The sequence below is a fragment of the Heterodontus francisci genome, chromosome 5 (genome assembly GCF_036365525.1).
Source record: "Heterodontus francisci isolate sHetFra1 chromosome 5, sHetFra1.hap1, whole genome shotgun sequence".
Lineage (NCBI taxonomy): Eukaryota > Metazoa > Chordata > Chondrichthyes > Heterodontiformes > Heterodontidae > Heterodontus > Heterodontus francisci.
In genome coordinates, this window is record NC_090375.1 from 57097208 (window position 1) to 57241386 (window position 144179).

At 44.9% G+C, this 144179-nt stretch overlaps 2 protein-coding genes across 7 annotated transcripts; one reads left to right on the top strand and one right to left on the bottom strand.

The window, feature by feature from the left end:
- The first annotated feature begins 1598 nt into the window (after window positions 1–1598).
- Window positions 1599–37524, top strand: arf1 (ADP-ribosylation factor 1). 2 transcript variants are annotated; one of them, XM_068031482.1, is made up of 5 exons: window positions 1599–1701; window positions 32644–32830; window positions 33404–33514; window positions 35115–35239; window positions 35733–37524. In XM_068031482.1, exons 2-5 carry the CDS (start codon window positions 32683–32685, stop codon window positions 35892–35894), a joined length of 546 nt encoding a protein of 181 aa, XP_067887583.1. In that variant the 5' UTR covers window positions 1599–1701; window positions 32644–32682; the 3' UTR covers window positions 35895–37524. The 2 variants fall into 2 exon arrangements, with proteins under 2 accessions (XP_067887583.1, XP_067887582.1); XM_068031481.1 differs by having other exon boundaries at window positions 1630–1738.
- A 505-nt stretch (window positions 37525–38029) lies between these two features.
- c5h1orf35 (chromosome 5 C1orf35 homolog) lies at window positions 38030–97558 on the bottom strand. Of its 5 annotated transcripts, none has more exons than XM_068031479.1 (8): window positions 97458–97558; window positions 94979–95129; window positions 89268–89313; window positions 73389–73471; window positions 69301–69373; window positions 64111–64193; window positions 57923–58048; window positions 38030–38618 (listed from the first exon to the last, which is right to left on the bottom strand). In XM_068031479.1, the coding sequence occupies exons 2-8, from the start codon at window positions 95116–95118 to the stop codon at window positions 38516–38518; spliced, it is 654 nt and encodes a 217-aa protein (XP_067887580.1). In that variant the 5' UTR covers window positions 95119–95129; window positions 97458–97558; the 3' UTR covers window positions 38030–38515. The 5 variants fall into 5 exon arrangements, with proteins under 5 accessions (XP_067887580.1, XP_067887576.1, XP_067887581.1 ...); XM_068031475.1 differs by lacking the exon at window positions 97458–97558 and adding an exon at window positions 97279–97451; XM_068031477.1 differs by lacking the exons at window positions 38030–38618; window positions 97458–97558 and adding exons at window positions 43685–43948; window positions 97279–97451.
- Between the last annotated feature and the right edge of the window lie 46621 nt (window positions 97559–144179).

Here is a 144179-nt window from a genome sequence, read left to right on the forward strand (position 1 = left end):
GCAACTGTGGAGGAGTAGAGAGGGGTAGAGTTGGGTGGTGGACATATGGAGTCTGCAGTTGTAATAGTCATATGAAGCTGCAAAACCTTCCTTATAATCCAATTCTCTCCTCTTTTTTAATTGCTAATTAAGATGATAGTCATTATTTGCCTCTCAATTTAATAAAAGTGCTCCCTTTTAAAAGGGCCACAAGCCATAGTACAAATTGTAACTGAAACAAAGAAAAAAACTTATCAAATTAAATCGGGAAGTCGCTGCTCACACCAACCTCGCACTCCCGCTGGAAGTACTCAGGCCTACCATGTGGTCTCCTCTCCAGCCAATCAGCCTCTCTTTGGCAACTATTTGTGTGATCTGATCCATCTTCCCCTCCCTTCCCCTGTCAGCAATCCGAAGGGATCGTTCCCTCCGCAACACCCTGGTCCACTCCTCCATTACCCCCACCACCACCTCGTCCCCTTCCCATAGCACCTTCCCCTGCAATCGCAGGAGGTGTAATACTTGCCCTTTTACCTCCTCTCTCCTCATTATCCAAGGCCCCAAACACTCCTTTCAGGTGAAGCAGCGATTTACTTGTACTTCGTTTAATGTAGTATACTGTATTCACTGCTCACAATGTGGTCTCCTTTACATTGGGGAGACCAAACGCAGACTAGGTGACCGCTTTGCAGAACATCTCCGCTCAGTCCGCAAGCAGGACCCCGAGCTTCCGGTTGCCATTTCAACACTCCCCCCTGCTCTCATCTCTGTCTTGGGCTCAGTGAACATCAACGCAAGCTCAAGGAACAGCACCTCATTTACCGATTAGGCACGTTGCAGCCTGCCGGACTGAACATTGAGTTCAATAATTTCAGAGCATGATGGGCCCCCCATTTTACTTTTATTTTTAGTTATTTTTTTCTTTTTTATGTATTTAATTTTTTTTGTTTTTTTTGTGTTTATTTGATTTCATCTTCGTTCGTTCAGTTTGCATACCCACTGTTTTTTTTCATGTTTGTACTTGTAGCTGTTCAATTCTCAGTTTGTTAACATCCTATTTGTACTTTTTTTTTCTTTGGCCTCCTTATCTCGAGAGACAATGGGTAAGCGCCTGGAGGTGGTCAGTGGTGTGCGGAGCAGCGCCTGGAGTGGCTATAAAGGCCAATTCTAGAGTGACAGGCTCTTCCACAGGTGCTGCAGAAAAATTTGATTGTCGGGGCTGTTACACAGTTGGCTCAGTTGTACTAATGCTTTGTCTTTCAACACACCACTCACATATTGTTTGCCTTTGCTCCACGACCTTCTGGTCAGCTATTCTGTGACTTTGTCCTATCTGCACCTTCTCCTTTGTTATCTCTTGCCCCACCCCCACTTTACTTGCTTAAAACGTTTGACATTGTTAATATTTGCCAATTCTGAAGAAGGGTCACTGACCTGAAACTTAACACTGCATCTCGCTCCACAGGATGCTGCCAGACCTGCTGAGGATTTCCAGTATTTCTTGTTTTTATAACTATTTAAGTGACATTGGCCGTCCTTGAGTTGCCATGGCGACCTATCACGGCGGTTGGGCTGTCATGTGACGATATGAGGGAATGCGAAAGGCCTGTTTCACGTCGTGAGTTGACCTCATCCCGTTATCCCCTACGACACACACTTTCCTCCTGACGTGGCAAAGAGAGAGAGAGTTACAGTGAGTTGTGATAGCCATCTTGAGCCGAGGTGAGGAAATTAAATTACTGAGCGGTTTGTGGCGAAGGTAAGGAGCAGAGATTAGACCTTCCGAGTAAAGCATGTAAAAGTAATGGGAATATAGGCGGATGAGTTTCCGATTATAAATGATAAGAAAATTCGTGTAGCCTCTCGGTCAGTGTTGTGGTCTGCTAACTCTTATGGAGGCACCTGCCATTGTTCACTTAGGGAGGGTCGATGGGTTGGTACTTCACTGTTGCCCATCGACTCGAAGCCTCCCCGAATCTCCTATTACTACTGTCTATCGATTTCTCTTTGTGCTTTCGATAAGAGAACCGATTTTTGTGATGTCGGTCGAGGCATGTGTTTGAGTGCCGCCATCTTGGGTTAAAGAGTTGGGGAGGGGGTGGGCGATAAAATGTGTCGCTAATGCTTCAGTGCTTTAACGATTCTACTCCACAGATATATCGATTATGATCGTGTAGAAGGGGAAAGAGTTTTTTGGGGGGCTAAAGCATATTAATTTGTATCTTCCATTAAATGGCACTTCAGATTACAGAAATAATTTTAACTATTCACTTGAAAAAGTTGTAGAATTTTATACTGCATGAAACAACTAGTCACGACCGTCTCTTTTTAGAAAAAAAAAACTGTCCACTTTCGGGACCCTGCCTTTTCCCTGACTCACTATATTCAAAATGGTCTTGAGTGCTGACAACTTATTTCGTAATGAATTTCCGTTAACGTTTATCGGAGGAGCTGCTTATGTAAACATTTCCTTGTCATTCCAAGCCCTTGTAAGTCGCGGTGCTGCAGCACTCATTTGTAGGAGGATGTAGTCATAGCAGAAGTTTACTTGAGTAGTTTCTATTGTAACTGTAGGAATTTATAATGGAAAAATTAAAGAACGGCGCACTGCAGCTTCACAGCTCCAGGGACCCGGGTTCAATTCTGGGTACTGCCTGTGCAGATTTTGCAAGTTCTCCCTGTGACTGCGTGGGTTTCTGCTGGGTGCTCCGGTTTCCTCCCACAGCCAAAGACTTGCAGGTTGATAGGTAAATTGGCCATTGTAAATTGCCCCTAGTGTAGGTAGGTGGTAGGGAATATGGGATTACTGTAGGGTTAGTATAAATGGGTGGTTGTTGGTTGGTACAGACTCGGTGGGCCGAAGGGCCTGTTTCAGTGTTGTATCTCTAAATAAATAAAAAACCAGAGAGACAATAATTTATGCAGTGAATAATAATCTGGAATATACTGTTTGACTTGCAAAGCTGGTGGAAACAAATTCAATAGTGAGGTGAGAGTGACTGCTCTTGCTGTCAAGGTGGCATTTGACTGAGTATGGCATCGTGGAGCCCTGGCAAAACTGGAATCAATGGGAATCGGGGGAAACTCCCTGCTGGTTGGAGTCATGCCTAGCACAAGGAAGATGGTTGTGGTTGTTGGTCAAGCATCTCCGCTCCAGGGCATCACTGCAGGAGTTCCTCAAGGTAGTGTCTTGGACCCAACCATCTTCAGCTGCTTCATCAATGACCTTCCTTCAATCATAAGGTCAGAAGTGGGGATGTTCGCTGATGATCGCACAACATTCAGCACTATTTGCAACTCTTCAGATACTGAAGCGGTCTATGTTGAAATGCAACAAGACCTGGACAATATCCAGGCTTGGGCTGATAAGTGGCAAGTAACATTCATGCCACACAAGTGCCAAGCAATGACAATCTCAAACAAGAGAGAATCTCACCATCTCCCTTTGACATTCATTGGCATTACGATCGCTGAATCCCCCACTATCGACATTCTGGGGGTTACCATTGACCAGAAACTGAACTGTAGTAGGCATATAAATACCATGGCTACAAGAGCAGGTCAGAGGCTAGGAATCCTGTGGCGAGTAACTCACACATCCTGACTCCCCAAAGCTTGCCCACCATCTATGAGTCAGGAGTGTGTTGAAATATTCTTCACTTGGCTGGATGGGTGCAGCTCCAACAACACTCCAGAAGCTCAACACCATCCAGGACAAAGCAGCCCACTTGATTGGCATCCCATCAAATCAACATTCACTCCCTTCACCACCAGCACACAGTGGCAGCAATGTGTACCATCTACAAGATGCACTGCAGCAATTCACCAAGGCTCCATAGACAGCACCTTCCAAACCCATGACCTCTATCACCTCGAAGGACAAGGGCAGCAGATGCATGGGAACACCACCACCTGCAAGTTCCCCTCCAAGCCGCACGCCATCCTGACTTGGAACTTTATCGCCGTTCCTTCACTGTTGCTGGGTAAAAATTCTGGAACTCCCTTCCTAATAGCATTGTGGGCAGAACTACACCACAGTGGTTCAAGAAGGCGGCTCACCACCACCTTCTCAAGGGCAATTAGGGATGGACAATAAATGCTGTCCTAGCCAGCGATGTCCACATCCCATGAATGAAATTTTAAAAAAATCAATAACTTTGAAAAAGGAATTGGATATATTCTTAAAGGAAAATTTGCAGGGTTATAAGAACAAAGAAACAAAGAAAATTACAGCACAGGAACAGGCCCTTCGGCCCTCCAAGCCTGCGCCGATCCAGATCCTCTACCTAAACATGTCGCCTATTTTCTAAGGGTCTCTATCTCTTTGCTTCCTGCCCATTCATGTATCTGTCTAGATACATCTTAAAAGACACTATCGTGTTCGTATCTACCACCTCCGCTGGCAATGCGTTCCAGGCACCCACCACCATCTGCGTAAAGAACTTTCCACGCATATCCCCCCTAAACTTTTCCCCTCTCACTTTGATAGCTTCTTGCTATCCACCCTGTCTATACCTCTCATGATTTTGTACACCTCAATCAGGTCCCCCCTCAACCTCCGCCTTTCTAATGAAAATAATCCTAATCTACTCAACCTCTCTTCTTAGCTAGCGCCCTCCATACCCGGCAACATCCTGGTGAACCTCCTCTGCACCCTCTCCAAAGCATCCACATCCTTTTGGTAATGTGGCGACCAGAACTGCACGCAGTATTCCAAATGTGGCTGAACCAAAGTCCTATACAACTGTAACATGACCTGCCAACTCTTGTACTCAATACCCCGTCCGATGAAGGAAAGCATGCCGTATGCCTTCTTGACCATTCTATTTACCTGCGTTGCCACCTTCAGGGAACAATGGACCTGAAATCCCAAATCTCTCTGGACATCAATTTTCCCCAGGACTTTTCCATTTACTGTATAGTTCACTCTTGAATTGGATCTTCCAAAATGCATCACCTCGCATTTACCCTAATTGAACTCCATCTGCCATTTCTCTGCCCAACTCTCCAATCTATCTATATTCTGCTGTATTCTCTGACAGTCCCCTTCACTATCTGCTACTCCACCAATCTTAGTGTCGTCTGCAAACTTGCTAATCAGACCACCTATACTTTCCTCCAAATCATTTATGTATATCACAAACAACAGTGGTCCCAGCACGGATCCCTGTGGAACACCGCTGGTCACACGTCTCCATTTTGAGAATCTCCCTTCCACTGCTCCTCTCTGTCTCCTGTTGCCCAGCCAGTTCTTTATCCATCTAGCTAGTACACCCTGGATCCCATGCGACTTCACTTTCTCCATCAGCCTACCCTGGGGAACCTTATCAAACGCCTTACTGAAGTCCATGCATATGACATCTACAGCCCTTCCCTCATCAATCAACTTTGTCACTTCCTCAAAGAATTCTATTAAGTTGGTAAGACATGACCTTCCCTGCACAAAACCATGTTGCCTATCACTGATAAGCCCATTTTCTTCCAAATGGGAATAGATCCTATCCCTCAGTATCTTCTCCAGCAGCTTCCCTACCACTGACGTCAGGCTCACCGGTCTATAATTACCTGGATTATCCCTGCTACCCTTCTTAAACAAGGGGACAACATTAGCAAATCTCCAGTCCTCCAGGACGTCACCTGTGTTTAAGGATGCTGCAAAGATATCTGTTAAGGCCCCAGCTATTTCCTCTCTTGCTTCCCTCAGTAACCTGGGACAGATCCCATCCGGACCTGGGGACTTGTCCACCATAATGCCTTTTAGAATACCCAACACTTCCTCCCTCCTTATGCCGACTTGACCTAGAGTAATCAAACATCTGTCCCTAACCTCAACATCCGTCATGTCCCTCTCCTCGGTGAATACTGATACCAAGTACTCGTTTAGAATCTCACCCATTTTCTCTGACTCCACGCATAACTTTCCTCCTTTGTCCTTGAGTGGGCCAATCCTTTCTCTAGTTACCCTCTTGCTCCTTATATATGAATAAAAGGCTTTGGGATTTTCCTTAACCCTGTTTGCTAAAGATATTTCATGACATCTTTTAGCCCTTTTAATTCCTCGTTTCAGATTGGTCCTACATTCCCGATATTCTTCCAAAGCTTCGTCTTTCTTCAGCCGCCTAGACCTTATGTATGCTTCCTTTTTCCTCTTAGCTCGTCTCTCAATTTCACCTGTCATCCATCGTTCCCTAATCTTGCCATTTCTGTGCCTCATTTTCGCAGGAACATGTCTCTCCTGCACGCTAATCAACCTCTCTTTAAAAGCCTCCCACATATCAAATGTGGATTTACCTTCAAACAGCTGCTCCCAATCTACATTCCCCAGCTCCTGCCGAATTTTGGTATAGTTGGCCTTCCCCCAATTTAGCACTCTTCCTTCAGGACCACTCTCGTCTTTGTCCATGAGTATTCTAAAACTTACGGAATTGTGATCACTATTCCCAAAGTAGTCCCCTACTGAAACTTCAACCACCTGGCCGGGCTCATTCCCCAACACCAGTTCCAGTATGGCCCCTTCCCGAGTTGGATTATTTACATACTGCTCTAGAAAACCCTCCTGGATGCTCCTTACAAATTCTGCTCCATCTAGACCTCTAACACTAAGTGCATCCCAGTCAATGTTGGGAAAATTAAAATCTCCTACATCTTTCCATAATCTGTTTACATATTTGTACCTCTATCTCACGCTCGCTGTTGGGAGGCCTGTAGTACAGCCCCAACATTGTTAGCGCACCCTTCCTATTTCTGAGTTCTGCCCATATTGCCTCACAGCTCGAGTCCTCCATAGTGCCTTCCTTCAGCACAGCTGTGATATCCTCTTTGACCAGTAATGCAACTCCTCCACCCCTTTTACCTCCCTCTCTATCCCGCCTGAAGCTTTGATATCCTGGGATATTTAGTTGCCAGTCATGCCCTTCCCTTAACCAAGTCTCAGTAATAGCAATAACATTATACTCCCAGGTACTAATCCAAGCCCTAAGTTCATCTGCCTTACCTACTACACTTGCATTAAAACAAATGCACCTCAGACCACCAGTCCCTTTGCTTTCATCATCTGCTCCCTGCCTACTCTTTCCCTTAGTCACGCTGACTTCATTATCTAGTTCCTTACAGACTTTAGTTACTACCTCCTTACTGTCCACTGACCTCCTCATTTGGTTCCCAACCCCCTGCCACATTAGTTTAAACCCTCCCCAACAGCGTTAGCAAAAGCACCCCCAAGGACATTGGTCCCAGTCCGGCCCAGGTGTAGACCGTCCAATTTGTAATAGTCCCACCTCCCCCAGAACCGGTCCCAATGTCCCAAAAATCTGAACCCCTCCCTCCTGCACCATCTCTCAAGCCACGCATTCATCCTGACTATTCTTTCATTTCTACTCTTATCACGTGGCACTGGTAGCAATCCTGAGATTACTACCTCCTGAGGTCCTACTTTTTAACTTGGCTCCTAACTCCCTAAATTCTGCTTGTAGGACCTCATCCCGTTTTTTACCTATATCATTGGTGCCTATGTGCACAACAACAACTGGCTGTTCACCCTCCCCCTTCAGAATGTTCTGCAGCCGATCTGAGACATCCCTGACCCGTGCACCTGGGAGGCAACATACCATTCGGGAGTCTCATTTTCGACCACAGAACCGCCTATCTACTCCCCTTACAATCGAATCCCCTATGACTATAGTCCTTCCACTCTTTTTGCCGCCCTTCTGAACAGCAGAGCCAGCCACGGTGCCATGAACCTGGCTACTGCTGCCTTCCCCTGGTGAGCCATCTCTCTCAACAGTATCCAAAACGGTATACCTGTTGTGGAGGGAGATGACCGCAGGGGACATCTGGGCTGCCTTCCTGCTCTTTCTCTGCCTTTTGGTCACCCATTCCCTTTCTCCCTCAGCAATCCTAATCTGCGGTGTGACCAATTCGCTAAACGTGCTATCCACGACCTCCTCAGCATCGCGCATGCTCCAAAGTGAGTCCATCCGCAGCTCCAGAGCCGTCATGCGGTCTAACGAGCTGCAGCTGGACACACTTCCTGCACGTGAAGGAGCCAGGGACATCAGCCGTGTCCCTGAGCTCCCACATTGAGCAAGAGGAGCATAACGTGGGTCTGAGATCTCCTGCCATTTTTAATCTTAAGCTTAACTTAGTCTGAAACTTAGAAAAAATGAAAAAGGAATGAAACGTTTTTACCAATCACACGATTAAAAGAAAAGTAGAAAAAAGCCTTACCTTATCTACACACCACCGAGTCCTTTTTTTTTTGGTTAGAGTTACACTTAATGGTGTAATAGTTGAGTCAGTGGGACTAATTCAGTGAGCTGACACAGGCACCACAGTCTGAATGGGGCTTTCTGTGTTGTCAGATTGTATGAATAGGGACAAAAGCTGAATTGCTGCCACCCCAGTCCAATTTGCCTGCTGCCTCTAAAGTCTCTTCACTTTTACACTACTTCTGCTCTACAAGTCCATTGCCACAAGAGATCAGTTAAATTTATATAAAGCCTTTGGTGTCAGCGTGTCCCAAAGCACTACACAGCTAATTGCATTTCAAAAATATTTCGTCACTATTGTGTGGAGAATTGTGGCAGCCAATTTGTGCACATCAAGTTCCCATAAACAGCAATGAGATTGTGACCCAGTCTGTTTTAGTGATGTTGACTGAGTATTGGCCTGTGCGCTGGGAAAACTTACCTGCTGCTCAAATGGTGCCACAGGATCTTTTTAACATCCCACATTTTTCTTTTTTGCTATTAACATCCATTTTAAAAGCTGCTCTAGATTTTGCTTTGATCACTGTTTCTGTTGCGTATTCATCAATTTCCCTAAGCTCTCCTTCGTTCTTTTGCTGCACCTAAATGTACATCCAAGTTATAGGCTTGTCAACCTATTAAATTATTAAAATGATATTGAAACCTTAGTGTCAAGATCCAAAGTAACATGGATATATCAGCAGAAGGATCAAATTGTCTCTGTTGAACCCTGGCCAATCTAATGAGTGTGCCTAAATGTTTGGCAAGGTGCAATAGTCCATCACCAAATCTTGCAAATATCCACTTAATGCGTTGCACATGCTCAGATGTGGTGAGATTTTTATGCCTCTACATTCATTATGTACAAAAAGTGTGCATCTTTAATGGAGTAATTGCATTTGCTGAAATTTGCTGTTTTTGAAGTTGGATGTTGCTCATTGTATGTCAGACTTGCTTAGTCGCTGAACTATTTTCACTTTCAAAATGATTCCTGACAATGCAGCCAGCCACGGACGTCATCAGACTGGAGGGGCGGGGGGGAGGCAGGGCAGGCAGGTGGCGGGAGAGGGAGGGGTGGGGGGGGGAGGTAGGGCAGGCAGGTGGTGGTGGAGGCAGGGCAAGGGGGCGGGGGGAAAGAGGGCAGGGAGGCAGGGCAAGGGGCGGGGAGGCAGGGCAAGGGGGTGGGGGAGGAAAGAGGGCAGGGCGGGGGGGGGGGGGGGGGGGGGGGGGGGAGGTGGAGGAAGGCGAGCGGCTGCCCGTTCCCTGCTCTCTCCATCCCCGTTCCCTGCTCTCTCCATCCCCGGACCACTGACTTCAGGCTGCCCTCCCCCCTTCTCTCTTTCCGGCCGCTCATCCCCCACACTCTCCACCCTCCTCTCCCTCTTTCCCTCTTCCCCACCCCCCCCCCCCCCCCCGCCCACCTCCCCTCCCCAATCTCTTCGGCTGCTCATTCCCCGCTCTTTCTTTCTCGCTCTTGTGCTCGCTCGCTCTCAGGAAGTTATGGGTAACTTGGGGATAACACAGTTAAAGTCTTCAGCAATACACCCACAGACATGGAGCTTTAGAAAGGTATCATCAGACCCTCAAAACAATGATTACAGCATACTGTCATGAATGTCCCCATGATTGGGAGAAAGAGCTAGAATTTCTTTTGTTTGCCATTAGGGATTCACTGAATTACAGGTTTTAGTCCTTTTGAATTAGTTTGTGGGCATGACTAATCAAAGATTTTTGGGACAGAGGGACGAATCCTCTCTGCAGATTACGTATCTGTGTTCCAGGAACAGCTTATGAGAGCCTAAAATGTGCCTCAGGAACACCTAACAAGGCTACTCACAGCATTTAAGAGTCTGTAGGGATAAGCCAGGAGGTACAACCTTAGCCACACATGATATGGATATAGGGGAATCTTTTCGTATCAAACAACATCCTTGCTGCTTGAGTCCACAGAAACAGGCCCAAGTCAAAGCAGAAATCCAATACATGCTGGATCAGTGGATGGGTAGCTGTTGAACAGGCAGATACCGAGTGCAGAGAGTCTGTGAGGAAGGTTAGACAGTTGACAGGGCAAAGCTGCAGCCAGTATGATGGGTTGAAGTGTGTCTATTTTAACGCAAGAAGTGTCAGGAATAAGGGTGGTGAACTTAGAGCATGGATCAGTCCTTGGAGCTACGATGTTGTGGCCATTACGGAGACGTGGATATCACAGGGGCAGGAATGAATGTTGGATGTTCCAGGGTTTAGATGTTTCAAAAGGAATAGGGAGGGAGGTAAAAGAGGTGGGGGAGTGGCATTGTTAATCAGGGATAGTATCACAGCTGCAGAAAGGGAGGTCGTCAAGGAGGGTTTGTCTACTGAGTCATTATGGGTGGAAGTCAGAAACAGGAAAGGAGCAGTCACTTTGGGAGTTTTCTATAGACCCCCCAATAGCAACAGAGACATGGAGGAACAGGTTGGGAGGCAGATTTTGGAAAGGTGCAGAAGTAACAGGGTTGTTGTCATGGGTGACTTCAACTTCCCTAATATTGATTGCAACCTCCTTAGTGCAAATAGTTTGGATGGAGCAGTTTTTGTCAAGTGTGTCCAGGAAGGTTTCCTGACTCAATATGTAGATAGTCTCCCCTCTAGTCAGCCTATGTTGGACTTGGTGCTTGGCAATGAACCAGGCCAGGTGGCAGATCTCTTGGTGGGAGAGCATTTCGGTGATAGTGATCACAACTCCCTGACATTTACTATAGTCATGGAGAGGGACAGGAGCAGACAGGATGGGAAAATATTTAATTGGGGGAGGGGGAATTACAGTGCTATTAGGCAGGAACTGGGGAGCATAAATTGGGAACAAATGTTCTCAGGGAAATGCACGACAGAAATGTGGAGGTTGTTTAGGGAGCACTTGCTGCGACTGCTGGATAGGTTTGTCCCGATGAGGCAGGGAAGGGATGGTAGGGTGAAGGAACCTTGGATGACGAGATGTGGAACAGCTAGTCAAGAGGAAGAAGGAAGCTTACTTAAGGTTGAGGAAGCAAGGATCAGGCAGGGCTCTAGAGGGTTACAAGGTAGCCAGGAAGGAACTGAAGAATGGTCTTAGGAGAGCTAGAAGGGGACATGAGAAAGTCTTGCTGGGTAGGATTAAGGAAAATCCCAAGGCGTTCTACATTTATGTGAGGAAAAAGAGGATGGCCAGAGTGAGGGTAGGGCCGATCAAGGATAGTTTTTTAGTTTTAGAGATACAGCACTGAAATAGGCCCTTCGGCCCACCGAGTCTGTGCCGACCATCAACCACCCATTTATACTAATTCTACACTAATTCCATATTCCTACCACATCCCCACCTGTCCCTATATTTCCCTACAACCTACCTATACTAGGGGCAATTTATAATGACCAATTAACCTATCAACCAGCAAGTCTTTGGCATGTGGGAGGAAACCGGAGCACCCGGAGGAAACCCACGCAGACACAGGCAGTACCCAGAATTGAACCTGGGTCGTTGGAGCTGTGAGGCTGCGGTGCTAACCACTCTGCCGCCCATGTGGAGGGAACTTGTGCCTGGAGTTGGAGGAGGTAGGGGAGGTCCTAAATGAATACTTTGCTTCAGTATTCACTAGTGAGAGAGACCTGGTCGTTTGTGAGGACAGCGTGGAACAGGCTGATATGCTCGAACAGGTTGAGGTTAAGAAGGAGGATGTGCTGGAAATTTTGAATGATATGAGGACATATAATTCCCCGGGGCCAGACGGGATATACCCAAGGATATTACGGGAAGCGAGGAAAGAGATTGCTGCACCTTTGGCGATGATCTTTGTGTTTTCACTGTCCACTGGAGTAGTACTGGATGATTGGAGGGTGGCAAATGTTGTTCCCTTTTTCAAGAAGGGGAATAGGGATAACCCTGGGAATTATAGACCAGTCAGTCTTACGTCGGTAGTGGGCAAATTATTGGAGAGGATTCTGAGAGACAGGATTTATGATTATTTGGAAAAGCATGGTTTGATTAGAGACAGTCAGCATGGTTTTTTGAGGGGCAGGTCATGCCTCACAAGTCTTATTGAATTCTTTGAAGATGTGACAAAACACATTGATGAAGGAAGAGCAGTGGATGTGGTGTATATGGATTTTAGCAAGGCGTTTGATAAGGTTCCCCATGGTAGGCTCATTCAGAAAGTAAGGAGGCATGGGATTCAGGGAAAGTTGGCTGTCTGGATTCAAAATTGGCTGGCCCATTGAAGTCAGAGGGTGGTAGTAGATGGAAAGTATTCAGCATGGAGCTCGGTGACCAGTGGTGTTCCGCAGGGATCTGTTCTGGGACCTCTGCTCTTTGTGATTTTTATAAATGACTTGGATGAGGAAGTGGAAGGCTGGGTTAGCAAGTTTGCCGATGACACGAAGGTTGCTGGAGTTGTGGATAGTGTGGAAGGCTGTTGTAGGTTGCAGCGGGACATTGACAGGATGCAGAGCTGGGCTGAGAAGTGGTAGATGGAGTTCAACCTGGAAAAGTGTGAAGTGATTCATTTTGGAAGGTCGAATTTGAATGCAGAATACAGGCTTAAAGACAGGATTTTTGGTAGTGTGGAGGAACAGAGGGATCTTGGGGTCCTTGTCCATCGATCGCTCAAAGTTGCCACCCAAGTTGATAGGGTTGTTAAGAAGGCGTATGGTGTGTTGGCTTTCATTAACAGGGGGATTGAGTTTAAGAGCCGCGAGGTTATGCTGCAGCTCTACAAGGCCCTGGTTCGACCACACTTGGAATATTGTGTTCAGTTCTGGTCGCCTCATTATAGGAAGGATGTGGAAGCTTTAGAGAGGGTGCAGAGGAAATTTACCAGGATTCTGCCTGGACTGGAGGCATGTCCTACGAAGAAAGATTGAGGGAGATAGGGCTTTTCTCATTGGAGCGAAGAAGGATGAGAGGTGACTTGATAGAGGGGTACAAGATGATGAGAGGCATAGATAGAGTGGATAGTCAGAGACTTTTTCCCAGGGTGGAAAGGGCTATCACCAGGGGGCATAATTTTAAGGTGATTGGAGGAAGGTTTCGGGGAGATGTCAGAGGTAGGTTCTTTACACAGAGAGTGGTGGGTGCATGGAATGCGCTGCCAGCGGTGGTAGTGGAAGCAGATACATTAGGGGCATTTAAGCGACTCTTGGATAGGTACATGGATGATAGTGGAATGAAGGGTAGGTAGTTAGTTTGATCTTAGAGTAGGTTAAAGGTTCGGCACAACATCGTGGGCCGAAGGGCCTGTACTGTTCTGTGTTCTGGAACTGCCGAATAGAACCCAGTCAAAGCAGCTGCAGTTAATCAGTAGTATTATCGCCTAAACCTGACAGTTCAACTGCACTCTGTAGATTATAGAAAGGTTAATGCAATAACCAAGACAGATTCCTACCCAATTCTTCACTTGGAACAACTGGGGAATTCTGTTTGGAAGGTTGCAGTCGACTGATTTGGTGATAGTCTTCGTTGAAAAATGTAAAAATCAGAATGCCCGACTATTCCGATGGAGTTTACAGTTACAATCTTATCATTTAAAGATTATCCATATTGTGGTAAAAATGTTATTGCAGATGCTTTACCGAGAATCTAATTTTGTTCAGGTTATTTGAATGAAGAGCATGAATGAGGATGAGTGTTAAAATGTTTTAATTTTCCTGCACTTTGTGATGAAATGCATTTAAAAATGGCATTTCATTCCTCTGAGGGTGGAGGTGTTATGAACATGATTGGTTTGTTAATTTTTTGAGAGGAATTTGTAGTTAAGCTAGGTAAATGTTGCATCAGTTTTTTTAATCAAGAGGACTGAGGGAGCCAGATCGGCAACAGTTGTCACATGGCTCGGGTTAGGCTTTCAGCCGAAAATTGACAAGCCCAGTAGCAACAGAACATTTGGGTGGGCAGAAAACTGTCAAGCTTTCTGGTTGTCAGTCAGTGGGTGTGTGTTTTACCTTCTGGAGGAAGAGACAGATTCTTGCTGAATGTTTTTTTTTAAATGTCACGTTTGCAGTGCTCTAATCTAAAAATCCTTTTTTATTTTGATTAACCAGTGTATATATATATATCTGAAGGGACTAAGGTAAAAAGGGATTTTTTTTTTTGGTTATGGTAGAAAAGGGGACTCTTAGCTAAAATTTTAATGTTGGATTTTTAAAAAAAAATTTAAATTTGATCTACATGTTTGTTCTTGCTAGTTAAAACTCGTTTTATAATTTTGTCCAGTAAAGAAACCTGGTTAGTGTGTTCTATTCTGGGGAAAATAGTGTTTCAACAAGTGGGAAAACTTTCAAGAATATGTTGTGACCTGTGGAGAAGTGGTACTGAATTAACAGTGCACTTGTCCTGCCTTGGTCGTAACAATCCTCATGTGAATTTGCTCAATATTGCACCTAAATTTGGATAGGAGGGAGAGAGAAATATGCTTTAAAACTCCAGAGATGTGCTCCAGAGATTCTTTGATGGTAAAGGCACTGTGTAATTATGACTCCACAGTCAAATAGTCTAAAGGAAAAAAAAGTTGTATGCACTTTCTTTTCAGAGGCTTGTTACTTTTCAGCACATGAACTGACCCTTCAGCCATTAAGCCATTATTGGGGGAGGCAGTGGTGTAGTGGTAATGTCACTGGGCTAGTAACCCAGAAACCCAGGCTACTGCTCTGGGAACATGGGTTCGAATCCCACCATGGCAAATGGTGAAATTTGAATTCAGTTAATCTGGGAATTAAAAGCTAGTCTAATGGTGACCATAAAACTATTGTCTATTTTTGTAAAAAAACCCATCTAGTTCACTAATGTCCTTTTTAGGGAAGGAAATTGGCCTATATGTGAAAATGTCCTCAGAAATGGCCTAGAAGGCCACTTAGTTTAAGGACAATTGGGGATGGGCAGTAAATGCTGGTCTGGCCAAGAGCACCCACATTCCAAAAACATTTTTTTTTTTAAAAAGCACCATCCTGAAGGTATTGTATCTAGTTTGTTTTCTCCAAATCAAACGTGCTTTGTGTTGGAGGCATACAGCATCTATCCCAACTGTTATGTATGTTGACCAGCTTCAGCACTGGAATAGGCTCCTGTTGTCCTGCAACATTGAGACATTCAGCTCTTCTTGCCTGTGCTGGCTCTTTGAAAGAGCTATCCAGTTAGTGTCTCGCCCACTCTTTCCCTGCAATTTTTTTCCTCCTGCCTCAGAACTATGTTTCATATATGAATTGAGCAGATAATCAAAAATGATTAGAGACATTGGAAAGTTTAAAATGTGACATTACTTGAATCGGTAACACTATCTAGTTTAGTAGCCTTCCCTGATTTACTACATACATTCATATCCTATGTGTAAAGCAGTCTTCCCACAATTTGTGTGCTGTAACTTTTTTAAACTTCTGTTTTGAGTCCCTCATCAGTATGAACAATTAGTCTGGTTCGGCTTTACCAATTTCTCCATCAAAATTGAAACTCCCAGTTGCCTCATTCCCCTTCAGAGAACAAATCTTAATAAGGAAAACGTATGCATTATTGTAAACTCATACCAAACAACAAAGGCCTGTTGAGCGTTTGCACTGCCTCCAGCTATACCAAAACCAAACCTCGAAGGAGTATAATGCAGTATTAAACCCACCCTGTACTACCAAAATGTTTATATTTTATGGCATCAATGAATACTTTGGCCCATAGGACTAGATATTTATTCCACTAATTACTTGGTAAATATCCCATGGGCTGTTGTATTGAAGCATTGCTGTTACTAGAATGTCAGTGAAGCATGATATTCGGTGTGTTAACTGTAAAGAACACTGGCAATGTAACTAGAGAATTTGTCCTTTTAGACTGTCTTGAGAGCTTGTAACAATAGGGTGAATACTGGTGGCCATGGTTATTTATGGTGCTAATGGTGAGAGCAAATAAAGTTGGTGAATTAAGACAACCCACATTTGTAGAATACCTTTTAACATAGAATGGACATATGGCAAAAATGACACTAAAGGAAATATTTGGAAGGGTGACCGAAAGCTTGGTGTTTTGAGGAGGCAGAGCAGTTGGTGGTTTATGGTGGAAATTCTTGAGCTGGAGCCTTGGCAATTGAAAGCATGACTACCAGTGATGGGGAATGGGGACGTAGAGCTGGAGGAGTTGGGAGCAGAGTGTGCTGGCAGGGGTTGTAGAGCTGGAGGAGTTTAGACATGTCAGAGTTGAGACCAAGAAGGATTTAAAGATGAGGGTGGGAACTTTAAATTTGAGGTATTGGACTGGGAGGTTTGGTGCAGTAACTTGCAAGTAGGAGGGAATACTTCAGTTTTTCAAGGGAGGAGGACTGTATCTGAAGAGAGAACACCATTTACATCAGCTAGTATAGGGACCAGGAAGGGAACTTAGGTGATTGGTCAGTTTAGTGGGAATTAAATCAAAGGACCAGTAGATGGGTCCCTTGGACTTTATTCCAACATTGAATGGTGCTGAGTTTGACAGTTCAGCGCAGATTGCAATTTCAGTAAAAGTGATGTAAAGGTGGAAGAGATCACAGCAAAGCTCAGAAGCCAGTGAAGAAATCAGATTTGGCCCAAATGCAAGCAGATTTCTGCGAAGTATGGTAAGGTCCTGATTTCTGGCAGTTTACAGCAGCATTGTAGGCTGGAAGAGGTGTTCTTAAACTTGAAATTGGCAGCGCAGGCATGAGTCCAGCAGAGCAATGTAGTCATGATGGCGGAGGAATCCAGGAAATCAAATGAGCAGAGTCACAACTGTTAAGATCACATATTAAAAAAAAACACAAAACAAGCTGGAGCTTTAACGTGTAGATTGAACTAAACTTTATGCACTAGTAGGGGGCTTTAAACAATGGAGGGGAAGATACAGGAGGTGGGTGGGGGTAATGGACGGAGTTACAAAGGCAAGGGCTTGCCAACCTGAGAGTCATCTTCCTTCACTTTGTCACAATGAAACTTTTCAGCCAAAGACCAGGAATCCCTTGCATCTGCTCCACCTGTCCCATGTGCTGGCTTCTTCCCATTGCCACCTTTTCTCATGTTTGCCTGGTTTGTTCTTTCCAATCTGATGCTCTTAACATTACCTGGTTTCATTTCTTGCTCTGCTGGATTTTCCCACTTGAATTTCACTGGCTTGGCAGGTTGGCAAGGCCTGTTTAGTGTTGCATGTACTTTGGATACAGCAGTTATGCAACATGAGTGAGTGGTGTTAGGAAGGTGTTTCCACAGGCCTGTGCCATTCAAGTGGGGAAAACTCGGGTAAATAGAAACTGTCTCTGGGGGTTAATTCCAATATTTGAACACTGCTACCCTCTTATCCTTTTATACTTGTGTAACAATATTCTTTGACATGGCGCTTATTTACACTGTCCAATTGAACTCTAGTTTAAACCTGTCGTCCACCAAAATCATTTCTAGATATTATAACCTATTAGTCTTGTGGAGTCCTCTCTGCATTTATTGGCATCGTTGTGATGAATTATGTTCAAGCTATTCTCAAACCTTGTGCTTCCATTTCTTTTGCTATTTTTATTTTATGTAAATAATAGTGCTGGAGTCATTACACAAAAGCAGATCCCAGGAGACCCATGTTCCACCTTGAATGTCCTAGATCCACTTACTTCAGGAAGTATAATGAAAAGCTCTCATCTCGGTCCATGGCATGTCAGTCAGTATGGTGCAGAAGGCGGCCATTCAGCCCATCGCGTCCATGCCAGCACTCTGTAGAGCAGTCCAGGCTGTCCCATTCCCATGCTCGATTGTTGTAGACCTGCAAGTTTATTTCCCTCAAGTACCCATCCAATTTCCTTTTGAAATCATTGTCTTCACTTCCACCAGCCTCAGGCAGCGAGTTCCAAGTCATTGCAACTCACTGCGTTTCTTAGAAAAAAAATTCTTCCTCACATTCCTCTGCATCTCTTGCCAAAAAAAAAAGCCTAAATCTGTGTCCCCTAGTGCTTGCACCTTCAGTTAATGGGAACAGCTTTCCTTTGCCTACCTTGTATAAACCTGACGTAATCCTGTACACCTCTGTCAAATTTCTGTTCAATCATCTTTGCTCTAAGGAGGACAACTCCAGCTTCTCCAACTTAACCTTGTAGCTGAAATCCCTCATCCCTGTTCCCATTTTAGTAAATCTCCTCAGCATCCTCTCAAGAACTCTCGCATCCTTCCTGAAGTGTGGTGACCAGAACGGGATGCAATACTCTAGTTTGTCCTAACCAGACCTTTATAAAGGTTCAGCATAACTTCTCTGCTTTTGTACTCAATATCTCTATTTAGGAAACCCAATATTCCATATGCTTTACTAACCATTGTCTGAATATGTCCTGCTACCTTCAAAGATCTATGCACATGAACCCCCAGGTCCTGGACCTTCATAAAGCTCTGGTTAGGCCACAATTGTCCATTAAGTATATATTTCTGCCTCTATCCCTTCAGCCAAAATGCATCACCTCACACTTGTCTGTATTAAATTTCATCTGTCAATTGCCTGCCCATTCTGTTAGCCTATCAGTGTCTAGTTGCAGTCGATTGGTATCATCCAAGGAGTGGATGCAAGGAGTATTACTAGTAAAGCAGATGAATTGAGGGCATTGATTAGCACATGCGATTATGATATTATTGCTATCACAGAGACTGAGGGAGGGCAGGACTGGCAGCTCAATATTCCAGGGTATAGAATCTTCAGGCAAGACGGGGAGGGGATAAAAGAGGAGGTGTATTTGCACTGTTGATCAAGGAGTCAATTACTGCAGTAAGGAGGGATAATAGCTTAGAAGGTTCCTCAAATGAGGCCATATGGGTAGAACTTAAAAACAGAAAGGGGGCAATCACTTTGGGAGTGTACTACAAGCCAGGGAAAGATAGAGGAGCAGATATGTAGGCAAATCTCAGAAGTGTAAAAATAATAGGGGATTTCAACTTCCCCAATATCAACAGGGATAGTCTTAGTGCAAAAGGCTTAAAGGGGGCAGAATTCTTAAAATGCATACAAGAGAGCTTTTTGAGCCAGTGCGTAGAAAGTCCTACAAGCGAAAGGGTGGTACTGGACCAAATCCTAGGGAATGAAGCCGGACAAGTGGTAGAAGCATTTTGGGGATAGTGACCATAACTCTAAGATTTAAGGTAGTTATAGAAAAGGACAAAGATGGACCAGAAATAATGGTACTGACTTGGGGGAAGGCTGATTTCAATATGATAAAACAGGATCTGGCCAAAGTGGACTGGGAGCAGCTACTTGTAGGAAAGTCTACATCAGACCAGTGGGAGTCATTCAGAGGTAATAGTGAGAGTTCAGAGCCAACATGTACCCGTTCAGGTGAAGGTTAGGACCAACAAGTCCAGGGAAACCTGGATGGCAAGGAATATAGAGGATTGGATCAGGAAAAAAGGAGGCTTATGGCAGAGTCAGAGCACTGAAAACAGTGGAGTATAGAAAGTGTGGCGGGGGGGTGGTTGGGGGTACTTAAAGTAATTAGGTGAGCGAAGAGGGGACATGAAAAAACACCGGGCGAGATGAAGGAAAATCCTAAGGCATTTTATAAGTATATTAAGGGCAAGGATAACCAGGGAAAGAGTCGGGCCCATTAGAGACCAAAGTGGCAATCTGTGTGTGGAGCCAGAGGATATAGGTGCGGTTTTAAATGATTACTTTTCATCTGTGTTCACTATGGAGAAGGACTATGTACGTGTAGAGATTGGGGGAGGGGGGGGGGTTGGGGGGAGGGATTGTGATGTACTTGAACATATTAACATTGAAAGGGAGGAAGTATTAGCTGGATAAATCCCCAGGCCCAGATGAGTTGTATCCCAGGCTGTAATGTGAGGCAAGGGAGGAGATAGCAAGGGCTCGGATACAAATTTTCAAATCCTGTGGCCACAGGAGAGGTACCAGAGGATTGGAGGACAGCAAATGTGGTATCATTATTCAAGAAGGGTAGCAGGGATAGACCAGGTAATTACAGGCTGGTGAGTGGTAGGGAAACGATTGGAAAAAATTCTGAGGGACAGAATTAATCTCCACTTGGGCAGGGATTAATCAGGGATAGTTAGCATGGCTTTGTCAGGGGGAGATCATGTCGAACATGATTGAATTTTTCAAGGCGGTGACTAGATGTGTAGATGAGGGTAAAGCAGTTGATGTAGTCTACATGGACTTCAGTAAGGCTTTTGATGAGGTTGCGCATGGGAGATTGGTTAAGAAGGTAAGAGCCCATGGGATCCAGGGCAATTTGGCAAATTGGGTCCAAAATTGGCTTAGTGGCAGGAGACCGAGGGTGACGGTCGATGGTTGTTTTTGCAAGTGGAAGCTTGTGACCATTGGTGTACCACAGGGGTCAGTGCTGGGACCCTTGTTGTTTGTAGTGTACATTAATGATTAAGATGTGAAATAGGAGGTATGATCAGTAAGTTCGCAGATGACACGAAAATTGTCGTAAATAGTGAGGAAGAAAGCCTTCGATTACAGGACGATATAGATGGGTGGAGCAGTGGCAAATGGAATTTGATCCTGAAAAGTGTGAGGTGAGGCATTTTGGGAGGACTAACAAGGCATGGGAATATACAATGGATTGCAAGACCCTAGGAAGTATAGGGGGTCAGAGGGACCTTGGTGTACTTGTCCATAGATCACTGAAGGCAGCAGCACCGTAGATAAGGTGGTTAGAAAGGCATATGGGATACTTGCCTTTATTAGCCGAGGCATAGACTATAAGAGCAGGGAGGTTATGATGGAGCTGTATAGAACGCTAGTTAGGCCACAGGGGAGTACTGTGTACAGTTCTGGGCACCACACTATAGGAAGGATGTGTTTGCACTGGAGAGGTTGCAGAGGAGATTCACCTGGATGTTGCCTGGGCTGGAGCATTTCAGCTGTGAAGAGAGACTGAAAAGGCTGGGGTTGTTTTCCATGGAGCAGAGAAAGCTGAGGGGGGACATGATTGAGGCATACAAAATTGAGCAGCATTGATAGGTTAGATAGGAAGAAACTTTTTCCTTTAGCAGAGGGGTCAATAACCAGGGGGCATAAATTTAAGGTAAGGGGCAGGAGGTTTAGAGGGGATTTGAGGAAAAATAAATTGCACCCAGAGGATGGTTGGAATCTGGAATGCACTGCATGAAGAGGTAGTAGAGGCAGGAACCCTCACAATGTTTAAGTATTTAAATGAGCACTTGAAACGCCATAGCACTTGGCCTGTAGCCTTGTATGCTAGGAAATGGGATTAGAATAGATTAGAGATACAGCACTGAAACAGGCCCTTCGGCCCACCGAGTCAGTGCCGAACATCAACCACCCATTTATACTAATCCTACACTAATCCCATATTCCTACCAAACATCCCCACCTGTACCTATATTTCCCTACCACCTACCTATACTAGTGACAATTTATAATGGCCAATTTACCTATCAACCTGCAAGTCTTTTGGCTTGTGGGAGGAAACCGGAGCACCCGGAGAAAACCCACGCAGACACAGGGAGAACTTGCAAACTCCACACAGGCAGTACCCAGAATCGAACCCGGGTCCCTGGAGCTGTGAGGCTGCGGTGCTAACCACTGCGCCACTGTGCCGCCCTAGTTAGGTGCTTGGTGGCCGGCACAGACACAATGGGCCGAAGGGCCTGTTTCTGTGCTGTATAACTCTGACTATCCCCACTGTCTGCAATTCTCCCAAGTTAGGTATCGTCGGTAAATTTTGAAGTTTTATTCTGTATTCCAATATCCAAGTAATTTATATAAATCAAAAAAGCAGGCCCCCTAGCAGTGGCCTGTGGGAACAACACTGGTATCCTCCAGTCTGAAAGACAAGCATTTAGCACACTCTCAGTTTTGTGTTTTCTGTCCTTGAGCCATTTTTTTAATCCAAGCTGACTGTGACCCTCCTGTTGCATGAGCATCAATTTTGTTAACCAGCCTTGTATGTGATCCGCAAATTGCGGCATAGGATAAAAGTGAGCGCGGACCTGATCAGACACCAGCAACAGCAGCAGAGAATAAAACAGCACGTGAGTGGGGGAAGAGTGCAAATCTAATTGCGCAAGCAACGGGATGAAAGGTTATCGGGGGTAGGTGGGAATGTGGAGTTGAGGTTACAATCCAATAAGCCACGACCTTTGAAAGAGCAGGCTCAAGTGGTCTACTCCTCCGACTCTTCCGTGTTCGTATGTGTGTTCTGGCAGCAGAGAATAAAATCCAGGAAGAGAGAGAGCGAGTGGTGGAATAGCATGGGCCTGATTGGAGATACCAGCATTGGAGGTGGAAAATAGAGAGCAGGGGAGCATACAAAATTGAGCGGCATTGATAGGTTAGATAGGAAGAATCTTTTTCCCTGAGAGGGGTCAATAACCAGGGGCATAAATTTAAGGTAAGGGGCAGGAGGCTTAGAGGGGATTTGAGGCAAACCTGACTGATGGATTTCCAAACAAGGAGTTACGTTAGAGGACAGGAGGTAGGTGGTTGGTGAACATTGCATTTTGTTATTTTAAAACTAGGGCAGTGGTTTAACAAGTTGTAAATTTAATACAGTAATCCCTTGTTTCCCAGTCCCAGTTTAAACTAATAACATTTCATTCAGGCTAAGTTTAACAGTAAGTGAATTAATAAGAGTATTAGTGCAGAGTAGGTGATTATTTTAATAACTTAAAGAAGGTACTAATTGAATTCTAAAAGGGGGAATAGTTTTTTTTTAGATCATGGATTGGCAGCTGAGACCTGTTTGTAATTCCTGTGCCATGTGGGAACTTCATGACACTTAATGTGTCTTGTGGGGGGGTGTGTACCATGTGTATAGCAAGTGCCTCCAGTTGCTTGAGCTCAGGATTTCCAAGCTTGGGGGCAGCTGGAATCACTGTGGAGCATCAGGGAGGATGAGTGTTCCAGGAAGTAGTTGCCCCACAGGCAGTGCGTTCAGGAGTCATCCAGAATAGTAGGAAGAGGTAGGAGACTTTGTGAGGGGTGGGGGTGTCACTCAAATTGGACGTTGGAGGCTGCTGGGAGAGATGACACCTTGAAGGAGTGCAGTCCAGACCATGGAACAGCAAAGAGTGGAAATGCAGTTGTTACAAGTGATTCCATAGTTAGGGGGACACAGCACTTCTGTAATTTGTCATTTGTGAGTCTTGCATGGTGTGTTGCCTCCCTGGTGCCAGGGTAAAAGACATCAGGATGCAGAATATTCTGCAGGGGAAGGGAGTGAGCCAGAAGTTGTTGGTCAGCATGAACACCATAGAGCAAGATTTGAGGTCCTGGGTCAGATTTTCAGGCGCCTGGGAGGAAGTTTTAAATATAGAGCCTTGCACTTAGTAATCTCCGGATTACATCCAGTGCCACCCCAGCAAGAGTAGAAATAGGAAGATGGGGAGGGATCATTGTGTGGCTTGGGGCATGGTGCGGGAGGGAGGTCTTCAGATTCTTGGGATATTGGGACCACTTCTGGGACAGGGAGGTTTACTAGTATGGTGGTTGAGCATTTAAACTAATTTGGCAAGTGGGGGGGGTGGGGGTCAGCACCAACATGTAGAAGTGGAAAAGAGGAATAAAGTGCATAAAGGAGTGAGTGTGTTCGATAGCAGTAGGGAAGGAAGTAGGAGCAGACAAAGGACTACAAGGAATACACAGACAGGTTTACAATGCGTGTATGTAAATCCACAAAGTGTGGTGAATAAGCTTGGTGAGCAACAAGCACAAATAGCCATGTGGGAAAATGATGTAGTGGTAATAATGGAAACCTGGCTGAAAAATGGCTATCACTTGGAAGCTTTGAGTTAATTCAGGAGAGCCTGCATGGCATTGTATAGGGCAGATCGTATTTGACTAATCAAATTGAAATTTTTGATGAAGAAACAAAGTTAATGAAGGGGCTGCAGTATATGTTGTCTTTATGGATTATTATAGTCATGGCACAGAAGGAGATCATTTGGCCCATCGAGTCCATGCTGGCTCCCTGTGGAGCAATCCAATCAGTCTCATTCCCCTGCTCTATTGCTGTAGCCTGCGCATTGATTTTCCTCAAGTGCCTATCAAATTTCCTTTTGAAATCATTCATCGTCTCTGCACCCACCACCCTCGTGGCTGCAAGTTCCGGGCCATTACCGCTTACTGTTTTTCTTAATAAAAAGTTCTTCCTCTCATTCCCCCTGCATCCCTTGCCTAAAATCTTACAACTGTGTCCCCTAATCCTTGTACTGTCAGCTAATGGGAACAGCTTTACTTTGACTGTCTTCTCTAAACCTGTCATAATCATGTACACCTCTATCAAATCTCCCCTCCAATCATCTTTGCTCCAAGGAGAACAAAGCTAGCTTCTCCAACCTACCTTGTAGCTAAAATCCCTCATCCCTCACCCGTGGAGCCATTGTGGTAAATCTGCTCTGCACCCTCACATCCTTCATAAAGAACTGGACACAGTATTATTGTGCAATTATAGTTGTGGCCAAAACAGAGTTCAGCATAACTTCCCTGCTTTTGTACTCGTACCTCTATGACGCCCAAGATTCCATCCCTCCCACAGGAGACAATGGTGTAGTGGTAATGTCACTGGATTAGCAATCCAGAGGCCCAGGCTAATGCTCTAGGGACACTGGTTCGAATCCTGCTGTAGCAACGGGTGGAATTTAAATTCAGTTAATCTGGAAATTTAAAAAAAAAACTTGGTAATGGTGACCATGAAACCATTGCCAATTGTAGTAAAAACCCATCTGATTCACTAATGTCCTTTTAGGGAAGGCAATCAGCTGTTCTTGTCTGGCTTACATGTTACTCCAGCAATATGGTTGACTCTTAAATACCCTTTGAAATGTACTAGCAAGCCACTCAGTTGTACCAAACTGCTAGAGAAAAGTCTAAAAGGAATGAAACCAGGCAGACCACCCAGCATTGACTGAGGCACCAGAAACAATAATGGCACACCCAGCCCTGATGGCAGCACAGTGGTATACAGTCAGGAGGGAGTTGCCTTGGGAGTCCTCGATATTGACTCCGGACCCCATGAAGTCACATGGCATCAGATCAAACATGGGCATGGAAACCTCCTGCTGACGTACGTACCACCGCCCCTTGGCTGATGAATCCGTATTCTTTTTGAACACCACTTGGAAGAAGCACTGAGTGGCAAGGGCACAGAATGCACTCTGGGTGGGGGCCTTCAATATCCATCATCGAGAGTGGCTTGGTAGCACCACTACTGATTGATGTGGCTGAGTCCTAAAGGACATGGCTGCTAGACTTGCTCTGCAGCAGATGGTGAGGGAGCCAACAAGAGGGAAAAACCTACATGGCTTCATCCTCACCAATCTTGCATGTTGCACATGTATCTTTCCATGACAGTATGGGTAGGAATGACCACTGCACAGTCCTTGTGGAGACGAAGTCTCGCCTTCACGTTGAGGATACCCTCCATCATAATGTGTGGCACTACCACTGTGCTAAATGAGATAGATTTCAAACTGATCTAGGGACTGGGCGGCGCAGTGGTTAGCACCGCAGCCTCACAGCTCCAGCGATCCGGGTTCAATTCTGGGTACTGCCTGTGTGGAGTTTGCAAGTTCTCCCTGTGTCTGCGTGGGTTTTCGCCGGGTGCTCCGGCTTCCTCCCACAGCCAAAGACTTGCAGGTTGATAGGTAAATTGGCCGTTCTAAATTGCCCCTAGTATAGGTAGGTGGTAGGGGAATATAGGGACAGGTGGGGATGTGGTAGGGATATAGGATTAGTGTAGGATTAATATAAAAAAATGGGTGGTTGATGGTCAGCACAGACTCGGTGGGCCGAAGGGCCTGTTTCAGTGCTGTATCTCTAAAATAAAAAAACTCAAAACTGGGCATCCATGAGCAGCTGTGGGCAATCAGCAGCAGTAGAATTGTATTCAACCACAATTAGTAACCTTCTGGCCCGCCATATCCTCCATTCTACCATTATCAAGCTGGGGGATCAACCTGGTTCAATGAAGAGTGCAGGAGGGCATGCCAGAAGCAGCGACAGGCATATCTAAAAATGAGGTGTCAACCTGGTGATGCTGTAACACGGGACTACATGCATGTCCAACAGTAGAAGCAGCATGCAATGGACAGAGCTAAGTGATCCCAGAGCCACTGGGATCTGCTGTCCTGCCACATCAAGTCCTGAATGGTGTTGGCCAATTAAACGGCTAACAGGAGGAGGCGGCTCCACAAATACCCCTATCCTCAATGATGGAGGAGTCCAGCACACAGTGCAGAAGACGAGGCTGAAACATTTGCAACAGTCTTCAGCCAGAAGTGCCAGTGGATGATCCATCTCTGCCTCCTCCTGAGGTCTTCAGCGTCACTGATGCTAGTCTTCAGCCAATTCAATTCACTCCATGTGATATCAAGAAACTGCTGAAGGCACTGGACACTGCAACAGCCTATGGGCCCTGTCAACATTGATAGGTAAATTGGCCATTAGCAATTGCCCCGAGTATAGATAGGTGGTAGGGAAATATAGGGACAGGTGGGGATGTGGTAGGAATATGGAATTAGTGTAGGATTAGTATAAATGGGTGGTTGATGGTCGGCACAGACTCGGTGGGCCAAAGGGCCTGTTTCAGTGCTGTATCTCTAAACTAAACTAAACAATATCCATTACTTTCCTTTCAACCTTTTTCTGTTACTTCATCAAAGGATTCAATTTGTCAAGCACGATCTACCTTTTACAAATCTGTGCTGGCGCTCCTTAATTATCTCCAAGTGCCTGTTGATTTTTTTTTTCTCTTAAACCTTATCCAAAACAGATGTTAAACTGACCAGCCTGTAGTTACTAGGAATATTCTTAACCTTTTATAAAAGGTGTTACATTTGTCACTACTCCAATCTGGTACCTCTCCCATATCTAGGGACGGTTGAAAGATTGTGGCAAGCCCTTCCACTACCTCCATCCCCACTTCCTTTAGCAATCTGGGATGCAAGCCATCTGGACCAGGCGACTTTGTCACTCTTCAGCTTAGCCAGCCTTTCCAGTGCATCCTACTGTATCAATTTTCAGCCCATTCATTACCTCTATCAAAAAGGTAATATGTAGGGGTGGAAAATGTTGGTATTGTTCTTAATTAATATTATGGGTCTGCCTTTACAAAAGAGGGGACTGATGCAGATATTGTAGTTAAGGAGGAGGGGTGTGAAGTATTGGATGTGATCAACTTAGGGAGAGTATTAATGGGAATTGCATCCTTGAAAGTTGATAAATCACCAGGGCCTGATGAAATGTACCCCAGGCTGTTTAAAAAAAAAAGCAAGAGTGGAAATAGCGGAAGGTCTGACAATCATTTTCCAGTCCTTGCCGGATACAGTTATGGTGCAGGAGGATTGGAGGACTGCTAATGATTAAAAAAGGAGTGAGGGATCGATCCAATAATTATAGACCAGTCAGTCTAACCTCAGTAGTGGGCAAATTCTTGGAATCTATTCTGAAAAACGTGTTAAACTCACTTAGGCACAGATTAATCAAGGATAGTCAGCATGGATTTGTTAAGGGAAGATCTTGTTCGACCAACTTGATTGAATTTTTTGAAGAAGTAGTAAGGAAGGATGAGGATAGTGCGGTTGATGTGGTCTATATGGATTTTAGCAAGGCTTTTGACAAGGTCTCAGATAGCCGACTTTTTTTTTTAAAATGGGATCCAGGGAAATGCAGCAAGGTGGATACAAAATTGGCTCAGTGGCAGGAGACAAACGGTAATTGTTGATGGGTGTTTTTGCGACTGCAGGGCCGTTTCCAGTGATGTTCCGCAGGGCTCAGGACTGGGTCCCCTGCTTTTTGCGGTATAAATGATTTGGACATAAATATAGGGGGCATGATCAAGAAGTTTGCAGATGACAGGAAGATTGGCCATGGGGTAGATAGCGAGGAGGATAGCTGTAGGCTGCAGGAAGATATTGATGGTCTGGGCAGAAAAGTAGCAACTGGAATTCAATCTGGAGAAGTGAGGTGATGCATTTGGGGAGGTCAAACAAGGCAAAGGAATACACGATTAATAGGAAAATACTGCGGTGTGTAGAGGAAGTGAAGGACCTTGGAGTGAATGTCCACAGATCCCTGGAGCTAGCAGGACAGGTCGATAACGTGGATAAGAAGGCATATGGAATCCTTTCCTTTATTAACCAAGGTATAGAATATAACAGCAGGGAGGTTATGCTGGAACTTTATAACTCATTGGTTAGGCCACAACTTGAGTACTGTGTGCAGTTCTGGTCACCTCATTACAGAAAGGATGTAATTGCACTAGAGAGGGTGCGGAGTAGATTTACGAGCATGTTGCCGGGACTGGAAAAATGTAGCCATGAGGTTGGGGTTGTTCTCCTTGGAACAGAGAAGTCTGCTGAGAGGAGATTTGATTGAGATGTACAAAATTGAGGGGCCTGGATAAAGTTGATGTGAAGGGCCCATTTACCTTAGCAGAGAGGTCCGTGACTAGGGGGTGTAGATTTAAAATGATTGGTAGAAGGATTAGAGGGGAGATGAAGAAATGTTTTTTTTTTACACTGAGGATGGTGGGGGTCTGAAACTCACTGCCTGAAAGGGTTGTTGAGGCAGGAACCCTCAACTTATTCAAAAGAAGTCTGGATATGCACCTCAAGTGACGTAATCTGCAGGGCGACGGACCAAATGCTGGTAGGTGGGATTAGAATAGGTGGAATGTTTTTTGGCTGGCTCAGAAATAGTGGGTCAAATGGCCTCTTTCTGTGCTGTAAACGTTCTATAATTCTATGACCATTTCCTGCTTCAGCCGATTATTGTCAGCATCCTCTTCCTGAATAAAAATTGATACTAATGAGTACTTTGTATTCTAACCTTCCCTCTAAGTAGATATCACCTTCCTTGTGACTGATCGGCCCCACCCTGTCTCTTAATACCTGCTTACTATTTACATACAGGTAGATGATTGTTGGGTTCCTTTTTATGTTAACTGCCATTCTGTTCTGTTAGTATTTTCCTTATTGTATTTGGCCTGATTCTGGCTTGAAGAATTCACTTGACGTACATCACACACTTTTTTTTTCTTATAATTCTCACCTTCCTTCTCATCCAAGGAGCACTGGCTTTGGTTCCCCTGTCTTGTTAGAATGTACCTAACCTCGCAGCAATGTACGTGAACCATCTTTTCCTTTTAAAGATCACCCATTGTTCCATTCGTTTTACCTGTCAGTCTTTGGTTCAGTTTTACACTGGCCAGCTCTCCCCCCTCATCCCATTGAAATTAGCCCTCTTCCAACTTGGAAGTTCTACTTTATATTACTTGCTCTCCATTACTAATTACAGCTTTGTGATGCAATCATAGCCTTTATCCAAGTGTTTTCTCTTTTTCCACCCCCCATACTGTGCCACAGGCACTTTGTGTACTTGCCCTATCTCATTCTCCAGTGCCAGATTTGGCAATGCCTCCTTCTAGTTGTGCAAAGAACTTGCTGGTCAAGGAAGTTATCCTGAACACATTTCAGAAATTCCTCCTCTCACCCTTTACTCAAATTATCCCAATCAATATTTGGGTAAAGTTTCCCGATACAACTCTATAGTTCTTGCACACACAAACATACAAATTAGGAGCAGGATTATGCCACTCAGCCCCTTGAGCCTGCTCTGCCATTCAACAAGGTCATGGCTGATCTGATTGTAACTTCAGCTCCACGTTCCCGCCTACCCCTGATAACCTTTCAACCCCTTATCAAGAATCTACCCACCTCTGCTTCCATTGCCTTTTGAGGAAGAGAGTTCTAAAGACTCGGGACCCTCCGAGAAAAAATTTCTCCTCGTCTGTCTGATTTTTCCGTGCAGAATTGCTCCTCTATCTATCACTATTTAAAGGCCAATAGAAGACCCCTAGTTGTATGATAATACACTTTACTTCTCAGTTCTAACCAAACGGATTATCTTTTTTCCCCCTCAAGGGCATCCCTTTTCAACACTGCAGTGTCTTCCCTAATCAGTATTGCCACCCCAACTCCCTTTGTTCCTTCAGTGTCTTTTTTTTTCTGAACATTTTTTGTATCCTTTTGAATATTAACTGCCCAGTCCTCACTTTTTTTTAAACCACGTTTCCATTATTACCACTACATTTTATTCCCACATGGTTATTTGCACTTGTAGCTCTTATTCACCGCACTTGCATTCTAAATCTGTACTTGTATTCCTGTAGTCCTTCTTCGGCTGCACCTATGTAATAAGAACAAAGAAAATTACAGCACAGGAACAGGCCCTTCGGCCCTCCAAGCCTACGCCGATCCAAATCCTCTATCTAAACCTGTCGCCTATTTTCTAAGGGTCTGTATCTCTTTACTTCCTGCCCATTCATGTATCTGTCTAGATACATCTTAATGTGGTACTCCTTTCTACTCCAGTCCTATCCAACACTCACTCCTTTATGCACCTTATTCTGTTTTGTTTTTACTTTTAACTACTGGTGCTCACCACCCTGCCAATTTAGTTTAAACACTCCCCAACCAAACTAGTGAAAGTCACTGTGAGGACATTGGTCTCAGTCCTGTTGCGGTATAACCCATCACTTTTGAACAGGTGCCTCCTGCTGCAGAACATAGGAATTAGGAACAGGAGTAGGACACTCGGCCCCTCTAGCCTGCTCCGCTGATCTGATTTTTTTTTTTCCCCCCCTCCCCTTGCTTATCAAGAATCTGTCTACCTCTGTCTTAAAAATATTCAACTCCGCTTCCACTGCTTTTTGAGGAAGAGTTCCAAAGACACGCGACCCTCAGAGAAATGTCTTCTCATCTGTCTTAAATGGGCGACCACTTAATGTTAAACAGTGACCCTTGTTCTAAATCCTCCCACAAGAGGAATCATCCTTTCTGCATCCACTCTATCAAGATCTCTCAGGATCTTGGATGTTTCAATCAAGTTGCCTCTTCGTCTTCTAAAGTCTGGCGGTTACAAGCCTATCCTGTCCAACCTTTCCTCATAAGACAATGCGCCCATTCCAGGTTTTAGTCTAGCAAACCTTCTGTGAACTGCTTCCAACGCATTTACATCCTTCCTTAAATAAGGAGACCAATACTGGGCACAGTACTCCAGATGTCTCACCAATGCCCTTTATAGCTGAAGCATAACCTCCCTACTTTTGTATTCAGTTTCCCTTGCAATAAATGATAACATTCTGTTAGCTTTCCTAATTACTTGCTGTACCTGCATACTAACCTTCTGTGATTCATGCACTAGGACACCCAGATCCCTCTGCATCTCTGAGCTCTGCAATCTCTCTCCATCTAGATAATATGCTTCTTTTAGTCTTCCTGCTAAAATGGACAATTTCACATTTTCCCACATACTCCATTTGACAAATCTTTGTCCACTCATTTAACCTGTCTTTATCCCTTTGTCCTCTTCACAACTTGCTTTCCTACCTATCTTTGTGTCATCAAATTTAGCAACCATGCCTTGGTCCCTTCATCCAAGTCATTAATATAAATTGTAAAACGTTGAGGCCCCAGCACTGAACTCTATGGCACACCACTCCTGACATCTTGCCAGCCAGGAAATGACCCATTTATGCCAACTGTTTCCTGTTGGCTAGCCAGTCTTCTATCCATACCAGTACGTTACCCACAGTACCATGGGCTTTTATTTTCCACAATAACCTTTGATGTGGCACCAGAACTGGTCCCAATGCCCCAAGAATCTAATGCCCTCCAACCTGCACCATGCGTCAAACCTTGCATTGATTCTCTTACGATTTCTACTTTTGCTGGCGCATGGCACTGGGAGTAATCGAAGTCCTACTTTTTAAACTTATTCCCTTGCTCCTGAAAGTCTGACCATAGGACCTCTATACCTGACCCCTATTTCTTTGATACCAGTATGTACCACAACTTCTGGCTTATTCTCCTCCCTCTGAAGAATATTCTGCACCCTTTCCATGATGTCCTTTACCCTGACACCAGGGAGGCAATGCCATGCAGGGCTCACAAAGACAGTTACAAAAACACCTGTCTGATCCCCATAATATGGAATCTCCTATAACTACTGATTTTCTACTTTTTTTCCTGTTTTTCTTTTTCCCCACCCCCATTGGTGCCATGGTCTAGACTGCACTCCTTCAAGGTGTCGTCACTCCCAGCAGCCTCTAAATGCTGAGTGCCTGTTTGAGAGTGGCGTACCACATCCTGAAGACTCCTGCACTTTCTGCCTTTTCCTACTTTTCCAGGTGGCTACTATTCTTGTGTAGTTAGATGAGTTGGCAGATGAGATTACTGATGTCCTGGTGTTGAAGTAAAACTTGTGATGCATGTGCTCGGTATTGCCCTACAGGGCTCCATTGGCGAGCTGTCGAGTGGGGAATTGAACCTGCATTGGACACCATGTCATAACTGGTGAGGGTTTACCAGTTTGCAGTCTAAGTTGGAAACCATGCACTTGTTCCAACATGTGTTTTGTGACCTTCTAATTGTGTTCCTGTCCTGACACTTTTTTTTTTCTTTTCAGATTATTAAACCTTGTTGGATCTGACCAGACCCTTAAGCCATGGGGCAAGCATTTAGCGCAATCTTCAAAAACTTCTTTGGAAAAAAGGAAATGCGTATTCTCATGGTGGGTCTTGATGCAGCTGGCAAGACCACCATTTTATACAAACTTAAATTGGGTGAAATTGTAACCACTATTCCCACTATAGGTGAGTAGCATAATGTTTGAATATGCCACTCGGTGATGTGAATTATTGAGATTTTTTTGAGTGGTTAAAAAGAAAAATCTTTCCAAGCTACAGCCATAGCAACAGAAGCAAGTAAGGACAGAAAATTAGCATAAGTGTTTTTTTTTTAAGCTGTTTCTAGTGTCTTGAGAAACTTCTCAAAGCAGCTCGTGTACAAGGCATTGCTCTGAAGTGCAGTGCTCTAACAGCACCTAGATTTTTCATTCATGTTGACCATTTTCTCCATAACTGCCTTACACTGCTAGCTACAATTTTAGATCGATGACTTCAGATTTAGTGTGGATAGTTGGGCATCTCTAGCGGCGGAAGAAGAAAGATCTTTTTTCAAGCTGATAGCCTGCTTTTGGAGGAGCCGCTAGTGGGCACTGCACGCCCTCTTGAACAATAGGCTAACCTGTAGAATACAGTGGGGAGCTATTGCCCAAGGGTGTTGAGGCTTTGCACAGATCAAGAGTGGATCTTGGGTATTGATTTGGAAGATACAAGGGTTATCAATTGTACATAGATTTGTTGAGTAATCTCTTTCTTTCCGAGGCTTCAACGTAGAAACTGTGGAATACAGGAACATTAGTTTTACAGTGTGGGACGTGGGTGGGCAGGACAAGATCCGCCCACTTTGGCGCCACTACTTTCAGAACACACAAGGTGAGTGTATTTTGGTGTTTCAATTCTGTAACATGCTCATTCTCTTGTAGAGAAATCCTAAATATTGAAAATTCAGTAATATTTTTCACTATTTTAATTAGTTAACTCTTTCAACATTTGAGTGTGGCAGAGCACACAGTCTTGAGTGGGAAGATGTGGGCTTTGTGCTCAGCTAACTACAGAGAGGACCCAGGTGCCGCGCTGCCCCCCCCCCCCCCCCCCCCACCCCCAAATTCCTAACTGAGGCAGGAAGTTATTCCATTATCAAGAACAGAACACTCAAATCACAAAACAGCTCTGTCAATGACCAGGTTTCACCTGCTAAAAGCTCTAAGTGGACTGCAGCATAAGACTTAAAGCCACTTTTGCATACAACTCGAGCAGGGAAAAAAACGAACAATGACCCCTTCAAGAAAGGCATGAGCAATGCAGATTTGGAGGGTTCATCGCTTACTTCCTCTGATGGATCTTTCCACTTGTTAATACTGTGTATAAATGCTTAGGAATGGAGTTTCTTCTACTTAGATGATCCATTGTGTTGAGCATTAGACTCAGCACACCCAGACGCGTTGTGATGTGATTAGGTCCAGGAAATGACTCTCGAAGCAAAATACTGCAGATGCTGGAAACCTGAAATAAAAACAGTGCTGGAAATACTCAAGTCTGGCAGCATCTGTGAAGAGAGAAAGAGTTAACTTTTCGGGTCTGTGACCTTTCATCAGAAATGCAATGTAATTACATTTCTAACCTTTGCCAGTTCTGATGAAAGGTCACAGACCTGAAATGTTAACTCCGTTTCTCTCCACAGATGCTGCCAGACCTGCTGAGTATTTCCAGCACTCGCTGCTCACTCCAGGCCACGCTGCTTCCCTCCTGTTGGTCACTCGCTCCCATGTCACCCATCGGCCACTCCCTCCCTGCCTTGCGCTTCGGCGGCTCATTCCCGACCCCTTCTTCGGCTAGGGGTGGGGGGGAGCGGCAAGGCTTGAAGTAAGCGGCCGTGATGGGGGAGGAAGCGGTGAGGCGGAACGTAGTGGCGAGTAATCAGGAGCGGGAGATTGAGGCAGGGATGGTGGGAGGGAGCAGGATACTGTTGGGGGTATGGAGGTGGCTATCATTGGGTGAGGACGTTATTACATAGTGACGTCGGGTGCATTCGTGCTGGCAAATGTTCGCATGCATTGATGACATCTGTGATCACTCTGCATCGTCATTTTATGATAGTGACTCCCCTCTACTGGCAACACAACGTGGCTTCACACCAATTATCAGCAGCCTTTCACTAGAGATATGCAGCCAGTGGCAGACGCTAGTATCTCCATGTTGAAACCCACCCACAACTTGGGCATCTAGTAAGGTTGACCCATGAAGATGCCACTAGCTTTGGAAACATGCAGGGATTCAGTCGCATTCTTTTCCCAGTTAGGGTTTCCTCAATATTCAGTGGAGCCTAAGCCAGCAATGGAGGCTACATTTGATGCTGAATGGTCACTCAGGCAAGCATCCCAGAGAGTGACTGTCTTGTAGTGGGGAGTTAGTGCCATGGGAGAGGGGGGTGAGAAACTGCCTTCCCTATTGTCACTGTCTGCTTGTGTTCCAGGTTTGATTTTTGTGGTTGACAGTAACGACAAGGAGAGAGTTAATGAGGCTAAAGAAGAGTTGATGAGAATGCTTGCTGAAGATGAGCTACGAGAGGCTGTGTTGTTACTTTTCGCAAATAAACAGGTGAGCGCTAGACTCCGTGATCGGGCAGTCAACATCTTGGTCTTGGCTCCAGGGCAGCATCAAATGGAGACCCACCAGCCACACATTGCATTTGCCCCCCCCCCACCCCAACGTTTTACTGGCATTCTGGGTTGCTTTGCAGATGTACCACTTCTGTGGGACTTGATTTTTTTTTGCTTGAGCACACCAGTTCTGGCATCGGTTAGAATTTCATGGTATTTTAAACATTCACGTGAGCTGTACTCAGGTCACTGTGCCCATCGTGGTATCGGTTTTAATCTGGTTGCCGCTGACATGGGCATTGTTCCCATTTTAACTGCTTAAGTACAGCTCATGGGTCACTTTCCTGTGACCTAGTTTAGCTGCTAGAATGCCTTTTGTCAAACTCTGTTCCTCTCCCCTTCCAAAGATGTTACTGCAACACCAAGGGGTGGGGCTGGATTTGAATCATCTGTTGGATTTGTTTCCAATTCTGCATTTCTTTTCTCTCCAGGATCTGCCTAATGCAATGAATGCCGCAGAGATCACAGATAAGCTGGGCCTACATGCACTCCACCGGAGGTCCTGGTACATCCAGGCGACCTGTGCAACCAGCGGTGACGGCCTGTATGAAGGACTGGACTGGCTGTCCAACCAGCTCAAAAACAACAAATAACTCTCCTTTCTCCCTTTCTCCCTCCCCTCCTGCCCGTTCCTTCTCCTTCCTGCTTTATTATGTAGTGTGGCAAACTGCAACCTTGTGGTATTGGGTGCCAGGAACCTGCTTCATTACATTCGATCACTAGAACTATAAATAACACCATGTGGTATGGGTGAGAAGTACAGACTTGAAAGGAAATATGCGGTTTCTTATTTAAAATGTGTGTTGATAGTCCCTTTTTGTAACGAAGCAGTTTCCTGCTACTCCTATGCAATATTTACCCCCATGGTTGTTCTTTGTTTTCCCTTCTTTTGAAGGTTTAAATTGACTTGTAAGTATTTAGTGTAGGAAAGGGATACACAAACAACTTAGAAATGGGAGGTGTTTATGTACACTCCCAGCAGTACAAATGCACTGCAAAGCCTCTTAGCAGATTTGGCTAGCTAGCTGTGGCTTGAGTCTGTTTCCTGGTTTTCTTTTGGTATGGCTTTTTGATGGAGGGAGGGGATTTTGCATCTGAACTTTTGATTTTTCAACTTGTATTTTTCTCATTGCCCAAATCTGGGATTTCAGGAGTAAAAGACTGCTTGTGATTTTTACTTTAAACTTCTGACGCACTCTACCAAGTAATCTGAGTTCAGAATCTCTCTCACTGGGTCCTGTGAGTCAGTCTCTTAAAGCTTGCTCAAGTATCCCTTTCCTAGACCTGTGCAGGCTGGATTTGAAATTCAATGGAATAAAATATATTCTAACCCAATTTTTTTTTTCTGCCTTCTGAATAATTTAAAGTCCAACTCTTAAATGGCTTAATTTAAAGTCTGATCTGATAGTGGCTAAATTATTTTACAGTGAAGAGCTGGAGGTTTTTGTGAACTAGGGACCATCATTAAACTTAGCTTTACAATATCATGAATTGCATTGGGGGAGAGCAAGGGAGAAAGAAAGAAGAATAAAGTTAGTGATGACAGCAACAAGTTTTGAACTGTTAACTGAAAAGATGCAAGTAGCTGGGAATATATAACTTATTAATTTGAATCTGGAGTCTTGTGCTGACCCTTCCTTTCTGCCTTACAGCTCACCCCATACCAACACTGTAAGCTGACCACAGCATGCAGGCACTGTTGGGTCAGATGGAAAAGGAACTTTTTTTGGCTTTTTGTTAGCTTGTCCCTTGGCTAATGTGTGGCAGGTAATGATGTCCAATGAATGCACCTAAGCCCCCTCCCCTCACCCTTTGTTTTCCCCAGTGTGTTGAAACTACATTTAAGTCATTCCATTTTTGGTGTTGCGCAAAAAATAATTTCCAACAATTCCTAGTCCCTTTCCCCCCTTCTTTTCCCCCCCCCTCCATGCCACTTCAATCTGTGGAACGCGAAAGCAAGACCCATCCACCTGCTGCATAAATACTGCAAGGACCTGGATTGGCAGCAGAAAGTTGTTTCTTTTTTCCTCCTTTACTTAAGGCTGAAAAACTATTTGGACAGTAAATACCTGGGTCTGATCAGGATGGGTTATTGGTGTGAAGTTAATCCTTTCATTACCCACACTAATCAAATGTTTTGTATACTTGTTTCAATTTTCACTTTGACAAACAAGCACTGTAATTAAAGCTGTTAGAATAAAATCTCAAGATTCCTGAACTCTACTTCTGGTTCCTGCCCTTGCCTAGTGCTTTTTAAGCATCTGACTGCATAAAAACTTTCAAATTTTTAAGGTAAATATTATACAACACACTTACCTGAAGGGGTGGTAAAGGCAGGTACCCTCTATGACTAGTGGTAAAGAGATGTGACATGGAAAATCTCATTTCTTGCATTTAAAATTTACTGTGCAGTGTACTGCCATTTAAGTGAAAGTCCAAGTAGCCTCAGCAGTGCTGGTATCCAAGCAATGAAAAAGATTACTGATATCAGACTCTGAAACCAGGCTCAAACTCTATGTAGAGGAAATGTGCTTGGAAAATAGGCACCACAATCCTGTTACAGTGCTGCTGCTACTTAAATGCAGCAGGCAGGAGAAATTATTTATGTGATTAGTGTGGATAGACACCTCACAGCATTACTGGAGATCTGATCACCACAAAAAGTAGAGATGTTGCTGTGTGGGAGGTGGTGGTGGAGAGAAAGGGTTGAGGAGAGAAAAAAAGTCCATAAAGTTAATAGCATTTTATTTAAACATTCAGTTTAAAAAAAAAACAAAACAATATTTACCCCTTTTAATTAGACGCTGTACCTGTACACTCATTGGAGTAACTAATGTTGCTGTTAATTGCTCTCCTGGCAGCCTGACACTAAAAAGGTTGCCAGCATCTCTGGTGGTGGACACTTTTAATTCCTCCAACAGTGGCCTCCTGTGTCCTTGAGCACTGAGCAGTACTGATGATTAAGACAGCCCATGAATATTGTATAAAAATGTCAAACCTACATATCTGATTTTAACAAATTTCAGTACACTATAGCAGGGATGGTTAAAGTCTTGTGTGTATCTCCAGCCCCTCTAACCAACGCGCACCCACAAGGATTAACTAAACTCAGTTCCACACAGTATAACCATTAGTCGTCGTCATATCACTGCTGTGAGCCACATGCTGATTTTGAGCTAGTTCTCTGAATGTTTCCTCTCATTTGCTGATGCTCCTAGTCGTGATGACAAGGTTCACTATCCCTGGAAGAATCAGTGTCGTGCCGTTGTCTACGCCGTTGCTCATGCATGTCTTGTTCGGATGATGAATGATGACTTCTGAGAAATCATGGGTAGTGGGGAAGGATGAGAGAGAGAGATGTTAGACATTAAATCATTAGATGCTAAACTATAGACCTATCAAATACTTCCACTGGGTTCAGCACAGGCTAATTAGGAATAAAGCTCCTACACTGTCCAACCAATGCACCTCAGGCATGAGCTCTGCTGCTGTACCAACCCTTTGGCCACCATGATAGATTGCAGAATTAAGAATGTTTTTAAGCAATGTAGACTTGTGCTTTGCAGATTTACTGGGTAATAGCTTGAGTCTATTTACATTGAAGCCTTAAGGCTGGGTTAGAGTGAAAACTATAATCCACTGGGGAGCTGCTAGCTAGTTCCAACAGTGACACTGCAAAAACAGTGGCAGTGTGTTTATCTGGTACATCCAGTGCAAAACAGCCAGCTAAAGGTTTGTGGAATTTCAGGCACAAGTTACATTCAGCACAAATTGCATTTCCAATATCTTTTGTGCTGTTTTAATAATTGCCTTCTAAGCTGGCCTGAGCCCCAGATTGAATTAATTATCCTAGTGAGTTTCCACTAATTATACCCATTTGTGGGCCTTTGAGGAGCCTCTGAAAAGTGAGATTTTTGTTCAGGTGAAAGGGCACTAATAGGCACCTTGTTAAATAGAGAGCAAGACAGAGTGTTTAAAACAGCAGCAGTGGTGGGAGTCAGCGAGCCAGTCTAAGCCACCAGAGCAGACTGACCGCATTCTGAGAAAAATCAGTGACATCGTGGGAAAACAGTTGGTTAGGAAGTTTTTCTCATCTTTCAGTAATTGGAAGGTTTTACTAATAGTAGTAAAGCTTAATAGATTGCCTGATGAATATTTCCTATTTATTAAATGGTTAAATATTTGAAACACAAAGATGGCAAGGCAGGTGATGTGTTGCAGCTGCAGTATATGGGAGCTTGTGAAAATCAGGGTGATCCATGGCAAACACGTCTGCAGTAAGTGTCTCCAGCTTGAGAAACTTTGGCTCCGGATTGATGAGCTGGAAAACGAGCTACAGACACTGCAAAGCATCAGGGAGGGGGAAAGTTGGTCAGTGGCCAGGGACGGGGGTGTTACTGCAAGTGAGGCAGGTAAGGGGATCGAGAAGGCAGAGGTGGAGGAGCCTCATCCCTTGCAATTGTCTCAAGAGGTTTGAGGTTCTTTCAGCTTGTATGGATGTCAGCGATGGCAGTAGGGTGGATGAGCGAACTGACTGTGGCACCAGGGTACAGAAAGCCATTTGTTCATGGGATGTGGGCATCGCTCGCTAGGCCAGCCTTTATTTCCCATCCCTAATTGCCCTTGAGAAGGTGGTGGTGAGCTGCCTTCTTGAACTGCTGCAGTCCATGTGGGGTAGGTACACCCACAATGCTTTAGGAAGGGAGTTCCAGGATTTTGACCCAGTGACAGTGAGTTAATAGGTATATAGTGGTAGTAGGGGACAGTGTAGTCAAGGGGATTGATACTGTTCTCCGCAGCAATGTCGAAGGCTGTATTGCCTGCCTGGTGCCAGGTTTCAGATCCAGTCGTCATTGTTACCCACGTGGACCATGATATAGGCCAAGGAAAGAGATTCTACATAGTAATGAGGAGCTAGGCACCAAATTAAGCAGAACCTCAAAAGTAATCTCTGGGTATTTACCTGAGCCATGTGCAAATTGGAGAAGGGAAAATAAGATTACAGAAATGAATGCATAGCTCAAAAGATTGGTGTCATAGAAGTGGGACACTGGCACCAGTACTGGGGAAAGTGGGGGCTGTACCATTGGGACGGTTTACACCTGAACCAAGCTAGAACCGGTGTTCCAACAAGCTGCATAACTAGTAGAGAGAGTTTTAAACTAAATAGTGGGTGCAAGGGATTAAATTTGGGAAGATGTGGTAAATCAGAGAGTAGAGACAAGGCAGGAGAGGTATTAGAAAAATAGGAGCTGGAGTAGGCCATTTGGTCCTTAGAGCCTGCTCCGCCATTCAATACGATCATGGCTGATCATCCAAACTCAGTACCCTGTTCCCGCTTTCTCCCCTTATCCCTTGATCCCTTTAGCCCTAAGAACAAGATCCCACAAATCTGAAAAGGACAAAGGGTGGGAAGGTGATATCTGCCCAGGCAGAACTGGAAGAGAAAGGAAAGCAGGAGACACAGGGGGCACTCCTCCAGCCAAAAAGAAAGATGCTGTGAGCAAGAGTGAGACCCGATGACCTGTGTGCTTCTATTGTAATGAGACAGGGCATTTAAAAGCTGACTGCTGGAAACTAAAAGGGGAAACTGGTAGAGTTAATCAGGGTATACCTCCGGAATGGGCTGTGGCTTTGACTGCAGTAAGGAGGCAACCCAGGAAGCTTACTACGGCCAGTGCAGGAAAAGTTATCAGGGTTTTGTATTTGCAGGGAATGTAACCCCATAATCCCTCAAGTGGGGCAAGCAAGCCTAGAGTGATTCTTAGGGACATGGGCAACCAGATTCCTTTTTACTGGGAAAAGGCCTCCCCTTTCCCCCAGAAAGTGCAGTGAACACCAAAATGGTGGTGAATGGTATTGGAGGACAGTGTATGCCTGTGCCAGTACACTGAGTGCACCTGGAGTGTGACTTAGTTTGGGGACCGGTGACTGTAGGGATTGTCCCTATGTTGCCAGTGGAAGGGGTTGACCTGCACCTAGGGAATGATCTGGCAGGAGTGAAGGTGGTAACCCCCCACTGGCCAAGCAGTGAAAGTCTGCAGGAGGTCAAAGACAGGGCCGTGGCAGGAGACGGTCCCCTGCGGAGTCCCTCAGTGTAGTGGATCAGGCAGTAATCAAACCTGCTCCCCCAGAGGAGACTGCATTGGCACTGCAGGAAAATGACCATGAGGTCTGCCTGTCGGAGACTTTCTTTGGAAAGTTAGGAGATCCAGGGAATGAATTAAATGGATTTTCCTTAGCTGAGGCTCAGTGAGCTGACCCAGTATTGTGAGAATTAGTACAGGCTGTCCAGTCTGAAAGTGAAGCAGAGGGAGTCCCTGATTGCTACCATTTAAAGAATGAGGTACTGATGAGGAAATCGAGTTCACCTCACAGACCTGAGGGCAAGGAGTGGACAGTAGTTCACAGTAAAAGGCAAAGAAATGAGTGGACAGTAGTTTAATGGTGCCACAGAGGTACCGGGGAGAAATATTAAGGGCCCACGAGACAGCAGTAGCTATACATGTTGGTATATGAAAGGCCAAAGCCCACATAAGACAGCAGTTTGACTGGCCAAAACTCCACAAAGATGTGGTGGAGTATTGCAGGAGTTGCCACATGTGCCAGGTTGAGAGGAAGCCTATAGTGAAACCTGCAACCCTAAGTCCTGTACCTGACCCTCCAGCAGAGGGCTGGTGAACTATAAAACTCCTCCCCCACAGACAGAGGAAAAGGGAACCACCCATCCTCTGAAGCCAAAATTCTTTGCATGATGCAGAGTTCAGGATAGATCTGCCTACTACCACTCCTGAGGAAAATTAAAGCAGCTGTGGCACCTAGAACAGACCATTTTAATAAGCTTAAGATTGGTAAATGAATGAGAGAAATGCATAGTTTTCTTTCTGTATTTTATATTTCTCAAACTCTAATGAAATGCAGTTTTTCTTCAAATTGCATTTTATTCCCCTGCCTGTGGAGGTGTCAGGCAAACCCTGCTCTTCCACCCACCCCCCCGCCCCCAGCCAAGACTGAGGCACACATTATTTCGCCACATGAACATTAAAACTTAAAATTGCAAGTTCCCTTACTGAAAAGACATTTGCATAGTACCAGACAATGTTGAAACAATGGGGACCCAGTAGTTGCTTCCCCAATACACACAAGTGGGCAGACCAGTTTTAGTCACATGACTAGCTGGCTGTTGCAGAGGTTTGAATTTAGATTTCTAAAATGGAGAAAACAGGATTTGAACAGAAAACGTGTGCTCAGGGACTGACAAACATCTCTCCTGTCTGTCTACCTGCCTCCATCTCTTTTCCATGGAACTGAATCTTGTGAAGATACGTGAACAGGTTTAAGATGAATACTGGGCCCCAACGAAATGCAAGACCATATCTTCAATCAAGGACTGCAGCGAGTTTGAGAAACAGTAACAAGATATTGCCTGAAACTGTTCTACTTATCTTCTGCTCTTTTCTGTCCCTATTTACATATGTCTATAGCATATGCATGCCAGTGTAGGCGTGTCGTATATCTATAGGCGCTAACTGCATTAGAGTTTAAGATTTAATAAATTTTATCTTTAAACCACAGCAAGCCTGTTTGTGCTCATTTCTTTGCCTTATAATTGGAAAGTTGTGAATAAGATTCACAAAGGGGGAAGCTCAAAACAGTGTGTTTAAACCCTGTTACAATAAGGCCAGATGAAGATAGTAACACCTTGACACCTTTCGCACCTGGCCTTATAACAATAGGATTAATTATTGCCCTCATAGTGAAGCCACAGCGATCATATAATCAAATTTTATGAGTGGGTTGAAGACTAGTATTTTAAATTTAAAGCAGGGCAATTATGAGGGTATGAAAGCAGAGCTAGCAAATTGGGTTAAGGGATAGGTCACTAGCAATGCAGTGGCAGACATTTGAAGAAATATTTCAGAATACACAGAATAGATACATTCAAGTGAGACAGCAAAATTCCAAGTGGAGAACCCACCATCTGTGGTTAAAAAAGTTAAAGATAGTATCAAACTTAAAGAAAAAGCATATAATTGCACAAAGACGGGTGACCGGTCAGAAGATTGGGCAGAACATAAACAGGAAAGCATAACTAAATGATCAATGAGGGAAATATTAGAGTACAAGCGAAAGATAGCCAGTGTTATGATAGTGCATTGCTCCTGCCTCTATCAATTCAGTCCCATCACTCCACAGGTTGCAGTAAATTCAAGTTTTCCCACCTAACCAGAAAACAGCCAAATTAAACACTTTAGTTCCCCACCCCAAGAATAAAAATAGGCCAAATTCTTTGGATAGCAAATTAACTATTTATTAATAAACTAAATCTTAAACAATATTAAGATCAATTTATATCTAAAGACCATATAACTTATTTATTCTCACACATTCAAAAACTAATGATTAACAGGTTTTAAAAATGCTGTTTTAAAAAGTAGCTGTTTAAGAATAAATAAATAACTGGGTTGTAGGTTTTTTGGGTTACGTTCCTAATGGGTGAGGTATCCTAGTGTAAAGAAAATAATCAGATGCTCCTCGAAGTCTCCACACGGATTTGATGAAACAGTCGTTTCTTGATAGGCATTCAAAGCACTTCAGCTGCAGCAGGCGTCAAACAGTTCTTTCAATACGGGGTATAACGACAGGTCTATGTTTGGATTTTAAAATTGGTAGATTTCAGTCGAAGCTTTACTGCGAATTCCAGAAAACACACTCGAGAGAGTCAATCTTAAAACAAAGACATTAATTAGAAGATTGGAAGTAAAGAAAAAGGAATATTGCCACCTCCAGCAATACGAATGTTCTCTTCTAAAAGGGACTTTTTCTGCTTAGGCAATTAACACAGACTGCAGCTCATTGTAGAATTTCTGCTGAGAGAATTTTCTTCTTTCAAGGCAAGCATGCTTCGTTGGTGTCTCTCCCAAAACTGGTTTTTACACAGTTATATGGAAACATACCAAATGAACATGCGGAGCAGGAGTAGGCCTCTTGGCCCTCCCAACCTGCTCCGCCATTCAATAAGTTCATGGCTGAACTGATTACTCCTCATTTCCACCTATCCCCGATAACATTCCACCCCCTTGCTTATCAAGAATCTATCTACCTCTGCCTTAAAAATATTCAAAGACTCTGCTTCCACTGTCTTTCGAGGAAGAGAATTCCAAAAACTCACGACCCTCAGGGAAAAAATTTCTCCGCATCTCTCTCTTAAATGGGCGACCCCTTATTTTTAAACAGTGACGTCTAGTTCTAGATTCTCCCACAAGGGGAAACATCCTTTCCACATCCACCCTGCCAAGATCCCTCAGGATCTTATATGTTTCAATCAAATCACCTCTTACTCTTCTAAATTCCAGCGGATACAAGCCTAGCCTGTCCAATCTTTCCTCATAAGACAGCCCACCCATTCCAGTTATTAGTCTTGTAAACCTTCTCTGTACTGTCTCCAAAGCATTTACATCCTTCCTTAAATAAGGAGGCCAGTACTGTATACAGTATTCCAGATGTGATCTCACCAATGCCCTGTATAGCTGAAGCATAACCTCCCTACTTTGGTATTCAATTCCCCTCATGATAAACGATAACATTCTATTAACTTTCCCAATTATGTGCTATACCTGCACAACTAACCTTTTGTGATTCATGCACTAGGACACCCAGATCCCTCTGAATCTCAGATAATATGCTTTTTTATTCTTCCTGCCAAAGTGGACAATTCCCCACTTTCCCACATTATACTCCATTTGCCAGGTCTTTGTGCACTCACTTAACCTATCTATATCCCTTTGTTGCCCCCTTATGTCCTCTTCACAAGTTACTTTCCTATCCCATCTTTGTGTCATCAGCAAATGTGTCACCATGTGACCCTCACACTCCTGCTGTTGCCTAGGTAACAGGTGCAGCTGGCACATTGTGCCTCTTAGTTTTTAAAGGTACACTATTTTTAAAGAGTCTTAAAAGCACACTGTTTTAATCAGGAGAAAATAAATAGTTCCGTGACACCTCCATCCTTGGTGAAATGAAACACCATTCTTAAAATGCATTTCATTACAGTGCAAAAACCCCCCCAAAAAAACTAACCTTTTTTTCACATTCATGTCCTATTCACTCTACTGATAATTTACAGCATTTTCTTTGTCGCATCGCCATCCATATAACATGGTCAAACTTATGACAAAGCGTCAGCGATAACATTGATTTTCCCCAAAATATGTACAATTTTCAAATGATAAGGGTGCAACAACAAACTCCATCTAAATATTCTAGCATTTTGTTTTTAAAATTTTTCTACAAACATTACTGGGTTATGGTCAGTGTATATTAGGGTTTCTTTATAGTCTTGGCGGACATATGCTTTGAAATGTTTGAGAGCCAGCAAAAGTCCTAATGTTTCTTTTTCAACACTGGAATACTTTTTTTGATGTCAGTTTAATTTTCTTGAAAAGTACCCTACTGGCTTCTCAATGCCCGATTCGCTATCCTGAAATAGGACTGCATCAACCCTCAGGTCGTTAGCATCGATTGCTACTTTAAAAGCTTTAAGCAAAATTTGGAGCAGCCAACACTGGTTCCATAGTTAAGATTACCTTTAGCTTTTCAAAAGCTGCCTGGCATTCATCTGACCAAACTACTTTGCTTTTCTTTTTTTGGCGTAAATCGGTTAATGGAACAGCTGCAGTACTAAAATTACATACAAACTTCCTGTAAAAACAGCACATCCCTAAAAACCTCATTATTTCCTGTTTCAGGATAGTGAATGCTACTAAGGCTTGTACCTTTGCTGTTTTTGGCACTACCTGTCCTTGCCCCACTTTGTGTCCGAGGTGAGTTACTCTTGCTTTTCCGAATTTGTTTTTTTGCCAGATTTATCATTAAGTCTACAGCTTGTAAATTTTTTAACAGAATTTTTAGCTGGTTTAAGTGTTCTTGCCAAGCGTTACTGCATATTAGTATATCATTGAGATACATTACACAGTTGGGAACACTGGCTACCACCTGATTCATTAATCTTTGAAAAGTGGCTGGGGCATTTCTTAACCCAAATGGCATCACCCGGCCCTAATAAAGACAGTCAGCTATTACAAAAGCTGATATCTCTTTGGCTCGAGGAGTCAAAGGAACTTGCCAGTATCCCTTTAACAAGTCAATCTTAGTAAGAAACCTAGCACTGCCCAGTCTGTTGATACTGTCTTCTAAACACGGAATTGTGTAGGAGTCTGTCTTCGTTATTGCTTTGATTTTTCTGTATACAAAATTGGGTTGACCAGTCAGGTTTAGGCACTAGAACTATTGGTGAACTCCAGCTGCTTTGATGAGGTTCGATCAAGTTGTTTTCCAGCATGTACTGGATTTCTGCTTTTCCTTGGGCCTGTTTGTCCAGACTTAAGCGATAACGATCTGGTTTTAAAGGAACAGGTTCCTCCTATATTCACATCATGTGTGGTTAAGATTGTACATACTGGCTTATCCCTACAGACTTTTTTTAAATGTTGTGAAAAGCCAGGTTAGGTCTTCATGTTGTTTTAACTCCAAGTGCAAAAGCATGCTGTTCAATTTTTCTAACCATTCTATATTCACTAATCTGATAGTTGGAGATTCAATATGAGAATTGTCTAGACCTCCGTTTGAGTCATCCTCACTATCCTTTTCCTTCTCAACAGTCCCAATTAGTTGACATACCTGTACAGGCTTATCCTTCTCCTTGCCAGAATATTACTAACATATTGACGTGACACAATCGGTTCCTCTTCGGCAATCAGGGGTGTCAATCAAGTAATCTACCTTACCCATTCTTTTGATCACTCTAAATGGGCCACTGAACCGTGCTTTTAATGGTTCCCCCTGTAATGGTAACACCACTAGTACTTCAACCCCTGGTTGAAAATTACAGATTTTTGCTTTCTTGTCTGCCCATTTCTTCATATTGGCTTGGGATGCTTTAAGGTGTTCCTGAGCCACACCACAAGCATTTGTGAGCCTTTCCCCAAACACAGATACATGGTCCAGTATCAAAGATTTATTCTTTTGTTCCAAGAATCTGCCTTTTATGAGTTTTAGAGGACCTCTTACTCCATGTTCATAAACCAGTTAGAAACGACTGAAGTCCATAGACTCATTCGGTGACTCTCTGGTGGTAAATAAAAAAGTCTAGTCCTTTATCCCAGTCTTGCAGATATTGGTGACAGTATATTTTAATCATTGTTTTGAGAGTTTGGTGGTATCTCTCTAAAGCTCCCTGTGACTGGGGGTGATATGTTGATTTCAACTGTCTAATGCCCAAATTGCCCACGACTCCTTGAAATATCTTAGACATGAAATTAGAACCTTGATCTGATTGAACTTCAAGTGGTAACCCATATCTCGTAAAGCATGGGGTTAACTTTTCTCCTATTTTAGCAGTAATTATCCTCAAAGGAATGGCCTCTGGAAATCGAGTAGCCATATCCGTATGTATTGATGTCCTGCTTTTGTTTTTGGCAAGGGTCATACAGTCTATCAATAACCTGCTGATATGGGAACTTTTGGTGCCAGTTTTATGGTAGGTTGCGGTTTTCCCACCATTTGGCATGTACGGCATATCCTACAAAATTGTCTCACATCCTTTGTAAGACCTGGCCAGTAATAATGTTGGCTTACATGTGATTTGGTCTTCCAAATCTCACCCCCACCCCCCATGTCTGGCAAAAGGAATGTCATGTGCTAACCTTAATAATCCCTGGCAATATTTATCTGGTACCACTATCTAACACCTGTCCAGTCTTCATCCGCAGGTCTATGAGGCGGTCTCCATTTCCTCCTCAAAACCCTGTCTTCAATACAATAGCCTTCTGGAACTCTTTTCACCTCAATTCTGTCAGAGCCGTCCATGCCATTCAGTATAACTCTTGATCAACTTGCTGTGCTGCAATTATAGAAGATCTGATAAACATCTCATTTGGTTTATCTATATCCTCAAAGAAGGTTTCAGATACTTGGCTGTTTGTGGTGCCACTTTTATCTCCGACAGTTGAACCTGTTTAGCCATTGCTCGGGTGACTACACATGCAGGGAATATTCCCAGAATTTGTTCCATTTCCCTACCTTCACTTGGTTCCTCTGTAATTACAGGAGAAACTGATACTTTTGATCCGGCTAAGTTATTTCATAATAGATCAATTCGCTTTACTGGCAAACTGTGGACAACTCCTACAGTTACCATCCAAGATATTAAGTCACTCTCTAGCCCTACTTTATATAAAGGTACAGGTATATACTTCCCACTAATTCCATTAATTAAAATTTTAGCATTCTAGGCGCTCTCTGGTGGAAATGTTATATCTTTCCCCAGCAAGGGTGTTAGGGTTGCTCCTGTATCCGAGTATAATGATAGGTTTTCCTGCCTCAAAAAGGATATGGAGTTACTTTCCCCTTTGACAAAAATTAATTATAACTATTCTCAACTTCTACACTCATTTTAGTTTTTGTATCTGGTTTTGCAGCTGCCGTTAAAGCTAAAGCTCAGTTTGCTATACTTTCAGTCAGAGTCTTTTCCCCTGCATTAGCTTTGCATACCCCAACAAGTCCTATAGGTTTACCTCGCAATTTCCAGCATTTTGAACGAAGATGACCCGTTTTGTGGCAATGCTAACAGTTTGGCTTGCGAACCTCACTTCTATGCTCAGCATCTTCCTTTCTGGCTTGAGGTGGTGATCCTGGAGTATTCCCAGCTGTTCCTTCTTGTCCCCAGCTACTTTCCTTCCTTTCACTCTCCCACTTTCTATCCTTCTTGGGTTTATGGGAGTGACGGACAAAAGGTTTTGGCTTATTTACAAGCTCAAAATCATCAGCAATTTCTGTTGCTTGCCCAGCTTTCAAAACTTTCAGGTTATCTACAGGAGCTCTCACTACTGAAGGAATGGGGTTTCTAAACTCTAAGAGAATCAATTCTCGAAGATTCTTATATGTGGTTTCCATCTAGGGCGGCACAGTGGTTAGCACTGCAGCCTCACAGTTTCAAGGACCCGGGTTCGATTCTGGGTACTGCCTGTGCGGAGTTTGCAAGTTCTCCCTGTGACTGTGTGGGTTTTCGCCGGGTGCTCCGGTTTCCTCCCACAGCCAAAGGCTTGCAGGTAAATAGGCCATTGTAAATTGTGTCTAGTGTAGGTAGGTGATAGGGAATATGGGATTACTGCGGAGTTAGTATAAATGGGTGGTTGTTGGTCGGCACAGACTCGGTGGGCCGAAGGGCCTGTTTCAGTGCTGTATCTATAAATAAAAAAATAAATAAAAAATCTTTAATGCCTGTATCCAACTGTCAAAATTAATTTGCTTCACCCTCTCAAATTCTAATTACATCTGCCCAGCCAATCTCCGTAAGTTCCGAAACTTCTGACAGTAAGCTTCAGGGACTAACTCATATGCCTTTTTTGCCATTTCATAATCTGCAGAAGCCTCTTCAGGAAACATGGCATAAACTTCATGAGCTCTGCTTATGAACCTGCTTTGCATAAGCAATGTCCAGCTTTCCTTTGGCCATTTCAATTTGTTTGGCTATTTTTTCAAAAGATATGAAAAATACCTCTAATTCCCTTTCCTCAAACTTAGGAAGAGCCTGTATAAATTTAAACAGCTTTTCGCTGGGTCCTGACCTAAATTCAGATACTTCCTGACCCAAATTTTCCCTGGAGTCAAGACTACCCCTTTGTCTTAGTTCCGGCTCTCAATTTAAATTCCCTTTCTTCTCTTTCACTTTCTTTTCCCAATTCAAGTTTTCTTATATAAAAGCAAAATACTGCAGATGCTAGAAACCTGAAATAAAAACAAGAAATGCTAGAAAGACAGGTCTGACAGCATCTGTGGAGAGAGAAGCAGAATTAACGTTTCAGGTCAGTGACCCTTCTTCAGAACTGGCAAATATTAGAAATGTGAAAGGTTTTAAGCAAGTAAAGCGGGGGTGGGGCAAGAGATAACAAAGGAGGTTGTGTAGATAGGGCAAGGTCACAGAGAATAACCGACCAGAAGGTCATGGAGCAAAGGCAAACAATATGTTAATGGTGTGTTGAAAGACAAAGCATTAGTACAGATAGGGTGTTAACGGACTGAAAACTGAACAGCCGCAAGTACAAACATGAAAAATAGAGTAGGTAGGCAAACTGAACAAACTAAGATAAAATAAAATAAACACAAAAAATATTTTTAAAAATAACTAGAAATAAAAGTAAAATGGGGGGCCCGTTTCAGAGCATGAAAACACAATCACACAAGAGAGAGTCAATCTTTGATTGGAAGTTAAAAAAAAATTTGCTACCTCCAGCAATACGCATATTCTCTTCAAAAGGGATTTTTTTTTTTCTCATTAGGCAATTAACACAGGCTGTGGCTTATTGTAGAACTTCTGCTGAGAGAATTCTCTTCTTTCAGGTGTGTCTCAAGACTGGTTTCAGCTGGGTTTTACACAGTTAAATTGAAACATTATACCATTTGACCTCCTCACTCTCCTGTTGTTGTCTAGGTAACAGATGCAGCTGGAACACTCCCTCTTAGTTTTTAAAGGCACACTGTTTTAATCAGAGGAGAAAATAAATAGTTCCGTGACACCAGAAATATAAAAACAGATAGTAAGAGTAGATATTTTAAAAAGTTAACAAAGTGAGTACTGATCCTATAGAAAGTGAGACTGGGGAATTAATAATGGAAAATAAGGAGATGACAGACGAACAGGTATTTTACATCAGTCTTCACCATAGAGGATACAAGTAACATCCCAGAACTAGCTGTAAATCAGGAAATGGAAGGGAGGGGGTAAACTCAAAAAAATTACAATCACCATGGAAGTGGTACTCAGCAAATTGTTGGAGCTGCGTGCTGACAAGTCTCTGGATCCTGGTGGGCTTCATCCTAGGATCTTAAAAAAAGTGGCTAGTGAGAGAGTTGTTGCGTTGGTTTTAATTTTCCAAAATTCCCTAGATTTGGGGATTAGATTGGAAAATACCCAATGTAACTCCTTTATTCAAAAAGGGAGAAAGCAGGAAACTACAGGAAAAATGTTAGAAGCTATTAAACAAGTTATAGCAGGACACTTAGAAAAAAAATCAAGGTAATCAGGCAGAGTCAACATGATTTTGTGAAAGGGAAATCATGTTTAACCAATTTATTTGAAGTGGTAACATGTGCTGTGGATAAAGGGAAACTGATGGATGTACTGTACATAGATTTCCAGAAGGCATTTGAAAAGGTGTCATAAAGGTTATTGCAGAAGATAAAAGCTCATGGTACTGCGGGGTAATGTACTGGCATGGATAGAAGACTGATTAGTTAACAGGAAACAGTAGGCATAAATGGGTCATTTTCTGGTTGGCAAGATGCAACGAGTGATGTGACACAGGGATCAGTACTGGGCCTCAATTTTTTACAATTTAGATGACTTAGATGAATGGAGCGAAGGTATGGTTGCTAAATTTGCTGATTATGCAAAGATAGGTAGGAACGTAGGCTGTGAAGAGGACATAAGGAGGCTACAAAGGGATATAGATAGGTTAAGTGAGCAGACAAAGATCTGGCAAATGTGGGAAAATGTGAAATTGTCCATTTTGGCAAGAAGAATAAATAGTGAGAGATTGCAGAGCTCGGAGCTGCAGAGGGATCTGGGTGCCCTGGTGCATGAATCACAAAAGGTTAGTTATGCAGGTACAGGAAAGCTAATAGAATGTTATCGTTTATTGCAAGAGGAATTGAATGCAAAAGTAGGGAATTTATGCTTCAGCTACACAGGGCATTGGTGAGAACACATCTGGAGTACTGTGTACAGTACTGGTCTTATTAGAGGAAGGACATAAATGCGTAGGAAGCAGTTCAGAGCAGATCTACTAGACTAATACCTGGAATAAGCAGGTTGTTTTATGAGGAAAGGTTGGACAGGCTAGGTTTGTACCCGCTGTAAGTGGTTTTCTCTGGTGTACTGAAAACACCCCTCTTACTACAAGTTCTGGACGATAGGGATTGTATGGATAGATCAGACTCGGACCCACGTTTTTCAGGCTCAACCGTATTGTGTTTAATAAGATTAACAATAACACTCGTAAACAGTACAAAACAGTACAACCCTGGCTTGTCCAACAAGCCCTACTGTGCTAAATTACCACAGCCTAAATAAAAGAGAAATAAACTAACACAAGACCCCCAGCACTAAACGCCTCTAAGGTCTGGTTGGGACTTACAGTCACCTCCTCACACAGTTAAGTGGTCTTGTGGACGTGTAGGCACAGGCAATATGCTCACCCCAATTGCCCATTGTTTTGCTTGCAGCTTCTTCCTGTACGTCTCACTACTGGTTCCATACCACCGATGTAGTATCCAAGTTCCAGTTTGAGTTGAGGTCCGTTGATGAGGGAAGAAGAGTAGCGCTCCACTTCTGGCGGTGTTCCGTTGAATCGAGCCAAGCCCCACTCAGGGGACTCGCTGTAGATTGATGCCGAGGAGAAGAGCGAGCGAGTACTGTTGCCAAACGGCTCCATATATATCCAAAACTCATCACCTTTTCTCCAACCAATACTGATCAATGTATTGACTCAGGTGACCTCTCTGGACCACCCCCTATCCCATAACTGGAGTTATTAAAAAATGATATTTTGCTTCCCGCTCCCAGGCCTGGCACCTGGAGAGACAATGAGTGCTGATTACTGAATGTCTGTCGTTTCCTGTGTTGACGGCCCCCATTAGCAGGTAATGAGTTTCAATCTCAAACCGATCTTGCTTAACTAGCCAACCTCCTGGAAGACAATGGCCCAGCCATCTCATGCCTTCCACCAGTTTCAGCTGGGACTGAGTCGTGACTGTGCTTTATTGAGTTAACTCTCAGGGTATTGTTCCCAGTAATCATGTTAGATGATGACGTCAATCGGCCTGGGTTCCGTTCCACCCAGTCTGTCAGTGTGAAATATCTATTTGCATATGAATGCACCTTAGTCAGGTTAGCCAGACTCGAAACTCCTGCCAGTCAATCCTATTCCCTAAGCCACTCCCACAAGCTTGCCAAACAGTACAGTTCTTCACTAGGGTTTTGGATTTAAAATATGATTCATAAAAATAGCCAGAAAGCTGGTGCTACACTGCTGGAGTTTAGACGAGTAAGTAGCAACTTGACTGAAACATATAAGATCCTGAAGGGTCTTGACAGGGTGGATGTGGAAAGGATGTTTCCTCTTGTGGGAGTATCTAGAATTTGGGATCACTGTTTAAAAGTAAGGGGTCATCCATTTAAGACAGAAATAAGGAGAAATTATTTCTCCCAGAGGGTCATGAGTCTTTAGAACTCTTCCTCAAAAAGTGGTGGAAGTAGAATCTTTAAATATTTTTAAGGCAGAGATAGATAGATAGATTCTTGATAAACAAGGCAGCGAAAGTTTATCGGGGGTAGGCGAGAATGTGGAGGTTACAGCCGTGCTCTTATTGAATGGCAAAGCGGGCTCGAGGGGCTGAGTGCTCTACTCCTGCTCCTAATTCATATGTTCATATTTAACTTACTAAGAAACTGACTGTAACAATTAAACTAGTAAATGACTAGTTATTTTTGAAGTCATTTTCAGTTATTTAAAATCAGGTTACTCACAGGTGGTGGTCCAGACACTTACTAAAAATTCTTATTTTTTGTGATTAGACCCATTTTCAGCTGAATTAATAAAACTGCACCAGGTTAGCACTCAAATACATCAAAAACTACTTATATTTATACATGAACATATGAACTAGGAGCAGGAGTAGGCCACTCGGTCCTTCCAGCCTGCTCACCATTCAATATGTTAAAGGCTGAACTGATTACTGCACATTTCCACCTACCCCCGATAACCTTCCATCCCCTTGCTTATTAAGAATCTATCTACTTCTGCCTTAAAAATATTCAAAGACTCTGCTTCCACTGCCTTTTGAGGAAGAGAATTCCAAAGACTCATGACACTCAGAAGAAATTTCTCCTCATCTCTGTCTTAAATGGGCGACCCTTATTTTTAAACAGTGACACCTCGTTCTACATTCTCCCCCAAGGGGAAACATCCTTTCCACATCCACCCCAGCAAGACCCCTCAGGATCTTATATGTTTCAATCAAGTTGCCTCTTACTCTTCTAAATCCCAGCAGATACAAGCCTACCCTGATCAATTTTTCCTCGTAAGACAGCCCGCCCATTCCAGGTATTAGTCTAGTATATCTTCTCTGTACTGCCTCAAAAGTATTTACATCTTTCCTTAAATAAGGAGACCTGTACTGTACACAGTACTCCAGATGTGGTCTTACCAATGCCCTGTTGAAGCATAACCTCCTTACTTTTGTATTCAATTTCCCTTACAATAAACGATAACATTCTATTAGCTTTCCTAATTACGTGCTGTACCTGCATACTAACCTTTTGCGATTCATGCACTAGGACACCCAGATCCCTCTGTATCTCAGAGCTCTGCAATACCTATGGTGCCTTCATCTAAGTCATTGACATAAATTGTAAAATGTTGAGGCCCAAGCCCAGATCCCTGTGGCACACCACTCGTTGCACCTTATCAAATGTCTTCTGAAAGTTTAAGTACAATACATCCACTGGTTCCCCATTATCCACAGCACATGTAACTCCCTCAAAGCACTCCAATAAATTGGTTAAACATGACTTCCCTTTCACAAAGCCATGTTGACTCTGCCTGATTACTGTGAATTTTTCTAAATGCCTTGCTATAATGTCTTTAATAATAGGTAATATTTTCCCCAAGACAGATGTTAAGCTAACTGGCCTGTAGTTTCCTGCTTTCTGTCTCCCTCCCTTTTTGAATAAAGGAGTTACATTCGCTATTTTCCAATCTAACAGAACCTTCCCAAATCTAGGGAATTTTGGAAAATTAAAACTAACGCATCAACTATCGTACTAGCCACTTCCTTTTAACACCCTAGGATGAAGTCCATCAGGACCCAGGGACTTGCCAGCCCGCAGCTCCAACAATTTGTTCAGTACCACCTCCCTGATGATTGTAATTTTCTGGAGTTCCTCCCTGCCTTCTATTTCCTGACATACAGTTAATACTGGGATGTTACTTGTATCCTCAATAGTGAAAACTGCTGTAAAATATCTGTTCAATTCATCTGCCATCTCCTTATTATCCATTATTAGCATCCGTTAGCACCTCCAAACATAATAAACATCCCAAAATGCTTCACAGGAGCATTACAAAACAAAGTATGACACTGAGCCACATAGGGAGATAATAGATATTTTTTATTCTTTCATGGGATGTGGGCGTCACTGGCAGGGCTGCCCATCCCTAATTGCCCTTGACAGCTGAGTGGCTTGCTAGGCCATTTCAGAGGGCAGTTAAGAGTCATCCAATTGCTGTGGGTCTGCAGTCACATGTAGGCCAGGCCAGGTAAGGATGGCAGATTTCCTTTCCTAAAGGAGATTAGTGAACCAGGTCAAATGATCAAAGGCTTGGTCAAAGACATAGGTTTTAAAGGATATCTTAAAGGAGGAAAGCGAGGTAGAAAAGTAGGGAGGGTATTCCAGAACTTGTGGCCTCGGCAACCGAAGGCATGGCCGTGAATGGTAGAGCAAATAAAATTGGAAACGCTCAAGAGGCCAGAATTAGAGGAGTGCAGATATCAGAGTTGTGGGGCTGGAGGAGATTAGAGATAGGGAGAATTCTTTCCAAATGCAAAAGCAAAATTTTGTCTTAAGGTGTTGAATCATGGACATCACCTGCAAGTTCCCCTCCAAACCACACACCATCCTGACTTGGAACTATATCGCCGTTCCTTCACTGTCGCTGGGTCAAAATCCTGGAACTCCCTTCCTAACAGCACTGTGGTTGTACATGCCCCACATGGACTGCAGCGGTTCAAGAAGGAATCTCACCACCACCAGCTCATGGACAATTCGGGATGAGCAATAAATGCTGGCCTTGCCAGCGACACCCACATCCCCATTAATGAATTTTTAAAAATTATGTTTGTGATTCTGCAAATGAGTAAGCAGAAACTTGATCCATACAAATCAACTCAGAAAACAAGCAGAATTTGCACCAGAGTTGCCAATTGCTCCTAAAGCAGAAACTTTACCCCAGTATTTCTTTTCTGTTATGGAGCCACTGGATGTAATGGAGATGGTCAAGTTTTCTAGGCAGCATGCTCATGTGACACAACTATCACAACAGCAACTTGCATTTATATAGCACCTTTAATGTAGTAAAATATCCCAAGGCACGTTACAGCAGCATTATCAAATAAAATCTGACAAGTGTCTTAAAAGGAGGGAAAAAAAGTGGAAAGTTTTGGGGACGGAATTACGCAGCTTATAACCTTGTCTGTTGAAGGCACAGCCACCAATGGTGGAGCAATTAGGATTGGCAATGTGTGAAGCGGCCAGAATTAGAGGAGCACAGATATCTTGAAGGGTTGTAGGACTAGAGATTAGAGATAAAGAGAGGGGCAAGGCCATGGAGGGATGGGGGAGAATTCTAAAATCGAAGTGTTGCTCAACCAGTTGTCATTGCAGGTCAGTGAGCACAGGCATGATGGGTATATGGAACCTAGTGCGAGTTAGGATACAGGTAGCAATGGATGTTAAGTGTGCCCTCTTTTTTCATTTAGCACCGAGACCCAAGAGTTAGGCCACTGAGTAGCAACCTTGATGGCCATCTTCGATGTCCTGGGCCTGATTTGAACCTGGATCTGCCCTATCTGGTTTTACTTTCCACCATATTCCCTGTGTAAACCATCACAGTGCCTGTGTGGCACTTATAAACATTTCCTATCCCACTCCCTGCCTTTACTTCTAGGGTCCCTCCTCTTCCGGCCTCTCAGGCACTTCCTCATACACATCCCCCTCTGCCTGGCAAAGCTCAGTATCTGCAGTGAGTGACACCTACCAACAATTCCATCTGTCTTCCCCAGTCGCTGTTTGTTCCCAACCTCTTGATCCCTGTTCAATCTCAATCAGAGCTTCCAAAACCATATGCTCTCCCTCACAAAGTTTTTTATTTCCACCGCTAAGATTGTCCATGTCAGCTCCTCATCCATGCCTGATCACTGCTGGACTCAAATACTTCAATGCTGTCATGGCCGAGTTCCCATTCTCCACCTTCCGTAAACTCCAACTTGAACAAAACTTGTGCACGAGTCCTGTTCCACACCAAGTCCTACTCACCTAAACCCTTACTAATTCCACCAAAGGAATGCAACTTAAATCCTATTTGGGGAAGAAATATCCCTTCATGACCTCCCCAAGCCTTTTACAGTGTCCCACATCCTCACTGGGCCATGACCTTTTGTCTATCTCGCCCCTTCAACCCACTATTGGCCTACAATCGCCTGGAATTCTCTCTCCAAACCTCTATCCTTTTAAATACCCATTTTGATAACCAAGTTTTCAATGCCTCTCCCATCTTGCTCAGCATCCTTTTACTGTGGTGTTGTGAAGTTGTTTGCATGAAAAGGTCTTATCAATGCGATTTGTTTCTTTCGAATCTTCTTTCCCAGTAAATGTTTGTTTAAAGAAAAACACAGTCTACCACCTTCATCAAACCAATTGCGTTTACTCCCAATTATGACAAGATGCACAGGATCACTCCATCCCCAGCCCTTCGTCCAAAAGCTCCCCTCCCCTCACATCTACCTGTCTTGATGATTTGACTTAGACAATGACAATTTTGCCCGGTTCTTGTGCTTCTTGTTCTTTTTCTCCTTTTTCTTCTTCTTTTCCTTTTTGCTCTTTTTCTTGTGTTGTTTCCGGCCTTCAAACCTAGAATGTGAGATCAATAGACTATACTGAGAAACAGACAGCTACAAGCTTGCATCCAGATCCCATCTGTTCATCTGGAATCCTGTCAGACACAAACTCAGAAAATATCGCCACCCAACCACAACCTCTACAAAAACACAAGAAATAGGATCAGGAATAGGTCATATGGCCCGCCAAACCTGCTCCACCATTCAATACAATGGTGGATGACCTTGGGCTTAAACTTCACTTTCACGCCCACTCTCCATATCCCTTGATTCCCTGAGACAGCAAAAATTGGTTTATCCCAGCCTTAAATGTAATCAACGATGGAGCATCCACAACCCTCTGGGGTGGAGAATTCCAAAGATTCACAAGTGAAGTAATTTCTCCTCATCGCACTCCTAAATGATCAGCCCTTTATCCTGAGACTGTGCCCCCATGTTTTAGATTGCCTGACCAGGGGAAACAGTCTCGCAGCGGCCGCCCTATCCAGCCCCTTCAGAATACAAAGAACAAAGATCCAGATTCTCTATCTAAACATGTCGCCTATTTTCTAAGGGCCTGTATCTCTTTGCTTCCTGCCCATTCATGTATCTGTCCAGATACATCTTAAAAGACGCTATCGTGCCCGCGTCTACCACCTCCGCTGGCAACGCGTTCCAGGCACCCACCACCCTCTGCGTAAAGAACTTTCCACGCATATCCCCCCTAAACTTTTCCCCTCTCACTTTGAACTCGTGACCCCTAGTAATTGAATCCCCCACTCTGGGAAAAAGCTTCTTGCTATCCACCCTGTCTATACCTCTCATGATTTTGTACACCTCAATCAGGTCCCCTCTCAACCTCCATCTAATGAAAATAATCCTAATCTACTCAACCTCTCTTCATAGCTAGCGCCCTCCATACCAGGCAACATCCTGGTGAACCTCCTCTGCACCCTCTCCAAAGCATCTACATCCTTTTGGTAATGTGGCGACCAGAACTGTACGCAGTATTCCAAATGTGGCCGAACCAAAGTCTTAAACAACTGTAACATGACCTGCCAACTCTTGTACTCAATACCCCGTCCGATGAAGGAAAGCATGCCGTATGCCTTCTTGACCACTCTATTGACCTGCGTTGCCACCTTCAGGGAACAATGGACCTGAACACCCAAATCTCTCTGTACATCAATTTTCCCCAGGACTTTTCCATTTACTGTATAGCTCACTCTTGAATTGGATCTTCCAAAATGCATCACCTCGCATTTGCCCTGATTGAACTCCAACTGCCAATTCTCTGCCCAACTCTCCAATCTATCTATATTCTGCTGTATTCTCTGACAGTCCCCTTCACTATCTGCTACTCCACCAATCTTGTATGTTTCAATGAGATCGCCTTTCATTCTTCTAAACTCCAGAGAATATAGTCCCAATTTATTCAGCCTATCATTGCTGATCCCAGGGACTAATTTATTGAACCTTTGTTGAACCTCCTCCAATGCATAAGAACATAAGAAATAGGAGGAGTAGGCCGTTTGGCCTGTAAGATTATTAGGTTACTAAAAGTTAACAACCAACGTAAAAATTCAGCTATTATAAACTGACAACTAACTTATCATAAGCTAACATCTAGCTTTATTAGAACCCTTCTTTGTAGTAAAGTGGAAAAACTTAGGAAATAGGGCACGGTATGGACAAGATGTCAAGGCAGAGGGATTCTGGGAGATTGTCAAATTTTAAAATGCTTACTTACAGCAAAAGGGTGAGACTTTGAGAGCAGACAGTGAAAACAGGTTCTGCGTAGATCTGTCTCGTAGTGAGAAAGGCATCCTTGAAATGCAAAAGCACTGAGCTAAAGTAATTACACAAAGGGGTACTACTTGCACAAATCTGAAAGGTTAGCAACCATCACAAAGCAATTCTTGGGTGGTTAAGAAAGGCATCCTTTAATACAAGACTGACCACTGATTGGGAGAGGGGAGGGTTAACTGGAAAGTCTTGTCTTTGACACTGTACTGCAGAGAATTTTGAACAAGAGAGACCAACCAAAAACTTGAAGACCAAAAGCTGTAAGAGAAAGAGTCATGCAATCTGCCGTCCAGTCTCTAATACGGGTAGTATCTGTGTTAGACTGTTAATTACTGCCCGAGTTTGTGACTATGTTTTATGTGAACCCATAAACTTGTCCTTACCTTTATCTCAATAAAGGCAATTCACAACAAGCTGTTGTGCTGCCAAGTCTGTTCCCACCTTAGAAGTGGATATAAAACACCCCTATCTTATCAAATCTTACTGGCCCATCGAGCCTACTCTGCCATTCAATGAGATTATGGCTGATCTACAAGGGAGTTATGAGGGGAAGGCAGGAAAGTGGAGTTAAGGCCTTAATCAGATCAAAAATCTGTCCAACTCAGCGTACAATATGACCTGGCCTCCACTGCTCTTTGGGCAAAAGAATTCCAAAGATTAAATGACCCTCAGAGAAGAAATTCCTCCTCATCTCAGTCTTAAAAGGGAGACCCCTTATTTTGAAACTGTGCCCTCTAGTTCTAGATTCCCCCATGAGGGGAAACATCTTCTCAGCATCTATCCTGTCAAGCCCCCTCAAAATCTTACGTGTTTCAATAAGATCACCTCTCATTCTTTTAAACTCCAATTAGTATCGGCTCAACTTGCTCAACCTTTCCTTCTAAGACAAACACATCATCCAAGCAAGTATATCCTTTCTTAAATGTGGAGACCAAAACTGCACAGAGTACTCCAGATGTGGTCTCACCAAAAACCCTGTACAATTGTAGCAATACTTCTTTATTCCTGTACTCAAATATCTTTGCAATAAAGGCCAACATGCCATTTGCCTTCCTAATTGCTTGCTGTACCTGCATGCTAACTTTGTGTTCCTTGTATAAGCACACACAATTCTCTCTCAACACTTACAAGTTTCACACCTTTTAAAAAATATTCTGCTTTTCTATTCTTACAACCAAAGTGAATAACTTCACACTTCCCTACATTATACTCCGTCTGCCATCTTGTTGCCCATTCACTTAACCTGTCTATATCTCTTTGCAGCCTCTCTGTATCCTTCCCACAGCTTACCTTTTCACCTACCTTGGTATCAGCAAACTTCGATACATTACTTTGTCTCTTCATTTAAGTCATTAATATAGATCATAAATAGCTGAGGCCCCAGCACTAATCCTTGCAACACTCCATTATTCACTGCCTGCCAACTTGAAAATGCCGTGTTTCGGTTCACTCTTTGCTTCCTGTCTGTTAACCAATCCGCTATCCATGCTAATGTATTTCCTCAACTCCATGAGCCCACATCTTGCCTATTAACCTTTTGTGTGACACCTTATCAAATGTCTTTTGGAAATCCAGATATACTACATCTACTGGTTCCCCTTTATCTATCCTACTCGTTACATCCTCTAAGGTGTGTAATTGCCCAATCAACTGTACTTTGAATTCCTTCTCAGAAGCACCCTTATAACATGTTATGCTTTCAGTGGTGCTGCGTGCAAGAGCAGCTTCCATGACCTCAGGATGCCCCCAAAGTGTTTCACAGTCAATTAAATACTTTTGAAGTGTAGTCACTTGTCGGAAATTCAGCAGCCAATTTTCACAAATGTTGGCCGGGACACCAGGAGAACTCACCTGCTCTTCTCCAAATAGTGCCAAAAGATGTGTTACGTCAACTTAGAGAGGGGCTTTGGTTTAACATCTCATTTGAAAGACCACACCGCTGTTAGTGCAGTACTAGTTCACGGTAGTGGACTTGAACGCATAAACTTCCTCCGCAACAAGAGGGCTACCACTTAGCCCTAGTTGATCAGAAGACAATACATTCTAATTGGCTACACTCACCAAAATACGATGAACCATATCTACAGACATTGTCACAACAGTCTGGCAATGACCACAGGATTTTGGGTCAGCAGAAACATGGCTTTCACGCTGCCAGGCAGAACAGGGCTGGAACATACAATTATGGTCAGCTGTAACCTGAAGCTTGGTTCCATCTTGTTCCAGCAATACTGCAATGCTGATCTATAGGGCGATGCTAGGCCTCTCTGTTATGTAGTTGCAGATTCAATTTTCACCTTGGGTTTTCTTTCCCTTTATTTTAGTTTCTTATCTGTCCCTGTCTCTTCAGCAGACTGCTAAAGAATTAAGTGCTGAGCCTTTTCAACAAACTTGCAGAATTTTTGTTCTCCTAATAAAACAGTCCCTTTAATTAAAACAGGAGATACTGAAAAGACAGGCCTGGCAGCACCGATAGAAAGGGAGTTGACATTTCAGGTCAATGGCCTGCCATCATTTGATTCTAATGAAAGGTTAACTCTGTTTCACTCTCTCCACAGATGCTGCCAGGCCTGTTAAGTATTCCTAGCTTGCTGTTTTTCAGATTTCCGCATCCACAATACTTTGTTCTTGTATCAGTCCCTTTACATTTCACTTGCATATAGTTTTCCACTCCTAGAGGGCTCCCTGTACCCATCCCAAATGAAGTTATGCAAATAGGTGCATAAGAACAGGAGTAGACCATTTAGCCCCTTGAGCCTGTTCTGCATGAGACTTGGCTGATCCGCTACCCAACTCCACACTTGCTTTTGCCCCAAATCCCTTAACACCTTTGGGTAACAAAACTTCATCAATCTCAGATTTAAAATTAACAGTTGATCAGCCATCAATTACTGTTTGCGCAAGAGTTTTCAAACTTCTACCATCTTGTGTGTGTCTAGAACGGTTTCCTAACTTTTAGACCATGTCCCCTAGCCTTAACCTCCCAACCAATAGAAATAGTTTCTCACCATCCACCTCATCAGTTTAAATCCCCTTCTAAATTCCAGGGAATACAACCCTCGTCGTAATTTAACCTTAGGAATACAGGTGTCATTCTGGGAAGCCTATGCTGAACTCCCTCCAAGGCCAATATATCCTTCCTAAGGTGTGGTGCCCAGAACTGCTCACAGTACTCCTGAGTGGTCGAACCAAACAGTAATTGATGCCTGATCAACTGTTAATTTTAAATCTGAGATTGAAGAAGTTTTGTTAACCAAGGGTGCTTAGGGATTTGAGGCAAAGGCAAGTGTGTGGAGTTGGGTAGCAGATCAGCCAAGTCTCATGCGGAACAGGCTCGAGGGGCTAAATAGTCTACTCCTGTTCTTATGTACCTATTTGCATAACTTCATTAGGATGGGTACTGGGAGCCCTCTAGTGAAAGGAGTGGAAAACTATATAGCCGAATCATGATTTCTACTGCCTTGTATTCTACTTCTCTGGATATTAAGGATAGCATTCCATTAGCCTATCCAATTGTTTTCTGTATCCGTTCATGACATTTTAATGCTGTGTATCTGGACCCCCACTGCTTCCAGCTTTTCCCCATTTAGAAAATATCCTGTTCTAGGTCCAAAGTGAATGCCCTCACAAATGCCTACATTGAAATCCATTTGCCAGTTTTTCCCATTCACTTAATCCATCAATATCTCTTTGTAATGTTGTGCTTCCATTCAGACTGCTCATAATGCTGTTTATCTTTGTGTTATCAGCAAACTTAGATATGTGATTTTTTTATCCCATCATGTAAGTTGTTAATTAATACAGTGAATAGTTGAGGCCTCAACGGAGATCCTTGCGGGACACCAGATACATCATGTCAATTGTTCTGGATTTCACCAAAGAATGTCTTTATTATTTTAAACACATCTATTAGACCACCCCCCAACCTTCGGAACTCAAGGAAATACAGCCCAATTTTATGCAACCCGTTCTCACAACTTAACCCTTGAAACTCAGGATCATTCTGGTGAATCTGCAATGCATCCTCTGCAAGGTCAATATATCCTTCCTGAGGTGCAATGAACAAAACTGAATGCGCTGCTCCAGATGGGGTCTGATCGAGGCTCTGCACAACTGAAGCATAACCTCCTGCACTGTGTATTCCAGCCCTCTCGAGATAAAGAAAAACTTTCCATTCTCCTTTTTCATTACGCTAAAGTCAGCGACCTCAGATGTCGAGGAAAGTGAAATGGGGCAAATAAAAATACAACTCTGATCACTGGTCAGCATCAGCCATCCCTGGCTTCTCACCTCAGAGTCTCAGGCTCTCCACTCTCCTGCTCTGGTTTCCGCTTCCGGCCTGATGACTCCCCGATGCAGTCAGATTTGTGGTGCTGTAACAAGGGAGGAAAGAACGTGGATATTGCTGAGAAACAGAAACCTGAGAATTCTGAAAATATGCATTGGTAAAGATAACATGGAAGGTTGAACTTCTGGGGCCGTAGCCTTATGTCGAAATTTGGCTAGTCAAATTCTCTCCCAGGTGCCATCAGGTCTGTTTATTTCCAGCACTTTCCTGCTTCCATTTCTGATCGATCTTACAGCAACGTAGATTCCATTAGGGCAGCAACACTGCTGAAATGTATCAGACAGATGAACAGTGCAATTCATTCAGGGCTCCCATCTTGTCGCAATTCCCAAAGTTTCGGGAAAGTGATTTAAGTGTTCTGTGGGGAACCCCTTCCCTGCCAATAAAAACATACTGCAGAAAACAATGTAAATAAATACTGGTGCAGTCCTTGGGGACACCCCCCCCACCACTGCAAAAATTAGTGTGTACCAGAAACAACATACTAGTAAATCAGTAAAGCACAAACCTGCTGGCAGCCTGGCAGATAGTTAGTGATTACAGGCACCCCCTCAAAATCCCTGCAGACTCCTTAAGTTCTCAAGTCCCCAATTTGAAAACCGACGCTCCATGGAAACAAGGAAGCTTTTTCAACAATACGACTGCAGAATTTGGAATAACTCCCTTTACATATTCTGCTATTAGATGATTGATGGTCATGAATACATCGATACAAGAGCCATACGTTCCGTGCTGATCTGCATCTTTTTTTTTTAATTCATTCGTGGGATGTGGGAGTCGCTGGCTAGGCCAGCATTTATTGCCCATCCCTAATTGTCCTCGAGAAGGTGGTGATGAGCTGCCTTCTTGAACCGCTGCAGCCCATGGGAGGTAGGTACACCCACAGTGCTGTTAGGAAGGGAGTTCCAGGATTTTGACCCAGCGACATTGAAGGAACAGCGATATAGTTCCAAGTCAGGAGGATGTGAGACTTGGCGGGGATCTTGCAGGTGGTGGTGTTGCCATGCATTTGCTGCCCTTGTCCTTCTAATTGGTAGAGGTCGCGGGTTTGCAAGGTGCTGTCTAAGGAACCTTGGTGTGTTGCTGCACTGCATCTTGAAGATGGTACACACTGCTGCCACTGTACGTCAGTGGTGGAGGGAGTGAATGTTTGTGGATGGGGTGCCAATCAAGCGGCTGCTTTGTCCTGGATGGCGTCGAGCTTACTGAGTCTTGTTGGAGCAGCACCCATCCAGGCAAGTGGAGAATATTCCATCACAATCCTGACTTGTGCCTTGTAGATGGTGGACAGGCTTTGGGGAGTCAGGTGGTGAGTTACCCACTGCAGGATTCCAAGCCTCTGACCTGCTCTTGTAGCCATGGTATTTATATGGCTACTCCAGTTCAATTTCTGGTCAATGGTAGCCGATAGGATGTTGATCGTGGGGGATTCAGCGACGGTAATGCCATTGAATGTCATGGGGAGATGGTTAGATTCTCTCTTGTTGGCGATGGTCATTGCCTGGCATTTGTGTGGTGCAAATGTTACTTGCCACTTATCAGCCCAAGCCTGGATATTGTCCAGGTCTTGCTGTATTTCTGCACAGACTGCTTCAGTATCTGAGGAGTCACGAATGGTGCTGACCATTGCGCAGTGAACATCCCCACTTCTGATCTGATGATTGAAGGAACATCAGTGATGAAGCAGCTGAAGGTGGTTAGACCTAGGACACTATTCTGAGGAACTCCTGCAGTGATGTCCTGGGGCTCAGGTGATTGACCTCCAACAACCACAACCATCTTCCTTTGTGCTAGATATGACTCCAACCAGCGGAGAGTTTCCCCCCGATTCCCATCGTCTTCAGTTTTGCTAGGGCTCCTTGATGCCAGACTCGGTCAAATGCTGCCTTGATGTCAAGGACAGTCACTCTCACCTCACGAGTTCAGCTCTTTTGTCCATGTTTGAACCAAGCTGTAATGAGGTCAGGAGCTAAGTGGCCCTGGCAGAACCCAAACTGAGCGTCACTGAGCAGGTTATTGCTAAGCTTGATGCCACTGTCAACGACACCTTCCATCACTTTACTGATGATTGCGAGTAGGCTGATGAGGCGGTAATTGGCCAGGTTGGACTTGTCCTGCTTTTTGTGTACAGGACATACCTTGGCAATTTTCCACATTGCATGGTAGATGCCAATGTTGTAGCTGTACTGGAACAGCTTGGCTAGGGGCGCAGCAAGCTCTGGAGCACAGGTCTTCAGTACTATTACTGGAATATTGTCAGGGCCCATAGCCTTAGCTGTATCCAGTGCCTTCAGTTGTTTCTTGATATCATGTTGGAGTGAATTGAATTGGCTGAGGTCTGGCATCTGTGATGCTGGGGACTGCAGGAGGAGACCGAGATGGATCATTCGCTCGGCACTTCAGGCTGAAGGTGGTTGCAAATCCTTCAGCCTTATCTTTCGCACTGATGTGCTGGGCACCCCCATTATTGAGGATGGGGATATTTGTGGAGCCACCTCCTCCATTTAGTTGGTTAATTGTCCACCACCATTCACGACTGGATGTAGCAGGACTGCAGAGCTTAAATCTGACCCGTTGGTTATGGGATCGCTTAGCTCTGTCTATCGCATACTGCTTACGCAGTTTGGCACAGATAGTCCTGTGTTGTAGCTTCACCGGTTGACACCTCATTTTGAGGTATGCCTGGTGCTGCTCCTGGCATGCCGTCCTGCACTCTTCATTAAACCAGGGTTGGTCTCCTGTCTTGATGGTAATGGTAGAGTGGGGGATATGCCAGGCCATGAGGTTACAGATTGTGGTTGAGTACAATTCTGCTACTGCTGATTGCCCACAGCGCCTCAGATTCCCAGTTTTGCACTGCTAGATCTGTTCGAAATCTATCCCATTTAGCACGGTGATAGTGCCACACAACACGATGGACGGTATCCTCAATGTGAAGGCGGGGCTTCGTCTCCACAAGGACCATGCGGTGGTCACTCCTACCAATACAGTCATGGACAGATGCATCTGCAGCAGGCTGATTGGTGAGGATGAGGTCAAGTATGTTTTTTCCTCTTGTTGGTTCCCTCACCACCTGCCGCAGACCCAGTCTAGCAGCTAACAGCTATGTCCTTTAGGACTTGGCCAGCTCGGTCAGTAGTGGTGCTACCGAGCCACTCTTGGTGATGGACATTCAAGTCCCCCACCCAGAGTACATTCTGTGCCTTTGCCACCCTCAGTGCTTCCTCCAAGTGGTGTTCAACATGGTGGAGTACTGACTCATCAGCTGAGGAAGGGCAGTAGGTGGTAATCAGCAGGAGGTTTCCTTGTCCATGTTTGACCTGATGCCATGAGACTTCATGGGGTCCGGAGTCGATGTGGAGGACTCCCAAGCCAACTCCCTCCCAACCGTATGCCACTGTGTTGCCACCTCTGCTGGGTCTGTCCTGCCGGTGGGACAGGACATACCGGGGGATGGTAATGGCACTGTCTGGGACTGTCTGTCAGGTATGATTCCGTGAGTATAACTATGTCAGGCTGTTGCTTGACTAGTCTGTGGGACAGCTCTCCCAGCTTTGGCATAAGCCCCCAGATGTTAGTCAGGAGGACTATGCAGGGTCGACAGGGCTGGGTTTGCCGTTGTCATTTCCAGTGCCTCGGTCGATGCTGGGTGGTCCTTCCGGTTTCATTCTTTTTTATTGACTTCGCAGCGGTTAGATACAACCGAGTGGCTTGCTAGGCCATTTCAGACAGCATTTAAGAGTTAACCACAGGGGCAGCACAGTGGTGCAGTGGTTAGCACTGCAGCCTCACAGCTCCAGCGACCCGGGTTCAGTTCTGGGTACAGCCTGTGTGGAGTTTGCAAGTTCTCCCTGTGACTGCGTGGGTTTCTGCCGGGTGCTCCGGTTTCCTCCCACAGCCAAAGACTTGCAGGTTGATAGGTAAATTGGCCATTGTAAATTGCTCCTAGTGTAGGTAATTGGTAGGAGAATTGAGGGAAGGTGGGGATGTGGTAGGGCATATGGGATTAATGTAGGATTAGTACAAATGGGTGGTTGTTGGTTGGCACAGACTCAGTGGGCTGAAGGGCCTGTTTCAGTGCTGTATCTCTCCATGACTCACATTGCTGTGCGTCTGGAGTCACATGTAGGCCAGACCAAGTAAGGACAGCAGATTTCCTTCCCTAAAGGACATTAGTGAACCAGATGGGTTTTTACCACAATCGACAATGGTTTCATGGCCATCATTAGACTCGCTTTTAATTCCAGATTTATTAATTAAATTCAAATTCCACCTTGTGCTGTGGTGGGATTCGAACTCATGTCCCCAGAGCAATAGCCTGGGTCTCTGGGTTACTAGTCCAGTGACAATACCACTACACCACCGCCTCCCCATCATAACTCCATTTATCCGCCTTTGATCTGTTTCCCTTGATACCCTTACCTAAAAACCTACTGACTTTAGTCTTGAAAGCTCCAGTTGTCGCAGAATTTATAGCATTTTCGGAAGAGTCATAGAGTCGTACAGCATAGAAACAGGCCCTTCGGCCCACCGCGTCCATGCCAAACATAATGCCTATCTCTACTAATCCCACCTGCCTGCATTAATGCCATATTCCTCTGTGCCTTGCTCATTCAAGTACCTGTCCAGATGCCTCTTAAATGTCGCTACTGTTCCTGCCCCCACCACCTCCTCAGGCAGCTCATTCCAGGTACCCACTATTCTTTGTGTGAAAAATTTACCCCTTTGATCCCCTTTAAAGAGTTTTCCAGATTTCCACTGCCCTTTGTATAAAAAACGTGCTTCCACATTTCTCTTTTGAATGACCTGGCCCTAATTTAAGATTATGCCCCCTTATTGTAGGTTTCCCCTTTCTCTGTATCTACTCTATCAAATCCCTTATCATTTTAAACCCTTTGATTAGATCAGACCTCCTTCAAGGTAATATACAGCAAGTTAATGCAACCTTTCCTTATGATTTAACCCGTTAATCCTGGATATCATTCTGATGAATCTACACTATACCCCTTCCAAGATCAACATGTTATTCCTGAACCCTGACCAAGGGTCTGTATAACTGAAGCACAAATTTCCCACTTTTGTAATCCAGCCCCACAATGAACCTTAAGTTTGAATGATGCACCGTTGCCTACCGTAAAAATAGCCAGTCCGAGCTTAGCTGCCTCACGGTCCTCTCTGGTCAGCGTCATTCTGGGAGCAGTCCCACTACAAGGAACAGGTTGGAACAGGCAGGTTAATCAGATGCTAGCTCCTTATTTCACCTCAAAGATTCCTCCTTTCTCCCTGGGCATCAATGGACTAGATACAAAGGTCACTGTTGACAGCTTGTTCTCAGGCCTCTGACAGAGCCAGCTACATCAGCTACAAGATGAGTCACCGAGGCATAGGAACAAAGCATGCCTCTGTGCTGTAAACCAACACTCACACAGTGATGGAACCAAGATCTGGAGGAGTTTGGAAGCTGGAGGAAAGAGTGGAGGGGAAAGGAAATTAAACCTCTTCGAGCTTTGCCAGCTTACTCTCCTCACCAAAAGCTTTATAACATTCCACCAGGATGGATCAAAATGATTCCCTCCTTCCTGCAGTTGTTCTCCTGAATGAGGTGGGATGGGAGGGGAGAGGAGTGGTGGTGAACCAGGACAGTCAGAATAATATCCTCACAGATGATAGATTCCAGAAAGCCAGTTGGTGAGGGATAATACTGGACCCAATCTTTACTTAGTCTTACATTTACTTAGAGTGAAACATTACATGCAGACACTTCTTGAAACTGTAGTGTGGTTGAGTTAGGAAGTACCTCTTTACATGTGCTCATGTGAAACCCCAGTTAATGCCCTACACCTGCGTACAATTAAACAAAATATGTACAATTAACAACAGAGACTCTGCAATTGTTGAGACTAACCACAGTTCAGAGCTGGAACATCAGGGTCACTTCACCTACAATTGATGCCCACCGTCTGCAGAATGCCCACAGCAGAAAACAAGTAACTATAGGCCAGTCAGCTTGACGTCTATCACAGAGGCGGTGTTAGAAATCGATCATTAAGGAGGTAACAGCTGGGCACTTAGAAAAACTAAAGGTAACTGGGAATAGTCAGCATGGTTTTGTGAAAGAGAAATCATGTTTAACCAATTTACTGGAGTTCTTTGAAGGAGTAACATGAGCTGTGGATAAAGGGGAGCCTGTTGACGTACTGTACTTGGATTTCCAGAAGGCATTTGACAAGGTGCCACATAAAAGGTTACTGCTCAAAAGTAGGAGCTCACGGTATAGGGGGTAACATACTGGCATGGATAGAAGATTAGCTGACTGGCAGAAAACAGAGAATATGCATAAATGGGTCCTTTTCTGATTGGCAGGATGTGACGAGTGGAGTCCCGTAGGGGTCTGTGCTGGGCCCCAGCTTTTTACAATTTATATCAATGACTTAGATGAGGAAAGCGATGGCATGGTAGCTAAATTTGCAGATGACACAAAGATAGGTAGAAAAGTATGCTGTGAAAAGGACATAAGGAGGTAGCAGAACGATATAGATAGGTTGAGTGAGTGGGCAAATATCTTGCAGATGAAGTATAATGTGGGAAAATGTGAAGTTGTTCACTTCGGCAGGACAAATAAAAAAGCAGAGTGTTACTTAAATGGAGAACGACTGCAGAATTCGGAGGTGCAGAGACACATGTTCTAGTGTATGAGTCACAAAAGGTTAGTATGCAGGTACAGCAAGTAATAAAGAAGGCTAATGTAATGTTATCGTTTATTACGAGAGGAATTGAAAATAAAAGTAAGGATATTATGCTTCAGTTATACAGGGCATTGGTGAGACCACATCTTAAATACTATGTGCAGTTTTGGTCTCCTTATTTAAGGAAGGATGTAAATGAGTTGGAGGCGGTTCAGAGGAGGTTTACTAGATTGATACCTGGAATGAGCGGGTTGTCTTATGAGGAAAGGTTGGACAGACTGGGCTTGTTTTCACTGGAGTTTAGAAGAGTGAGGGGAGACTTGATTGAAGTATACAAGATCCTGAACAGTCTTGACAAAGTGGATGTGGAAAAAATGTTTCCTCTTGTGGGGGAGTCCAGAACTAGGGGGCACTGTTTTAAATTAGGGGTTTCCCTTTTAGGACAAAGATGAGGAGAATTTTTTTCTCTCAGAAGATTGTGCGAATTTGGAACTCTCTGCCTCAGAAGGTGGAGGAGGCAGGAACATTGAATATTTTTAAGGCTGAGGTAGATCGATTCCCTTGCCTAACAAGAATCTAAGATTATCGGGGGCAGATGGGAGTGTGGAATTCGAGACACAATCAGATCAGCCATGATCTTACTGAATGGCGGAGCAGGCCTGAGGGGCCGACTGGCCTACTTCTGCTCCTAATTCGTGTGATAGATTTTTATTAGTCAAAGGTATTAAAGGAAATGGGCCCAAGGCAGGTCCATGGAGTTAGGTCACAGATGAGCCACGATCTCATTTAATGGCAGAATAGGTTCAAGGGGCTAAATGACCTCCTCCTGTGTCAGAAGTGTGGGGACACTCCAGGACTTGAATACATAATCTAGGCAAAGACTATAGTGCAACAGTAAGGGAATGCTATCCTTTGGATGGGCCATTAAACAAAGGGCTCATCTGCCTGGTTAGCTTAATGCTACAGGGTCTTTAACATCATGTAAAGAATAGCAGCTTTTTCTCACAGACCTGAAACGTTAACTGTTTTCACAGATGCTGCCAGACCTGCTGAGTATTTCCAGCATTTAAGGTGACTGGCAAAAGAAACAATGGTGACACGAGGAAAAACTTTTTTTTTTTTTTTTACACAAGTGGTCAGGCACTAGAATGCACTGCCCAAGTGAAATGGAGACAGATTTATTTGTGGCTTTCAAAATGGCACTGGAAAATTATCTGAAGAGAAAAGAATTGCAAGGCAGTAGGACAGCGGGATGAGCTGAGGTGCTCTTGCAGAGAGCCAGCAAGGCCGTTCCTTCACTGTGGCTGGGTCAAAATCCTGGAACTCCCTTCCTAACAGCACTGTGGGTGTACCTACACCACATGGACTGCAGCGGTTCAAGAAAGCTCACCACCACCCTCTCAAGGGCGATTAGGGACGGGTAATAAATGCTGGCCTAGCCAGCAACACCCACACCCCCGAACGAATAAAAAAAAAAATGAAGGGCCAAATGGCCTCCTTCTGTGCTGTCACCATTCTATGATTCTAAATAGTTGCCCCGAGAAGTTAATTATTTGAGAACTAATTTCAAATCACCGTCCCAAATTAGCTGGGATGGGGATTGAGCTGAGTGAGATTTACAGATCCCGGCTCCGGTTCACCCTCATTTCATATTAGCTCTATGGTGCTACCCAATGGGCTGAACCTCAACATTACATCAGCTCACTTCAGTATAGAAAGCCAGCTTTGCCCCACACTGCTCAGGGCATTGAGGGATGGGCATTGCCAGCAGCCCTCCACCACAACCCCCCCCCCCCCCCCCCCAAAAAGGAATGACATTACAGCTGACTTCATGCTGGGTCCGTGCAAGGCTGGGACACAGCTACATAGGGGACTCTCTAGCTAAAGGCCTGCTTGAGCCTGCAAAAAAAAAAAACCCAACCCGAGCCAGACCCGGCCCGAGCTTTCCATTTTTTCCTGCGCCCGGCCCGGCCATCAGTTAACTTACCTTCTGTTTTTCACTTTGTTGCTGATCTGTGCAAGCTTAAAATAACTGTAAAAAAACCACCTTTCTAGTCAAAACATTACATTAATAGTGGAGCCACTTACCTGTGATAGAGCGTATCCGACCCGACTGCCGGACCCGGAAGTGCAACCCAACCCGACGTCTGCTCCCATCGGGTTCGGATAGCAGGCCTTTATCTCCAGCCCAGAGGAGAGCAATGAAGTTCTGCACCTGGTGCTGGAAGTTAACCAATAAGGCAGAACTAGACAAACTAAGAGTCTTCAGCCTTACAAAATGTCTCAGAAGAGATCTTATAGAGATATAGAAGTAACTGACCAGGATAAATATGCCAAGGCAACAGTGTAAAAGGCAGCTTTCAAGGTTGTGAAAGGAATGGTATATCCTATAACACATGATTTGTTATTATATATTTGCAGGAGTATTATATCCCGTAACAATGGCATATTATATTTGGGAGTGTTATTCCCAGTAACAATATATTACATAATGAATAGATATGGGAAGGCTATTGAGAGACAGATCTCCCTACCTGGAACTGCCAAGCCCAAGGACTCGGTCAACATCTTTGCTATCTGGATCCACCGCCTCACGTTTACAGGCCTCTGCCAGTTCCTGAATTAAATGAGAATGAATTTTTAAAAGGCAGCATTCAACAACATATATCCTGTAACTCTAAAATCATGGAATGGTTACAGCACAGCAGGACATTTGGCCGGTCACGTCCATGCCAGTTCTCTGCAAGAGCAACTCAGCTAGTCCCATTCTCCTGTCCTTTTCCCATGGTCATTCAAATATTTTCCTCTTCAGGTGCTTATCCAATTCCTCTTTGAAAACCCCGATTGACTCTATCTCCACCAGCCTCTCAGGCAATACATTCCAGATCCTAACTACTCACTGCGTAAAAAAGCTTTTCCTCATATCTTTGGTTCTTTTGACAACCACCTTTAATTGATGTCCTCTGGTTCTTGACTTTTCCACCAATGGGAACAGTTTCTATCTATTCTGTCTACAACCCTCATGATTTTGAAGATCTCCATCAAATTTCCTCTCAACCTTCTCTTCCCTGAGAAGAACAACCCCAACTTCCTCAATCTATCCACATAACTAAAGTCCCTCATCCCTGGAACCATTCTCATGAATCTTTTCTGCACATCCTTTCTAAAATGCAGTGCCCAGAATTGGACACAATACTTCAGTCAAGGCCAAAGCAGTGTTTTATAAAAGTTCATCATAACACACACGCTTTTGTATTCTGTACTTCTATTTATAAAGCCCAGGATCCCATATGCCTTTTTAATTACTTTCTTAACCTGCGCTGCCATCTTCAACGATTTGTGTACATATACCCCCAAGTCCCTCTGCTCCTGCACCCCTTTAGAATTATAGGAACAGAGGACTTAGGAGCAGGAGTGGACCATTTGGCCCTTCGAGCCTGCCTCCACCATTTGATAAGATCATGACTGATGTAGCTGTGGTCTCAACTCCATTTTCCTGTCTGCTCCCCATCACTCTTGACTCCCTTGTCAATCAAAAATCTATCTAACCCAGCCTCCACTGCTTTCTGGGGAACAGAATTCCACAGACCAACGACCCTTTGAGAAAAACAAATCCTCAGCTCTGTCTTAAAAGGGAGACCTCTTATTCTTAAACTCTGTTCCCTAGTTCTAGTCTCCCCCACAAGAGGAAACATCCTCCTGGTAATCATTCTATTAAATCCCCTCAGGATCTTATGTTTCAATAAGATCACCTCTCATTTTTCTAAACTCTAATGGGTATAAGCCCAACTTGTCTAACCTTTCTCCATAAGATAACCCCATCATCTCTGGAATTAGTCAAGGACTTTTTTTGAACTTCTGCTAATGCAATAATATCCTTTTTCAAATACAGAGACCAAAACTATACACAGATGTAATCTCACCAAGGTCCTGTAAAGCTGCAGTAAAACTTCCCTCCTTTTATACTCTAGTCCCCTTGCAATAAACGCAACATTCCATTTGCCTTCCTTATCATTTGCTGTACCTGCGTACTCACCTTTTGTGATTCATGTACCAGGACATCCAGAGCCCTCTGTACCACCGAATTCTGCAATCCCTCTCCATTTAAATAGTATACAGCTTTTCTATTCTTCCTGCTAAAGTGGACAAGTTCATATTTTCCCACATTATACTCCATCTGCCAAATTTTTGCCCACTCACTTAACCTATCTATATCCCAATATAAACGGAACATCCATGAAGGTGCCAGCCAGTTCAAACAATGTCAACATGCCCAGACAGCGACCAAGTGCAAACAGCAGAAGGAGCGTTCGGAATTTCGAGCATCCCATTCACTCGCCTCACCCGTGGCAGAGTGTGCGGATCGAGAATTGGACTATTCAGTCACCTAAGGACTCACAACCCTGAAGTGGATGAAAGTCATCCTCGTTCCCGAGGGACTGACCTTTGTAGACTCAACCTCCTGTTGACAACTTAATTTCCTTCCAATCTTGGTGTCATTGACAAATTTAGCTAGCATACATTTGGTCCCTTCCTCCAGGTTGTTGATACAAATTGTAAATAGTTGAGGCCCCAGCACTGACCGCTATGGTACTTCCCCAATTACAGCTTGCCAACCCGAAAAAGACCCATTTATCCCTACTCTTTGCTTCCTGTTAGCTAACCAGACCTTTATCCATGCTAATATGTTACCCCCTACACCATGTGCTTTTATCTTGCGTAGTAACTTTTGATGTGGCACCTTATCAAATGCCTTTTAGAAATCCAAGTACACCACATCTACAGGTTCCCCTTTATCTGCTAAAATAAAAGCAAAATACTGCAGATGCTGGAAATCTGAAATAAAAACCAAGTGCTGAAAATACTCAGCAGGTCTGGTAGCATCTGTGGAGAGAAGCAGAGTTAAACGTTTCAGGTCTGTGACCTTTCATCAGAACTCTTGAGTTCCCTAACAGCAGCTATTCATCAAACAATCCCCTTACAGCATTCCTGCAATGTCATGTCTCAAGGTTGCCCTCTATTTCTGGGAAGCAACTTGTGTCTTCTACAGTTACTGAAGATCGAAAAAGGAGCAACTCTTTCCTCCTCTGCAACAAATTGCCATGTCAACCAAATTCCCATCTTCACACACTAACTGCGTCTCACTCAGGCAAAGTCTCCTCTCTGTGCACCAAAACCTCAAAGATTCAGGAAGAAACAGTGGGAGAGGTGAGAATTTAAAGCGCACTAAAACCTTGGAAGTTCAGAGAGAATTTAAAAAGCACCAAAACTTCGGAGAGAAGCAACAGGAGAGGAGAATTTAAAGAGCGTTCCAAACCTGAGATTCGGAGAGAAGCAGCGGGAGGCTCGAAGGCAAATCAAATCAACAGAGAAAGCAGGGAAAACAGAAAGCAGCCAGGGTGAGTATGCTGGTAAGCTTTTAATTTAATCTAAGTTAATCAAATATAAAATAAGACTTGATCGATTTATCTGTATAAAAACTAAAATGGATTTTTATATTGGGAGAGAAAAAGAGACCAGCAGGGAGGGTATTGGTTCAAATCAGGGGCTGGGAAATTCATTTTTCCAATTAGGGTAGTGTAACAGTAAGTGCTAAAATAACAGTCTAAACACAGAGCAGGACTAGAGGGATTATCACAATTGATTGTTTAAAAAGGGAATAGCAGGTTTTTGGTTTAGATCAAGGATGGGCAGCTGAGACATGGTGCAATTCCTGCACCATGTGGGAACTTCAGGACACTTCATGTGTCTAGGGAACCATGTATGTAGGAAGGGTCTCCAGTTGCATCAGCTCGAGCACAAGATTTCTGTACATTACATAAAGGATCACAAATTAAGCTACTTGGAACGCTTCCATCAACGCTGCTTGTGCTCCACCATGAATATCAAATGGCAGGACAACATTACAAATATTGAAGTCCTTAGAAGAGAGAATTTAACCAGCGCTGAGAGCATTCTCCAATGACAGCTGCACGGGACAGGGCATGTGCCACGTATGGAGGACACCAGAATGCCAAAAGCAGTGCTATATGGAGAACTGTGCCTCGGTAAGCGCAATTGAGGTGCTCCACGAAAACGTTTCAAGGACCAGCTGAAGAAACAACTCTCCTTGGCTGATAATCGAACAATCTTGTTCCATTGGGGAGGCACAGTGGCTAGCACCGCAGCCTCACAGCTCCAGGGACCCGGGTTCGATTCCGGGTACTGCCTGTGTGGAGTTTGCAAGTTCTCCCTGTGTCTGCGTGGGTTTTCTCCGGGTGCTCCGGTTTCCTCCCACAAGCCAAAAGACTTGCAGGTTGATAGGTAAATTGGCCATTATAAATTGTCACTAGTATAGGTAGGTGGTAGGGAAATATAGGGACAGATGGGGATGTTTGGTAGGAATATGGGATTAGTGTAGGATTAGTATAAATGGGTGGTTGATGTTCGGCACAGACTCGGTGGGCCGAAGGGCCTGTTTCAGTGCTGTATCTCTAATCTAATCTAAAAAAAATGCGGGAGCAGGAAGCTGCTGACAGGAACAACTGGTGCTCAGAAATCAGGAATGCTACATGTAGGTTTGAGTCCTTAAGACACAAAGCTGTAGGAGAAACACGAAAAACAGAAGGAAGCTGCTTCTGCCCGGGCTCCCCCAGGTCAAGAATTCCTGTGCGCCAATTGCTCAAGAGCCTGTAGATCTAGAATTGGACTGTTTAGCCACCAGCAAGTGTGCCAGTGCCCACAGAGCCAAATCTTCTCTTGATCTTCAGCTGTGAAGAACTAGCCATATACTGTATAGAGGATCACACAGAGGGTGCAGTATATTTTATAAGAGGGTCACACACTAGATGGAGTATGTTTTAGAGGTCACACACAGGGTGCAGTATTTTATATCATATACGCACTGAATCACACCTTACAGCTAATGTCCCAGACTCCTCCATCACCATTATAATAAAAGCAAAATACTGCAGATGCTGGAAATCTTACCTACCGGGAGCAGAGCGGAGAGGAACGGAGCGAACCTGTGGGGAGAACGCCAAAGGCGAAGCCTATAAATCCACCCCAAGGATCGAGGCCCGGTCTCTTACCTTCTGGGAGCAGAGAGGAGCTCTTCCAGCGCGCCGAAGTTTTTGAAAAATAAAAGCCAACAGTGATGGCAGAGGAGAGCTGCAAGGTGATTAGTTGGTGAGTAGCAGCTGTTATTTTTTTTTTAAAGATATTTAAATACACTAAGGGGAAAGTTTGTTTTTTGTTGGGAAAAAAACCTCTGGTGATAAGGTGAGTACTACTAAAGTGTTTTTTTTTAAGGACTTTAGATTGGAGTGGGTAGAACAAGGCCCCTAGTGTAATTAGTATTTTTTAAATTAAGGGAGTAACTAATTAACCTAAGGGCAAGTCACGGCAGGAGAGCTCAGCCCCGTGATATGCTCCTCCTGCGCTATGTGGGAAATCAGGGACACTTCCAGTGTCTTCACAGCTGAAGATCAAGAGAAGATTTGGCTCTGTGGGCACTGGCACACTTGCTGGTGGCTAAACAGTCTAATTCTAGATCTACAGGCTCTTGAGCAATTGGCGCACAGGAATTCTTGACCTGGGGGAGCCCGGGCAGAAGCAGCTTCCTTCTTCACTTCCAGTGTCCCTGGTGACCATGTGTGCAGGAAGTGTATCCAGCTGCAGCTACTGGCTACCCACATTACGGATCTGGAGCTGCGGGTGGATTCACTGTGGAGCATCCGCGATGCGGAGGACGTCATGGATAGCACGCTTAGTGAGGTGGTCACACTGCAGGTAATGGCTGCACAGGCAGAAGAAAGATGGGTAACCACCAAACGGAGTAGCAGGCACAGGCAGGTAGTGCAGGAGTCCCCTGTGGCCATCTCCCTCTCAAACAGATGACCTCCCAGGGGAAAGCAGCAACAGCCAAGTTCATGGCACCACGGAGAGCTCTGCTGCACAGCAGGGGAGGAAAAGTGACGCAAGAGCTATAGTGATCGGGGATTCTATCGTAAGGGGTTCAGATAGGCGTTTCTGTGGCCACAAACAAGACTCCAGGATGGTATGTTGCCTCCCTGATGCTACGGTCAAGGATGTTCCAGAGTGGCTGCAGGACATTCTGAAAGGGGAGGGTGAGCAGCCAGGGGTCGTGGCCTATATTGGTACTAACGACATAGGCAGGAAGAGAGAAGAGGTCCTGCATACTGAATATAGGGAGTTAGACAGAAGGTTAAAATGCAGGACCTCTAGGGTTGTAATCTCAGGATTACTCCCTGTGCCACATGCTAGTGAAGGTAGGAATTGGAGGATAAGGCAAATGAATGCGTCGCTGAAGAGCTGGTGTAGGCGGGAGGGCTTCAGCTACTTGGATCATTGGGATCTCTTCTGGTGCAGAGGTGACCTATATAAGGATGGGTTGCATCTAAACTGGAAGAGGACCAATACCATTGCGAGGAGATTTGCTAGTACTACTCGGGAGGGTTTAAACTAGTCTTGCAGGGGGGTGTGACCCAAAGTAGGCTCTCCAATGAGATAGTTGAGGCAAATGTAGAGGTTAAAGCAAGCAAGTCCAATAGACAGGCCGGGCAGGGGCAAGACAGGGAGCGTGGAAGGTCTGGTAGGTTAAACTGCCCCAATCGCTCCTCTCAGGTGAAGCAGCGATTTACTTGTACTACTTTCAATTTAGTATACTGTATTTGCTGCTCACGATGCAGTCTCCTCTACATTGAGACGACCAAACACAGATTGGGTGACTGCTTTGCAGAACACTTCTGCTCAATCCGAAAGCATGACCCCGAGCTTCCAGTTGCTTGCCATTTCAACACTCTCCCCTGCCAACATTTCTGTCTTTGGCCTGTTCCAGTGAACATCAACGCAAGCTCGAGGAGCAGCACTTGATCTTTCAATTAGGCACTATACAGCCTTGTGGACTGAACATTGAGTTCAATAACTTCAGAGCATGACTGGCCTTTTTTTAATATTTTATTTTTTAACCATGTGCCTGCTTTTCATGGAGTCAGAGCTGCTCATTATTCCATTATTAACACTCTCTCTGGACTAATGCTTTGTCTTTCACCACAAGCATCAACACACGCTTTGCCTTTGTCCCAGGACAGCTTTGTTATTTAATCTCCCTCTGCCCTATCAAACTCCTTCCCCTTTGTTCTCTCCCCTACTCCCCTCCCCTTCACTTGCTTAAAACCTAATTATTTTCTAACCTTTGCCAGTTGTGATGAAAAGTCACAGACCTAAAACGTTAACTTTGCTTCTTTCTCCACAGATGCTGCCAGACCTGCTGAGTATTTCCAGCACTTTTTGTTTTGTTCCTCCATCACCATTCCTGGGTATGTCCTGTCCCACCAGCAGGACAGACCCACCAGAGCTGGCAGCACAGTGGTCTACAGTCAGGAGGGAGTGGCCTGGGAGTCCTCAACATCGACTCCAGACCCCATGAATTCTCTCGGCATCAGGTCAAACATGTGCAAGAAACCTCCTGTTTACCTCCTACTACCCTCCCTCAGCTGATGAATCAGTGTTCCTCCATATTGAACACCATTTGGGAGAAGCACTGAGGGTAGCATGGGAACAGAATGTACTCTGGGTGGGGGACTTCAATGTCCATCCAAGAGCATTCAGTAGCACCACTACTGCCCGAGCTGGCCAAGTCCTGAAGAACATATCTGCCAGACTGGGTCTGAGGCAGGTGGCGAGAGAACCAAGAGAACAAATCTACCTGTCGCAGATGCATCTGTCCAATGACAACAATGATCGGAGTGATCACTGCACAGTGCTTGTGGGGATGAAGTCTTGTCTTCATACTGAGGACACCCTCCATTGTGTTGTGTGGCAATACCACCGTGCGAAATGGGATAGTCAGAACAGAGCCAAGAGCTCAAAACTGGGCATCCGTGAGACACTATGGGCCATCAACAGCAGCAGCATTGTATCCCACCACAATGTGTAACCTCATGGCCCATAATATCCCTGACAACATCCCAGCTATAGTACTGAAGATGTGCTCCAGAACTAGCCATGTCTCTAGCCAAGCTGTTCCAATACAGCTACAACACTGGCAGCTACTCAGCAGTGTGGAAAATGGCCCAGGTATGTCCTGTCCACAAAAAGGAAAAATCCAATCTGGCCAATTACCACCCCATCAGTCAATCGTCAGTGAAGTGATGGAAGGTGTTGTCGACAGTGCCATCAAGCAGCACTTAAACAGCAACATTGATGCTCAGTTTGGGTTCTGCCAGGGCCATCCAACTCCAGACATCATTATTGCCTTGATCCAAACATGGACAAAAGAGCTGAATTCCAGAAGGCAGGAGAGAGTGATTGCTCTTGACATTAATGCAGCATTTCACCAAGTGTAGCATCAAGGAGCCCTAGCAAAACTGGAGTCAGAGGGAAAACTCTCCATTGGTTGGAGTCATACCTAGCACAAGGGTTGTGGTAGTTGGAGTCCAATCATCTCAACCCCAGGACACTGCTCAGGAATTCTTCAGTCCTAGGCCCAACCATCTTCATCTGCTTCATCGATGACCTTCCCTCCATCACTGGGTCAGCAGTGGAGATGTGCGCTGATGATTGAACAGTGCTCAGTACCATTCACAACTCCTCAGACAGAAACATAAAAAATAGTAGGCCACTCGGCCCTTCAAGCCTGCTCCACCATTCATTATGATCATGGCTGATCATCCAACTCAGTAACCTGTTCCCACTTTCCCCCCATATCCTTTGATCCCTTTCGTCCCAAAAGATATATCTAACTCCTTCTTGAAAACATATAATGTTTTGGCCGCAACTGCTTTCTGTGGTAGAGAATGCCACAAGCTCATCACTCTCTGGGTGAAGTAATTTCTCATCAGTCCTGAAAGGTTTACCCCGTATCCTTAGACTACGACCCCCGGTTCTGGACACCCCCACCATCGGGAACATCCTTCCTGCATCGTCCCCGTCAAGTCCTGTTAGAATTTTATAGGTTTCTGTGAGATCCCCCCTCACTCTTCTGAACTCCAGCGAATATAATCCTAACGAACTCAATCTTTTTTTTTTATTCATTCATGGGATGTGAGCATCACTGGCTATGCCAGCACTTATTGCCCATCCCTAATTGCCCTTGAGAAGGTAGAGGTGAGCTGCCTTCTTGAACTGCTGCAGTCCATGTGAGGTAGGTACACTCAGTGCTATTAGGAAGGGAGTTCCAGGATTTTGACCAGCGACAGTGAAGGAACGGTGATATAGTTCCAAGTCAGGATGGTGTATGACTTGGAGGGGAACTTGCAGGCGGTGATGTTCCCATGCATCTGCTGCTCTTGTCCTTCGAGGTGGTAGAGGTCGTGGGTCTGGAAGATGCTGTCTAAGGAGCCTTGGTGCGTTGCTGCAGTGCATCTTGTGGATGGTACACACTGCTGCCACTGTGCATTGGTGGTGGAGGGAGTGAATGTTTGTAGATGGGGTGCCAATCAAGCGGGCTGCTTTGTCCTGGATGGTATCGAGCTTCTTGAGTGTTGTTGGAGCTGCACCCATCCAGGCAAGTGGAGAGTATTCCATCACACTCCTGACTTGTGCCTTGTAGATGGTGGACACGCTTTGGGGAGTCAGGAGGTGAGTTACTCGCCACAGGATTCCTAGCCTCTGACCTGCTCTTGTAGCCACGGTATTTATATGGCTACTCCAGTTCAGTTTCTGATCAATGGTAGCTGCTAGGATGCTGATAGTGGGGGATTCAGCAATGGTAATGCCATTGAATGTCAAGGGGAGATGATTAGATTCTCTCTTGTTGGAGATGGTCATTGGCTGGCACTTGCGTAGCGCAAATGTTACCTGACACTTAGCAGCCCAAGCCTGGATACTGTCCAGGTCTTGCTGCATTTCGACACGGATTGCTTCAGTACTTGAGGAATCGCAAATGGTGCTGAACATTGTGCAATCATCAGCGAACATCCCCACTTCTGACCTTATGATTGAAGGAACGTCATTGATGAAGCCGCTGAAGATGGTTTGGCCTAGGACACTACCCTGAGGAACTCCTGCAGTGATGTCCTAGAGCTCAGATGATTGACCTCCAACAACCACAGCCATCTTCCTTTGCACTAGGTATGACTCACCAGCAGAGAGTTTTCCCCCTGATTCACATTGACTCCAGTTTTGCTAGGGCTCCTTGATGCCATACTTGGTCAAATGCTGCCTTGATGTCAAGGGCAGTCACTCTCACCTCACCTCGAGTTCAGCTCTTTTATCCATGTTTGAACCAAGGCTGTAATGAGGTCAGGGACTGAGTGGCCCTGGCAGAACCCAAACTGGGTATCACTGAGCAGGTTATTGCGAAACAAGTGCTGCTTGATGGCATTGTTGATGACACCTTCCATCACTTTGCTGATGATTGAGGGTAGGCTGATGGAGCAGTAATTGGCCGAGTTGGACTTGTCCTGCTTTTTGTGTACAGGACAGACCTGAGCAATTTTCCACATTGCAGGGTAAATACCAGTGTTGTAGCTACACTGGAATAGCTTGGCTAGGGGTGCAAGTTCTGGCGCACAGGTCTTCAGCATATTGCCAGATTATTGTCAGGACCCATAGCCTTTGCAGTATCCAGTGCCTTCAGTCAAAGAACAAAGAACAGTACAGCACAGGAACAGGCCCTTCAGCCCTCCAAGCCTGCGCCGATCTTGATGCCTATCTAAACTAAAACATTCTGCACTTCCGAGGACCGTATCCCTCTATTCCCATCCTATTCATGTATTTGTCAAGATGCCTCTTAAACATCGCTATCGTACCTGCTTCCACCACCTCCCCCAGCAGCAAGTTCCAGGCACTCACCAGCCTCTGTGTAAAGAACTTGCCTCGCAAATCCCCTCTAAACTTTGACCCTCGCACCTTAAACCTATGTCCCCTAGTAACTGACTCTTCCACGTTGGAACAAAGCTTCTGACTATCTACTCTGTCCATGCTACTCATAACTTTGTAAACCTCTATCATGTTGCCCCTCCATCTCCGTCGTTCCAGTGAAAACAATCCGAGTTTATCCAACCTCTCCTCATAGCTAATACCCTCCAGACCAGGCAACATCCTGGTAAACCTCTTCTGTACCCTCTCCAAAGCCTCCACGTCCTTCTGGTAGTGTGGCGACCAGAATTGCACGCAACATTCCAAGTGTGGCCTAACCAAGGTTCTGTACAGCTGCAGCATGACTTGCCAATTTTTATACTCTATGCCCCGACCGATGAAGGCAAGCATGCCGTATGCCTTCTTGCCTACCTTATCCACCTGCGTTGCCACTTTCAGTGACCTGTGGACCTGTACGCCCAGATCTCTCTGCCTGTCAATACTCCTAAGGGTTCTGCCATTTACTGTATACTTCCCACCTTTATTAGATCTTCCAAAATGCATTACCTCACAGTTGTCCGGATTAAACTCCATCTGCCATTTCTCCACCCGACCTATATCCTGCTGTATCCCCTGACAATCCTCATCACTATCCGCAACTCCACCAACCTTTGTGTCGTCCGCAAACTTACTAATCAGACCAGCTACATTTTCCTCCAAATCGATTATATATAATACAAACAGCAAAGGTCCCAGCACTGATCCCTGCGGAACACCACTAGTCACATCCCTCCATTCAGAAAAGCACCCTTCCACTGCTACCCTCTGTCTTCTATGACAGAGCCAGTTCTGTATCCATCTTGCCAGCTCACCTCTGATCCCGTGTGACTTCACCTTTTGTACCAGTCTGCCATGAGAAATCATGTCAAAGGCTTTACTGAAGTCCATACAGACAACATCCACTGCCCTTCCTTCATCAATCATCTTCATCACTTCCTCAAAAAACTCGATCAAGTTAGTGAGACAGGACCTCCCCTTCACAAAACCATGCTGCTTCTCGCTAATAAGTTCATTTGTTTCCAAATGGGAGTAAATCCTGTCCCGAAGAATCCTCTAATAATTTTCCTTCCACTGACGTAAGGCTCACCGGCCTATAATTTCCTCGATTCTCCTTGCTACCCTTCCTAAACAAAGGAACAACATTGGCTATTCTCCAGTCCTCTGGGACCTCACCTGTAGCCAATGAGGATGCAAAGATTTCTGTCAGCAATTTCTTCCCTTGCCTCCCTCAGTATTCTGGGGTAGATCCCATCAGGCCCTGGGGACTTATCTACCTTAATGCTTTGTAAGACGCCCAACACCTCCTCCTTTTTGAGAACACGACCCAGACTATCTACACTCCCTTCCCTGGACTCATCATCCACCAAGTCCTTCTCTTTGGTGAACACTAATGCAAAGTACTCATTTAGTACCTCGCCCATTTCCTCTGGCTCCACAGATATTCCCTCCTCTGTCCTCGAGTGGGCCAACCCTTTCCCTGGTTACCCTCTTGCTCTTTATATATTTATAAAAAGCCTTGGGATTCTCCTTAATCCTGTTTGCCAATGACTTTTCATGACCCCGTTTAGCCCTCCTGATTCTTTGCTTAAATTCCTTCCTACTGTCTTTAGATTCCTCAAGGGTTTCGTTCCCAGCCTTCTCGCCCTTACGAATGCTTCCTTTTTCTTTTTGAATAGGCTCACAATATCCCTCGTTATCCAAGGTTCCAGAAACTTGCCAAACTTATCCTTCTTCCTCACAGGAACATGCCGGTCCTGGATTCTAATCAACTGACGTTTGAAAGACTCCCACATGTCAGATGTTGATTTACCCTCAAACAGCCGCCCCCAATCTAAATTCTTCAGTTCCTGCCTAATATTGTTATAATTAGCCTTCCCCCAATTTAGCACCTTCATCCGAGGACTACTCTTATTCTTATCCACAAGTACCTTAAAACTTACGGAATTATGGTCACTGTTCCCAAAATGCTCCCCTACTGAGACTTCGACCACTTGGCCAGGCTCATTCCCCAATACCAAGTCCAGTACGGCTCCTTCCCTAGTTGGACTATCTACATATTGTTTCAAGAAGCTCTCCTGGATGCTCCTTACAAATTCTGCCCCATCCAAGCCCCGAGCACCAAGTGAGTCCCAGTCCCCATAGGGGAAGTTAAAATCACCCACCACTGCAACCCTGTTACCTTTACATCTTTCCAAAATCTGTCTACAAATCTGCTCCTCTACCTCCCGCTGGCTGTTGGGAGGCCTGTAGTAAACCCCCAACATTGTGACTGCACCCTTCCTATTCCTGAGCTCCACCCATATTGCCTCGCTGCATGACCCCTCCGAGGTGTCCTCCCGCTGTACAGCTGTGATATTCTCCTTAACAAGTAATGCCACCCCTTTTCCATCCCCCTCTATCCCTCCTGAAGCTTCTAAATCCCGGAACATTTAGCTGCCAATCCTGTCCTTCCCTCAACTAAGTCTCTGTAATAGCAACAACATCATAGTTCCAAGTACTAATCCAAGCTCTAAGTTCATCTGCCTTACCTGTTATACTTCTCGCATTGAAACAAATGCACTTCAGACCACCAGTCCCGCTGTGCTCAGCAACATCTCCCTGCCTGCTCTTCCTCTTAGCCTTACTGGCCTTATTTACTAGTTCCCCCTCAGTTAGTTCACCTGCTGACCTACTGCTCTGGTTCCCAGTCATTTCTTGATATCACGCAGAGTGAATCAAATTGTCTGAAGACTGGCATTTGTGATGCTGGGGACTTCAGGAGGTGGCCGAGATGGATCATCAACTTGGCACTTCTGGCTGAAGTTTGTTGCAAATGCTTCTGCCTTATCTTTCGCACTGATGTGCTGGGCTCCCCCATCATTGAGGATATTTGTGAAGCCACCGCCTCCAGTTAGTCGTTTAATTGTCCACCACCATTCACGACTGGATGTGGCAGGACTGCAGAGCTTAGATCTGATCCGTTGGTTATGGGATCGCTTAGCTCTGTCTATTGCATGCTGCTTATGCAGTTTGGCATGCAAGTAGTCCTGTGTTGTAGCTTCACCAGGTTGACACCTCATTTTGAGGTGTGCCTGGTGCTGCTCCTGGCATGCCCTCCTGTACTCTTCATTGAATCAGGGATGATCCCCTGACTTAATGTCAATGGTAAAGTGGGGGATATGCCGGGCCATGAGGTTACAGATTGCGGTTGAGTACAATTCTGCTGCTGCTGATGGCCCACACCGCCTCATGGATGCCCAGTTTTGCATTGCTAGATCTTTTCGAAATCTATCCCATTTAGCACGGTGATAGTGCCACACAGCACGATGGACGGTATCCTCAATGTGAAGGCGGGACTTCGTCTCCACAAGGACTGTGTGGTGGTCACTCCTACCAATACAGTCATGGACAGAAGCATGTGCGGCAAGCAGATTGGGGAGGACAAGGTCAAGTATGTTTTTCCTTCTTGTTGGTTCCCCCCACCACCTGCCGCAGACCCAGTCTAGCAGCTATGTCCTTTAGTACTCGGCCAGCTCAATCAGTAGTGGTGCTACCGAGTCACTCTTGGTGATGGACATTCAAGTCCCCCACCCAGAGTACATTTTGTGCCCTTGCCACCCTCAGTACTTCCTCCAAGTGGTGTTCAACATGGAGGAGTACTGACTCATCAGCTGAGGCAGGGCAGTAGGTGGTAATCAGTAGGAGGTTACCTTGCCCATGTTTGACCTGATGCCATGAGACTTCATGGGGTCCGGAGTCGATGTTGAGGACTCCCAAGCCAACTCCCTCCCTACTGTATACCACTGTCCCGCCACCTCTGCTGGGTCTGTCCTGCCGGTGGGACAAGACATACCCAGGGATAGTGATTGCAGTGTCCTGGACGTTGTCTGTAAGGTATGATTCCATGAGTATGACTAGGTCAGGCTGTTGCCTGACTAGTCTGTGGGACAGTTCTCCCAACTTTGGCACAAACCCCCAGATGTTAATAAGGAGGACTTTGCAGGGTCGACAGGGCTGGGTTTGCTGTTGTCGTTTGCGGTGCCTAGGTCGATGCCGGGTGGTCCGTCCGGTTTCATTCCTTTTTATTGACTTTGTAGAGGTTAGGCACAACTGAGTGGCTTGCTAGGCCATTTCAGAGGGCATGTAAAAGTTAACCACAATCTCTCTTCATACGTCATCCCTGCCATCCCAAGAATCAGTCTAGTAAACCTTCGCTGCACTTCCTCAATAGCATGAACATTCTTCCTCAGATAAGGAGACCAAAGCAGCACACAATATTCCAGGTGTGGCCTGGATATTGAAGCAGTCCGTGTAGAAATGCAGCAAGACCTGGACAACATTCAGGCTTGGGATGATAAGTAGCAAGTGATATTGATGCCACACAAGTACCAGGCAATGACCATCTCAAGTAAGAGGGAACCTAACCATCTGCCCTTGACATTAATGGCATTACCATCGCTGGATTCCCCCACCAACATCCTGGGGGTTACCATTGACCAGATACTTAACTGGATCAACTACATAAATACTGTGGCTACAAGAGCAGGTCAGAGGCTGGGGATTCTGCAGCAAATAATTCACCTCCTGACTCCCCAAAGCCTGTCCACCATCTACAAGGCACAAGTCAGGAGTGTGATGGAATACTCTCCATTTGCCTGGATGAGTGCAGCTCCAACAACACAAGAAGCGCAACACATTCCAAGACAAAGCAGTCTGCTTGATCAGCACTCCATCCACTACCTTAAACATTCATCCCCTCCACCACCAGCACAGTGGCAGCAGTGTATACCATCACATGAAGCACTGCAGCAACTTGCCAAGGCTCCTTCCAAACCAGCAACCTCTCATCACCAAGAAGAACATGCGTAGCGAGCACATGGGGGACATCACCACCTGCAAGCTCCCCTTCAAGTCACTCACCATCCTGACTTAGTTTTTTTTTAGTTTTTAGTTATACAGCACTGAAACAGGCCCTTCAGCCCACCGAGTCTGTGCCGACCATCAACCCCCCATTTATACTAATCCTGCACTAATCCCATATTCCTACCACATCCCCACCACCTACCTATACTAGGGGCAATTTATAATGGCCAATTTACCTACCAACCTGCAAGTCTTTTGGTTTGTGGGAGGAAACCGGAGCACCCGGAGAAAACCCACGCAGACACAGGGAGAACTTGCAAACTCCACACAGGCAGTACCCAGAATTGAACCCGGGTCGCTGGAGCTGTGAGGCTGCAATGCTAACCAGGTCAAAATCCTGGAATTCCCTTCCTAACAGCACTGTGGTACCTATGGCACTTGGACTGCAGCAGCGACTCACCACCACCTTCTCAAGCACAATTAGGGATGAGCAATAAACGTTGGCCTTCCCTTGCCTCCATTCCAAGAACGAATAGAAAAAATATACATTATACAGAGGATCTCACACACAGGGTGCAGTATATTACACAGAAGATCTCACACACAGGGTGCAGTATATTACAGAGGATCTCACACACAGGGTGCAGTATATTAAAAAGAATCACACACCCGCTGTAGCAACGTAGTATTCTTTACTCATTCCTTACCTCTTTGGTTACTCCAGTGGGTTTCCTTTTGGGATTCTTGTACCCTCTAATGACAACAGAAGAAAATAACATCAACTTTATATGAAGATTATGTTGGAGAAATTTATTATTTTCTGCTGCTCGATCAGTGCCATTGGTGAGTACTGTGAAATAGAACACTATCAATCTTCCAACTCAAAAACTTGCTGGTCAGATACAGCACGGGCTATTTACAGAATAAAGCTCCTTCTATATTGTCCCTTCAAACACTCCCCAGGCAAATACAGCATAGTTTAGATACACTCAAACCCAAACAATCCACAGTTGGCTGCAGCATGGGTTAGATACAGAGTAAAGCTTGCTCTACACTACCCTATCTATCTACACAGGTTTGATGCTGAACAAATCTCCCTCAATACTGCCCCAACTAGTCTTAATTCCATATTAAGAGTGCCCTGATTTCTATACCTATCATTATTCAATTCAGATTATCAGCAAGCCCCAATTAGAATTCTGAATTATGTTTTTTTTTAAATCCACTCACAGGAAGTGGGCATCACTAGCAAGGCCAGCACTACTGCCCATCCCTAATTGCCCTTGAGAAGGTGGTGGTGAGCTGCCTTCTTGAACCGCTGCAGTCCGTGCGGTGTAGGTACACCTACAGTGCTGTTAGGGAGGGAGTTCCAGGATTCCGACCCAGTGACAATGAGGAAACATTGACATATTTCTAAGTCAAGATGGCGTGAGTCAGAGGGGAACTTGAAGGTGGTGCTGTTCCCATGTACCTGTTGCCCTTGTTGCTCTAGAGGTCGTGAGTTTGGAAGGTGCTACTGAAGACGCCTTGGTGAGTTGCTGCAGTGCATCTTGTAGATGGTACACTGTGCAGCCACAGTGAAGGGAGTGAATGTTTAAGGTGATGGATGGGGTGCCGATTAAGCGGGCTGCTTTGTCCTGGATGGTGTTGAGCTTCTTGAACGTTGTTGGAGCTGCACCCACCCAGGCAAGTGGCGAGTATTCCAACACACTCCTGACTTGTGCCTTGTAGATGCTGGAAAGACACTGGGGTCAGGAGGTGAGATACGCGCTACAGAAAATCCAGCCTGCGACCTGCTCTTGTAGTCACAGTATTAATGTAGCTGTTTTCGTTAAGCTTCTGATTATCGGTGACCCCCAGGATGTTAGTGGGGGATTCATCGATGGTAAAAATAATTTGTGTTTATACAGTATCTTTACCATAATAAAACGTCCCAGTGTGCTTCACAGGAGCACTATAAAGCAAAATCTGACATCGATAAGGCAATACTTGGGCAGATAGCAAAAAACTTGGTCGAACAGGTAGGTTTTAAGAAGCGTCTTAAAGGAGGAAAGGAAACCGTCAGAATGAACATGGTTCAGGACTGGATGTGATTAACAGCAGCAAGAAAAGATCATCCCAGCTTTGGACCCCACTACAAACTCCATTCCCCAGCTGCTGACTCCAGCCCTCTCCCTAGCAAGGAGGCTGATCCAGGCTGTTTGCAACTTTGGTGTCATAACTGTCCCAGGAATCAGCTTCCAACCACATATCCACACCATCACTATGACCACATATTTCCAGCTCTAACATTGCCCGACTCTGCCCCTGCTTCAACTCATCTGTTGCTGAAACCCTCATCCCATACTTTTGTTAACCTCTAGACTCGACAATGCCAACACACTCTTGGTCAGTCTCCCATATGCTACCCTTCATCATCCAAAGCTCTGCCACCTTCCAAACCTGGGACCTACCACCTAGAAGGACATGGCAACACCACCACCTGCAAGTTTCCCTCCAAGCCACACATCATCCTCATTTGGAACTATATTGCAATTCCTTCACTGTTGCTGGGTCAAAATCCTGGAACTCCCTCCGTAACAGCACTGTGGGTGTACCTACTCCATATGGACTGCAGCAGTTCAAGAAGGCAGCTCACCACCACCTTCTCAAAGGCAATTAGGGATGGGCAATAAATGCTGTCCTAGCCAGTGATGCCCACATCCCATGAATAAATTTAAAAAACCTGTGTCCTTACACGCGCCAAGTCCTGTTCACTTATCACCCGTGTTCACTGACCCAGTTAAGCAATGGCTCAGTTTTAAAACTCTCATCCTCGTTTTCAAATACCTAAATGGCTTCGCTCCTCCCTATCTCTATAATCTCCTCCAGTCCAACAACGCTGCAAGATATCTGTGCTCATCTAATTCTGGCCTCTTGAGCATCCCCGATTTTAATTGCGCCACTGTCAATGGCCACGCCTTCTGCTGCCTTGGCCCTAAGCTCTGGTATTCCCTCTCTAAACCTTTCTGCCTCTCGACCTTTCTTTCCTCCTGCTGTACTTTGATCATCCTAATATTTAATTTCAGGTAATGCTGTTGAATGTCAAGGGGAGGGGACAGTGGGGGTTAGTTAGATTCTTGGAGATGGTCACTGCCTGGCACTTGTGCGATACGAATGTTACTTGCCACTTATCAGGCCAAGCATGAATGTTGCCCAGATCTTGCTGCATGCAGGCACGGACTGCTGCATTATCTGAGGAGTTGCGAATGGAACTGAATGCTAGAATCGTCAGTCAACATCCCCACTTCTGACATTATGATGGAGGGAAGGTCATTGATGAAGCAGCTGAAGATGGTTGCGCCTAGGTTCCTGATGGAACCCAAACTGAGCATCGGTGTGCAGGTTATTGCTGAATAAGTGCTGCTTTACAGCACTGTTGACAACACCTTCCAACTCTTTGCTGATTGAGAGCAAACTGTTGGGGTGGTAATAGATCAGTTTGGATTTGTCCTGCTTTTGGTGGACAGGACATACCTAGACAATTTCCCACTTTGTCAGATATATGTCAGTGTTGTAACTATACTGTAACAGCTTGGCTCAAGGCAAGGCTAGTCTGGAGCGCAAGTCTCCAGCACTACAGCCAAGATGTTGTCGGGGCCCATCGTCTTTGCTATATCCAGTGCACTCAGCCATTTCTTGATATCATATTGAATGAACTGAATTGGCTGAAGACTGGCATCTGTGATGCTGGGGACCTCAGGAGGACGCTGAGATGGATCATCAACTTGGCACTTATGGATGATGGTTGAAAATGCTTCTGCCTTGTCTTTTGCACTCACATGTTCATACAGCCTCCTCCTCCAGTTAATTGTTTAATTGTTCACCACCATTCACGACTGAATGTGGCAGGACTGCAGAGCTTTGATCTGATCCATTGGTTGTGGGATTACCTAGCTCTGTCTATCAAATGCTGCTTCTGCTGCTTAGCATGCATGTAGACTCGTGTTGTAGCTTCACGAGGCTGACAACTCATTTTAGGTATGCCTGGTGCTGCTCCTGGCATGCTGTTCTACACTTCTCAATGACCCAGGGTCGGTCCCTTGGCTTGATTGTAATGGCAGTGAGGGGTATGCCAGGCCACGAGGTTAGATTGGGATATAATTCTGCTACTGCTGATGGTCCACAGCGTCTCATGGACGTCCAGTTTTGAGCTGCTAAATCTGATCTGAATCTATCGGATTTAGCATGGTGGTAATGAATGAAGATGGAAGTTGGTCTCCACAAGGTCAGCTCTGTGTGATGAATGAACTAGAATGAGACTACTTTAAAATTGAAAGAACAGCACCAAAGCAACACCCCATCATGCAGTTCCTGTGGAGTGGCTTTAGAGAGCGCACAACTTCAAGGGTCAGCATCCCACTGAGAATATATTATATATATATATATATATATATATGGGAGTACATTCAAGTAGCTGTTTTCTAAACCAATGTTGTGACTACTGGCTAATGTATTAGACAATAGCTAATTGGGAATTTAGATGTGGCTAATATGCATTCCTGGTTAGTAAATAATGAGTAATAAATTCATTGGCATTAGATTTCAATATTCATATACATGACTTATGCATGCGAACTTTAAACTTTTTGTGTAAAATGGTAAGTTGAGAAGCAGTCCTCTACTTCCTTCATCACTGAATCGTGGTAAATGTTTAAGTAAATTTGTACGTCAAAATACATTTACCTGTTGTAAAACATTTTCTACTAAAATGAGTGCATGTAGCTTAAATGGTGTCACTGTAGCCACATCTGCGTCTAGTCAGTTAGTTCTATTGGACAACACTGGCCTAAACTCTGCACAGAGCCTCATTAGGTATGAAAGTAACTACAAGGGAAGCTGAAGGGTATTTTTCAAAAGACAAAGTGGACACAGAGATAAATACTAGCTGTTCATAATGCAGTTACCTTCCCTTAAGAAATCATCTATGCTTTGTAAACTTTAATTATTTATACTTTCTAATAGTCAAACTTAATTATGTTAACCATGGTCCAGTGTTATGGGTTATACACAGAATAGATACCCAGAAGTGCATTACAAGCTGGAATCTAATCAAGGGGATCGTTTGGCTTTCGACAGAACAAATGGAAAAAAAAATTATTTTTGAGATACAGCACTGAAACAGGCCCTTCGGCCCACCGAGTCTGTGCCGACCAACAACCACCCATTTACACTAACCCTGCAGTAATCCCATATTCCCTACCTCCTACCTACACTATGGGCAATTTTTTACAATGGCCAATTTACCTATCAACCTGCAAGTCTTCGGCTGTGGGAGAAAACCGGAGCACCCGGTCAAATCTCGGGAATAAATCAATAGCTACAATTTAATGGATGGGTTTGGATCCTATGTGCAGGATAATGAATACCAGGTGTGATAAATAAGTCATCTGCTTGGGTCAAAGCAGCAGCTCATCAACATTTGAAAAAGCAAATCTTACACTGAACCTTACTACATGGGGCACATACTTAGTCTGCAGCAGGGCACCTTAGGACCATGCCCATGGATTCACTTTTATATATCTATACGGGAGCAGGGCTGGGTGGCAGAATTAGCAATCTACAGCTTGACACCAGGAAGTCTGAGTTCACACCCAGTGTAGTAAGACAGGAGAGAAGTCAATGATGGCCACTGAGAAATGGTAGTGCGCCACATTATTTAAACAAAACACTGAATCAGAGATTGTTTTAGAAAACACAAATTTTAAAATACTTATCCTCATCTTCAAATCCCACCATGGTCTCACCCCTCCGTAGCTCTGTGGAATCCTCCAACCCCACAACCTTCAGAGATCTCGATACTTCTCCACCTCCTTGTGCATCCCCCACTTCCTATACCCCACTTTAGGCAGCCATGCCTTCAACTGTCTTGACCCCAAGCACCGGAACTCACCATGCCTCACTGACTCTCCACCTCTCTCTCCTCCTTTAAGGTGCTGCTTAAAATCTCTCTCTTTCATCAAGCTTTTGGGCACCTATCCCAATATTTCCTTCTTTAGCACAGCAATTGTGGCCAGATCACAATCCTGTGAAATGCCTTGGAATGTTTTAACTACATAAGAAGCACTACTACTTAATGCAAGTTGTTGTTGTAGTAAGGGCTCTACCCATGCAATACTCCACTCCAGGCCAGGTCACTGATGGCTCAATAAGTAAATACATTGCCCAGTGTCGAGCTGTACGTACAGACCAGGAACATCTTGCATTTCTTTCCAGAGTGGTTCTTAGTTCACAGGTGCAGGGGGACAGCCTTCAGAGTTGAATGGCTTTACAACACTCCACATAGAAGCTTGCAAAAGGTACTGCAGGGATGCCACTGCCCATGGAACTGTAGTACAGAGCATTCAGGAAAGGAGGGGTGACAATTCTCAACACTCACAGTGCTGCCATCAGGGCCTCTTGCTCAGCTCTTTGAACAGCCATCAACTCCTCACTGCGAGACCGTGCTTCCTCGGTTTTCTTCCCTTTTGTATACCAGGTGAGGTCCTTCCCTTTCTGCCATCGTCCGACTGGTGCCATCAGCGAATTTCCTGCACACAGTCACGAACAAGACACAAATAAAGACATGTATATTTTTAGAAAGAACACTAGGGTGAGACTATTTCAGACCCAGTTGCCCAGAGTACCTCCTTGGTTCAAATGTCCTAACAAAACAAATACACTTCATTATAAATCCATGACCTGATGCACAATTGCCTGCCAATAGTAAAGGTATTCTGACAATTCTCTCAATGTCTGTGCAACTGGCCATTAATTTTTTAATTCTTTCATGGGACATGGGCATCGCTGGTCAGGCCAGTATTTGTTGCCCATCACTAACTGCCATTCAGAAGGTGGTGGTGAGCTGCCTTCTTGAACCACTGCAGTCCATGTGGGTAGAAACACCCACAGTGCTATTAAGAAGGGAGTTCCAGGATTTTGACCCAGTGAAAGTGAAGGAACAGCACTATAGTTCCAAGTCAGGATGGTGTGTGGCTTGGAGGAGAACTGGCAGGTAGCGGTGTTCTCATGCATCTGCTGCCCTTGTGGTAGAGGTCATGGGTTTGGAAGGTGCTGTTGAAGGAGGCTTCGCAAGTTGCTGCAGTACATCTTGTATATGGTCTACACTGCCGTCAGTGTGTGCCAGTGGTGGAGGGAGTGAATACGTAAGGTGGTGGATGGGTTTCTTGCAAGTTATTGGAGCTGCACTCGTCCAGGCAAATGGAGACTATTCCATCACACTCCTGACATGTGCCTTGTAGATGGTGGACAGGCTTTGGGGAGTCAGGAGATGAGTTACTCGCCACAGAATTTCCAGTCTCTGACCTGCTTTTGTAGCTACAGTATTTATTTGGCTAGTCCAGCTAAGTTTTTAGTCAATGGTAACTCACAGGATGTTGATGGTCAAGGATTCAGTGATGGTAATAAAAAGGTCCACAACTTCTAATGTTTCATATGAAAAAGTAGCTTCTGCACCATGATGATCCACACATCAGAATATCGTGTTTCTGCTTCTCAATGGGACCTGACAGTGCAAGCAGCTTGTTTATCATCAGCAGAGATACAGTCAGTAACACAGGGTGCTCAGGGACAGATTAGTAAGTGATACTGTCTCAGGGGTTACACCCACAGCCACATCCCACCCATCCCCCCTCCCCCACAATCAACTATATCTCAGCAGTTACACCCTCTCCCCCATCACATTCCAGGATTACATGCGCTCTCTCTCCCCACTCCTCCCTCAGAGATTACACCCCCTCCTATCCACCACCACTCCCCCACAGGGATGACACCCTCTCCCCTCTCTCCTCGGGGAGGAGGCCCTCCCTCCCTCCTCAGGGAGGACACCCTCTCCCCTCCCTCCCTCCCATCCTCCTCAGGGAGAACGTCCTCTACCCACCCTCCTCGGGGAGGCCGTCCTCTACCCACCCTCCTCGGGGAGGACGCCCTCTACCCACCCTCCTCGGGGAGGACGCCCTCTACCCACCCTCCTCGGGGAGGACGCCCTCTACCCACCCTCCTCGGGGAGGACGCCCTCTACCCACCCTCCTCGGGGAGGACGCCCTCTACCCACCCTCCCTCCCACCCTCCTCGGGGAGGACGCCCTGCCTCCCACCCTCCTCAGGGAGGACGCCCTCTACCCACCCTCCTCGGGGAGGACACCCTCTACCCACCCTCCTCGGGGAGGACACCCTCCTCGGGGAGGACGCCCTGCCTCCCACCCTCCTCGGGGAGGACGCCCTCTCCCCTCCCTCCTCGGGGAGGACGTCCTCTACCCACCCTCCTCGGGGAGGACGCCCTCTACCCACCCTCCTCGGGGAGGACGCCCTCTACCCACCCTCCCTCCCACCCTCCTCGGGGAGGACGCCCTGCCTCCCACCCTCCTCAGGGAGGACGCCCTCTACCCACCCTCCTCAGGGAGGACGCCCTCTACCCACCCTCCTCGGGGAGGACACCCTCTACCCACCCTCCTCGGGGAGGACACCCTCTACCCACCCTCCTCGGGGAGGACACCCTCCTCGGGGAGGACGCCCTGCCTCCCACCCTCCTCGGGGAGGACGCCCTCTCCCCTCCCTCCTCGGGGAGGACGCCCTGCCTCCCACCCTCCTCGGGGAGGACGCCCTCTCCCCTCCCTCCTCGGGGAGGACGCCCTCTCCCTATATTCCCCGATCCGACCTCTTTCCCGGGACCTCTCCTTACCCAGGTAATTCTCCCGATGTTTATCGGCTTTCACCTCCTCCCAGGTGAATTGATCCTGTCCACCGCGAACCCCGCCCCGGGCCGAGCCCATCATTTTACGGCCGAACAGACTTCAAAATCGAAACCAACTAACTGCGAACCACTGGCGGCCCCTGCCTAGCAGGAAATACGACTCCAACCTCTACTTTTTGGCGCAGATGGATGACGTTTTTATCGCTGCCATCTTATTGAAGGGGATCTTCCTGCGGCTGCAAACCGTGCGTCGCCATCTTTGTGCGGGGCTAAACTTCTGCCGCCCTCTCGTGTAGCTGAGAAAATGCTGCAACCACTCAGCAAGTCAGGCAGCGTCTATGGGCAGAGGAACATGAAATGTTAATTCACAGTTGTTACCAGATTTGCAAATATTTCCGGCATTTTCTATTGTTATTTCAGATTTCCAGCATCCACAGTATTTTGCTTTTGCTGTAGTAGATCTCACCTGCTTTGTGCAGAGCAAACCTTTCCAGGTGCATGTTGTCGTCTTTGTGCAGGGCAATATCTTGCTTAGTTCTTGTCACCATCTAGAATGGGGCAATATCGATGCCATTTTCATGATAGCACAGGGCAAACATTTTCCCTCTCATTCGTAAAATGCTTCAGTGTTTTTAGTGGGCAGGGGTAAAATATAGGTTCAGTACCAATGAGGGGGGACATCCCAAGGCACTTCACCTAGTACTTTTTGAAGTGTAGCTACTTTTGTAATGTAAGAAAGGTGACAGCTAATTTGTGCAAAGCAAGAGCTCACAAGCAACAATGAGATAAATCACCAGGATAACCTGTTTAAGTAAAACTGTCGGCGAAACATTGGTCGTCTCAATTTCTCTGCCCCCCTCACGCACTTTAACCTGTCCCCCTCTGAACTTGAGGCACTCCTTTCTCTCAAGTCTAACCCCGACATGGTCATCAAACCTGCAGACAAGGGTGGTGCTGTTGTCGTATGCGTACCGACCTCTACTTTGCAGAAGCTCAACGCCAACTCACGGACACTTCTTCCTACCTCCCTCTGGACCATGACCCCACCACCGAACATCAAGCCACCGTCCAAAGGACTGTCACTGACCTCATCTCCTCTGGAGATCTTCCCTCTACAGCTTCCAACCTCTTTGTCCCACAACCCCGGACAGCCCGTTTCTACCTCCTTCCCAAAATCCACAAACGGGACTGTCCCGGCAGACCCATTGTGTCAGCCTGCTCCTGCCCCACTGAACTTATTTCTTCCTATCTAGACTCTATCTTTTCTCCGCTGGTCGAGTCTCTTCCCACCTACATCTGTGACTCTTCTGACGCCCTATGTCATTTTGACAATTTTGAGTTTCCTGGTCCCAACCGCCTCCTCTTCACTATGGACATCCAATCGCTCTACACCTCCATCCCCCACCAGGATGGTTTGAGGGCTCTCCGCTTCTTCCTGGAACAGAGGCCCAACCAGTCCCCATCCACCACCACCCTCCTCTGCCTGGCTGAACTTGTTCTCACATTGAACAACTTCTCGTTCAACTCCATGCATTTCCTTCAAGTAAAAGGTGTCGCTATGGGTACCCGCATGGGTCCTAGTTATGCCTGTCTTTTTGTGGGATATGTCGAGCATTCTTTGTTCCAGTCCTACTCAGTCCCCCTCCCCCAACTCTTTTTCCAGTACATTGATGACTGTATCGGTGCCGTTTCCTGCTCCCACCCCGAACTGGAAAACTTTATCAACTTTGCTTCCAATTTCCACCCTTCTCTCACCTTTACATGGTCCATCTCTGACACTTCCCTTTGTGAGAATAAGAAATACTGAAATGTTGTTTCTACAGCTTGTGGAAAATTACCGAGAAGTCATTTCTACACAACATAATGAAATCACTGAAAAAGAGAACTGATAAGGGTATGTAAGTAAAGACCTTGAGACAGTACAGCAGTTAAAAATTGTGCTTAGGCAGAGAAAAGAAAAACAGCAAGAGTTAGAACAAAGGATGTAGTAAATAAGAAACTGCCCCACTAAGATAAAGGCTGAAAGCTGCAAGTTAAAACACACAATGGAGAGCCAAATAAGGTAAAACAAAAACAAGAGTCAGGGGCTAGAAAGTTAGAGTAGGGGGAGAAGTAAACAGGAGGAGATTGTAGCAACCATAGGATAGGTTACTGTCATAATACGTTATAACCAATAAAGTAAAATAAAGGCGTGGACAAATGGATTTGTATTGTATAAACATGAACTGAATATGTTGATGGGTGTGCCTGCTTGTAGGACACCCGATCTTGCAAGAACGTTAAATAAACTTACTTCTTCAGAGTTTGACTTGGTGTAAATTATTATCAAGTGGGCTACGTTTCTCACACCTTCCCTTCCCTTCCTCGACTTCTCTGTCTCCATCTCTGGGGATAGGTTGTCTACTAATATCCATTATAAGCCCACCGACTCCCACAGCTATCTCGACTACACTTCTTCACACCCTACCTCCTGTAAGGACTCCATTCCATTCTCCCAGTTTCTCCGTCTCCGACGCATCTGCTCTGATGATGCTACCTTCCATGACGGTGCTTCTGATATGACCTCCTTTTTCCTCAACCGAGGATTTCCCCCCACTGTGGTTGACAGGGCCCTCAACTGTGTCCAACCCATTCCCCGCACCTCTACCCTCACCCCTTTCCCTCCCTCCCAGAACCGTGACAGGGTACCCCTTGTCCTCACTTTTCACCCCACCAGCCTCCATATCCAAAGGATCATCCTCCGCCATTTCCGCCACCTCCAGCGTGATGCCACTACCAGTCGCATCTTCCCCTCCCTTCCCCTGTCAGCATTCCGAAGGGATCGTTCCCTCCGTGACACCTTGGTCCACTCCTCCATTACCCCCACCACCTCGTCCCCGTCCCAGGGCACCTTCCCCTGCAATCGCAGGACGTGTAATACCTGCCCATTTACCTCCTCTCTCCTCACTATCCCAGGCCCCAAACACTCCTTTCAGGTGAAGCAGCGATTTACTTGTACTTCTTTCAATGTAGTATACTGTATTCGCTGCTCACAGTGTGGTCTCCTCTACATTGGGGAGACCAAGTGCAGACTGGGTAACCGCTTTGCGGAACATCTCCGCTCAGTCCGCAAGCAGGACCCTGAGCTTCCGGTTGCTTGCCATTTCAACACTCTCTCATGCTCACATCTCTGTCCTGGGATTGCTGCAGTGTTCCAGTGAACGTCAACGCAAGCTCGAGGAACAGCATCTTATTTACCGATTAGGCACACTACAGCTTGCCGGACTGAACATTGAGTTCAATCATTTCAGAGCATAACAGCCCCCCATTTTACTTTCATTTTTAGTTATTTTTTCTTCCTTTTTTTTAACATTCTTTTTTACATTTTTTACAATCTTTTTTTTGCATTTATTTCATTTCATCTTTGTTTGTTCAGTTTGCTTACCCACTGTTTTTTTCAGGTTGTTTTTCTTCAGGTTTGCACTTGCTGCTGTTCAATATTCAGTATATTCACACCTAATCTGTACTAATGCTTTGTCTTTCAACACACCATTAACATATTGTTTGCCTTTGCTCCGTGACCTTTTGGTCAGCTATGTGGCCTGGTCCAATCTAGATCTCCTTTGTTATCTCTTGCCCCACCCCCACCTCACTTGCTTATAACCTGTGACTTTTCTAATATTTGTCAGTTCCGATGAAGGGTCACTGACCCGAAACGTTAACTCTGCTTCTCTTTTCACAGATGCTGCCAAACCTGCTGAGTGATTCCAGCATTTCTTGTTTTTATTTCAGATTTCCAGCATCCGCAGTATTTTGCTTTTATAATCTGTTTAAGTGTTGGTTGAGAAATAAATATTGGCCAGGACGGGATAACTCCCCTGCTCTTTGCATAGTACCACAGAATCCTTAAGATCAACCTGAGAGCAGCCCGGGTCTAACATCTCATCTTAAAGACAGAACCTCCGACGGTGCAGCATTCCCTCAGTACTATACAGAGTTACCAACTCTCAGCTTTGGAGAGGAGTCTACTGGAATTGCTGGTTGGACTCCCAAGAGCTTCTGCTGGCAACTCGGTAGAAACAGTCCCTGTAGATGCAATTCATGCATGCGCAGTACCTAGGCTGTCATGGCTTGCAACAAATCTGCCTTGTCTGAGCTCTTCTTGCCTCCTGCTATTCAGAATACACCGCTTCCTTATCGGTTGTGAGGATCACAGCTTTGAGGCCAACGGAAAGCACCTGGAAATGCCATGAATCTTGATAGAGAAACAGGCAGGGAGAGAGAGAGCAGCATTAACTGGGGAGGAAGACAGAAAGTACAACACAAACTGTAGAAGAAGGGAGAGAGAGTGCAACACAAACTTGAGTGGGAGGGAGAAAGCAACAGAAACTGGGGGTTGTACAAAAACTTTAGTTAGAAGAATGGATGATGGTTTTCCCACATCAGTGCTACTTATTTCAGGCAGGATTTTTGGGGGCGGGAACAGAGGTGGGCTGGCACTGGCTGAAGTGCCAGTTTCCCGTCACCATTCCTGCTGCCAGCGAGTCTCATCACGATGTGGGAATGTGGAACCCAACAACCCACCTGATTCTGCAATGATTCAAATTAAAATATTTAACAAGCTCTTTGAGAGCTTATTGAGGACCATTTTGGGAGTATGGTGGTGGCAAACAAGTTACACAGTGGGTCGGGGTGAACCAGGTGCATGGAGGCGTCAACACAGTGGGAGGCCAGTCATGGTCACAACATCAACTTAGGTGAGCCCCTAAAAGGGAGCATGGCTGAGAGGGACACTCAGCCATTGGCACACAGGTGTCTTCAGGTGTGGGGAGAGTGGGCTGTATGCACTCAGACACTGCAGTGAGTCATCACACTCCTGGCATTGCGAGAGCATATGAGAAGGAGGTAAGGCTTCCAGACATTATTGAGAGTCCAGCTGAGCGCAAGGAAGACAGTAGCTGGTAATGGGAGCACAAGTGTCCAGTGGCAATTTGGAGCAGGAGAGGCAGACCCAGGCATGAAGAGGGCAGCAGAGAGGGACAAGGAGCAGGAAGACAATGGAGGTTATATCCTCAGCATAGGATCTACTGGCGAAGACAGAGCTTACCTGGACATGTTAGACAAACAGTGCCGCAGGAGACTGCCCATATCCAGACAGATCGTCACTGAGATTTGTGCCCTCACATCTCACAGTACTGTTCACCATGCCCTGCCAGTAGCCATCAAAGTCTCTGTCACCTTGAACTTCTTCACCTCTGGCTCCTTCTGAGGATCAGCACAAGACCTTGGTAGTATCTCAGGGCACTGATGCCCTATTTGTGAGAGCTGGGCAGTTCATTCAATTACAGACAGATGGGATCACGCAGACACAAAGGGCAGTGGGTTTTGCTTGCATGGCTGGATTCCCCCAGGTGCAGGGCATCATCGATTGCACCCATGTGGTTATCAAGGCACCAAGGGACTAACCAGTCAGATTCACTGCGGCTTCCACTCTCTCTTCAGCTAGTCTGCGACCACAACAAGAGCTTCCTCCATGTGTGCGTTCATTTTCCTGGCAACTGCCATAACTCCTTCATCTTCTGTCAGTCCAGGCTGCCACTGCTCTTGACTCCACCCCCAAACTCCATGGATGGATTCTAGCAGACAGAAGGGATGGCTACTCACCCCTTTACATGACCCAGAGACAGAGCCACAGAGGTGCTACAACCACAGTCACCTGCTCACTAGGACCAACATTTAACAGGCCACACCTTCAGGTTCCTGAAGGTGCAGTTCCATTGCCTGGACCAGTCGGGTGGCGCCTGCAAGGGTCTCACTCACTGTGGTGGTCTGCTGCGCTTTCCATAACATGGCTCTCCAGAGAGGTGTGGACCTTGAAGAGGATGAGGCCCTGGAATGACACAGCTTATCGGAGGAAGAGGAGGAGCTAGACATGGAAGAAGAGGAGGAGGAGGAAGATACAGAACACAGAGGTGTCCCAGCTGAACAGGAAAGTGGCCAGGGCTGGCACAGGCCTCGAGGGTCTCGTCAGGATGGCATCAACGATTATCTAATCCAGGCACGTTTCAGCTGAGCCCTTCTAAACTAAGAGGACAGCATGTTCTGGATCTCACTTTGAGCTGCCTGTGAGAGTGCTTCCTTTGAAGATGCAGCCTTGAACAGATCAACTTACCATCAGTGAATGATTGACATCAATCCAGAGGTTTCAATGTCCCCCCTTCAAGGACCCTTGCTTCCTTTCACCATCTCTTCCCTCTTTTTCAGTGTTGTCATTAAAGAATGGAAGCTCAAATGTCTGGTTCATGTGTCAATATTTACCTTGTGTTGAAGAAGAGAAAAAGTGCACATTTACAGATGAAATAAACTCAGTATTCTGCCCAACGCAGTGGCCTCCGCTCTCGGCCACTTCTACACAGTGCACCCTTTGTGGCCTTGGATGAGGTGGAGGCAGCCTGTCCACTTGTCTCTGCTTATGGCTGGGATGCACTAAGCAGTTATCCTCACCGTGGTGGTGCCAGTGGGGGCACTGCCAGAGGCTGCCGCACTGAGGTCAATGCAGGGGCAGCCTTTGTCACTGGGCCCTACTGCATAGAGATGGTTTCTCAGTCAGAGGCCAAGGAGGCTGATGATAAAAATGGTGACCAATGAGGGGTGGCAACCTCATCCTCCTCGGTGATTGCCTCAGCCCTTAGTTGGCACTCCAGATGGCAGGAGGAGGGCACCAGCTGGGATGCAACTGGCATCCACTCCATGCATCTCTGCACCACCAGTGCCACTGACCAGTCAAGGCTATTGAGTATGGCATGCATTCTGCGCATGTCAATGCTCTGCTCCTGCATCCACTCCGAGTGATGCCACATATGGCTGTCCATGAGGTTGGCCATTCTCAGTGGAGGAACTCATGTGCTCAAAGCCCTGAGCCATGGTGGCACACATAAGCTGGTTGGACTACTCCATTCTCAGCCCATGACCCCACACTGCAGCTGGGAACTCTGACATGTAGGAACACATCGTTTCCTGCTGGTCTAAGAACAGCCTCCGTTCTTGTGACTCCCGAGGCCCTGCATCTCTGCCCAGTTGAGCAGGGCTGTGTCTGTCCTCCATCCTCCAATGGGGACTGCCCACAGCTGCTTCTGCCTCTCTCACCTCCTCCTGCTTACTAGGACATGCTATTCACCCAGTGTCACACTGATCACACGCGAGGACCCACCAGTGTGAATGTATCTGCATTGGTGGAGGCTGCACGTAAGATTTCAGCCGGCTTGCTCTGTTCTGTTTCCAGCGCTTTCCCTGATGCCATCACAGGACGCTATCCTTCCCCCTCCATGTCAGAGGAAGAGATCATGAGAACTAGCCTTGGAGAGCAGAAGCCTCTTCACTGATGAGAGATGACAGGGGATGGTTGCCCCTTTTCACCTCTTGACTGATTGAGACAGTGTACTTTTATTTTAAGGATGTTATTTTAACCCCCAAGTACGTAAATTGTCAAAAACAGACAAATGACAGGTTTTCTCATAAGTATAAAAGAAAGATAAATGTTTATTGTACAACACCTGAGGAGTGGGACTCCCTCCTCTGGGGGAAATCCATGGCCCACAGAGAGCCGCCCCCACAGCATGACTCTCACCCCCCCCCCAATCTCACTATACCCTCACCATCCCCCCTCGCTGGGACCTGCCTGACTGGCCCCGGTAATACCAACCCCACTTATCTGTGTCCCAGGGTCTTCTCCATTTTCACTGCTGCAGGTGCTCTGCAGTACTGGCAGTGGCCACCGCTCCTGGTAGCGCTGCTGGTACTGTAGAGCTGCCAACCCTCCAATTGGCCAACAGCTCTGGAAGCAGAAGCTTGTCTCTTAAAGGGATGGCGTTCCTGTTGGCAGGCAGTTAATTGGCTGTGCGCTGTGGAATTCCACCAGGGTCTGACAGAGGGCCAAGGTGGGGTCTCTCCCAGGGGCATTGAGCCAAACTGTAGCACGCTCACTGCCACCAAAGTAAAGATCAGCTAATTCATGATGGAGCGTAGGTCAAACCTATAACATTCCTGATCTGTATGACTCAGTATCACATCATATAAGATAGTTACCAATTGGGGAGCAATTTTTTAGTCAGGGTGTCATCCGTTATGTGGGATGTACATGTGTTTTAAAAAATGTGGCCTAACTTCCGACATTTTGATTTGAAAGATCTTCCAGACGACGATAATAATACCTGCATTGATATAATGTTTTATCCTCTATCAGAACCTGTCAAAACATCTCAAAGGTAAATTATTTTTGGAGTGTAGATTTTGGTATTGTATGTGGTAGGCATTTTGTGCACAGCAACACTCCATAAACAGCAATGAGATATATGACCAGGTAACGTCTTCATTTTAGTGGGATGAACTCGTTGGGCCCGAAGACCTTTTGCATCATTCACTTTTAAGGAAGCCCATTGGCCCTTTATAGTCCATTATAACCCATTCATCCTGCCCATCACAGCATCTGACTGTTGCTTAAATGATTCAAAGGTTTTCCCCCACCTTGCCCTAAGTTGTATTTCAGATATTGAATGGCACTTCCTGCAACAATTTGACATTTGGGGTCACTCGTGTTGCCCTTTCTGTAAACCAATCTAACACTGGGACAATGCACCAGTATGATAATTCCAATTCCCATCATTAGAATCATCACAGTAATGCCTGATCCTGTGCTCACCCAATGTCAACACATAAACATTGGTTGCTGATTGGCAGTCGGGAATGGGGACCCCGCTTGATTTTTTTAATGCCTGCCTAGCTCAGGGACAGCAGGGTCAGTTGTTATACCCCAGTGCTCCCCTTGGCAGAGATCAGCTAATTCAGCACTGAGCAGGGATTAAGACCTACTGATGATACCTTCATCCATGCTTTATTATCTCTGGCCTCAACTATTCCAATGCTGTCTTTGCCAACCTCCCATTTTCCACCTTCCGTAAACTTGAGCTCATTCAAAACACTGGCATTAAATGCCCAATGGAGAGCCATGTTCCTGGGCCGCTGGCATTTTGCTGGTGGCAGAGCGGCCTCCCTGTGGCTTCCTGGGGTGGAGAGCGGGGGGTTCCATTTGAGCTGAAGGCTTCATGCCAAGGAGGGGGCCACCAACAGCAAAGACCACCTTTGCAGCCCTGACGCCATCGCTGGAAGGGGTTTCCCCTCCAATCGCCAGAACCTGCCTGCTTGGCCCCAGCAAAGACAACAACTCTCAGGCAGCTCTGCGAGGGTGCCTCAGTGGCGCTGCCAAGGCTGCAGAGCTGATGGTCTGCCTTCATAATTGGCTGCATCCGCTGCCTGCTGGCTCTTGACTGTCTCATCCTGACAACATTGCAGGGGAAGTCTGGCCTCCTACTCGAGCGTGCTGGCCACCCGAGAAAATTCTCCTTTCGGGACACCACCCCAACGCCGCCCCGACCCCCGACCCCCTGGGAAGATCTTGCCCTACAGCTTTTTTCCTGAAACTTTCACTGATTCTGCTACATACTTAAACTCAAAGAAAGGGCACTAAAATACAAGTTTGCCCAGTGAACCAATTTCCCTAAAGCTGGCCCTGCCTAGAAACTTCCAAGATCTCAGTGTTCCTCCAATGCCGGCCTCTTGTGCAATACCCACTTCTTCTGGCCCACACTCGTGTGTTTAGCTGTCTGGGCCCCAAGCTCTAGAATTCTCTCTCTAAACCCTCTCTCTTCCATTAAGACTGTGCTTTAAAATCACCTCCATGACCAAGATTTTGCTCACCTGCCCTAATGTCTCCTTTAGCTTTGTGTCAATTTCTGTCTGATTACACTTCTGTGATGTGCCCCAGGATGTTTTGCTACATTAAAGGCGCAATATAAATGTGAGTTGCTGTTCAACCTGGTCAGTTCCTAGATTGCATCCATCGATTTTACACTGGGCTGTACATTTGCCACTCATGATCTGATTTAATAATCATAGAATCATAGAAATCTTAGAAAGTTTAAGGCACAGAAAGAGGCCACTTGGCCCATCATGTCTGTGCCGGCCAAAAAACTATCCACCTCTCCCTCCCTAACATCAGTGGTTGGGAAACTATTGGAAAAAATTCTGAGGGACAGGATTAATCTCCACTTGGAGAGGCAGGGATTAATCAGGGATAGTCAGCATGGCTTTGTCAAGAAGAGATCATATCTAACTAACTTGAGTGAATTTTTTGAGGCAGTGACTAGATGTGTAGATGAGGGTAATGCAGTTGATGTAGTCTACATGGACTTCAGTAAGGCTTTTGATAAGGTCCTGCATGGGAGATTGGTTAAGAAGGTAAGAGCCCATGGGATCCAGGGCAATTTGGCAAATTGGATCCAAAATTGGCTTAGTGGCAGGAGGGAGAGGGTAATGGTCGAGGGTTGTTTTTGAGAGTGGAAGCATGTGGCCAGCAGTGTACCGCAGGGATTGGTGGTGGGACCTTTGCTGTTTGTAGTGTACATTAATGATTTAAACGTGAATACAGGAGGTATGATAAGTAAGTTTGCCGATGATACAAAAATTGGTGGTGTCGTAAATAGTGAGGAGGAAAGCCTTAGATTACAGGACGATATAGATGGGCTAGTAAGATGGGCGAAGCTGTGACAAATGGAATTTAATCCTGAGGAGTGTGAGGTGATGCATTTCGGGATGACTAACAAGGCATGGGAATATACAATAGATGGTAGGACCCTAGGAAGTACAGAGGGTCAGAGGGACCTTGGTGTACTTGTCCATAGGTCACTGAAGGCAGCAGCTCAGGTAGATAAGGTGGTTAGGAGGGCATATGGGATACCTGCCTTTATTAGCTGAGGCATTGACTATAAGAGCAGGGAGGTTATGATGGAGCTGTATAAAACTCTAGTTAGGCCACAGCTGGAGTACTGTGTGCACTTCTGGGCACCACACTATAGGAAGGATGTGATTGCACTGGAGAAGGTGCAGAGGAGATTCACCAGGATGTTGCCTGGGCTGGAGCATTTGAGCTATGAAGAGAGACTGAAAAGGCTAGGGTTGTTTTCCTTAGAGCAGAGAAGGCTGGGGGGGGAGGTGGGTGGGGGAGGGATATGATTGAAGCATACAAAATTATGAGGGGCATTGATAGGGTAGATAGGAAGAAACCTTTTTCCTTAGCAGGGAATAACCAGGGGGCATTGATTTAAGGTACGGGGCAGGAGGCTTAGGTGGGATTTGAGGAAAAGGTTTTTCACCTGGAGGGTGTTGGAATCTGGAATACACTGCCTGAAGTGGTGGTAGAGGCAGGAACCCTCACAGCATTTAAGAAGTATTTAGATGAGTACTTGAAAAGCCATAGCATACAAGGCTACGGGCCAAGTGCTGGAAAATGGGATTAGACTTTAGGTTTTAGATGGCTGGTACGGACACGATGGGCCAAAGGGCCTGTTTCTGTGCTGGATAACTCTATGATTCTATGACTCCATGGATAGAGCTATATAACAGTCAAAATGCCAGCTCGTCGATTACAAATAAACAGGAACAGTTGAAGAGATTTCTCTCAGCAGCCGGCCAAAGTACATCTGCACATCCAATTGATTTTCCAACAGTGTAATTAGTGCTCTGAATCTTCTGCTCAAAAGCAGGCAATTTATCAGTAAAAAGGGTAGCAAGAACCGATCACTTGAGGACATCAGAATATCCAAAACAGCGTTGAAGTCGGCAGTCCTTCCTGTGGCCAAGTGCATTAAATTATAAATGTGGGCATAGAAATTTATCTTGGAAACATTTGACACAAAAATGTGACAAAAACATTAACGACAGGAAGTTAGGCTTGCAAACAGGAAGTGTGTGCAGATGTAAGATTTCTAACTGCATAAATGGGGTTTCCATTGTACTTCCAATCAAGTTATGGTTGCGAGAGCAGGAAATTCCCAACTAATATCAAAGGAACTACAGCATATCCTAGCTCAAAACTCAGATGAAGGTAAGCCAAACAAGATCAACACAGGCAGCATCTTCTGAAGACATTCACCAGTATTGGTGCCAGTTACTGTAATGAGAGGCTACTTTTATACTGTATGATTATATTATCAGTAATTCATTTTGGACCAAAGACTTGAAATTACCCTGTAAACCCTTCCAAGTCCCACACCTGGAACTATCTCGCCATTCCCTCACTGTTGCTGGGTCAAGATCCTGGAACTCCGTCCTAACAGCACTGATGGTGTACCTATACCACTTGGACTGTAGTGGTTCAAGAAGGCAGCTCACCACCACCTTCTTAAGGGCAATTAAGGATGGGCAAGAAATACTTGCCTTGCCAGCAACGCTCACATCCTACAATCGAATGAAAAAAATTAGTCCTCTTCAAGTACATGCCAATTGTCTTTTGAAAGGTCCTATGGAATATGATTGCTCCACGTTTTCATGCAGTGCATTCCAGACCCTAACAGCCATCTGTGTGTAATTTTAAATCCTCCTCATTGCCCCTCTAGTTCTTTGGCAATTATTTAAAATTTGTATCCTTTGGTTACTGACCACTTGACAAAGTAAACAGTTTCTTTTTACTTGCTTATAAATTTGAATACCTTTAATCTTCTCTGCTCTGAGGAGAACAAGCCCAGCTCATCCAATCTCCACATAATTCAAGGTTTATCATCCTGGTAAACCACCTCTGTACCCTTTCCAAGGCCTTGACATTCTTCTTAAAGTGTGGTGCCCAGAATTGTACGCAATACTTCAGCTGAGGCCTAACCAGTAACATATAAAGGCTGAGCTCGATTTCCTCTTTTATATTTACAAAGCCATTTTAATGGACTTATCAATTTTCCCTGCCGCCTTCAAAGATTTGAATATTGCACCCCTGGGATGCTCTGCTCTTGTACCACCTTCTAAATAGCGCCAAATAGATTATATTGCCTCTCCATGTTGTTGCCCCCAAAGTGAATCATTTCACACGTATCTGCATTAAATTGCATCTGCCATGAAGCTGCCCATTTTAGCAGTCTGTCTAATTCCTCCTGAGGTCTGCAACTATCCACTTCACTATTTACTACTTTGCCAAGTTTTATATCATTTACAAACTTCAAAATTGTACCCCCATTCAGTTGTATCAAACTGCTTCAAAGAACAGTAGCAGTTTAAGAAGACAGCCTATCACCACCTTCTGAAGATTACAGATAGGCAATAAATACTGGCCTTGCCAGCAATGCCCACATCCCAAGAAAGAATAAAAAAGAAAAGGTGTATTTCTAATCAATCAGAAAGGAACAGGCTTGATTGGACAAATGATCTTTTCCTGTTTGCAGGAATTTCACAAAAAAAACTAACATTTGATTGGCTGCGAAACAGCCATACAGATGCCAATAATTTGGGTCACTGGTTGGGACATAACCAAATCATTGTCATTGCTGAATAATATGGGCAGGCCAAAGAACACAATAGTGGACTCTGCTACCACTGTAGAATTTTAGAGATTTCTTCCTGAATTTCTGCTGAATTAAAATTTCCCCAATATTGCACTACTTACCCTTCAACGTGTCCTGATTAACACATCCCTTTAATTTTTTTGATGAGGTAACAGAGAAGGTTAATATAGGTAATGCGGTTGATATGGTGTATGTGGACTTCCAAAAGACATTTGATAAAGTGCTACGTAACAGGCTTGTCAGCAAATTTGAGGCCCATAGAAAAAAGGGACAGTGGCAGCATGGATACGAAGTTGGCTGAATGACAAGAAATAGAGAGTAGTGGTGAACGATTGTTTTTCTGACTGGAGGACAGTATATAGTGGGGTTCCACAGGTATCAGTACTAGGACCACTGCTTTTCTATTAATGACCTGGACTTTGGTGCACAGGGCAGAATTTCAAAATTTGCAGATGACACAAACTTGGAAATGTTGTGAACTGTGAAGAGGATAAGTGATAGACTTCAAGAGGACATAGTGTTGGAATGGGCTGACAGGTGGAAGATAAAATTTACTACAGAGAAATGTGAAGCTATACATTTTAATAGGAAGAGCAAAGAGAGACAATATAAAATAAAGGATACAATTCTAAAGGGGATGCAGGAACAGAGACTGGGGAGTATATGTGCCCAAATCTTTGAAGGTGGCGTGGCAGGTTGAGAAAGTGGTTAAAAAGGCATAAGGGATCCTGGGCTTTATAAATAGAGACAGAGTACAAAACAAGGGTGTTATGATGAAGCTTTATAAAACATTAGTTCAGCCTCAACTGGAGTATTAGGTCCAATTCTGGGCACTGCACTTTAGAAAGGATATGAAGGGTTTAGAGAAAGTGTAGAAAAGATTCACAAGAATGGTTCCAAGTTTGAGGGGTTTCAGTTATGAGGATAGATTGGTAAAGCTGGGGTTGGTCTCCCTAGAGAAGGGGAGATTGAGAGTAGAATTGATAGAGATGGACAAAATCATGAGGGTCCAGACAGACTAGATAGAGATAAACTGTTCCCTTTGGCAATGGGGGTCCAGAACCAGAAGACATAAATTTAAGGTAACTGGCAAAAGAATCAAAGGCGACATGAGGAAACATTTTTTTACGTAGTGAGTGGTTAGGATCTGGAATGTGCTGCCTGTGAGGGTGGAGGGGGCAGATTCAGTTCTGGCTTTCAAAAACAAATTGGATAAGCATCTGAAGCTAAAAAAATGTACAAGGTTCTGTAGATAGGCTGGGGTTGGGACTAGCCGAATTGCTTATGCAGAGAGCTGGCCCGGACTTGATGGGCCGAATGTGCTGTAACCATTCTATGATTCTATGAATTTAGCCCGACAGACTGACTGGAAACACTGGCACCCAGTGCACTTGCATTCAAATTAATCTTGAATGACTAACTTATTAATGTGACCCACTTTAAGCAGTTAAAAGTAACAATCTGACCACCACCGCTGCCAAACTGTAAACTGTGGCCAACTAAGTGTCAGCAGTGGCTTCGGTGATGGAGGCCCGATTTTAACTCTGCGTAAGGGAATAGGTTTGAATGAATTAAAATTGGACCCAAGCTTGTCTCTGACTGCAGGTAGTGGGTTCAAGGCTCACTCCAGTGACTTGTGCACACTAATTGGTTCACTAATGTCTTTTAGGGAAGGAAATCTGCTGTCCTTACTTGGTCTATATGTGGCTTCAGACCCACAGCAATGTGGTTGACTTTTAAATGCCCTCTGAAATGGCTGAGCAATCCACTCAGTTGTACCTAAACGCTAAAAAGTCAATAAGAAATGAAACTGGATGGACCACCCGGCATCGACCTAGGCACTGGAAATGACCAGTGGCAAACCCAGCCCTGTCGACCATACAAAGTCCTCCTTACAAACATCTGGGGGCTTGTGCCAAAGTTGGAAGAGCCATCCCACAGACTCGTCAAGCAACAGCCTGACATAGTCGTACTCATGGAATCATACCTGACAGACAATGTCCCAGACACTGGCATCACCATCCTGGGTATGTCCTATCCCACCGGCAGGTCAGACCCAGCAGAGGTGGCGGCACAGTGGTAGACAGTCGGGAGGGAGTCGCCCTGGGGGTCCTCAAAATCGGCTCCGGACCCCATGAAATCTCATGGCATCACATCAAACATGAGCAAGGAAACCTCCTGCTGATTACCACCTACCGCCCTCAGCTGATGAATCAGTACTCCTCCATGTTGAACACCACTTGGAGGAAGCACTGAGGGTGACAAGGTGCAGAATGTACTCTGGGTGGGGGACTTGAATGTCCATCACCAAGAGTGGCTCGGTAGCACCACTACTGAGTGCTGGCCGAGTCCTAAAGGACATAGCTGCTAGACTGGGTCTGCAGCAGTGGGTGAGGGAACCAACAAGAGGGAAAAACATACTTGACCTCATCTTCACCTATCTGCCTGCTGCAGATGCATCTGGCCATGATAGTACTGGTAGGAGTGACCACCGCAGAGCCCTGTGGAGACCAAGTCCTGTCTTCACATTGAGGATACCCTCCATCGTGTTGTGTGGCACTATCACCGTGCTAGATTTCAAACAGCTTTAGCAATGCAAAACTGGGTATCCATGAGGCGCTGTGGACCATCAGCATCAGCAGAATTGTACTCAACCACAATCTGTAACCTCATGGCTCGGCATATCCCCCACTTTACCATTGCCATCAAGTCAGGGGATCATCCCTGATTCAATGAAGAGTGCAGGAGGGCATGCCAGGAGCAGCACCAGGCATACCTCAAAATGAGGTGTCAACCTGGTGAAGCTACAACCCAGGACTACTTGCATGCCAAACAGCAGAAGCAGCATGCAATAGACAGAGCTAAGCGATCCCATAACCGATGGATCAGATCTAAGCTCTACAGTCCTGCCACATCCAGTCGTGAATGGTGGTGGACAATTAAACAACTGACAGGAGGAGGTGGCTCCAAAAATATCCCCATCTTCAATGGTGGGGGAGCTCCGCACATCAGTGCAAAAGATAAGGCTGAAACATTTGCAACAATCTTCAACCAGAAGTGCCGAGTGAATGATCCATCTTGGCCTCCTCCTGAAGTCCCCAGTATCACAGATGCCAGACTTCCGCCAATTCGATTCACTCAATGTGATATCAAGAAATGACTGAAGGCATTGGATACTGCAAAGGCTATAGGCTCTGACAACATTCTGGCAATAGTACTGAAGACCTGTGCTCCAGAACTTGCTATGCCCCTAGCCAAGCTGTTCCAATGTAGCTACAACATGGGCATCGACCTAGCAATGTGGAAAATTGCCCAGGTATGTCCTGTACACAAAAAGCAGGACAAATCCAACCCAGCAAATTACTGCCCCATCAGTATACTCTCGATCATCAGTAAAGTAATGGAAGCTGTCATTGATAGTAAGAGGGACCTGGTCGTTTGTGAGGACAGTGTGGAACAGGCTGATATGCTCGAACAGGTTGAGGTTAAGAGGGAGGATGTGCTGGAAATTTTGAATGATATGAGGACAGATAAGTCCCCGGGGCCAGATGGGATATACCCAAGGATATTACGGGAAGCGAGGGAAGAGATTGCTGCGCCTTTGGCGATGATCTTTGCGTCTTCACTGTCCACTGGAGTAGTACCGGATGATTGGAGGGTGGCAAATGTTGTTCCCTTGTTCAAGAAAGGGAATAGGGATAACCCTGGGAATTATAGACCAGTCATTCTTACGTTGGTAGTGGGCAAATTATTGGAGAGGATTCTGAGAGACAGGATTTATGATTATTTGGAAAAGCATGGTTGATTAGAGACAGCATGGCTTTGTGAGGGGCAGGTCATGCCTCACAAGCCTTATTGAATTCTTTGAAGATGTGACAAAACACATTGATGAAGGAAGAGCAGTGGATGTGGTGTATATGGATTTTAGCAAGGCGTTTGATAAGGTTCCCCATGGTAGGCTCATTCAGAAAGTAAGGAGGCATGGGATTCAGGGAAAGTTGGCTGTCTGGATACAAAATTGGCTGGCCCATAGAAGTCAGAGGGTGGTAGTAGATGGAAAGTATTCAGCATGGAGCTCGGTGAACAGTGGTGTTCCACAAGGATCTGTTCTGGGACCTCTGCTCTTTGTGATTTTTATAAATGACTTGGATGAGGAAGTGGAAGGCTGGGTTAGCAAGTTTGCCGATGACACGAAGGTTGCTGGAGTTGTGGATAGTGTGGAAGGCTGTTGTAGGTTGCAGCGGGACATTGACAGGATGCAGAGCTGGGCTGAGAAGTGGCAGATGGAGTTCAACCTGGAAAAGTGTGAAGTGATTCACTTTGGAAGGTCGAATTTGAATGCGGAATACAGGCTCAAAGACAGGATTCTTGGTAGTGTGGAGGAACAGAGGGATCTTGGGGTCCATGTCCATAGATCGCTCAAAGTTGCCACCCAAGTTGATAGGGTTGTTAAGAAGGCGTATGGTGTGTTGGCTTTCATTAACAGGGGGATTGAGTTTAAGAGCCGCGAGGTTATGCTGCAGCTCTATAAGGCCCTGGTTCGACCACACTTGGAATATTGTGTTCAGTTCTGGTCGCCTCATTATAGGAAGGATGTGGAAGCTTTAGAGAGGGTGCAGAGGAGATTTACCAGGATGCTGCCTGGACTGGAGGGCATGTCCTACGAAGAAAGATTGAGGGAGCTAGGGCTTTTCTCATTGGAGCGAAGAAGGATGAGAGGTGACTTGATAGAGGGGTACAAGATGATGAGAGGCATAGATAGAGTGGATAGTCAGAGACTTTTTCCCAGGGTGGAAAGGGCTATCACCAGGGGGCATAATTTTAAGGTGATTGGAGGAAGGTTTCGGGGAGATGTCAGAGGTAGGTTCTTTACACAGAGAGTGGTGGGTGCATGGAATGCGCTGCCAGCGGTGGTAGTAGAAGCAGCTACGTTAGGGGCATTTAAGCGACTCTTGGATAGGTACATGGATGATAGTAGAATGAAGGGTAGGTAGTTATTTTGATCTTAGAGTAGGTTAAAGGTTCGGCAAAATATCGTGGGCAGAAGGGCCTGTACTGTGCTGTACTGTTCTGTGTTCTATGTTCTATAGTGCTATCAAGCGGCACTTGCTTAGCAATAACTGGCTCAGTGACGCTCAGTTTGGGTTCTGCCAGGGTCACTCAGCTCCAGACCTCATTACAGCCTTGGTTCAAACATGGACAAAAGAGCTGAACTCAAGAGGTGAGGTGAGAGTGACTGCTCTTGACATCAAGGCAGCATTTGACCGAGTATGGCATCAAGGAGCCCTAACAAAACCGCAGTCAATGGGAATCAGGCAGAAAACTCTCCGCTGGCTGGAGTCATACCTAGTGCAAAGGAAGATGGCTGTGGTTGTTGGAGGTCAATCATCTGAGCTCCAGGACATCACTGCAGGAGTTCCTCAGGGTAGTGTCCTAGACCCAACCATCTTCAGCGGCTTCATCAATGACGTTCCTTCAATCATAAGGTCAGAAGTGGGGATGTTCGCTGATGATTGCACAATGTTCAGCACCATTCAGGACTCCTCAGATACTGAAGCAGTCTGTGTAGAAATGCAGCAAGACCTGGACAATATCCAGGCTTGGGCTGTTAAGTGGCAAGTAACATTTGCGCCACCTAAGTGTCAGGCAACGACCATTTCCAACAAGAGAGAATCTAACCATCTCCCCTTGACATTCAATGGCATTATGATCGCTGAATCCCCCACTATCAACATCCTGGGGGTCACCATTGACCAGAAACTGAACTGGCGTAGTCATATAAATACCATGGCTACAAGAGCAGGTCAAAGGCTAGGAATCCTGAGGCGAGTAACTGACCTCATGACTCCCCAATGCCTGTCCACCATCTACAACAAACAAGTTAGGACTGCGAAGGAATACTCTCCACTTGCCCGGATGGGTGCAGCTCCAACAATACCCAAGAAGCTTGACACCATCTGGGACAAAACAGCCCGCTTGATTGACAACCCATCCACAAACATTCACTCCCTCCACCACCGACGCACAGTGGCAGCAGTGTACACCATCTACAAGATCCACTGCAGCAATACACCAAGGTTACTCAGACAGCACCTTCCAAACCCATGACCTCTACCAACTAGAAGGACAAGGGCAGCAGATACATGGGAACACCACCACTTGCAAGCCACACACCCTCCTGACTTGGAACTATATTGCTGTTCCTTCACTGTCGCTGGGTCAAAATCCTGGAACCCCCTTCCTGACAGCACTGTGGGTGTACCTACCCCACATGGACTGCAGCAATTCAAGAAGGCAGCTCACCACCACCTTCTCAAGGACAATTAGGAATGGGCAATAAATGCTGGCCTGGCCAACGACACCCAAATGCCATGTAACAAATATTAAAAAAAACACAATCTGGGCTGCTCCTTTAATATGGTGTTGCAGTGTTGCCTTTTCGATCAGACATGAAGTTGTCTGCCTTCTCATGTGAACATAAAAGATCCAATGGCAACTTTCAAAGAAGAGGTGCGGAATTCAATTGTTGGGCCCTTGCTGTGTACAAATGGGCTGCCTTGTTTTCCTACCTTACGTCAGTGACTGCACTTCAAACATTCTTCATTGCTGTGAAGAATTTTGGGATGTTTTGAGATAGGTGTGATATAAATGCAAGTTCTTTCATTTATCCAGATGGAACATTCACTACTATAGTCATACAATCTCTCTAAATGATACAGTGGCCACCATCCTTTTAATATATTTTTAGCTGTTTGCTAATTCTCAGTGCCATTAATTCCCATAGAAGATGAGTTTAATGTACCAATTTGTTTACCTTGGATCCGACATGTTTCTGATCCGTGTACCTCACCCCTCACTCTAACGATTTGATCAGGACTGACAACAGAGGATAAATTGTTTCAAATGCCTTCGGTTCTAAGTAGAGGAATCAATAAATCATTAATTGCACATGGGCAGTGTGAAAACCAGTTGAAAATTTATCAGACATTCAGCTGCTAGATGAACCAGCTCAAGTCCCAGGATCAGGTTCTCTGATCAGGAGCTGGTCAAGATTGCTGTACTCAATGGCCAAATGTACTCTTCTGTCCACATACTGGGCCACCAGGAGCAGTAGCATGATGGCTGATTTACTGGATTAGTAATCCAGATGCCTGGCCTAGTTAACCAGGAATAGGAGTTCAAGATGGGGAATTTACACATACTTAGCTAATCTGGAACTTTAAAGGGAAAAGCTAGTATCACTAAATGATCATATAGCTACTAGATTGTTGCCTGGTCATCTGGTTCACTAATGCCCCTTCGAGAAGGAAACTTGTCATCCTTACGCAGTCTGGCCTATATCTAACTCCAGACACACAGCAATCTCTGAAAGGCCGAACAAACCATTCCATTGTCAAGAAGATGGCTCAACACCACCTTCTCAAGGGCATTTAAAGATAGGCAATAAATGTTGGTCTTGCCAGCGGCAGCATTCCATGAATTATATAAAACAAATACAGACAAGGAAAGTCTGAGATTATCATGTGTTGAGTTACAGTTGATGTCTCAGACAGGGTAGCAGGGAGGGGCAACTGACCTCAGTATCCCTTGATTAGGAAGGGGCAATAAAAAAACAGCTTGCTCATGATCTGGTGGTAATCACCGATGATCTGACTAACAAGTACCGGCAGCTCTTAATCCCAGCAGCATCACCGGAAGCGGTGGCCATTGCTGGGACTAGACCCAGCCATCACAAGCAAGGTGAAGGACAGCCGCGTAACGAAGGTAAGTTTTTGGGGCCTCACCGGGTCAATCGGCCAGGCCCCAGAAAGGCAAGGGGTGTCGGGTGGTGGGGGGGTTGGGGAAGGGTGTTTTGTATAGTGGGGGCAGTTGGGGCTCAGGGGCAGCCCTCTGTGAGGCACAGGGTGCCTGATCAGGAGACTCCCCCCTCCCCAGCCAACAAGCAGGCCTCCACCTTTTACCTTTGCCATCCGCCTGCCAAGGGTAAAATACCCGTGGCAGTGGGAGGAGGCCTTAAGTGGCAGTTAATTGGCCACTTAAGGACCTTGATTGCCTAGGGGCAGGCGGGCTGTTTCTTGCCGCTGCTTCCCCGTATAAAATTGCAGCGGGGGCGGGAGGGATTGGGAATGGCCTTGCCCGCCTCCCCTCAGTTTTATGCCCCCCCACCCCCGCCACCAGCCCGCTCAATGGGAGACCATAAAATTTAGGCCTTAGTCTCAACCAACAGCACCTAATAGAATAGATAGTCATTCATTCATTCAGCAGCTGACTGTGGGCTCTTGATGTTTACAGAATGGCTGCCACATTTACCAACAGAAGAACCACGGAATGGACTTTGAAGCAATTTGCTAGCATGAAGTGATTTGAAAGATGCTGAGATGATGGTGCTATTCCATTTTCGGAGTTCTCACTGAGAAACCTAATGGCATTGAACCAGCAGACACCAGGGGGCAGTTGTGAGTCAGACCTGCACAGAGGCTATTCACAGAGCATCCAGACTGTTTTCCTGGGACTTGGACCCCCCTGAGGGGGTCACATCAAATTTTACACTTACTAATTTGCATACATCTCAAGCTGTAACTAATAATAATAGATCTTTGTGTTCAGATCTTCAATCCATCCACCAATGGGAACCTCTTGGCTGTCAAATTCAAACAGAAAAGCAGCAGAGCATGAAATAAAAAGGCAAACCAAGATTGAGGTCCTGGGGCTTCAGGCCTAAATAAGGCCAATACTTTGGGGACAACTGCTGTACATGCAAACCTATTCGTATGCTTACACCTCTGCACAAACACCCACCCATACTTCCACACACAGACTCGCACTTACACTTCAATGTGGCAAGCTGGGAATTGAATTTGCTAAATTTGTGAAAGAAACTGTTTTAAAAAGCCAGGGAAGGTAAACTGCTACCATTACCCAGATGTGGCCTATATGCAACTCCTGTTTCACTGGCAAGCCACTAGGCAACTGCATCTCAGGAAAACTAGAATGGGCAGTAAATGAGGTCTTGCCAGCGTCAACTACTTCCCAAGAAAAGATTTAAAAACACGGCATGCTGACATTTATCACACACACAGGCACAGACTCAAAAGTCATTAATATGGGGTCACTGTGTAAGTGGGAGCTGTGTATATCCTGGTACACTTACACTAGGGTTTCAAACGCTTCTGGATTGTTCCGGAGTGTCCAGGAATTAATGACTAAGCTCCCAGACTTTGCTGCAAGAAACTTTGTAGAAAAGCATAGGCCACAAAAAACAATCTGGGCTGGAACGGTGGGGTGGGGGGTGGGGGGGGGGTGGAATGACTCTTTAGTTGACAGTCAAGGATCATCCAATCAGGCAACTGAGAGTCTGTTCTCCTCTTTCCTATTGGACTGGGAAGACCCATTGGGGCGGCACAGTGGCGCAGTGGTTAGCACCGCAGCCTCACAGCTCCAGGGACCCGGGTTCGATTCCGGGTACTGCCTGTGTGGAGTTTGCAAGTTCTCCCTGTGTCTGCGTGGGTTTTCTCCGGGTGCTCCGGTTTCCTCCCACAAGCCAAAAGACTTGCAGGTTGATAGGTAAATTGGCCATTATAAATTGTCACTAGTATAGGTAGGTGGTAGGGAAATATAGGGACAGGTGGGGATGTTTGTTGGGAATATGGGATTAGTGTAGGATTAGTATAAAATGGGTGGTTGATGGTCGGCACAGACTCGGTGGGCCGAAGGGCCTGTTTCAGTGCTGTATCTCTAATCTAAAAAAAAAAAACCAGGCGCGCGAGGATGGATGTGTCGAGTGACCAATGGCGGGAGTGTTCAGGTGGAGCAGTTGGAGGTGGGAAATCATCTGATAAGACCTGCCGGAATTTGACCAACCAAAGTTGGCTACCCTACCTCACAAACACAGACATTTACAATGTAATACACAAGAAGAGGTGATTGGCTTCACATTGATGTCCATTTTAACCAAATCTTCCTTAGAGAGCAACAGTCAGAATGGATTGCATTTCATAGAAATTTAGGAACATGGAAAGGGGAATAGACCATTAACTCCTCGAGCCTGTTCCGTCATTCAATTAGGTCATGGCTAATCTGTATCTTAACTCCATTTAACTGCCATTGATCCATATCCCTTAATACCTTACCAATCAAAAAGCGAGTAATCTCAATTTTGAAATTTTCAATTGACTTAGCCTCACAGCTTTTCGGGGGACAAAGTTCCAGATTTCCACTTCATTTTGTGCAAAGAAGCGTTTCTAGCATCACCCTTGATTGGCCTCACTCTAACTTTAAGTTTATGCCCGCTTGTTCTGGACTCCTGCATCAGAGGAAATACATTTGTTAGATGTAGATAAACTACATATCTAATCACTTAACCATCTTAAACACCTCCATGGTATTACCCCTTAAACTTCTATACTCAAAGGAATACAAAGCATGTTTGTTATGTTTCATATCTCAAGCAGGAAGAAACTAGACTCACAATTTCTGTGTGTGTAGGTTTTATTCAAATGCCTGCCTGGATCTGTCTTAGTTTCACGTTTGGAACCATGCCCCATTAGGGTTGATTGACAGCATAGAGAGCAGTCTTACAGACACAGCACAGAGCAATCAATCACTGAGCAATTAAACACAACATATTTTCCCCCTTGTAGACTAAGGAGCTTGTTTTGAATTAAATCTTCGTAAGCACCAAAAGGGGATATATATATTGAGTCAAAGAACAGTACAGCACAGGAACAGGCCATTCGGGCCTCCAGGCCTGCGCCGATCTTGATGCCTGTCTAAACTAAAACCTTCTGCACTTCCGGGGCCCATATCCCTCTATTCCCATCCTATTCATGTATTTGTCAAGATGCCTCTTAAAACGTTGCTATCGTAACTGCTTCCACCACCTCCCCCAGCAGCAGGTTCCAGGCACTCACCACCCTCTGTGTAAAGAACTTGCCTCGCACATCCCCTCTAAACTTTGCCCCTCGCACCTTAAACCTATGTCCCCTAGTAACTGACTCTTCCACCCTGGGAAAAAGCTTCTGACTATCTACTCTGTCCATGCCACTGATAACTTTGTAAACCTCTATCATGTCGCCCCACCACCTCCGTCGTTCCAGTGAAAACAATCCGAGTTTATCCAACCTCTCCTCATAGCTAATGCCCTCCAGACCAGGCAACATCCTGGTAAACCTCCTCTGTACCCTCTCCAAAGCCTCCACGTCCTTCTGGTAGTGTGGCGACCAGAATTGCATGCAATATTCTAAGTGTGGCCTAACTAAGGTTCTGTACAGCTGCAGCATGACTTGCCAATTTTTATACTCTATGCCCCGACCGATGAAGGCAAGCATGCTGTATGCCTTCTTGACTACCTTATCCACCTGCGTTGCCACTTTCAGTGACCTGTGGACCTGTACGCCCAGATTTCTCTGCCTGTCAATACTCTTAAAGGTTCTGCCATTTACTGTATACTTCCCACCTGTATTAGATCTTCCAAAATGCATTACCTCACATTTGTCCGGATTAAACTCCATTTGCCATTTCTTCGCCCAAGTCTCCAACCGATCTATATCCTGCTGTATCCTCTGACAATCCTCATCACTATCTGGCTGGCGGGCAGCCAAAAAGGCGGGGCTAAAGTGTGGCGAGTCGAAGAGACTTAGCAGTTGGCAGGAAAAAAGACAGAAGCGCAAGGGGAGAGCCAACTGTAAAACAGCCCTGACAACCAATTTTATCTGCAGCACCTGTGGAAGAGTCTGTCACTCTAGAATTGGCCTTTATAGCCACTCCAGGCGCTGCTCCACAAACCACTGACCACCTCCAGGCGCTTACCCATTGTCTCCCGAAACAAGGAGGCCAAAGAAGAAGATCGGCAACTCCACCAACCTTTGCGTCATCCGCAAAACTTACTAATCAGACCAGCTACATTTTCCTCCAAATCATTTATATATAATACAAACAGCAAAGGTCCCAGCACTGATCCCTGCGGACCACCACTAGTCACAGCCCTCCATTCAGAAAAGCACCCTTCCACTGCTAACCTCTGTCTTCTATGACTGAGCCAGTTCTGTATCCATCTAGCCAGCTCACCTCTGATCCCATGTGACTTCACCTTTTGTACCAGTCTGCCATGAGGGACCTTGTCAAAGGCTTTACTGAAGTCCATATAGACAACATCCACTACCCTTCCTTCATCAATCATCTTTGTCATTTCCTCAAAAAACTCAATCAAGTTAGTGAGACATGACCTCCGCTTTACAAAACCATGCTGCCTCTCGTTAATAAGTTCATTTGTTTCCAAATGGGAGTAAATCCTGTCCCGAAGAATTCTCTCTAATAATTTCCCTACCACTGACGTAAGGCTCACCAGCCTATAACTTCCTCGATTATTGAGGGCGGCACAGTGGCGCAGTGGTTCGCACTGCAGCCTCACAGCTCCAAGGACCAGGGTTCGATTCCAGGTACTGCCTGTGTGGAGTTTGCAAGTTCTCCCTGTGTCTGCGTGGGTTTTCTCCGGGTGCTCCGGTTTCCTCCCACAAGCCAAAAGACTTGCAGGTTGATAGGTAAATTGGCCATTATAAATTGTCACTAGTGTAGGTAGGTGGTAGGGAAATATAGGGGCAGGTGGGGATGTTTGGTAGGAATATGGGATTAGTGTAGGATTAGTATAAATGGGTGGTTGATGTTCGGCACAGACTCGGTGGGCCGAAGGGCCTGTTTCAGTGCTGTATCTCTAATCTAATCTAATCTATCCTTGCTACCCTTCTTAAACAAAGGAACAACATTGGCTATTCTCCAGTCCTCTGGGACCTCACCTGTAGCCAATGAGGATGCAAAGATTTCTGTCAAGGCCCCAGCAATTTCTTCCCTTGCCTCCCTCAGTATTCTGGGGTAGATCCCATCAGGCCCTGGGGACTTATCTACCTTAATGCTTTGCAAGACACCCAACACCTCCTCCTTTTTGATAATGACATGACCCAGACTATCTACACTCCCTTCCCTAGAGTCATCATCCACCAAGTCCTTCTCTTTGGTGAATACTGATGCAAAGTACTCATTTAGTACCTCGCCCATTTCCTCTGGCTCCACATATAGATTCCCTCCTCTGTCCTTGAGTGGGCCAACCCGTTCCCTGGTTACCCTCTTGCTCTTTATATACGCATAAAAAGGCTTGGGATTCTCCTTAATCCTGTTTGCCAATGACTTTTCATGACCCCTTTTAGCCCTCCTGACTCCTTGCTTAAGTTCCTTCCTACTTTCTTTATATTCCTCAAGGGCTTTGTCTGTTCCCAGCCTTCTAGCCCTTACGAATGCTTCTTTTCTCTTTTTGACTAGGCTCACAATATCCCTCGTTATCCAATGTTCCCGAAACTTGCCAAACTTATCCTTCTTCCTCACAGGATTCTAATCAACTGACATTTGAAAGACTCCCACATGTCAAATGTTGATTTACCCTCAAACAGCCGCCCCCAATCTAAAGTCTTCAGTTCCTGCCTAATATTGTTATAATTAGCCTTCCCCCAATTTAGCACCTTCACCTGAGGACTACTCTTATCCTTATCCACAAGTACCTTAAAACTTAAGGAATTATGGTCACTTGGAGTCAATTATGGTACCAGAGTCATTTCTTCGAGTCTGTTTGTTCCTGTAAGTACTTAAATAAACTTTGGGGTGTGGAGGTCTCCTATATTGGCGGATTTGATTTGGACAGGAAAGGTCGCGGCCTTTTCCAAAATCAAACCATCATCCCCATGAGTAGGCAATCCGTAATTCATGGGATTGAAGTTTTTTCAATTAGCTGGTCATGAATTAGTTCATTAGTTGGTATGCCACATTTGCATGTGGAAGCCAACTGACACATATTGCTTTATGGGCTCACCATTTCCCTGGCATCTCTGGTGGAACATGTATTGTTCAATCATCGCACTTTTCTTCAGGTCAAAGTATTTTTCAAGAGCATTTACCGCCTTATCGTACGTAGAAGTATCATCTATTAGCTACTCGAATAAACGCTGGCTGTCTGCTCCAAGGCAATGCACAAGTATAGCCTACTTGTGAGTCACTGCTACATCCGTACCATCCATGCCCATAGTGAGCAAGTAGGTTTCAAATCCAGAAACATGGCAGATGGAATATAATGTGGAAAAATGTGAGGTTATCCACTTTGGGAGGAGGAATAGATGTGCAAAGTATTTCTTAAATGGTAAGAGATTAGAAAGTGTAGATGTACAAAGGCACCTGGGTGTCCTCATCAATAAGTCACTGAAAGCCAACATGCAGGTGCAGCAAACAATTAAGATGGCTGATGGTATGTTTGCCTTTATTGCAATAGGATTTGATTACAGGAGTAGTGAAGTCTTGCTTCAATTGTATAGAACCTTGGTTAGACCGCACCTGGAGTACTGTGTGCAGTTTTGGTCCCCTTACCTTAGGAAGGATATTATTGCCATGGAGAAAGTGCAATGAATGGTCACCAGATTTGTTCCTGCGATGGCTGGACTGTCCTATGAACAGAGATTGGGGAAACTGGGCCTGTATTCTCTAGAGTTTTAAAGAATGAGAGGTGACCTCATTGAAACCTACAAAATACTTAAAGGGATAGATAGGGTAGATGAAGCTAAGATGTTTCCCCGGTTGGGGAGTCTAGAACCAGGGGACACAATTTCGAAAGAAGGGGGGAGCCACTTAGAATAGAGATGAGGAGAAATTTCTTTACTCAGAGGGTTGGGTATCTTTGGAATTCTCAACCCCAGAGGGCTGTAGAAGCTCAGTAATTGAGTATGTTTAAAGCAGAGATTGACAGATTTATAAATACAAACAACATAAGAGGATACAAAGATAGTGTGGGAAAAAGGCATTGAAGTGGAAGATCAGCCATGATCATATTGAATGGCGGTGCAGGCTCAATGGGCTGAATGGCCTCCTCCCATTCCTATATATCTGTGTTCCTAAATCCATCTGTCCCATGCAATGGGAGGATCTCCTGGCAATGACTGGAAAGACGCCAGGACAGTAAATTTAAATTACTCGCCACCTTCATTGCCAGATGTTATGTTTCATACTTCAAGCATGAAGAAACAAGACTCACGATTTCTGTGTATATAGGCTTTATTCAGATGGCTGTCCAGATCTGTCCTTGTTTCACTTTTGGAACAACGCCCCCTTAGGGTTGACTGGCAACATAGTGAGCAGTCTTACAAACACAGCACAGAGCATAGGAACATAGGAAGATTGGAACAGCAGTAGGCCAGTCAGTCCCTCGAGCCTGTCCCGCCATTCAATGAGATTAGATTAGATTAGATTAGAGATACAGCACTGAAACAGGCCCTTCGGCCCACCGAGTCTGTGCCGAACACCCATTTATACTAATCCTAGGCTGATCCGCGGCCTAACTCCATATACCTGCCTTTGGCCCATATCCCTTAATATCTTTGCTTAACAAAAGTCTATCTATCTCAGATTTAAAATTAACAACTGTTAATCAAACATAATAATGTTAATGCAACCTGGTCTCATATTTAACCGTTTCAGCCCTGGTATCAACCTGGCAAATCTGAAATGCAAATCTCCCTAAGCTAGTATATTATTCCTGAGGTATGGTGCCCAAAACTGAACACAGCACTCCAGAGGGGGTCCGGCCAAGGCTCTGCACAACTGGAACATCACCTCCTCCCCTCTGATTTACAGCTCCCATGAGATAAAGGAAAACAGACCATTAGCCTTTTGCATTCTCCGAGAGTCTGCGACATCTGGACGAGTCGTAGAAAGAAGTGAAATGTTAAAAGGAAACACAATGGGCTGAATTTTACCGACCCCACCCCCCCCCCCCCCCACCCCCCCCCCCCGCCACACCCGATGTCGGGGGTGGCAGTGGACGGGCTCGGAACATGCATCCGGGAGAGGCCCGCCACAGGCTTCGATGCCGGGAAGGCCTGGCCCCATATTGCCGGCAGCAGTAAGGCCTCATGGCAGCCCCCACTGCCTTCGGCGATGGGTGCAGAATTTAAATATGTTAATGAATGCAAATTAATGAATTAATGACTTACCTGCTGCCGCCGGCCATACCATCCGGAGATCTGAGGTGGGACACAGTTGGGAGGGGGGAGAAGGTAAGTATCTCAGTGTGGGAGGGGCGAGTGGGGTCAAACTAATCTGATTGGTGTAGGGGATGGTGGGAAGGGTTAAAGATAAAAGTTTGTGAACTTTGGGGAGAGGAAGGTCAGGAATACAAGTTATGTTTTGTTGGGGGAGAGGGCAAGAAATGAGCTGTTTGGTTAATGGGGTGCGGGGGGGGGTAGTGGGAGAGGTGCTGGAAACATTTATTTATTTCCTTTAATTAAATTTAAAATGCATGTAACTTTAAAAATTTAAATTAAATGTAAAGGCTGGAAGCCCTTTAAAAATGGCGCTGGATGCTGTTGCCGGGAATGGACTGCCCGCTCCCTCCACATCATCGGGGGGTGGTGCTGGGTCCGCCCCGGCCATGTAAATGAGCTGTCGTGTTTAATATCGCGACAGCTCCGCGGAGTAAAGCCTACACATGTGGGCCGCCATTTTCTAAGACTGCTGCCGATTATAGCGGCGTCAAAATAAAAGCCAGGCCAAAATCTGCAGCCACTGGTCAACTGGCAGCCATCCCTGGCCTCTCACCATGGAGTCTTGGGCTCTCAGCTGTCCCCCTCTCATGCATTGCCCAGAACTGAAACTAGTACTCCAGGTGTGATCGAATCAGATGTTCATACAACTGTAGCATAACTTCACCATTTCTATTCCAGCCCTTCTGAGATAAAGGCCAACATTCCATTAGCTTTTTCAATTTTTTTTTGTGACGGTCCACTAGTTTTTAGCAGTTGTTGTACCTGGACCACTAAATCGTTCTGTATCTCCACACTTCCTAGCTTCTCCATATTTAGAAAATACACTGATCTATCTTTCTTAGGTTTAAAGTGGATGACCTAACACCTCCCCATATTGAACTCATCTGCCACAGTTTTTCCCACTCGCTTAATCTATCAGTGTCCCTTTGCAACTTTCTGCTCCCATCTACATTATTTACTGTGCCACCTAACTTAGTGTCAACAGCAAACTTGGATATACAGGTCTCCATTCCTTTATCTAAGTAAGTTATAAATGCAGTGCTGAGGTCAGAGTACAGATTCTTGGGAGACACTGCTCATCACAACTTGCCAATTTGAGTACATACCCATAACCTCTACTCTCTATCTCCTACCTCCAAATCAATTCCTTACCTTGTGTTGACGTGTGTGCATGGAAACTGTTGTATGGTTGTTTCAAGAGTGATGTCCCTTTAAGAACTCAGTATGCTAATGAGCTCAGTGCCAGGACTTAGTCACGTGACTAGAAGCCATAGTCACTTTGCAACTGTAACACCCTAGACAAAGGTTCTGTAAATAGTTTGCTCTGTATTGTACATACTAGTTTGGATGTTGGTAAACCTTTAGTGATCTTTAAGGAACTGGCATCCATGTATCTCATCGTGTTACTTAAGATAACACAAAGAACATATGATATGGTGGCAGCAGTGGTGAAAAGGCCAGCTATAACCTTGAAGACCATGGGCAAAACAGCAAACCAGTGAAGAAACTTTAAAACAAGTACCTGAAAAGAGGGAAAGAAATACTGGTCCAAACAGAGGAAAGAAGAAAAACTTACCTCCAGCTGCAGGCGACAGAGCACTGAAAGACAGGCTGCAAATAAATCCCAGTGATCTAGTGAGTCATTGTGCCAATTGTCGCAGAATCCTGTTTTTAAAAAAAACTTTGAAGTGCTAAAAAATTATTTTTTTTATGGCCTCCGTGGGAGAGAGAAAAAAAGGGGGAAACTAAATTCCTCTTCTCAGGCTAATTGAGGTTGGTGCCATCACAGGAGGCATTCAAAAAAAGCACAGTAAACCCCAAACGCTGTTGAATATCCATTGAAGCAGTCTTGCTGAAAAATCATTAAACCACTCAACTGTGAAGAAGATAAATAAACTCTAGCGCAAAAACAGCAAAGGGGAAAACCCTTGAACTGCCTATCGAACAGCATGTAAACATACAGGCTGAAGTGCTGAAAGCAGAATAAACAGAGAACACTCAAGCACCTGTTACTCTCCATCAAAACAGCTAGTCTAAATAAAAGATAATTTCTTAAAGGTGAAACAGTGTAGAGTTAACAGAATAAGTTTAAAACCATTTTCAAACCACAAATAGAAAAGTCAAAACAAATACAATGCTGCAGGCACACACAGAGCTGAACAAAGTTAAATACAGAGCAGAAAGCAAAAGGACAGTAGAAAGATGGCTATTAAATTTCCCAGAATGAACTGGAAGGTCATTGATATCCTATCCGAGTTCAAACTTTTTAAACAAAGAATGCAGTTATGCTTCACAGATCAGGTGGTTGTAGAACCAGAAAAGCAGGCTGTGAAAATATTGATTGCAGTTGGAAATGAGGGGTTATACAGAATCTGGCTTTTCTGAAGAGGACCAGAAAGATCCCGCAAAGATATGGAAAGTGCTAGAAGATCAGCTTCGGGTAAGAGTGAATTTTAGAATTCATCGCCTGGATTTGATGTCCTACAGTCAACAGTCACAGGAATCAATAGATCAATTCAGCAGTAGATGCCGCAGTAAGAGCAACAAATGCGATTTTTCAGAAGCTGAGCTCAGAGTGACTAATGGAGCTGGCGATTATCTCAACACCTATTGAAGCATTCCAAAAAGACCTCTTTGGAAACAAAGAAAGGTCGCAGCAGTTTTGCGCTGCTAGAAGAAGGCAGAAAATACAAAGCTAATGCAGCTGGACAACAGCATCTGCAAGCACTAGTTGCACCCAACATTATCAGCATGATAACCAGATCGCAAAAAGCAAACAAGCTATGTGGTAAGTGTGGTTTGTCCCACTCACTGCAAAGTTGTCCTGCATTTCAAGACCTGTGCAAGGCATGCGGTGCAGAAGGACACTGGGCCCACCTATGCAAGAAATCTGGCTCCAAAGATGCAGCCAGATGTGACAATAGGACACAGGCAAACAGAAGACAGGTGCAGCAACAGGGCAACAGCAGCAAGAGACCTGCATAAATGCAAGCCGATACACAAAGTCCACTGTGAAACGGACTAGAGACAAGGTTCAGAAAAGGAAAGCAATTCTCAGACAAAAGACAAGCAGGCATTTCACATGATATTGATAGTAGCAAAAGTTTCCAGTTGTTCGACCTCCATGAGGCCAATTACTCCTCTCCCAACAAGTCCTCAACCTTGAGCTGCAAGCCTTCTGACACAGAGGATGAGAAGAGGCGAAGGACACACAATGTCCTGAAGAGGCAGAGGAGGAATGACTTGAAGCATTGTCTGTTGGCTCTTCGAGATGAGGTGCTAGAACTTTCCAAGAATGACAAGTCCTCAAATACTATCATCCTGAGAAAAGCAACAGAATATATTAGCAGACTGAAGGCAGAGCAACAGAAACTGAATGCAAAGAGGGAGAAACATCAGAAAAAATAGCAACAGCTGAGACACAAATTGTCTGAGGAAGAATTGTCAAACCATTGAAATGATATATGGACTCTTAAGCTCCTGCACTCATAAATTTCACAATCCCTATCATCATACTTGTACCAGGATGTAGTAATGTGATGAGAAGCCATAGTCACTCTGCAACTGTAACACCCTAGACAAGGGTTCTGTAAATAGTTTGCTCTGTATTGTACATACTAGTTTGGCTGTTAATAAAACTATATATAGAGTTAATATAGAGATTTTCAAGGAACTGGAATCAAATTATCTCATTGTGTTACTTAAGTTAACACAAAGAACACATGACAGAAACAACTTCCACTTGTACTGTACCCAGGAAAGAAAGGGCCTGCATTTAGGTAGCAATTATATTTCCTGACCTCAGGACTTCCAATAGTCTCATGGGATCTTTTACATCCACCTGAGAGAATGGATGGAGATAAGAGCAAAATATTGCAGATGCTGGAATGAGAACAGAAAGTGCCAGAAATACTCAGCAGGTCTGGCAGCATCTGTGTATAGAGAAACGGGGTTAATGTTTCAAGTCTGTGACCCTTCATTAGAGTGGATGGGGACTTTGTTTATCTGAAAGATCAGAAGTGCAGCACTGTCTCAGTGTCAGCATAGATTTTGTGCTCACATATTTGGAGTGGGGCTTGAACCCACCACTTTCCTGACTCAGAGGCGAGAGTGCTATCACTGGGCCACAGCTACCTGCTTTTCTAAAGTCAGGTTGTTTTTATAACATACTGTACTCAATATAAAAATAGGCACAGGCTGTGCTAAAATGGAACGCGCTCTCTGAAGAACCCTCCAGAGAGCTACTAAAGGAGCAAATTTTTAACATCTTTCCTTTTATTAAAAAAAAGACTTGTTTCTGAAGAACCAAGCAGCCCTGGCCTTGTTACAGTGGCAGAAGATTGCAATGAGGAGTTTCAGTTGTGCTGGCAGCCTAATTTTAATGCCAATGTTGTTATTTGAGGCCAGTCTAACCTAGAAAAAAAGAGTGTGATCTTTCTCCTTGTCTCTCCTTCCTGAGGTCTGGGGTGGCTGTGAGATATTAGTGATGAACAGATCAATGAATCTGCATGAAATTCACTTTCCCCCCCACCCCCCCCACCCCCATTTTAATGAGGATATTAAGCTGTTATTTTCATTAATGGACACATAAAAACTCAAACAAATGTTTTAAAACACCCAGCTCAATTTCAATCCACATTATACTGCCAGATAAAGTTTTCTTTAATAAAAATAAATGGCTCCGAAACTCCAAATGGAGTTCCGAAGGCGTGGGACTTCTGTTTGGTAGCCGTAATATTGGCGTGGGATGGCTGCCGGGACAAGGTAAGTAGATGTAAATTTATTTGCATTGATATTAATATTTAAATAAAGGCCCCACCACCGAGCGCCGGGGGGCAGGGCAGAGGGCACACTAAGGCCTCACCACCGCCGGTATCATGGTATAATGTGGCAGGGCTTATTCAGTGTTGGGGGTCGTGGCGGGCCGCTCCCACAAGTATTTTATGCCCCCCTGCCCCCCTCCCCCACCATCCTCACCCCTTTGTTGTGGCATGGTGAGCAAAGGAAGAGCAATGGGAAATCAAAATGTGAATTACTGTCACAATCTTTGTTTAGCTTCACACAGTCGCAGCCGCCATACTCTTTCTAATGTCTATTTCTGCCTTTCTGTCTCATTGTCCATAGCTCTGTATTTCTCCCTCTATTTCTACCCAGTGTCTATTTCTGTCTTGGTGTCCTTTCCCAACTTCTTTGTGTTTATTTCTGCATCTGTATCTATATCTATGTCTGTCTTACTCTATATTTTAGCATTACTACCTTTGTCTCTGTCTCCGGGTCTATATCTCCATCTTACTAATGAGATCTTTCTGCCTTTTTGTCTCTCTGTATTGATTTATCTATGCCTGTCTCTTTGCATCTCTCCCTCTGTCTCATTTTCTCAATCCCTGTTTCTGTCACTCTCCTTCTGTCTCTGTTTCTCTCTGTATCTCAATCTCTTTACCTTTACCTCTATGTGTCTCTACATCTCTGTCTGTGTATCTGATTCACTATCTTTCTTGTTCTCTCTCCTGTCTCTATCGATTTCCTGCTTTATCTGTTTCTCAATCTCTCTATCTCTGACTGTTTCTGTCTTTATTTCCTTCACACTATCTCTATTTCGTGATATCTATTTTTTGTCTTTATATCTTTTTCTCTCCATCTTTGTTTCTCGTTCCCTCTGTCTGTAATTTTCTCTATCAGTCAATATACCTCTTCCCCTCTATATCTATCTCTTTTCCTCTGTTTCTGTATCTGTGTCTATTTCTATCCTTTACTCTATTTCGATCCCTGTATTGTCTCTGTGTCACTCTTTCTACCTCTCTATCTGTGTGCATCTCTGATTATTTTTCTCTGAAGCATGGAACTTCTTCACTATCTCACACATTACTTTAAGGATACAGGTTTGTTTTAAACACACTTTTCCAGTTGCCCAGAAGAAATAGTCCATTATAGTAACAATGAAAGGATAAATAAAAGGAATACACAGAACTTGCCTGATGATTAAATAAGAAACTATATTGTATGCTGATGAATGGGGCTATATTTGGAGCAGAGTGGTTTGGAGGGCATTATTCATTCAATCATTAATGAAGAACAGCTTGGAACATGGAAGTTTTAGGAATAGGAAAGGATCATTAGAGGCAGAAAACTTGTTTAATTTTTCATATATCAATCCCACCAGCCCTCTTCTCACTCCATTCCTCAATCACTTTTTTCTCATGAAAAGCATTCAGTTGAAACTTGAACTCAATCATCAGCCTTAAATGATAACCCACTGCACACCCCTAATACCCTACAGGGTAGAAATCAGACTTCATTGGGCTAGTTATTAGGGCATAAAACTGGTGCAGCTGAAAGTTGCCTGACCCAATATGATGCTAAGTGAGTGGGCAAGAATATGGCAGATGGAATATAATGTGGACAAATGTGAAGTTATCCACTTTGGTAGGAAAAACAGAAATGCAGAGTATTTCTTAAATGGTGAGAGATTGGGAAGTGTTGATGTCCAAAGGGACCTGGGTGTCCTTGTTCATAAGTCACTGAAAGCTAACATGCAGGTGCAGCAAGCAATTAGGAATGCAAATGCTTTTTTGGCCTTTATTGCAAGATTTGAGTACAGGAGTAAAGAAGTCGTATGGAACCTTGGTGAGACCGCACCTGGAGTTCAGTGTACAGTTTTGGTCTCCTTACCTAAGGAAGAATATACTTGCCATAGAGGGAGTGCAACAAATGTTCACCAGACTGAACCCTGGAATGGTGGGATGGTCCTATGAGGAGAGATTGAGGAGATGGGGCCTGTATTCTCTAGAGTTTAGAAGAATGAGAGATGATCTCATTGAAGCATACAAAAGTCTTACAGGGCTCGACAGGGTAGATGCAGGAAAGACTTTCCCCTGGCTGGGGGTCTAGACCAGGGGACACAGTCTCAGAATAAGAGGTAGGCCTTTTAGGACTAAGATGAAGAGGAATTTCTTCACTCAGTGGGTGGTCAATCTGTAGAATTCTCTATCCCAGGGAGCTTTGGAGGGTCAGTCATTGAGTATATTCAAGACAGAGATTGATAGATTTCTAGATATTAAAAATATCAAGGGATATGGGGACAGTGCAGGAAAATGGCATTGAGGTAGAAGATCAGCCATGATCTAGTTAAATGGCAGAGCAGGCTCACGGGGCTGAGTGGCCTACTCCTGTTCCTGTCTCCTATGTTCCTATGATGCAGCCCATTTTGCAGGACTTAGGGCCACATAAATCAACCAACACACATCTTACACACAATTAAATGAGGGACCTAATGCCTATTTTAGGTCCCCTTGCTGAAATTGTTGCTGTGGAGCCAGAAGCCTCATGCAACTTAACTCTCTCATCTCACAAACATCTCACATTAATGTCACTGATTGTGTTCGCTTTAACTGTTTATTTTTTAGTGGTTTTAAGCAGCTGCACTCCGTACTGCTATAGGTCTAAAGAGAGAGACACAAACCAGACATAAGAGCATGCAGAGGATGAACCCTCTCCAAACTACAGTGTATGCTTTGGAGGGAAAGTGGGTACTGGATGTCAATTAGGAACCTGAGCCTGGTCCACATACGCCCAAGACCAACTGCAACCCTCCTGCCACCACCGGAGGTAAAGTCGCTCATTACAGGCTGGGAATTGAAGATGGCATTGTACTTAGCCGTGACTCACTCAGAGCAGGCAGTGCTTTTACCAACTGAACCATTAGGAAGTTTTCATCTCAGTTTTTAAAAAAAATTACTCCTATTCCATAGAATTTCCATGCAGCAAACCCCATCCTATTCATTTCCATTGTACAAGGGACAGATGTGTGCAGATTTACCAGAATGATATTGGGGCTGAGGGTTAAATTAGGAAGACAAGTTTCACAATCATGGCTTGTATTTGTTTGTGTTTAGAAGATTGAGTAGTGATCTGACTGAGATTAAAATTATTTAGGAATTCAATAGTGTGTTACAGAGGAACTAAGTTTTCAGGAGTAGGAATCCAGAACAAAGAGACGTGATCTTCAGATTAGAACTAAGCAATCAGAAGTGAAATCAGGAAGCACCTTTTCACACAAAGGGTAGTGGTATGTTTACATGGGGTTGCTAGATATTATGTATATCTGATTTATCTCAGAGCAATGCAGATATCACACATATTAAATCACCAACTGGTTTTTTTACATCACTTTAAAATATATCAGTTCTTATAAGAGCTCAGTACAATGTCTTCTCAGAGCAATCAGTGTGTTTTCTGTAGAAGATTCTAGTTCTGTCTTTTAGTTTCGGTATTAACTCTTAAGCTCCACCCATAGAATTAAGCAATCAAACACAGTGAACACAGATAAATGGACAAACTAATACAATCAAACCCAGATCAAACACTACATTTTTCTCCCTTTTGACGAAAGACATTATTTTTGAATTAAAGTATTCTAAACAACAACAATATATACATCAAGTTATTTCTTAGTGTTCAACTTGTCTGCTTTCTCCAAGTACAGAAATAGTCTTTGCGATAGGAAGGTGTCCTAGCTCTGCAATTAGATTTATGAATTTAAGGTTGTGGATCTGTTCGATCAGCTTGATGAAGTGGATGATCAACATCACTCATAGGAAAATGAAATGTATCCTCATAACCACTATCCTCAAAATATCCTGGTCTGCTCCCAATCAAACGTCTCGCATTCCACTTGTTTTTGTCATCCAACAGATAAGCATTGGTACTGAGCAAACGTTTGCTCTGCTTTGGACCTGATACTGATGAAGCAAATTTGTGGTCGCGATTTGGCCATTTGATTCAAACCCAATCTCTAACTGTAAATTGTGGTTCCCTTGCACCTGTATGTTTATCAAAGTATGCTTTTGCTTTACCTTGTATTTGATCTGCTTTCGCTCTGACATCCTCGTTAACTGGTAGTGGTGGCTTAAGAATGGTCAGTCACATGCGAAAGTTACAACCTATTATAAGTTTGGCTGGTGTCTTTCCAGTAAGAATGTTGTCTTGCTAGGCCCCCACCTGCCAAGAATGAGGCACATTAATTTTGTCATTAACATCGATTTTAAACTGTTACTGGCGTGAAGAAAGGACTTGTTAAACAGATCCTGGAAAATATATTTGCATATTAACAGATGGTGATTGGAAGGACAAATGATCATTCCCTGACACATTCAACCCACAATGGACCTCGATCACCAGGTATTGTGTGCAAAAGGAGCATTCCAGAGACTGCTGAGGTGATACAATCCAAGATGTGGACAGACCAGTTCGTCACATGACTAACATGCTTGGCAACCTGAGGTTTTCTGAATTGTACAAATAGTTTGTACTCAAAGTGTCTGTTTGCTCCTGGACTGAGAATATCTCTCCTGTCTGCTCCCATCTCTTTCTCACAAGCCTTTGAATCCACTGAAGACACATGAACCCCAAGAGAGAAAAGTCTCCTACAGCAATCAAGGTTTAAGAAGAGTACTGAGCCCCAACGAAAAGCAAGATCTACCTACAATCAAGGACTCTACAGTGAGCTTGAAGAATCATCACAAAAACTCTTCAGATATTGCCTCAAACTTTTTCACTTTATTTTTCTTCTGCTCTTTTCTGTCTCTATTTGCATATGCATATCACAGTTAGCGTGGCTAGCGTGGGCGTGTCGTGTATCCGTTGGTGTTAACCAAATTAGAGTTTAAGTTTAAGTTTAATAAATTTCAACTTTTCTTCTTTAAACCTAAGAAAGCCTGTTTGTGCTGGTTTCTTTGCCTTATAATTGGAAAGTGGTGAACAAGGATTCACCAAGGGGGAGCTAAAAACATGGTGTGTTTAAAATTAAACCTGTTATGGTAAGACCAGGTGAAGGCTGAAAGGGATTCCTGGACCTCTTTCTCACCTGATAGTAACAGAAATTTGGCTAGCGTCCGGAATTGACCTACAGACAAACGAGAGAAATTAGAAGTGGGAAGCCAAATTGTTCCCAATCAAAAAAGAGCAAGATTTCAATACAGATTTTCTTGTGGTTGTGTGTGCTTGAATACTAACATGTCTGCAACTGAAGCTAGCAGCTCTCCAAGCCAGGGTGAAGTAACTTGGCCAATGAAAGCATGGCCAATATGGAGGAGCGTAATTCAAGCTGGGTACAGAATTGTTAAAACTAGCTCAACTAATTCCAAAATTCAATGAGGAAGATGTAGAATAATTTTTTGTCTCCTTTGAGAAACTGTCAAGGCAGCTAAAATGGCCAGCTGAGTCCTGGCCTCATTTACTACAAAACAAGCTAACTGAAAAAGCCCATGAGATTTATTTCCTGTTGCCACATAAGAGTTCATCAAATTATGAACTGACAAAAAATGCGATTCTCAGGGCATATGAATTAGTACCAGATGCCTATCGCCAAAAGTTTGGAACCCTCAAGAAGCAAGCTAATCAAACTTATCTGGAGTTTGAAAGGAGTAAGCAGCTGGCTTTTGACCAGTGGCTGAGGGCTGTTAAAGTACAGCTGAGCTATGAGAATCACAGAGAAGTAATTCTGTTAGAAGAATTTATACACTCTCTCCCACTTGCAATAAAGACCCTTGTAGAGGAACAAGAGAGCCCGGCAAGTGGTCGTTCTGGCCGATGAGTTTGCTTTAATTTATGTCGGTTTCCCAGGGAAGAATCTTTCCTAGTCACCCCCACAAATCCGAAAGGAACGAAGTGTGGAAAGGTGATAGATGCCCAAGCAGTCCTGTGCGAGAAAGGAAAGCAGGAGACACAGGGGGCCCTCCTCCAGCCAAAAAGGAAGGTACTTTGAGCAGGAATGAGACCCGTAGACGTGTGTGCTTCCATAGTAATAAAGCAGGGCATTTAAGAGCTGACTGCTGGAAACTAAAAGGAAAACCTGTAGGGTTAATCAGGGCACACCCGTTCAGTGAAGAGCGGACCCTGATGGGAAGCACAGCAGAACAAGATGTGGCTTTAACTGCAGAAAGAGAGCAACCCAGGAAGCTTACTACTACAAGAGCAGGAAAATTTAATAGGATTCCTGAAGGTTTTCAGGGTTTTGTGTCCGAAGGAAAAGTAACCCCACACCCCTTGAGTGGGGCAAGCAAGACCATAGTGATTCTCAGGGACACAGGGGTCACTAGATCCCTTTTACTGGGAAAAGGCCTCACCTTTCCCCCAGATAGTACAGTGAACACCAAAATGGTGGTGAGTGGTATTGGAGGGCAGTGTATGCCTGCACCTGTACACCGGGTGCACCTGTAGTGCGACCTAGTTTCAGGACTGGTGACCATAGGAATTGTCCCTAGTTTGCTTGTGGATGGGGTTGACTTGCTCCTAGGAAATGATCTGGCGAGGGTGAAGGTGGGAGCCCCCCCAGTAGTGAAAGAAGGACCGCAGGAGGTCAGAGAGACAGGGCAGTAACGGGAGACGGTCCCCTTCAGTTTCCCTGAATGTGTAGTGGATCAGGCCATGATCAAGCCAGCTCCCCCAGAGGACACTGAATTGACACTGTAGGCAGATGACCAGGTCTGTCTGTCTGAGACTTTCTTTGGAAATTAGGAGACCCAGGGAATGAATTAAATGGATTTTCCCTCATGGAGGCTCAGTGAGCTGACCCAGTACTGTGAGAGTTAACACAGGTTGCCCAGTCTGAAAGTGAAGCAGAGGGAGTCCCTGACTGCTACTATTTAAAGAATGAGGTACTGATGAAGAAATGGAGTTTTCCTCACAGACCTGAGGAGCAAGGAGTGGACAGTAGTTCACCAGGTTAGTGGTGCCGCAGAGGTACCGGATAGAAATATTAAGAAGGGCCCACGAGGCTACAATGGCTGTACATGTTGGTATACGAAAGACCAAAGCCTGCATAAGACCGCAGCTTTTCTGGCCAAAACTCCACAAAGATGTGGTGGAGTACTGCAAAAGTTGCCACGTGTGCCAGGTTGAGGGGAAACCACAACCTACAGTGAAACCTGCATCCCTAAGTCCTGTACCATGTTAGGAGGACCCTCCAGCAGAGGGTTGGTGAACGGTAAGGGACCCCCACCGAGAACAAAAGGGGACAGGCAGGCACATGGCTGGCAAAAGTTTAGAAAGAGAAGGGGAAAAAGTGACCAAGAGGGCAGGTTAAAGGAAGTCCTGGAGGAATCCTGGATGATAACCCTACTTCAACCCGAGAAGTGTGAAACGTTAGACCCCACATCCTCCTATGTAAATGCAAACACTAGAAGCACCCCATCAGAGTTGCTAACAGCATTTACAAGAACCTGCAGAGACAAAAAAAGACCTCTGGAGGCACAGAAACCATGAGGTTGATGTCTCACCTAGTCAAAGTGGCACAGGGGAGTGCAGTAGAGTCTGCACAAATACCTGCAGCCAGAAGTGTCGCAGAGGACAAAGAGGAGATTGGCAAAGGATCGTCTCCCACAGTCAGTACCAAAGAGAACTACCCATCTCCCTAAAGTCAAAAGCCTAAACAGAGAAAGGGAAGAATTTCTAAAGAGTTGTCAGGACATTTCCTTGGTCAGTATGTTTACTGCCTAATGAGGAAGGAGGCATTGCTGGATCTAGTCCTGGAAAATGACGTGGGTCAAGTGGAGAATGTCATAGTTGGGGATCACCTTGGGAATAGCGATCACAGTATAGTAAGGCTTAGATTAGTTATGGAGAAGGACACAGAGAAATCTAGAATAATTTCAACAAATTGTCAGGTGATCTGGCCTGGTAAATTCAAGTCAATGGCAGGCAGAAATGTAATAGAGCAATGTGTAGCCTTTAGAGAGGAGATAGTTCAGGTAAAATCTAGGTACATTTCCACAGGGGGAAAGGGAGGACAACCAAAGCTAAAGCTCCTTGGATAACAAAGGAGTTAGAATAGTATGAAGCAGGAAAAGGGGGCATATGATAGATGTCAGTTTCATATTATGTCATTACAAGGGAGAATCAAGCTGAATATAAAAAGTACAGAGGACAAGTGAAAAAGGAAATAAGGGGATCGAGACACCATGAGAATAGATTGGCGGCTAATGTGAAAAGGAATCCAAAGATAGTTGATAGGTATATTAGTAGTAAAAAGGTTGTCAGAGAGGCAGTGGAACCAATCAGGTTCCTGAAGGTGGCAGGACAGGTAAATAGAGTGGTGAAGAAGACATATGGAATGCTTTCCTTTATTGTCTGAAGTATGGAATACTAAAGCAGGGATGTAATGCTGGAACTGTATAAAACGGTGGTTAGGCCACAGCTGGAGTATTGCGTCCAGTTCTGGTAACCACATTACAAGAAGGAGATAATTGCTTTGGAGAGAGTACAGAGGAGATTTACAAGAATGTTGCCAGGGCTTGAAAGTTGCAGCTATGAGGAAAGATTGGATCAGCTAGGGTTATTTTCCTTAGAACAGAGGAGGCTGAGGGGTGACTTAATTGAGGTGTACAAAATTATGAGGGGCCGAGATAGAGTAGACAGGAAGGACCTGTTCCCCCTAATGGAGAGGTCAATTACCAGGGGGCACAGATTTAAGGTGATTAGTAGAAGGATTAGAGGGGACATGAGGAAAAACTTTCTCACCCAGAGGGTGGTGGGTGTCTGGAATTCACTGCCTGGATTGGTGGTGGAGGCAGAAACCCTCAATTCATTTAAAAGGCACCTGGACATGCACCTGAAGTGCTGTAAGCTGCAAGGCTACGGACCAGGTGCTGGAAGGTGGGATTAGATTGGATGGCTAGCTTTTTGGCTGGCGCAGAGACGATGGGCTGAATGGCCTCCTTCTGTACTGTAATTTTTCTATGGTTCTATGATTCTATGACTCAGCAAAGCACTGAAAGAGAGTACAGGATAAACCCACCCACTACTGAATCTTCTGGAAAAAAATTATCTCAGCAGGAACAAAGATCCTAGGCAGCCATGGTAATTGTCAAATGGAAGAGAAACTTCCCCAAATAAGAACATGTTTATTGGGATGGTCATAATGTCATAAGAACTAGGAGCAGGAGTAGGCAATTCAGCCCTTCGAGCCTGCTCTGCCATTCAGTACGATCATGGCTGATCACATCTCGGCCTCAACTCCACTTCCCTGCCCGTTGTCCATAACCCTTCAACCCATTACGAATTAAAAATCTGTCTATCTCCTCCTTAAATTTACTCAATGTCCCGGCATCCACCACACTCTGGGGTAGTGAATTCCACAGACTCACAACCCTTTGAGAGAAGTAATTTCTCCTCATCTCTGTTTTAAATCTGCTACCTCTTATCCTAAAACTATGACCTCTCATTCTAGATTGCCCCACAAGAGGAAACATTCTCCCTACGTCTACTTTAACAATCCCCTTAATCATCTTATATACCTCAATTAGATCTCCTCTCATTCTTCTAAACTCTAGAGAGTAAAGGCCTAAAGTGCTCAATCTCTCTTCATAATAAAACCCCTCATCCCTGGAATCAATCTAGTGAACCTCCTCTGAACTGCCTCCAATGCAACTACATCCCTCCTCAAGTAAGGGAACCAAAACTGTACACAATACTCCTGGTGCGGTCTCACTAATGCCTTGTACAGTTGCAGCAACATTTCCCTACTTATATACTCTATTCCTTTAGCAATAAATTCCAGAATTCCATTTGCCTTCCTTATTACCTGCTGTACCTGCACACTAGCTTTCTGCGATTCATGCACGAGGACACCCAGATCCCTCTGCACCGAAGCACTCTGAAGTTTCTCTCCATTTAGATGATAATTTGCCTTTCTATTCTTCCGACCAAAATGGATAACCACACACTTATCCGTTAAACTCCATCTGCCAAATTTTGGCCCATTCACCTAACCTAACCATATCCATTTGTAAATTTCTTATTTCTTTATTGCAACTTACTGTCCTACCTATTTTAGTGTCATCTGCAAATTTGGCTAGAGTACCTTCTATCCCAGCATCCAAGTCATTAATATAGATTGTAAATAGCTGGGGCCCAAGGACTGAACCCTGTGGTACACCACTAGTTACATGTTGCCAACCAGAAAAAGACCCATTTATCCCGACTCTCTGTTTTCTGTTGGTTAGCCAATCCTCTATCCAATCTAACAAATTGCCCTTAACCTCATGTGATGTTATCTTGTGTATTAACCTTTTGTGCGGCACCTTATCAAATGCCTTCTAGAAGTCCAGATATACTACATCTACAGGATCCCCATTATCCACTTTGCTTGTTACAGCTTCGAAGAACTCTAGCAAATTAGTCAAACACGATTTACCCTTCATAAAACCATACTGACTCTGATGGACTGTGTTTTGACTTTCTAAATGTCCTGTTATTACTTCCTTAATAATGGATTCTAACAATTTCCCAACGACAGATGTTAGGCTAACTGGTCTGTAGTTTCCTACATTCTGCCTCCCTCCCTTTTTGAATAAGGGCATTATATTAGCATTTTTCCAATCCACTGGAACCTTTCCCACATCCAGGGAATTTTGGAATATTATAACCAATGGACCCACTATCTCCACTGACACTTTCTTTAAGACCCGAGGATGGGACTTGTCTGCATTCAATCCCAATAGTTTGCTCAGTACTTTTTTCCTAGTGATGATGATTTTTCTAAGTTCCTCTCTTTCTATAACCTCTGCATTTCCTGTTACTATTGGGATGGTACTAGTGTCCTCCACCAAGAAAATGGAGGCAAAATACTGATTTAGTGTCTCTGCCATTTCTGTGTTCCCCTCTATTAACTCCCCTGTCTCATCCTCCAGAGGACCAACATTCACTTTAGCTACTCTCTTACCTTTTATATAAATTATGAAAGAAAACTAGCGCAAAATATAAAAACGGATAGCAAAAGCTTCTATAATTTATCTTTGCTCTTTTTATTACTTTTTTAGTAACCCTTTGTTTATCTTTAAAAGTTTCCCAATCTTCCAGCCTGCCACTGGCCTTTGCAATATGGTATACCTTAGTTTTTGTCTTTATGTTATCCTTAACTTCATTGCTTAGCCATGGATGTTTTTTCCCCCTCTTAGAATCTTTCTTCCTCTCTGGAATATATTTTAGTTGAGAGGAATTGAAGATCTCCTTAAACATCTGCCACTGCTCATCAACTGTCCTACCTTGTAGTCTTCCTGCCCAGTCCACTAGGGCCAAATCTGTCCTCCTGCCTCTGTAATTACCTTTGTTTAACTCCAGAACGCTAGTGTGGGACTCCAGTTGCTCGCCCTCAAACTGAATTTGAAATTCTAGCATGCTATGATCACTCTGCCCTAGAGGATCCTTAACTATGAGATCATTAATTAATCTCACCTCATTACACAATGCCAAATTGAGAATAGCCTGCTCCCTGGTTCGTTCCACAACATATTGCTTCAAAAAACAATCTCTAATACCTTCAATGAACTCTCTCTCAGGGCTACCCTTGCCAATTTGATTAATCCAGTCTATATGCATATTAAAATCACCCATGATTATTGCAGTACCTTTCTTCCAAGCCCCCAGTATTTCCTGGTTTATACTGTGCCCCACTGCAGAACTACTGTTTGGGGACCTATAGATTACTCCCACCAGGGACTTCTTTCCCTTGCTATTTCTTATTCCTACCCAGACTGATTCTATGCCTTGATCTCCAGTGCCTATATAATTTCTCACTGCAACACTGATCTCTTCCTTTACTAACAAAGCTACACCACCTCCTTTTCCTTCCTGCCTATCTTTCCAAAATACTGAGTACCCTTGGATATTCAATTCCCAAACCTTGTTTCCCTGCAACCACGTCTCAGCAATCACCACTATGTCATACCCATTCATTTCTATTTGTGCTGTTAACTTGTTTATTTTATTCCGAATGCATTGTGCATTCAGATACAGAGCCTTTAAGTTTGTTCTATTATCAAATGTCCCTACTCTTGTATGATTCCTTGGTGCAATATGACGTTCACATGTTCTGTCCCTTAGTTTTATTTTCTGGTAACAATCAGCCTCATCACTAACCTGCACTCCTACCTTCTCCTTTAACTTTGACTTCCTAATTTTCCATGCAACTGAACCCTCCCCCCCCCCCCCCCCCCCCCCACTATTTAGTTTAAAGCCTCATCTACAGCCCTAGTTATGCGATTCACCAGGACTCTGGTCCCAGCATGATTCAGGTGGAACCCGTCCCATCGGAACAGCTCCCTCCTTCCCCAGTACTGGTGCCAATGTCGCATGAATTCAAACCCATTTCTCCCACACCAATCTTTGAGCCACGCATTTACCTCTTTAATCTTATTTATTTATTTTATTTATTTATTTAGAGATACAGCACTGAAACAGGCCCTTCGGCCCACCGAGTCTGCGCCGACCATTAACCACCCATTTATACTAATCCTACACTAATCCCATATTCCTACCACATCCTCACCTGTCCCTATATTCCCCTACCACCTACCTATACTAGGGGCAATTTAGAATGGCCAATTTACCTATCAACCTGCAAGTCTTTTGGCTGTGGGAGGAAACCGGAGCACCCGGCAGAAACCCACGCAGACACAGG

What these genes read in the sequence shown, in the direction of transcription:
- arf1 (XM_068031482.1), top strand. Translation starts at nt 32,683, where the DNA reads ATGGGGCAAGCATTTAGCGCAATCTTCAAAAACTTCTTTGGAAAAAAG. An exon ending in AACCACTATTCCCACTATAG is followed by an intron (nt 32,831 to 33,403) that starts GTGAGTAGCATA and finishes TTTCTTTCCGAG; the next exon opens with GCTTCAACGTAGAAACTGTG. An exon ending in TACTTTTCGCAAATAAACAG is followed by an intron (nt 35,240 to 35,732) that starts GTGAGCGCTAGA and finishes TTTTCTCTCCAG; the next exon opens with GATCTGCCTAATGCAATGAA.
- c5h1orf35 (XM_068031475.1), bottom strand. Translation starts at nt 97,372, where the DNA reads ATGATGGGCTCGGCCCGGGGCGGGGTTCGCGGTGGACAGGATCAATTC. An exon ending in TCGGACTGGCTATTTTTACG is followed by an intron (nt 64,194 to 69,300) that starts GTAGGCAACGGT and finishes CCCTTGTTACAG; the next exon opens with CACCACAAATCTGACTGCAT. An exon ending in AAGTCAAATCATCAAGACAG is followed by an intron (nt 38,619 to 57,922) that starts GTAGATGTGAGG and finishes ATGATTTCTCAG; the next exon opens with AAGTCATCATTCATCATCCG.